The sequence below is a fragment of the Drosophila eugracilis genome, unplaced genomic scaffold, assembly GCF_018153835.1.
Source record: "Drosophila eugracilis isolate 14026-0451.02 unplaced genomic scaffold, ASM1815383v1 contig_408, whole genome shotgun sequence".
NCBI classification, from domain to species: Eukaryota; Metazoa; Arthropoda; class Insecta; order Diptera; family Drosophilidae; genus Drosophila; species Drosophila eugracilis.
In genome coordinates, this window is record NW_024573270.1 from 203959 (window position 1) to 310701 (window position 106743).

At 39.6% G+C, this 106743-nt stretch overlaps 13 protein-coding genes across 24 annotated transcripts; 7 read left to right on the forward strand and 6 right to left on the reverse strand.

The window, feature by feature from the left end:
- Positions 1 to 17839: 17839 nt before the first annotated feature.
- LOC108103905 (eukaryotic translation initiation factor 4H) lies at positions 17840 to 23871 on the reverse strand. Of its 2 annotated transcripts, none has more exons than XM_017209654.2 (5): positions 23760 to 23871; positions 22333 to 22638; positions 21880 to 22064; positions 20749 to 21030; positions 17840 to 20660 (listed from the first exon to the last, which is right to left on the reverse strand). In XM_017209654.2, the coding sequence occupies exons 1-5, from the start codon at positions 23789 to 23791 to the stop codon at positions 20494 to 20496; spliced, it is 972 nt and encodes a 323-aa protein (XP_017065143.1). In that variant the 5' UTR covers positions 23792 to 23871; the 3' UTR covers positions 17840 to 20493. The 2 variants fall into 2 exon arrangements, with proteins under 2 accessions (XP_017065143.1, XP_017065142.1); XM_017209653.2 differs by having other exon boundaries at positions 21781 to 22064.
- A 190-nt stretch (positions 23872 to 24061) lies between these two features.
- On the forward strand, positions 24062 to 24779 carry LOC108103906 (histidine triad nucleotide-binding protein 3). Its single transcript, XM_017209655.1, has 3 exons — positions 24062 to 24355; positions 24420 to 24610; positions 24680 to 24779. Exons 1-3 carry the CDS (start codon positions 24166 to 24168, stop codon positions 24725 to 24727), a joined length of 429 nt encoding a protein of 142 aa, XP_017065144.1. The 5' UTR covers positions 24062 to 24165; the 3' UTR covers positions 24728 to 24779.
- A 1277-nt stretch (positions 24780 to 26056) lies between these two features.
- On the forward strand, positions 26057 to 27972 carry LOC108103925 (eukaryotic translation initiation factor 2 subunit 1). Its single transcript, XM_017209677.2, has 2 exons — positions 26057 to 26873; positions 27405 to 27972. The coding sequence occupies exons 1-2, from the start codon at positions 26179 to 26181 to the stop codon at positions 27733 to 27735; spliced, it is 1026 nt and encodes a 341-aa protein (XP_017065166.1). The 5' UTR covers positions 26057 to 26178; the 3' UTR covers positions 27736 to 27972.
- A 24-nt stretch (positions 27973 to 27996) lies between these two features.
- On the reverse strand, positions 27997 to 31537 carry LOC108103924 (protein DDI1 homolog 2). The gene is made up of 4 exons (XM_017209676.1): positions 31095 to 31537; positions 29459 to 29942; positions 29058 to 29343; positions 27997 to 28990 (listed from the first exon to the last, which is right to left on the reverse strand). Exons 1-4 carry the CDS (start codon positions 31330 to 31332, stop codon positions 28610 to 28612), a joined length of 1389 nt encoding a protein of 462 aa, XP_017065165.1. The 5' UTR covers positions 31333 to 31537; the 3' UTR covers positions 27997 to 28609.
- A 783-nt stretch (positions 31538 to 32320) lies between these two features.
- Positions 32321 to 34781, forward strand: LOC108103865 (cell cycle control protein 50A). 4 transcript variants are annotated; one of them, XR_001772262.2, is made up of 7 exons: positions 32321 to 32495; positions 32707 to 32975; positions 33198 to 33393; positions 33452 to 33787; positions 33850 to 34015; positions 34101 to 34189; positions 34323 to 34781. XR_001772262.2 is itself a non-coding variant. In XM_017209578.2 (6 exons), the coding sequence occupies exons 1-6, from the start codon at positions 32435 to 32437 to the stop codon at positions 34369 to 34371; spliced, it is 1074 nt and encodes a 357-aa protein (XP_017065067.1). In that variant the 5' UTR covers positions 32321 to 32434; the 3' UTR covers positions 34372 to 34781. The 4 variants fall into 4 exon arrangements, 2 of the variants coding, with proteins under 2 accessions (XP_017065067.1, XP_017065066.1); XR_001772263.2 differs by having other exon boundaries at positions 34326 to 34781; XM_017209578.2 differs by lacking the exon at positions 34101 to 34189 and having other exon boundaries at positions 34326 to 34781.
- Positions 34782 to 35076: 295 nt separating this feature from the next.
- Positions 35077 to 51030, reverse strand: LOC108103863 (zinc finger protein hangover). 5 transcript variants are annotated; one of them, XM_017209574.2, is made up of 8 exons: positions 50341 to 51029; positions 44772 to 45098; positions 43476 to 43619; positions 41621 to 43385; positions 39946 to 40946; positions 39254 to 39859; positions 37637 to 38996; positions 35077 to 37553 (listed from the first exon to the last, which is right to left on the reverse strand). In XM_017209574.2, the coding sequence occupies exons 1-8, from the start codon at positions 50659 to 50661 to the stop codon at positions 37414 to 37416; spliced, it is 5664 nt and encodes a 1887-aa protein (XP_017065063.1). In that variant the 5' UTR covers positions 50662 to 51029; the 3' UTR covers positions 35077 to 37413. The 5 variants fall into 5 exon arrangements, with proteins under 5 accessions (XP_017065063.1, XP_017065062.1, XP_017065064.1 ...); XM_017209573.2 differs by having other exon boundaries at positions 41609 to 43385; XM_017209575.2 differs by having other exon boundaries at positions 35077 to 38996; positions 41609 to 43385; positions 44028 to 45098; positions 50341 to 51030.
- Positions 51031 to 51513: 483 nt separating this feature from the next.
- LOC108103867 (regucalcin) lies at positions 51514 to 56087 on the forward strand. Of its 3 annotated transcripts, none has more exons than XM_017209582.2 (3): positions 51514 to 51630; positions 55019 to 55737; positions 55807 to 56087. In XM_017209582.2, the coding sequence occupies exons 2-3, from the start codon at positions 55019 to 55021 to the stop codon at positions 55997 to 55999; spliced, it is 912 nt and encodes a 303-aa protein (XP_017065071.1). In that variant the 5' UTR covers positions 51514 to 51630; the 3' UTR covers positions 56000 to 56087. The 3 variants fall into 3 exon arrangements, with proteins under 3 accessions (XP_017065071.1, XP_017065070.1, XP_017065069.1); XM_017209581.1 differs by lacking the exon at positions 51514 to 51630 and adding an exon at positions 53418 to 53522; XM_017209580.1 differs by lacking the exon at positions 51514 to 51630 and adding an exon at positions 54502 to 54580.
- A 207-nt stretch (positions 56088 to 56294) lies between these two features.
- Positions 56295 to 56923, reverse strand: LOC108103869 (chromatin accessibility complex 16kD protein). Its single transcript, XM_017209585.1, has one exon. The coding sequence runs from the start codon at positions 56829 to 56831 to the stop codon at positions 56439 to 56441; it is 393 nt and encodes a 130-aa protein (XP_017065074.1). The 5' UTR covers positions 56832 to 56923; the 3' UTR covers positions 56295 to 56438.
- Positions 56924 to 57372: 449 nt separating this feature from the next.
- On the forward strand, positions 57373 to 59678 carry LOC108103868 (LSM12 homolog A). Its single transcript, XM_017209583.2, has 5 exons — positions 57373 to 58052; positions 58403 to 58533; positions 58604 to 58720; positions 58784 to 58915; positions 59461 to 59678. Exons 1-5 carry the CDS (start codon positions 57908 to 57910, stop codon positions 59587 to 59589), a joined length of 654 nt encoding a protein of 217 aa, XP_017065072.1. The 5' UTR covers positions 57373 to 57907; the 3' UTR covers positions 59590 to 59678.
- Positions 59679 to 59963: 285 nt separating this feature from the next.
- On the forward strand, positions 59964 to 61637 carry LOC108103864 (pleiotropic regulator 1). Its single transcript, XM_017209576.2, has 2 exons — positions 59964 to 60184; positions 60245 to 61637. Exons 1-2 carry the CDS (start codon positions 60072 to 60074, stop codon positions 61560 to 61562), a joined length of 1431 nt encoding a protein of 476 aa, XP_017065065.1. The 5' UTR covers positions 59964 to 60071; the 3' UTR covers positions 61563 to 61637.
- A 461-nt stretch (positions 61638 to 62098) lies between these two features.
- Positions 62099 to 68304, reverse strand: LOC108103909 (ubiquitin carboxyl-terminal hydrolase 7). 2 transcript variants are annotated; one of them, XR_001772271.2, is made up of 5 exons: positions 67731 to 68304; positions 65911 to 67422; positions 64437 to 65834; positions 63381 to 64202; positions 62099 to 62791 (listed from the first exon to the last, which is right to left on the reverse strand). XR_001772271.2 is itself a non-coding variant. In XM_017209657.2 (4 exons), exons 2-4 carry the CDS (start codon positions 67165 to 67167, stop codon positions 63453 to 63455), a joined length of 3405 nt encoding a protein of 1134 aa, XP_017065146.1. In that variant the 5' UTR covers positions 67168 to 67422; positions 67731 to 68304; the 3' UTR covers positions 62854 to 63452. The 2 variants fall into 2 exon arrangements, 1 of the variants encoding a protein (XP_017065146.1); XM_017209657.2 differs by lacking the exon at positions 62099 to 62791 and having other exon boundaries at positions 62854 to 64202.
- A 272-nt stretch (positions 68305 to 68576) lies between these two features.
- LOC108103801 (probable cytochrome P450 311a1) lies at positions 68577 to 70383 on the reverse strand. Its single transcript, XM_017209482.1, has 4 exons — positions 70108 to 70383; positions 69679 to 70056; positions 69263 to 69612; positions 68577 to 69200 (listed from the first exon to the last, which is right to left on the reverse strand). Exons 1-4 carry the CDS (start codon positions 70256 to 70258, stop codon positions 68631 to 68633), a joined length of 1449 nt encoding a protein of 482 aa, XP_017064971.1. The 5' UTR covers positions 70259 to 70383; the 3' UTR covers positions 68577 to 68630.
- A 541-nt stretch (positions 70384 to 70924) lies between these two features.
- LOC108103802 (probable cytochrome P450 318a1) lies at positions 70925 to 75109 on the forward strand. The gene is made up of 7 exons (XM_017209483.2): positions 70925 to 71764; positions 71830 to 72021; positions 72078 to 72278; positions 72816 to 72885; positions 72957 to 73272; positions 74230 to 74713; positions 74774 to 75109. Exons 1-7 carry the CDS (start codon positions 71599 to 71601, stop codon positions 74950 to 74952), a joined length of 1608 nt encoding a protein of 535 aa, XP_017064972.1. The 5' UTR covers positions 70925 to 71598; the 3' UTR covers positions 74953 to 75109.
- The last annotated feature ends 31634 nt before the right edge of the window (positions 75110 to 106743 follow it).

A 106743-nucleotide genomic window follows, 5' to 3' on the forward strand; every position in this document is an offset into this window, starting at 1 on the left:
GAAAAAAGAAAATAAGAAACAAAAACAAAAGCAAGAAGGAATGTGGCGCAGGAGCAGTTACAAAAAAAAACGATAAGAACATTTTTTTTAGATACACTTCAAAAATCAAAGCGTGGAAATTTCTATATTAGTTAATAATAAAATCCTTTTTTGTTAACTCACTATATAAAAGAAGAAGAAAAAAAAAACAAAAAACAAAAAATGAAAACAAAGATGGACAAAAACTTTAGCTTTATACTCGTACATTTGTAATATATTACATAAGTCTAGATAATTACATAAAAGGAAAACAAAAGGCAAAAATAGAAAATATATTATAAATTATAATTATACAAAAGTAAAACCAAAAAATTTTACAAATAAAAAAAAAACGCAAAACCAAAAAAAAACAAACAAACAAACAAAACCAAATCAAACGAAGCATAGCAAATGAAATTCAAAGTAAATTCATAAATAGCGTACAAAAATCTAAAAACAAACCAAAAAAAAAAAAACAAACAAAGAAAACCAAAAACGAACTGTAAAAAAAAGAAGAAAGAAAACCAAACATTTAAATGTAAAACAGCCAGTTATTATGCATAGCTAATAAAAACCAGAAAAATTCAAATACAGAGCAGGAGCCAGAGCCGGTGGAGACGAAACCAAGAAGAAATAAGAACAATTATTGCAATTAGATATTCTACATAAAAAATTCGAAATCCTTAGTAAAAAACAAAAAACATAGGTTGCCTACAACAACAACCATACAAACATGAACACACACACACACACTCATTACATGTACACATACACACCCATACATACGCATTCCCGTATGACTAATATTTTGATTAACATTAAACCTTGTTCCTTAGTTCGATTGCTATCAGTTGCCAATCCATTCACAATCAGCCACACAGACAGACGCCAGCCAGTAAGGAGCCACGCGCAGACACAGTGACAGAATCCGCGAAAGGAATCACCAACCAACCAAGCCAAGCAGCAGAGATTTAGATACAAAACCTATAAGATACAGATACTCGAATCAAATCCAATCCAAATCCAAATCCCAATACCAAATCCAATGCAGACCGAACACGAGAACAAAACAACACACAATTACGAAAGTTGCCATCCAGCGAAGTATTTGCAATTTATATTGAGAGCAAGAGTTAATAGCCGTTTATATATATATGAAAGCCCGTTGAACACGAAAAGAATTATAAACGATAAATGATAAATGAAAAAAAAATGGAAAAAAACCAAAAACAGACTGAAGAAAATGAGAATTATTTAACAAGAAAATTTATATATATAATGATAGCCAATAGAGACAAGTGCATCTAAGCTATATGAACAGAGTCACAAATCGCCAAGCTGCTTTTACATGCATCCAGAGCTGAGCCCCATCCACTCACTCACACACATACAGACACAGGAAAACAAACACCCACCCACCCTCACACACACGCACACACACACAAACACACTGGAGATGGATTAGCTCATGAAAAGATTGAGATATGAGGTAAATATGTATTTATATTTATACACCAGCAAGCTAGCAAACAAAAAAAATGGATACATGATACTAAAGAAGCATTATTTAAATATACATATTAAAGGAAGTCTTAAACTAAAGCAACAGCAAAAACTGACAAAAGAACAAAAATGAAATAAATTAAATATAAAAACAAATTAGCGAGAGATTACAGAAAACAAAAAAGACGTTTGCGATGAGACACAGGCACCGTTAGCATATTTTTTTTATACAAATACAATTTTAAGCAAACGAATACGAAAATCAACAAATTGAAGTAATTTATTAGTGAGAAACCGAAGCAACTGATGATGTCTTTGTAAAGACTTTATATATGCCTGCCATATGCCTACATCTGCCTAGCTGTCTGACTCTAACACAAAGAAATGGAAACACTAACACCAAACACCAAACACTTTCTCCCTCCACCAACTCCTACGCTCTCTCTCTCTCTCTCTCTCTCTCGCTTGTGCAGACACGACACAGACTGACAGACCTCTTGAGTAAATTCATTCATCAAACACGAACTAGGGCTGAGCTGCCTTCAATGAGAATCGCGGAGAGAGGCGCACTTGACCGAAGACTGGATGCAGCGGTTCAGCGGTTCCAGCAGCCTACAAAATGGTTCAGGCTTCTTCTTGTCTTTGTAAGCATTTTTTCTTATTTTTAACTCATCTTTGATTTCTTAGCTAGTTTAGCCCCTAAATACCCCCGTTCCCAGAGCCGTTGTCGAGCAACTCTATTTGATAGCAACTTCCCCGGCTACAAATTCTTAGTGGTTCAGATGGCTGTAGGACAACCAGACACAGACATCCATACATACATACATACAAACACGACCACACAGACACAGAGATTCTCCCCTTAAAAAGATGATAAAGATATATATACATATGAATATATGTATGTATAAATTATATATGTGCGATCAAGTAAAAGCAGCTAAAAAAAAAACAAAAAAAAACGAATTAAGAAATGCTAAAAAATTATGACACCCGCCACTTTTCTACTAAAAAGAAATCGACTGTATATATATATACAAAAATATATATATGTATATGAGCATATAATATGAGTATATTTATGTAGCAGTATAACAGTATGTGTAGAGTATAACACTTTGTCCATTTGCTTGACAAACTGACACATACAGTCACAGGATCAACACTCACATCACATACCCAGACAGGCACACGATCTGCATTTTGTTTTCTAGTTTTCTTTTTTTTTTTTTAAAGAACATAAACACGTATTAGCGATACTCTTGATAAATAAATCTTGCAAAATAATATATAATAGGGCCATCGCTGTCATATGCATTGTGTAATGTTTTCGCCGGCACAACCGAAGCCAGCCTCTTGTTATCAACTTTTTTTCTATAGAATACGTGTATTTACCAACCACAGATAATCCATTAAGTTTTGCCCAAAAACAAAAACAAAAAACACACACACACACATATTAATATAAATATACCTGCATATATATTTTTTTTATAACAAAGTATGGGAAATCTATATGGGACAAATGAAACACAACAACAATTTTTGTATGTATTCATTTTTATTAAAAACAAAAAACGGGAAAAACAAAGGGAAAATACAAAACCGAAAACCGAAAACCGAAAACCAAGACAAAGACACACTCGTAAAACACACTGACAGACAAAAATTGTTTTTATAAAGATATATTCGATTAATATATTTAAATAAACTAAAGACAAACAACAACAAAAAACGAAAAGAAACAAACGCCTGAATTAGTTTATTACGCAAAAGAAAAGAATTATAATATTAGTTAATTCAAAATAAAATAAAAAAAAAAAAAAAAAAAACAAACCATACCCAAGAAAAAAAAAGGAAAACCAAAACTGCACAATAACATCTAAATGTAAAAAATATGAACTAAAAAAAACATAAACAAAGCAAATGCTAAGGAAAAAGCCCAAAGAAACAGAGATGAAAAGTAAATAATTTTTATTTTCATTATATATAAATAATTAATGCTTTTTTAGTTCTCAAACAAGTTGCATATTTTATGTATAATTTATAATGAAAGGACAAAACAATTTATAATAAAGCAAACCAGAAAATAAATCAAATTAATAAATGGGCAACCTAAAAACATTGTAATGTAATAAAAGAAAACAAAAACAATACAGAAAAAAAGGATATATATATATATATAAATTAAAAGCGAAATTTTTTCACACTTTAGCTTAATAAATTGTAAAAAAAAATACAAAAAAAAACAAACAAACAAAACTGAAATAAAATGAGATTTAATTGAATTTGTTATGCAAATGAAAATCGATTTGTGTCTTCTTGGTATTTGGAAATATCGGGCTAACAACATCTCCTACATCCATTTTGGGAGTTCAGTTACCAGGCGAACAGAAACCGCAAGCCATCTTTAAGCATACATCAAACAACCTAATCAGCTGGTCAGTTTACACTTGCTGAATGCTTCTCTTCGCCTGGTAAAATCGGGAAATCTGTGCATTCAGCTGAACGTATTTTTTCGTTTTTTTTTTTAAGTTTTTTAGCTCTAGCTCGGTCAAAACAAGACGCACAGCCAAAAGAATGACTGTTTCGTGATGTTAACGACCAACACTAACCACCCCTATCACCCGTTTTTCGATTTTGGGAAAGTCAATTTTGGCCCAAATTTCGCATTTTTGATAAGGGGTACCATCATCAAAATTTTCAAAAATGGGCCAAAAATGAAGTTTCCCAGATTTGAATGCAAACCAATTGGGAATCTTGGCAATCAAGTTAGGAGGCCTACGAGGTATTACATTTACCATTTGGACCATTTTTGGCTGTGCTATAGCAACAAAACTAATTTTTTTCCGCCCAAAATCAAGTATACGTCTTTTAGCAGCAGAAATTCCGGTTTTGTTGCAGTCTCTTAGCTCTAACTTTGTTAATGCAAGACGCACGGCTAAGCCAATGACTGTTTTATGCAGCTAACAACCGAAACTTAACACCCCTTCACTTGCTTTTATCATAATTGTTCTGATATTTGGGTGCGAGCTCTGTTTTAAGGGCTAAAAAATCAGGAAACCGATTTCTAACAGAAATTTGCAATACTATGCTCGGTTTTTTAGCTCTAGCTCGGCTCAAACGAGACGCACAGCCGAAAGAACGACTGTTTTATGCTGCTAACGACCAACACTAACAACCCCTATCACTCGTTTTTCGATATACCTAAATAAAAGTTGAAAACTTTTTACATGCGCATTGTTTTAAAACTAACAAATCTTTATGTTGTTTTGTTTATTTGCAGGCGAATAGGTCGATGCGGGTGATGATAACTAATTAGTATTCCAAGGTGGAGGACTTCTATGAATCGAATTAAGAATGGAGCAATGAATGGCATTTGACGACCGACACCGGAATACGCTCTCGTCGTGAAAATGTATTTTATGTTTGATAACATGAATAGAAATAAACGTATATGGAAAGCTTTATTGAAGAAGTTGGGGGATTGTGACATACTTGTAGGCATATACGACTGGCGCAAAATGTCAGCAAACTTTTAGGCATTACATTAATGCAAACGAACAAGTGTAGCATACTCTTAGGCATTGCGTTAATGTTAACTTTAGCCTGACTTTAGGCATTCCTATGTTATAAAGGTTAGCCTACTTTTAGGCATTCCACGAATATTAACTAAAAGCAGCCAACTTTTAGGCATTCTATCAGTGTTAGCCCAAAATTGTTAGCATACTTTTAGGCGCGCAACAAAGATGTCACAAAACGCACGCACGGAGTGCCTAAACAACTCGTCAAAACTTTTGGCCAGTTTGACGAGTTTGCCAAAACTGGTCAAAATTTTTTATTACTAATTTGGTCAAAACATTTGTCCAATTTTCGTCAAAAATTTCTAATCATATTTTTGTCAAAAGTTTTCGCCAGTTCCCACATGCCAAAATTCCGACTTATACCCATTACTATGAAATTAATAATTTTATTTTATTGAAACGTTTTTACATTTTAGGACATATTATTTTACAAACATAAATCTATCGATCTGCGTGACAAAGGTCCTTCTCCGATCAGAAAGCGGAGTCCTTTTAAATATTTTATAGCTGATTCCATTTGTTATAAAGGTCCGCATTAGAGCTCCGCCATCGCCTAAAAAACATTTTAAATTGGATTAGTCAAGTTTTGCCAATTATTCGTAAAAATGCTAATCTAATATTAAGTCTTATTCAAAAGCTGCACAAAACAGTCGTATTTTCGAATGTTCGTCTTGATTTCATAAAGTTATAGCTAGAAAACCGCAATTAATATTGCAAATTTCTGTCAAAAATTGATTTTTTAGCTATTAAAATCGCCGCAAAAAACCAGAACAAAAAAAAGAGTATAGGGATTTTAAGTTTCGTTAGTTAGTTGCATAAAACAGTCATTGTTTTAGCCATGCGGCTTGTTTTGAGAAAGTTAGAGCTAAAAAACTGTAACAAACCCGGGCTCTATGTTGTCAAAAGACGTATACTTGATTTTAGGCTAATAAAATCAGTTTTTTAGCCATAGCACAGCCAAAAATGGTTCAAATGAGGAATGTAATACCTCGTAGGGCTCGTTATTCGATTGCTATGATTCCCAATTGATTTGCATTCAAATCTGGGAAACTTCATTTTTGGCCCATTTTTGAAAATTTTGATGATGGTACCCCTTATCAAAAATGCGAAATTTGGGCCAAAAATGACTTTCCCAAAATCGAAAAACGGGTGATAGGGGTGGTTAGTATTGGTCGTTAGCAGCACGAAACAGTCGTTCTTTTGGCTGTGCGTCTTGTTTTGACCGAGCTAGAGCTAAAAACCGAGCATAGCATTGCAAATTTCTGTTAAAAATCGGTTTCCCGAGCTCGCAACGAAAAATTCGAGCAATAATGATAAAAGCAAGTATAGGGGTGTTAAGTTTCGGTTGTTAGCTGCATAAAACAGTCATTGGCTTAGCAGTGCGTCTTGTATTAACAAAGTTAGAGCTAAGAGACTGCAACAAAACCGGAATTTCTGCTGCTATAAGACGTATACTTGATTTTGGGCGGAAAAAAATTAGTTTTGTTGCTATAGCACAGCCAAAAATGGTCCAAATGAGGAATGTAATACCTCGTAGGGCTCCTAACTTGATTACCATGATACCCAATTGATTTGCATTCAAATCTGGGAAACTTCATTTTTGGCCCATTTTTGAAAATTTTGATGATGGTACCCCTTATCAAAAATGCGAAATTTGGGCCAAAATTGACTTTCCCAAAATCGAAAAACGGGTGATAGGAGTGGTTAGTATTGGTCATTAGCAGCACGAAACAACCATTATTTTGGCTGTGCGTCTTGTTTTGACCGAGCTAGAGCTAAAAAACCGAGCATAGCATTGCAAATTTCTGTTAAAAATCGGTTTCCAGAGCTCGCACCGAAAAATCAGAGCAATAATGCTAAAAGCAAGTATAGGGGTGTTAAGTTTCGGTTGTTAACTGCATAAAACAGTCATTGGCTTATCCGTACGTCTTGTATTAACAAAGTTAGAGCTAAGAGACTGCAACAAAACCGGAATTTCTGCTGCTAAAAGACGTATACTTGATTTTGGGCGGAAAAAAATTAGTTTTGTTGCTATAGCACAGCCAAAAATGGTCCAAATGGTAAATGTAATACCTCGTAGGCCTCCTAACTTGATTGCCAAGATTCCCAATTGGTTTGCATTCAAATCTGGGAAACTTCATTTTTGGCCCATTTTTGAAAATTTTGATGATGGTACCCCTTATCAAAAATGCGAAATTTGGGCCAAAATTGACTTTCCCAAAATCGAAAAACGGGTGATAGGAGTGGTTAGTATTGGTCGTTAGCAGCACGAAACAACCATTATTTTGGCTGTGCGTCTTGTTTTGACCGAGCTAGAGCTAAAAAACCGAGCATAGCATTGCAAATTTCTGTTAAAAATCGGTTTCCAGAGCTCGCACCGAAAAATCAGAACAATAATGATAAAAGCAAGTATAGGGGTGTTAAGTTTCGGTTGTTAGCTGCATAAAACAGTCATTGGCTTAGCCGTGCGTCTTGTATTAACAAAGTTAGAGCTAAGAGACTGCAACAAAACCGGAATTTCTGCTGCTAAAAGACGTATACTTGATTTTGGGCGGAAAAAAATTAGTTTTGTTGCTATAGCACAGCCAAAAATGGTCCAAATGGTAAATGTAATACCTCGTAGGCCTCCTAACTTGATTGCCAAGATTCCCAATTGGTTTGCATTCAAATCTGGGAAACTTCATTTTTGGCCCATTTTTGAAAATTTTGATTATCAAAAATGCGAAATTTGGGCCAAAATTGACTTTCCCAAAATCGAAAAACGGGTGATAGGGGTGGTTAGTATTGGTCGTTAGCAGCACGAAACAACCATTATTTTGGCTGTGCGTCTTGTTTTGACCGAGCTAGAGCTAAAAAACCCAACAGAGTATTGCAAATTTCTGTTAAAAATCGGTTTCCAGAGCTCGCACCGAAAAATCAGAACAATAATGATAAAAGCAAGTATAGGGGTGTTAAGTTTCGGTTGTTAACTGCATAAAACAGTCATTGGCTTATCCGTACGTCTTGTATTAACAAAGTTAGAGCTAAGACTCTGCAACAAAATCGGAATTTCTGCTGCTAAAAGACGTATACTTGATTTTGGGCGGAAAAAAATCAGTTTTGTTGCTATAGCACAGCCAAAAATGGTCCAAATGAGGAATGTAATACCTCGTAGGGCTCCTAACTTGATTACCATGATTCCCAATTGGTTTGCATTCAAATCTGGGAAACTTCATTTTTGGCCCATTTTTGAAAATTTTGATGATGGTACCCCTTATCAAAAATGCGAAATTTGGGCCAAAATTGACTTTCCCAAAATCGAAAAACGGGTGATAGGGGTGGTTAGTATTGGTCGTTAGCAGCACGAAACAACCATCATTTTGGCTGTGCGTCTTGTTTCGGCCGAGCTAGAGCTAAAAACCGAGCATAGCATTGCAAATTTCTGTTAAAAATCGGTTTCCCGAGCTCGCACCGAAAAATCAGAACAATAATGATAAAAGCAAGTATAGGGGTGTTAAGTTTCGGTTGTTAACTGCATAAAACAGTCATTGGCTTAGCCGTGCGTCTTGTATTAACAAAGTTAGAGCTAAGAGACTGCAACAAAACCGGAATTTCTGCTGCTAAATGACGTATACCTGATTTTGGGCGGAAAAAAATCAGTTTTGTTGCTATAGCACAGCCAAAAATGGTCCAAATGAGGAATGTAATACCTCGTAGGGCTCCTAACTTGATTACCATGATTCCCAATTGGTTTGCATTCAAATCTGGGAAACTTCATTTTTGGCCCATTTTTGAAAATTTTGATGATGGTACCCCTTATCAAAAATGCGAAATTTGGGCCAAAATTGACTTTCTTAAAATCGAAAAACGGGTGATAGGGGTGGTTAGTATTGGTCGTTAGCAGCACGAAACAACCATTATTTTGGCTGTGCGTCTTGTTTTGACCGAGCTAGAGCTAAAAAACCGAACAGAGTATTGCAAATTTCTGTTAAAAATCGGTTTCCAGAGCTCCCACCGAAAAATCAGAGCAATAGTGATAAAAGCAAGTATAGGGGTGTTAAGTTTCGGTTGTTAGCTGCATAAAACAGTCATTGGCTTAGCCGTGCGTCTTGTATTAACAAAGTTAGAGCTAAGAGACTGCAACAAAACCGGAATTTCTGCTGCTAAAAGACGTATACTTGATTTTGGGCGGAAAAAAATCAGTTTTGTTGCTATAGCACAGCCAAAAATGGTCCAAATGAGGAATGTAATACCTCGTAGGGCTCCTAACTTGATTACCATGATTCCCAATTGGTTTGCATTCAAATCTGGGAAACTTCATTTTTGGCCCATTTTTGAAAATTTTGATGATGGTACCCCTTATCAAAAATGCGAAATTTGGGCCAAAATTGACTTTCCCAAAATCGAAAAACGGGTGATAGGGGTGGTTAGTATTGGTCGTTAGCAGTACGAAACAACCATTATTTTGGCTGTGCGTCTTGTTTTGACCGAGCTAGAGCTAAAAAACCGAGCATAGTATTGCAAATTTCTGTTAAAATTCGGTTTCCATGGCTCGCACCGAAAAATCAGAGCAATAATGATAAAAGCAAGTATAGGGGTGTTAAGTTTCGGTTGTTAGCTGCATAAAACAGTCATTGGCTTAGCCGTGCGTCTTGCATTAACAAAGTTAGAGCTAAGAGACTGCAACAAAACAGGAATTTCTGCTGCTAAATGACGTATACCTGATTTTGGGCGGAAAAAAATCAGTTTTGTTGCTATAGCACAGCCAAAAATGGTCCAAATGAGGAATGTAATACCTCGTAGGGCTCCTAACTTGATTACCATGATTCCCAATTGGTTTGCATTCAAATCTGGGAAACTTCATTTTTGGCCCATTTTTGAAAATTTTGATGATGGTACCCCTTATCAAAAATGCGAAATTTGGGCCAAAATTGACTTTCCCAAAATCGAAAAACGGGTGATAGGGGTGGTTAGTATTGGTCGTTAGCAGCACGAAACAACCATCATTTTGGCTGTGCGTCTTGTTTCGGCCGAGCTAGAGCTAAAAAACCGAGCATAGCATTGCAAATTTCTGTTAAAAATCGGTTTCCCGAGCTCGCACCGAAAAATCAGAACAATAATGATAAAAGCAAGTATAGGGGTGTTAAGTTTCGGTTGTTAACTGCATAAAACAGTCATTGGCTTAGCCGTGCGTCTTGTATTAACAAAGTTAGAGCTAAGAGACTGCAACAAAACCGGAATTTCTGCTGCTAAATGACGTATACCTGATTTTGGGCGGAAAAAAATCAGTTTTGTTGCTATAGCACAGCCAAAAATGGTCCAAATGAGGAATGTAATACCTCGTAGGGCTCCTAACTTGATTACCATGATTCCCAATTGGTTTGCATTCAAATCTGGGAAACTTCATTTTTGGCCCATTTTTGAAAATTTTGATGATGGTACCCCTTATCAAAAATGCGAAATTTGGGCCAAAATTGACTTTTCCAAAATCGAAAAACGGGTGATAGGGGTGGTTAGTATTGGTCGTTAGCAGCACGAAACAGTCGTTCTTTTGGCTGTGCGTCTTGTTTTGACCGAGCTAGAGCTAAAAACCGAGCATAGTATTGCAAATTTCTGTTAAAAATCGGTTTCCCGAGCTCGCACCGAAAAATTCGAGCAATAATGATAAAAGCAAGTATAGGGGTGTTAAGTTTCGGTTGTTAGCTGCATAAAACAGTCATTGGCTTAGCAGTGCGTCTTGTATTAACAAAGTTAGAGCTAAGAGACTGCAACAAAACCGGAATTTCTGCTGCTAAAAGACGTATACTTGATTTTGGGCGGAAAAAAATTAGTTTTGTTGCTATAGCACAGCCAAAAATGGTCCAAATGGTAAATGTAATACCTCGTAGGCCTCCTAACTTGATTGCCAAGATTCCCAATTGGTTTGCATTCAAATCTGGGAAACTTCATTTTTTGGCCCATTTTTTGAAAATTTTGATGATGGTACCCCCTTATCAAAAATGCGAAATTTGGGCCAAAATTGACTTTCCCAAAATCGAAAAACGGGTGATAGGGGTGGTTAGTATTGGTCGTTAGCAGCACGAAACAACCATTATTTTGGCTGTGCGTCTTGTTTTGACCGAGCTAGAGCTAAAAAACCGAACAGAGTATTGCAAATTTCTGTTAAAAATCGGTTTCCAGAGCTCGCACCGAAAAATCAGAACAATAATGATAAAAGCAAGTATAGGGGTGTTAAGTTTCGGTTGTTAACTGCATAAAACAGTCATTGGCTTATCCGTACGTCTTGTATTAACAAAGTTAGAGCTAAGAGACTGCAACAAAATCGGAATTTCTGCTGCTAAAAGACGTATACTTGATTTTGGGCGGAAAAAAATCAGTTTTGTTGCTATAGCACAGCCAAAAATGGTCCAAATGAGGAATGTAATACCTTGTAGGGCTCCTAACTTGATTACCATGATTCCCAATTGGTTTGCATTCAAATCTGGGAAACTTCATTTTTGGCCCATTTTTGAAAATTTTGATGATGGTACCCCTTATCAAAAATGCGAAATTTGGGCCAAAATTGACTTTCCCAAAATCGAAAAACGGGTGATAGGGGTGGTTAGTATTGGTCGTTAGCAGCACGAAACAACCATTATTTTGGCTGTGCGTCTTGTTTTGACCGAGCTAGAGCTCAAAAACCGAACAGAGTATTGCAAATTTCTGTTAAAAATCGGTTTCCAGAGCTCGCACCGAAAAATCAGAGCAATAATGATAAAAGCAAGTATAGGGGTGTTAAGTTTCGGTTGTTAGCTGCATAAAACAGTCATTGGCTTAGCCGTGCGTCTTGTATTAACAAAGTTAGAGCTAAGAGACTGCAACAAAACCGGAATTTCTGCTGCTAAAAGACGTATACTTGATTTTGGGCGGAAAAAAATCAGTTTTGTTGCTATAGCACAGCCAAAAATGGTCCAAATGAGGAATGTAATACCTCGTAGGGCTCCTAACTTGATTACCATGATTCCCAATTGGTTTGCATTCAAATCTGGGAAACTTCATTTTTGGCCCATTTTTGAAAATTTTGATGATGGTACCCCTTATCAAAAATGCGAAATTTGGGCCAAAATTGACTTTCCCAAAATCGAAAAACGGGTGATTGGGGTGGTTAGTATTGGTCGTTAGCAGTACGAAACAACCATTATTTTGGCTGTGCGTCTTGTTTTGACCGAGCTAGAGCTAAAAAACCGAGCATAGTATTGCAAATTTCTGTTAAAATTCGGTTTCCATGGCTCGCACCGAAAAATCAGAGCAATAATGATAAAAGCAAGTATAGGGGTGTTAAGTTTCGGTTGTTAGCTGCATAAAACAGTCATTGGCTTAGCCGTGCGTCTTGCATTAACAAAGTTAGAGCTAAGAGACTGCAACAAAACCGGAATTTCTGCTGCTAAAAGACGTATACTTGATTTTGGGCGGAAAAAAATTAGTTTTGTTGCTATAGCACAGCCAAAAATGGTCCAAATGGTAAATGTAATACCTCGTAGGCCTCCTAACTTGATTGCCAAGATTCCCAATTGGTTTGCATTCAAATCTGGGAAACTTCATTTTTGGCCCATTTTTGAAAATTTTGATGATGGTACCCCTTATCAAAAATGCGAAATTTGGGCCAAAATTGACTTTCCCAAAATCGAAAAACGGGTGATAGGGGTGGTTAGTATTGGTCGTTAGCAGCACGAAACAACCATTATTTTGGCTGTGCGTCTTGTTTTGACCGAGCTAGAGCTAAAAAACCGAACAGAGTATTGCAAATTTCTGTTAAAAATCGGTTTCCAGAGCTCCCACCGAAAAATCAGAGCAATAGTGATAAAAGCAAGTATAGGGGTGTTAAGTTTCGGTTGTTAGCTGCATAAAACAGTCATTGGCTTAGCCGTGCGTCTTGTATTAACAAAGTTAGAGCTAAGAGACTGCAACAAAACCGGAATTTCTGCTGCTAAAAGACGTATACTTGATTTTGGGCGGAAAAAAATCAGTTTTGTTGCTATAGCACAGCCAAAAATGGTCCAAATGAGGAATGTAATACCTTGTAGGGCTCCTAACTTGATTACCATGATTCCCAATTGGTTTGCATTCAAATCTGGGAAACTTCATTTTTGGCCCATTTTTGAAAATTTTGATGATGGTACCCCTTATCAAAAATGCGAAATTTGGGCCAAAATTGACTTTCCCAAAATCGAAAAACGGGTGATTGGGGTGGTTAGTATTGGTCGTTAGCAGTACGAAACAACCATTATTTTGGCTGTGCGTCTTGTTTTGACCGAGCTAGAGCTAAAAAACCGAGCATAGTATTGCAAATTTCTGTTAAAATTCGGTTTCCATGGCTCGCACCGAAAAATCAGAGCAATAATGATAAAAGCAAGTATAGGGGTGTTAAGTTTCGGTTGTTAGCTGCATAAAACAGTCATTGGCTTAGCCGTGCGTCTTGCATTAACAAAGTTAGAGCTAAGAGACTGCAACAAAACCGGAATTTCTGCTGCTAAAAGACGTATACTTGATTTTGGGCGGAAAAAAATTAGTTTTGTTGCTATAGCACAGCCAAAAATGGTCCAAATGGTAAATGTAATACCTCGTAGGCCTCCTAACTTGATTGCCAAGATTCCCAATTGGTTTGCATTCAAATCTGGGAAACTTCATTTTTGGCCCATTTTTGAAAATTTTGATGATGGTACCCTTATCAAAAATGCGAAATTTGGGCCAAAATTGACTTTCCCAAAATCGAAAAACGGGTGATAGGGGTGGTTAGTATTGGTCGTTAGCAGCACGAAACAACCATTATTTTGGCTGTGCGTCTTGTTTTGACCGAGCTAGAGCTAAAAAACCGAACAGAGTATTGCAAATTTCTGTTAAAAATCGGTTTCCAGAGCTCGCACCGAAAAATCAGAACAATAATGATAAAAGCAAGTATAGGGGTGTTAAGTTTCGGTTGTTAACTGCATAAAACAGTCATTGGCTTATCCGTACGTCTTGTATTAACAAAGTTAGAGCTAAGAGACTGCAACAAAATCGGAATTTCTGCTGCTAAAAGACGTATACTTGATTTTGGGCGGAAAAAAATCAGTTTTGTTGCTATAGCACAGCCAAAAATGGTCCAAATGAGGAATGTAATACCTCGTAGGGCTCGTTACTTGATTGCCATGATTCCCAATTGATTTGCATTCAAATCTGGGAAACTTCATTTTTGGCCCATTTTTGAAAATTTTGATGATGGTACCCCTTATCAAAAATGCGAAATTTGGGCCAAAATTGACTTTCCCAAAATCGAAAAACGGGTGATAGGGGTGGTTAGTATTGGTCGTTAGCAGCACGAAACAGTCGTTCTTTTGGCTGTGCGTCTTGTTTTGGCCGAGCTAGAGCTAAAAACCGAGCATAGTATTGCAAATTTCTGTTAAAATTCGGTTTCCATGGCTCGCACCGAAAAATCAGAGCAATAATGATAAAAGCAAGTATAGGGGTGTTAAGTTTCGGTTGTTAGCTGCATAAAACAGTCATTGGCTTAGCCGTGCGTCTTGCATTAACAAAGTTAGAGCTAAGAGACTGCAACAAAACCGGAATTTCTGCTGCTAAAAGACGTATACTTGATTTTGGGCGGAAAAAAATTAGTTTTGTTGCTATAGCACAGCCAAAAATGGTCCAAATGGTAAATGTAATACCTCGTAGGCCTCCTAACTTGATTGCCAAGATTCCCAATTGGTTTGCATTCAAATCTGGGAAACTTCATTTTTGGCCCATTTTTGAAAATTTTGATGATGGTACCCCTTATCAAAAATGCGAAATTTGGGCCAAAATTGACTTTCCCAAAATCGAAAAACGGGTGATAGGGGTGGTTAGTATTGGTCGTTAGCAGCACGAAACAACCATTATTTTGGCTGTGCGTCTTGTTTTGACCGAGCTAGAGCTAAAAAACCGAACAGAGTATTGCAAATTTCTGTTAAAAATCGGTTTCCAGAGCTCGCACCGAAAAATCAGAACAATAATGATAAAAGCAAGTATAGGGGTGTTAAGTTTCGGTTGTTAACTGCATAAAACAGTCATTGGCTTATCCGTACGTCTTGTATTAACAAAGTTAGAGCTAAGAGACTGCAACAAAATCGGAATTTCTGCTGCTAAAAGACGTATACTTGAGTTTGGGCGGAAAAAAAATCAGTTTTGTTGCTATAGCACAGACAAAAATGGTACAAATGAGGAATGTAATACCTCGTAGGACTCGTTACTTGATTGCCATGATTCCCAATTGATTTGCATTCAAATCTGGGAAACTTCATTTTTGGCCCATTTTTTGAAAATTTTGATGATGGTACCCCCTTATCAAAAATGCGAAATTTGGGCCAAAATTGACTTTCCCAAAATCGAAAAACGGGTGATAGGGGTGGTTAGTATTGGTCGTTAGCAGCACGAAACAGTCGTTCTTTTGGCTGTGCGTCTTGTTTTGGCCGAGCTAGAGCTAAAAACCGAGCATAGTATTGCAAATTTCTGTTAAAAATCGGTTTCCAGAGCTCGCACCGAAAAATCAGAGCAATAATGATAAAAGCAAGTATAGGGGTGTTAAGTTTCGGTTGTTAGCTGCATAAAACAGTCATTGGCTTAGCCGTGCGTCTTGTATTAACAAAGTTAGAGCTAAGAGACTGCAACAAAACCGGACTCTCTGCTGCTATAAGACGTATACCTGGAAAAAAATCAGTTTTTTGGTCATAGCACAGCCATAAATGGTCCAAATGAGGAATGTAATACCTCGTAGGGCTCGTTACTTGATTGCCATGATTCCCAATTGATTTGCATTCAAATCTGGGAATCTTCATTTTTGGCCCATTTTTGAAAATTTTGATGATGGTACCCCTTATCAAAAATGCGAAATTTGGGCCAAAATTGACTTTCCCAAAATCGAAAAACGGGTGATAGGGGTGGTTAGTATTGGTCGTTAGCAGCACGAAACAGTCGTTATTTTGGCTGTGCGTCTTGTTTTGGCCGAGCTAGAGCTAAAAACCGAGCATAGTATTGCAAATTTCTGTTAAAAATCGGTATCCAGAGCTCCCACCGAAAAATCAGAGCAATAATGATAAAAGCAAGTATAGGGGTGTTAAGTTTCGGTTGTTAGCTGCATAAAACAGTCATTGGCTTAGCCGTGCGTCTTGTATTAACAAAGTTAGAGCTAAGAGACTGCAACAAAACCGGACTCTCTGCTGCTATAAGACGTATACCTGATTTTGGGCGGAAAAAAATCAGTTTTTTGGTCATAGCACAGCCATAAATGGTCCAAATGAGGAATGTAATACCTCGTAGGGCTCGTTACTTGATTGCCATGATTCCCAATTGATTTGCATTCAAATCTGGGAAACTTCATTTTTGGCCCATTTTTGAAAATTTTGATGATGGTACCCCTTATCAAAAATGCGAAATTTGGGCCAAAATTGACTTTCCCAAAATCGAAAAACGGGTGATAGGGGTGGTTAGTATTGGTCGTTAGCAGCACGAAACAGTCGTTCTTTTGGCTGTGCGTCTTGTTTTGGCCGAGCTAGAGCTAAAAACCGAGCATAGTATTGCAAATTTCTGTTAAAAATCGGTTTCCAGAGCTCCCACCGAAAAATCAGAGCAATAATGATAAAAGCAAGTATAGGGGTGTTAAGTTTCGGTTGTTAGCTGCATAAAACAGTCATTGGCTTAGCCGTGCGTCTTGTATTAACAAAGTTAGAGCTAAGAGACTGCAACAAAACCGGAATTTCTGCTGCTAAAAGACGTATACTTGATTTGGGCGAAAAAAAATTAGTTTTGTTGCTATAGCACAGCCAAAAATGGTCCAAATGGTAAATGTAATACCTCGTAGGCCTCCTAACTTGATTGCCAAGATTCCCAATTGGTTTGCATTCAAATCTGGGAAACTTCATTTTTGGCCCATTTTTGAAAATTTTGATGATGGTACCCCTTATCAAAAATGCGAAATTTGGGCCAAAATTGACTTTCCCAAAATCGAAAAACGGGTGATAGGGGTGGTTAGTATTGGTCGTTAGCAGCACGAAACAACCATTATTTTGGCTGTGCGTCTTGTTTTGGCCGAGCTAGAGCTAAAAACCGAACAGAGTATTGCAAATTTCTGTTAAAAATCGGTTTCCAGAGCTCGCACCGAAAAATCAGAGCAATAATGATAAAAGCAAGTATAGGGGTGTTAAGTTTCGGTTGTTAGCTGCATAAAACAGTCATTGGCTTAGCCGTGCGTCTTGTATTAACAAAGTTAGAGCTAAGAGACTGCAACAAAACCGGACTCTCTGCTGCTATAAGACGTATACCTGATTTTGGGCGGAAAAAAATCAGTTTTTTGGTCATAGCACAGCCATAAATGGTCCAAATGAGGAATGTAATACCTCGTAGGGCTCGTAACTTGATTGCCATGATTCCCAATTGACTTGCATTAAAATCTGGGAAACTTCATTTCACTTCACATTTTTCATAATGGGTAACAAAACATCATTTTTTTCAGCGAAAAATTCTTTTTTTGGGGTTTGAAGTTCAGAACCCAGTTTTCGTAAAAACAAAATGAGATGAGTTTTATTATAATTTCTTTTATTTATTTATTTAGTTATATGTATATATGTGTATATATACGTATCGTACAAAATGTTCAAACAACAAAAAATATATATATATTTATATATTTCGTTATAATGTTGTGTATGAATTTTGTTTAGCGTTCGTTCCTCAATTACTTAATTAAACGTCTTTCTGTCTGTTGATTTGACTTTGTTGATTTGTTACTTTATTAATTTCTTGTTATGTAAGTTACATGAAGTTAGCATTTTGCGATGTTTTCTGGTGTGGTAATTGGTAAAAATTGATTTCTCGTTCACGCGCTACGAAATTTGTTTCTTTAACTGCTTGCTAATTTCGGTTAGTTTTTGTTTTTATTTATTGCGGTTGCTAAGAGTAGAATTGCTATATAATCTTGGCTTAACTCGATCAGTTTCGTCATTAATCATAGCGTATATTTATTTATTTATTTGTGTGTGTGTTTATGTATAGATGTTTTATGATGTAAGTTAATGTCTAACTCTTGCTTTGTATAAATTCTCGTTTTAGTTTTGCTTTTGGTTTAATCGTAATTTAAACAATTCTTTGTCTTTATGGGCGTTTTAAAATGCATATCAAAGTTCTTAATTAGGTTTTTGAGAGCAGCAATTAATTAAGTTGTCAACTCGATCATGTTTTCTTCTCATTCATTTCATTCATATTTTTGAGGAGTTACAAATATTGTTTGTCCGTTTTCTTTTTTTTCGTTTTCTCACTTTATCATTTTAGTGTAAATCTTTGACTGCTTACGGTATTGTATTAGTGCTAAAAATTAAATGTTAAGTTTATCTTTAGCTTTAAAGGTATATTAAACGTAATCTTTACTTTAACTGTTACACATTATACTCTCATTTGTATTTGTATTTCTATTTACTTCATTTACTTGCTGCGCCAGCTGGACGCGGTTAACTCTGGGTGAGCTTTGTCGGTCGGTCAAGTCGGTTTCGTATGGTTTCTTTTCTTTTTTTTTTTTTTTTTTCATGATTTGGGATATCGCAATCAAAATGAGTGGGTTTCGCGGTGCCGGAATCCAGAATCCGAAGCAGGACAGGACTGAGTCGATTCGGGCAGGACAACACAATTATTGTACTCCCGAGGACTGGGAGTGAGGGAGGAAAAAGTGGGAAAGTGTAATTATTTTCTTGTTTTTGATTGTATGTATGTACAAAGTGCATTGAGCAGCACTCCGAAAAGAAAAAGAAACAATTCCGAATAAGTCCGAAGGAAAACACCAAACCGAAACGGTAAATTCTTATGTAAATTTTTTTTGCTTTATTTTCAAATTAATTTACAACTTTCGCGAATTTTTCCAGCTCTTGCAAGGTACAAAAAAAATTAATTAAAAAAAAAATTTGAAACTCGTGAGGAAACAAACAGAAGGTCATTCAAGAAGGGAAAAACACTATTCGCATCTACGTACATTGTGATTGCAAAGAAAAATGGAAACACACAAACAAAAAATTAAATTTATACATTGTTTTTCATACTTTTCTCGTCTTATACAAAGGTTATCTACAAAGAAATCTAGAATATTAGAAAGAATAATAGTACACTGATTGGCGGGTTAAAGATTAAATATAGGAGCAGCTACTTATGAATGAAACAGATAAAAAGGTTCAAGTTCAAATATGTGAATATCAAAATTATAATTGTATAATTTGGTCTGCGACTTTGACTTTTTCGATCAGCTACATAAGAACTATGTAGTCGATTGTAATTCTGTAAGGTATATATAAAGTTTCTTGTTGCTGTTATTGTTATTACTTCTGCGTATTTCTTCTAGTTAATCTTCAACGATTACATCTCCATTTCATTGTTTGTTTGTTTTCTTCTTTTTTCGTTTTGTTTTGTTTGTTTGTTACGTACGTAGTTGGTGTTCTGCTTATCTGCGATTTGTTTTGTTAGATCTGTTGTTGTTGGTGTTTTTCTCATAAGGTATATATGTTCAGTAATTGGTTTCGTTATTTGTTTTTGTTTTTGTTTTTTTTTTTGGTTTTTTTCTCTTTTTTTTTTGCTATATAAACTGTATAAATTGCCTGCCTGCTACGCTGAACGTTTTGTCAAAAAAGTTTTTGTTTTCGATTTTTGCTTTGTTTTTCGAGTTTTTCTTTTTTTATATATGGTTTTCACTTTTTTGTTTTGCTTGTTTTTTGTTTACTATTTATACCTTAATGGTAGAACTTTTGTTTTGTTTTTTTTTTTTTGAACTTAACTAACAAATAGCAGCGTGCATACAGCTGCTGTACATGAATCGTACATAAACGTATATATATATATATACTATATATTTATATATATAGGCCATATGCACGAGACTAAAGTTTATCGCTGCTTAAGGACTAACATTTATAGACTTTTCCATTGTTGTTGCGGATGTTCTTGTTTTGCAAAGAGTAAGAAAGGTTGCTTGGTTGCTGCTTGGCTTGATGTTGCTGTGCTGATGTTGCTGCTGCTGTTGCTAATGCTGCTGCTGCTGCTACTGCTGTTGCTGTTGCTACCGTTAAGTTGCTTGCTTGCTGACTGACACTGGACACTGACACAGAGACACAGAGGCCAGCCTGTTGTTTCATCTTCGTTCTCATAATGTAGTACATATCTTTCGTATATAATAGGTATGTAGCGTAGTGTTATTAATTAATGTATGTGTTTATATATGCATGCTGCTGATGCTCCTTCTGCTCCTCCTCATTCTCATCTTCGTACTCCTTATCCTCCTCCTCATCCATATCTGCTTCGCGCTTATCGCTCGTTCCCTCTCTTTCTATTTCGCACACCAAAATATCATATCAGGCATATTATATTGCGGACCGAATCCTGCCCTCTAGTTATCGCCGTTGTGATTGACATTCTGCTGCAGCTCCTTCAGCTTCTCCTCGCGCGGCTTGGCATTGCCAAAGATCGAGGCCGATTGCTTGGTCTCGGCCACCGCGTTTATGGGCGCGGCAATTGTCCGTGGTTTCAGCTGCAGGCGTGGCCGCTCATTATCGTCTATTCATACGATATGGATATATAAATTAGATTAGTTTATGAATAATTGAGTTATTTTATATATTAGGAAATTTGTATTCAAACTCACCAATGGCACCCATCGAGGAACCACCACCGACGCCCAGACCACCTGATCCGCCGGATCCACCGCCTAGGCCGCCCATTCCGCCGCTGGGACGTTCGCTCTGCTGGTTGGGATTGTAGTGGGTACGCTCGCGGTCACGGTGCCGGCTGAAGTTGTTGTAACGATCGCCGTCGCGCGACTGATTGCCATAGCTTCCTTCCCGCTGTCCACGGTCACGATCCTGGTTACGATCAAATCGATCGTCATTGTTGAAATTGCCGTACCGACCCCGATTTGCCGGCCGATCTGCAACGGAAGCAACTGGATTAGCATCTACTGGACAGTGGTTATCCTGCTTAGACTAAGGCTCAGCATGCTGACTAAATGCAGTTCAAAGTAAAAAGCGTGCGGGTGGAAAGTCGTTTCAAAACTATTAAAGTGTGTGCTTAGGATACTGATTCACGGGATCTATATGGGATGGTAGGGTGGGTCGATTTCAATGGACAAACAAATCCCAATAGTAGAGGGTGGGAGGAGTTAAATGAAGTACATCCGCTTAGATAATGTGGAGCATCTTTACAGTAAATCAACTTATATTCTACTTACTATTGTTGTAACTAATGCGTATTGATTCCTATCGACCAAAGACTCTAATATGTTTATAAATTTATACAAAATATCTTCTTCCTATGGGGATTGTTACAGTTCTAGGAAAAATCTATATCGACCCACCCCATATACAAACTTCCAAAGAAGAGTAAAGCCAAAACAACTCAAGATCAGCATGAAGAACCGCAGGAGGATAACAAATAAGAAACAGAAACGAAAACGGAAACAGAAACAGAATGGGAAGATTCTAGGATCACTTTCGAGGACTGCAGCATGGATTTTTTCCGGCCATGCGACTGAATCGAATTAGTATTTTGAATCAGGATCGGAGTCGGAATCGTTCTAAGTAATCAGAATCAACTACTTTTTTTTGGCGGCACTACGAGGGATGCAGCTACGTGTTGGTTGATTGGTTGGTTGGTTGGACGGCAGATAAAAATGCTTTACCATTGTATCCTCTATTCATGCCACCGCCAGTGCCCGCGCCGCTGCCGCCGCCGCCACGACTTCTATCATTGTGACCACCATAACTATCATTGTACGAACCTCTACTATCGCCGCGATTACCCGATCCGCCGCCGCCTTCGCGACCGCCGCCAGTGCCAGGACCTCCCCGGCTGTATGACTGACTGCTGCCGCCTTGTCGTGGTGGGCCACGTTTCTGGAAACCGTCTCTGCCGTCGCCGCGCGTCATTCCGCCGTTGCCACCGCCTCCAACACCGCCACCAGGGCTGTAAAAATAAAGTTCAAAATATAGTAATTCGTTATATAAATCCGTATGGTATAGGTAGGTAGATGTGTGAATGGATCGATATAGAAATTGTTAGGTGAACCTATACAATGGAAAACAGTCATCGTTGAAATACTGAACTCAAATATATACTTTGGTGTTTTAGGCCGAAATAGTGGCTAAAAGATAACATTTAATGAAAATTTACTTAGAAAAAGATATGGAAATCCCTTTCTAATGGCTTAAAGATTATGGCTTTGCTCACATACCGATCATTTTTCCGACGATCGGCAATATCGATGCGCAGTGGCGCCGACAGGTCGTCCAGTTTGATCCGACCATCGCATTCTAACGCCCGCTCCAGATTGTCCAGCGTTTCAAATTCAACGTAGCAGAAGCCTTTGAATTGATCCGTTTCCCGATCCTTCACCAGCCGAACGTACTTGACCTCAAAGTCCTGGAATATTTTGATCACATCGCCCTGCACAAGGCCTTGCGGCAGATTGCCGACGAATGCGATAAAAGGCGGTTCCGTGGGCAACTGCTTGGATGCCCGATCTCCACCGAATCCGCCTCTGAAATGGAGAAGGAATAAGATATTAGTAAAGTCTTAGGCATTAACTAGCTACAAATTTCTTATAAAAGATTATTATATTTGGAAGTTAAAATAAAAAAGGATATGACTAGATTTTTTGTTTTATGTTCACGTGGGGATATGTTTCAAGAAATAAAATATGAATGAACTCTAGTTTTCCCTAATCTTCGATTCCAAGAACCTTGATGATTGATGGCTAATAAAAATAATCAGAATGTGGTCAATTTCTGTCCTCCTGGTGCTGTGTCTCAGTACTCGGAGGAGCGTTGCCTTAGAACCTTGAAACCGAATCCAATTAATGGGGGTGTGTCTGCGTCTTCTTCTTGATTGTGGGCAGGGCGGGGGCGCCACCCCTTGAGGTAATGGCAAAACGCACATGGCTGGAAATATCTAGGTAATGCTGGCTCAGATTCCCGGCGAAAAGTCAACAAAGATGCAGGCACAAATAACAATAACAAAAACCACAACAAAGGCGTAGGACAGGTGTCAAATGGTCGGGAAAATCGCGCGCGCTTTTTGCCAAAAACTGCATTCTGCATGGATTTTGCATACTATTTTTGGATTCGTTTCCTTTTTTATTTAATGGGAGTGGGGGATTTTATTTAGAATCCGCTAGAGCTCTGCTACCGCTGCAGTCGACGTCGACGCCGGCAGCGACGGAGACGCCGGCTGCAGCAGAATTTTTCCGAAAAGAAAAACAACGCAGGCGGTGGAATCGAAAAAAAAAAAAAACGAAAATGAATGTTGGAAAAAAAACACGCACACTGTTCCGCACACACACACGGTCACTCACTCACACAAACACACACACACACAAAGGCGGCGGCGGCGGCGACCAACGACCGACACGTACACTATATGCATACACGTATTCGTGCGCGCGTGTGTGTGAGCGGCGAGGCGAGAGCGTGCGCGTGTGTTGGTGGGCTGGTGTTGCCTTTTTTTGCCCAAACCCCAAAAAACCGCGTGCATTATTACACATTTTAGCCAAATTGTCGGCACTCGCACAAATCGAACGCATCGCGGTCACTTTCACAAACACCGGCGTATCGCGGCCATTAAGGAACGTTTGCGATTGCAATAATAATTAATAATATTTACCTAGCGTGTTCATAACCACCTCTTCCAGCCATGTTTTATTTTTTTCAAATGAGCGAATTCGCTGCAATCCGCAGTGTGAACACACGGGCGAAAAATACTATCGATGCGAATTCGCCGCGCAAGTGTCACCACACCATTTTTCTTGCCGACTACGTGGTATTTTTTATGGCCGTTTAGCGAGTACAACTACTACGCATATTAAGTACATCGATGGACTTACCCAATGCATTAACCACGACGACCAATAAAATACTTGATTTTCGGAACACTACCGATATCTAAGACCGCTATTGATATACCGGCCACATACTATTATCGATATTTAGATTAAGACCCTTTAGTGCACCTAATCAGCTGTCCAAGTACAAATTCCTATTTTTTACATATATTAATCTAAATTATAGTTATGGCGGATGACAATTGCATTTTCTGTAAAATAGCTAGCGGAAATGATCCTACAAGTGTTTTGGAAGTGGAAACCGATGAATTTGTAATTTTTAAGGACATCAAACCCGCTTCCCAGCACCATTTTTTGGCTGTAACCAAGGAACATTACAACAGCCTCAAGGAGCTGGACAAGTCTCACGACCCATTGGGTAAAATTGGAGTATTATGCTAATAGCTCATTTTTATATCTCTCATGATTTCATTTTATTTTAGTTGCACGGATGGAGAGCAGCTTGAAGGAGTTCCTAGCGGCCAAAGGAATATCCGCTGAGGATGCTTTATTTGGGTTTCACCTTCCACCGTTCATTACGGTAAAACACCTTCATATGCATGCCATTGCTCCAAGATCAGAAATGGGATTCCTTTCCAGACTAATCTTCAGGCCTTCCGTTTGGTTTAAAACCGTACGTAATCCGCAGCAATTTTATTTAGTTATATCTTTAATTTAATCTTATCTATGTATTTAATTATAGGCAGCCGACGCCCATTTGTACCTTTCTCAAAAAGAAGGCTTACAGTGAATCGAGATTACAACAGATAATTTGTCAAAAATAATAAATGAAGCCAAAATTAGTTGTACCACAGTTTATTCTTTAAAGAAATTTTTATGTGTATGAGATATGTACATAAATTAGCTTATAATTTCTTAATTTTAATAAACAATGAACAACTGAATTCTTCTGCATTTCACCTTATTTTTGTTCTGAATCATTGAACAATTTTCCCCAAAAATGAAATAAAAATTATTTAACTTTTAATATGTATTATCTCTTTTGTGGGAAACAACCAATATTAACTATCGTTAAAATATGCTAATCTAGGAGGTCACACTGCTAATGTCAAGTTGACAGTGTGTAGATGCCATAACTTTTGCTTTGACTGGCTATAGCAAATCAAAAGAAATATCAAAACGATATCAGATTGAGATTATTTTTAATTATTCTTACTATTTACCGCACTTCTTGTTACCTAATAAGAGGACAATGGAGACAGTTAAGTAGGAATATCTGGACGAAAAACTGCTCGTGGAAGTAGACAGCGAGTTGACTGGTTCTAACAATATCCAAGACTCACATTTAGATACCACTACCATGGATCCATCAAAAATCCTGGTGAAAAATAAATCAAGTAAAGAGTTTGATGAGAAAATGAATCAGTTACCAGGACCCTACAATTGCGATCGGCACATTCAGAAGCACGACAACCAAAGTGTTTGCTCAAGACACAAGTGCAAGCTATGCTCGGTAGATTTTGGAAAGCAAGCAGAACTCAAACAGCACTTGGAATCTCACAAGGTTGAAAAACCATTCAGTTGTTTCGTTTGCCCGATGGCTTTTACCCAGAAGTCACGCCTGAAAATGCACCAACAAATACCTTTTAAGTGTTCCTACTGCTCGAAGACATTTGCTCAGAAGGGAGTCCTTACCCAACACCTGCGTATCCACACAAACGAACGGCCCCATCAGTGTTCCTTTTACGAAAAAACATTTCGACAGCATGCACATCTAAAGGCGCACATTATGACGCACACGGGAGAACGACGATTCGAAAGTACCTACTGTTCTAAAGCTTTTATAGATCATTTATCTCTGAAGCGACACTCGTTAACGGATACCGGGGAAAAACCGTTTCAGTGTACGGCAGTGTCAGAAATAAAAATATCTTCTGTGATATGATGATTTGCTTTCAAGTTTAATATTTTAAATTTTAAATATTTGAACGGTTTGTAGGCAGTGTTACCAGATTCGACGTGACTGTCTAAGGAAATCGATATGCTCGCTGTAACCGCACCTCTATTGTGTGACCAATTACGGGCCAACTATCGGTGCCTTACCGGCTGAAGCAATCGATATCGTCACTGTCATACTAAACGCTGCTTCTTCTTGCGCCCGCTCGGCAAAAATTGTACACGTTTTTCTTTTCGAAAAGTGCATTTACCCTTTTTTTTTTGCTAAAGGCTACGGATTAAAAGATGGCCCTCACGTCGCGCTTCTATAACGAGCGGTACCCAGAAATCGAGGATGTCGTCATGGTGAACGTGCTTTCCATCGCCGAGATGGGCGCCTACGTCCATCTGCTGGAGTACAACAACATCGAGGGCATGATTCTGCTTTCGGAGTTGTCCCGTCGTCGTATCCGCTCTATCAACAAGCTAATCCGCGTGGGCAAGACCGAGCCAGTGGTGGTCATCCGTGTGGACAAGGAGAAGGGCTACATTGATCTGTCCAAGCGTCGTGTTTCGCCCGAGGATGTGGAAAAGTGTACCGAGCGTTTCGCAAAGGCCAAGGCAATCAATTCGCTGCTCCGCCATGTCGCCGACATTCTCGGCTACGAGGGCAACGAAAAACTGGAGGAGCTCTACCAGAAGACCGCCTGGTACTTCGAGAAGAAATACAACAGCAAAACGGTCGCCTACGACATCTTCAAGCAATCGGTAACCGATCCATCTGTGTTTGACGAGTGTAATCTGGATACGGAGACCAAGGAGGTGTTACTGAGCAACATTAAGCGCAAGTTAGTCTCGCCCACGGTCAAGATCCGGGCAGACATCGAATGCTCCTGTTACGGCTATGAGGGCATTGACGCCGTCAAGGCATCGCTCACCAAGGGCCTGGAGCTCAGCACCGAGGAGCTGCCTATCCGCATTAACCTGATAGCACCGCCACTGTAAGTAAGATGTGATACAAATTTTAAAAGTTGTAGGTATTCCCATGTAGTTAAGAACGTTTTTAAAATGGGTGGCGATCAATTAAAACAAATATGCCAACATTTTATCGAAGTGGTTAATAATAAGGATATCAGAAAGGTCAAATAAAGCGATATTAGCATTAGGTATGTCTAGGCACTAAATCATTTGGGCTGAATCGGATTTGAGTTAAGAGTGATGAAATAATATTATGTAGCATAGGTGAAATTAAATATATTTATTCGTTTCTCCAATTAAGACATTTTGTTGTATTAATATGATGTAATGATTAAAATAAGCATTAAAAAAGCAGTAGTGGGCTAATGCTTGTATAATTGATATTGATCTGTTTTGTGTGTGTAAACATAATTATTTATATTCAATTTACAATGATATCTTTTATTTTTGAGTAAATTGCTTTTTTAATAACGACGATAATCGAAACCGTTTAACCACAATTAAAATAAGGTTATATCCAGAAAAATAATCACTCTCCTTCTTAATATTTTCAGCTATGTTATGACCACTTCCACCACAAAGAAAACAGACGGTCTGAAGGCCCTGGAGGTGGCCATTGAGAACATACGCGCCAAGATCATCGAGTATGAAGGCGAGTTCAAGGTGATAATGGCGCCCAAACTGGTCACCGCCATCGACGAGGCAGATCTGGCCCGACGACTGGAACGCGCTGAGGCCGAGAACGCCCAGGTGGCTGGCGATGATGACGAGGAGGATGGCGCCGACCAGGAGGGCATGCAGTTTGATCCGGAGAAGGAATTCAATCACAAGGGCTCGGCGGCGGGTCGTGCAAACGAAGAGGACGAGGACGAGGAAGAGGATTAGCATAGCCACAGAATCAGACACAACTATAGCAACTGTAACAAACGATTAATTGAGTTTTGCAAAAATAAAACCAGACATATGCGCATGGTGTATGCTTGTGAACGGTAGAACCGTGTGTGGAACCTTTGGAGCCTTCAGCAGACCAGAAGTTGTAATTTTATAATTTATATACATACTATAACGAAATGCTATTAAAGATTTACAAAGAGAAAACAGCGATATGCCCGAGAAGACAAATTACAAAGTGCGCTTGTTCTTTTCTTTTCTTTTCAAATCCAAAACAATACTCTCGACCTTTTATTGAACCCATTTCAGTTTTTCTTGACAGAGCCTTAATACTAGTTCAAATTGTGTATAATTGTAATATATTTAAATAGTCAGGCGTACTTATTTCCGTTTATATTTTCGTTGATGCGGCTTGCTTCCGTCACCATCCATTTTTTTTATCCATTACTTCTGTCTTAAGTTTTTAGACTAAATCGCCTATTTTAATTCTCTCAATATTCTCTAGAAAAAACCAACCCTTGTTCTGCTTTAAAAATGATCCGGTGCTGGAAAAACACCATAATTAGATATTGTACATCGTAACAAACGATTCGTATAAAAAAGTGGCTTCAGTTTATAAAAATTTTACTAAATTAGAAAGATTTTCGTTTCTGATTTCATTGCTTGTTAGTTGTTGTTGTGTGTATTACCGTCTTACTGTTTCTTACTTGACATTTCTTGTGGCGTGGATTATTTTTGGTATTGCTCGGAGTATTTCGTTGGAACGGCATCCATTTAGTGGGGTTCTACATGTTCATCGTATAGCAATATGGTTTTTGTCTGTGGGGATTTCGGTATGCGGTGTTGTGTACTGTGGATCTAGCCGTGTTCAGCTGAGTTCGGCTCCCGAGGCGGCAGCGTTGCGGTTCAGCAGCACGGAGCTAGCCGCCTGTTTGTTGCCGCCGCACATCCGCAGCACGGTGAGCACATCGCTGCGTGGATATCCTAGGGCCATGAGATCGGTGACGTCCTGTTCGGTGAAACGGTCTAGTGGCTGAATTGTATTGGGTCCACCCCCAGCGCCACTTCCGCCGCCGCCACCCTCTCGCTTGCTCTGCTCAATGGCATTGGCAATGGCCTCCTGCTCCATCGATTCCTCAGAGTTTCCTGTGAGCCGGGCGCTGACCGGCAGCTCGCTCTCCGGCAAAAATGGAGTCGTTGTACCCGTGGTACCGATAATCAAAAGATTCCGCTGCAAGTCAATTAGGCACTGCAATAAAGAATTCGTTAGCACTCCTCCATTGTAACAAAATTGGGAAGTAAAAATATTGTTCTACCTGATGTCTCTTCAGCATATCCAAACCCAGCAACATGTCCATGGGCTGCTGGCCCAGCACTGTGAAGCTAGACGTTAGATGATCATTCTCAATCTGTAGCTGCACCATGTGAATCCTGCCAAGAATGGGCTGTGTGCCAACACCCTTGGCCACACCGTTCCAACGCGTGTCAATCAGCCGGTTGACGTGGCATCGTTCGGCACAATCCTTGCTCATGATCGTGGTCTGGGCGCCAGAGTCCACAAAGGCTTTAACCGGAAATCCATTCACTTTACAATTGATATAACTAGAAAATGTAAAATATATAATAACATTTAATAATGCTACGACTGTGTTTTTTAAATAATAAATAAATAAATAAATACAAGGAGTTTGACTTATGTAGATCTTCTAATACTTACAGCATAGTGACGGTGCCGAAGATCTCCGGATTGTATTCAATGGCTGCCGCCATGTTATCCTGGATATTCTTCTGTTTGATCTCCTCTGCAATTAGGCGTTGTGTCGCCTCATCGAAGGGATCGGCGTTCAGCATACGCATACGCTGCTCATTTCGCCGCTTTCGCTCCGTAATATGCTCGCGGAGCAGACGAGCAAAGGTTTCCTGATCGCCGGAATCGATTGCCTCTGCTAAACGTGGATTGTATTGCCGGAGTAGCGACAGTGTCTCGGGACTAGACAGAAACATCTGGCGTACTGTCGCTGGGTCGTCATCGAAGTTCACATTAAACTCATCGGTCATGGGAATATCTGTGAGATTGTTGAATTGTGTCTGTTGCAATCCCTGCGACTGGGCACTCCGTGAAGGTGGACTGCCGCCAGAACTCGTGCCCGGCACTGCGATGCTGCTGAAGTCCAGCGTGCTGATCGCTGGATTCCCGCCACCTGAAATTATTTCGACTTAATAATGATTGCGAGGGTTTGCTTTTGAGCAAGATTAATATTAAGGTTAAACACCTTTAAATGGGGTGCGTCTCCCACGATTCGTTTTAGACATTACCTTAAGACCTAAATAGGAATATTATATACATATATCTAAGTTATTTAGTTTATCAGAAAACTAATCGTAAGGGAAAAGACAAAGTTTTAGAAGATTCCCTTTTTTTCTCGCATGCAAAAAAATGTTTTTAATTAAATTAAAATATTTATATTTAAATGTGGGTCTTACGCCATGGAGTCCAATGTGATGTATCATTCGTGCTGTGCACGGCAATGGTAAAATAAAATCGAAAATTGTTAACCGCCCACACCTGTCTGCAGTCGCAAAAATGTATGCACACATATACATTTAGAAGCATTTTTTATATCACGATCCCATTCCAATGAACATACTGACAAGACCAAATGCGCATGCAGGGGTCAACAAAACAGTAGGCTAAAGTAAGCGGGGTGGATGGGAGGAGATGAGGTGGATGGATCTGCGAGGCACCTGCTGCTGCTCCTCCAATTCCATTGTCATTCCCTCGCACTCTCTTTCTCATTTTCTCGCTTTCTCTATCTTCCACTGGTGGTGCAGTGGAAACAGATAAGCAACTTCCACTTCCAGTGTTCCCGTGTTTGTGTGTCGGTTATTTTGGAATTTTGCAAAAAGAAAGGCATGCGAAACAAGGCGTTTATTTTTAACACCAACTGCGCCGCAAAAAGATTGGATGTGATGTGCGTTTTTCCAAAAAACTAAAAAACGCAAGCATTTAAAAAAAAAAACAAAAATAGGTCGTATAATAATACAGTTCAAATTTCACCACGCCGCTTTTAGCTTTGTATGAATGTTTATATGTCCATTAAATCGAATCCTTAAAGTCGAATAAGACCATAGTCATTCAGTTAATTTCATCATCTGTTGTATTTTCTCTATTTTAAAAAGTAATATCTATGTATATTGAAGTGATTATGGGTTGGCGGAGCTCCTTGCCACCTACCCTAAAACTTTACTCAAGATCCGCCCCTGTCCCTGCCAGACGTGACCCACTTAAGGGTTAATAGCTCTCCTCTCTCCATCAACATATCCCCTCCCACTTTCATTTCCAATTCTCTCACCTGAGCGATTGGCGCTCCTGCGTCGTTCCAGCATAATGAAGTCGCCATCACCGACGCCGCACTGTTGGAGCGTCTGTTTGTCAATGGAAAGCTCGCGCCCATTAAATATTACGACTATTTGGGTCACATCTGCACCGATCTCCATCGCACAGAGAGCCTTGAGATTCTCCAGCTCCAGATCCTGGGCCACGTCCAAACAGAAGACCTTGTCATCGCTGGTGGTCACTGTGATTTTCATTGCCGCTGTGTGCTTGGGGTGATCTCTGGTTGGGATCAGATCTGGTTTGTGGGTCGCGGTGGGCAAAATAAATCCTAATCTTTGCTAGCTTGTGCCTTTATCTACGCTGGCCGATGGGTGTGCTGATATTCTGCTGGTCTCGTATTGTTTTGACACAACAACGAAAACGCCGCCTCCATATAACACGGTTGCATACGGTGGTCTATCGATATTTTTTAGACGTCTGCCTGCGATGACGAGGTAATGGTCAATTCATATTTTATTTGGACCGGTCCAAAACGGAATTTTAAAGGGAATTTTGAAAGGTTCTTCGAATATTGTATTATTAATTTGACATGTTTCCCAATAATAACGTAATTTTTATAATGTTATATATATGTAATTTTTTATATGCTTATATTATTTAAAACATGGCCATCACAGAACTATGGCTCTAAAGTGTAGGTATTATGAATTAACTATATAATATAAAATGAATTTAATTAATGTTACCATTCATGTTCCCATGAAACTGTTTTCACCTAGAAACGCTGGGGTAAGTTCAGAAAGCACTGAACAGATTACCGCGAAATAAATGAAAAAACAAATTAAATTTATTTATATATGTAACTAGGATCTATTTCGCAACAATATGATTTTTAATATGGAAAAACTTCTTACAATTAATAAAATCCGGTACAATATTGTACATATATAAGTTAGTTAAGTTAAGTTAGAAATACATTTTAAAATGTGAAATTAATATACAATATAATACATTTTAAATGGGAAATTAATATTTATAATTCTGGAACACAATGCTTTTAAAAATTAAAGACTAGAAACAAGTAACTAAATCATACGTAATTTTGTAAATAATGCTTACATATTTCGGCAAATACGTATGCATATCTAAGAACCATTTTGAAGAATTTCCCCAGTATTGGATTGTTAGTAGCGAAAGATGATATCGATGTATATCGATGACTCATTGGCTGCCATCGCTATCTCGAAAATTTATTGTATTTACTTTATTCAACTGGGCAAACTTGCAGCGTGTGGACGAGTTAAGAAGCTTTTTGGGGAGCCAGACGATTTTATAGCGAAAACCAGATAAGCCGCCATGTCCACGCAGCCAGCTGAGAGTGAGGAGAATGCAGCGGCGAAGTCTAAGCGACCTTCAGGTGAAAACCCAGTTTGATTCCCACTCCATCACCCATTCCCTCAATCATACGCTCAAGCACGCACACACTTACGCGCGTAACAAGTGATAAGGGGAATGACTAATGTCAAATAGCAAATCGATTTTTGGGGCCAATCCTGGTACCCTGCATAAACCATGAGGTCACGATTGGTCCCTAACATTTTCCTCGTTCTCCTACCGTCTATTCACAGATTCGGCCTTCAAACAGCAGCGCCTGCCCGCCTGGCAGCCTGTCCTAACTGCCCGCACGGTCCTGCCTACTTTCTTTGTGATCGGGGTGTTATTTATACCCATTGGCGTAGTTCTCCTGCATCTAAGCAACACCGCCAACGAGCTCATCATCGATTACACCAAGTGCAAGCCAACGGGAGGAAATGTTACTTGCGCGGAATACCTGGAGGCCAACGCTGGCGGCCAGTGCACCTGTCAAGTGCCTTTCGTTCTGCCCACGGACTTTAATGTGAGTTTAAAGGATCTTTCATATACAGCTTCAGCATAGCATTGTTTCCGTCATAAAAGAAGTAATGCAAAATAAGTAATAATCTCAAGATGAATGGTTTCCCAAAAATACTATATAACTAGATAGTAGATAATTATATTAGGATTTTTGCTTTAAAAATAATGTTCTGTGTTGTGGTGATTTCTGATTGTTTCTGTGTATTCGTATTACTTTATTTTAAAGGGAGTGGTGTATATGTACTACGGACTGACTAACTACTACCAAAACCATCGGCGCTATGTGAAGTCTCGAGATGACGAGCAGCTGTTGGGTCACCTGTCGCAAACGCCTAGTTCGGATTGCGCGCCCTACGCCTATGATCCCGAGTCCGGGAAGCCTATTGCTCCTTGCGGAGCCATAGCTAACTCGCTGTTCAATGGTGCGAACTCTCATAGGGGTATTTTTATTGTACCAAATCTAACCTTGATACCTTCTAGACACACTGACCCTGATGCAGGCTGGCTCCGAGATTACGCTGCTAAAGACGGGCATTGCCTGGCCATCGGATAAGCGCGTCAAATTCCGCAACCCAGAGGGCAATCTTAACGTTTCCCTTGAGGGCTTCTCAAAGCCAATGTTCTGGCAGAAGGGCTTGGCCGATCTCGACCCAGAAAATCCAGAGAACAATGGCTTCCAGAACGAGGATTTAATCGTATGGATGCGCACCGCTGCTCTGCCCAGTTTCCGGAAGTTATATCGCCGGCTGAACCAAACGGACACCAAATATGCGAACGGCCTCAAAGCCGGCAATTATACGCTAGACATTAAGTATCGTTAGTACCAATGTCGAAAGTGTATCCAGGCATCGTCTATAAATTTTTGTTTTGCTTTTTAGAATATCCGGTGGTCTCGTTTGACGGCACCAAGCGCATGATCCTGTCGACCACATCCGTGCTCGGTGGCAAGAATCCCTTCTTGGGCATTGCGTACATTGTGGTCGGTGCCATTTGCATCACCCTGGGTTTGGCCCTGCTGTTTATCCATATGCGATGCAGTCGTAGGTAAGTTACTCTAGCATTTAATAATGTCATCCTCATTTTACCATCATGATCATCAACCTTCCCATCCGTATTCCTACTCCCACAGCATTATAGTGCATTAGGTCCGCTAAAAGTCGAGTATTTCATATCCCATTGATGGCGCATCATTTCCCATGGTCAAATTAGCTTTGCTCGGTGTGCGATAAGTATTTGACATTTAAGTAGCGATTGATAGTAGCTTTACTCCTTATCGGGCACTGGCCAAAATGATTGACAACTTTACCAAAGGGCTCTTGAACTAATCAATGTTTTATTTCTGTTTCCCCAGCAGCAACATGGAGATGATCAACGTGAACCCGCACACGCAGTACTCCTAGACCGAGCACCGACAGCATTCCGGGCTGCTTCACTTAGCTTTAGTAGATCCATCTGTTTAAGCCTTATCAGCATAAAGTAGTTTCTATTGACCAACTGGCACCATGTTTTTTGGACTACTCTTTTCTTCATGTTTTTTGACTGTGTGCACTTGGCCATCCGATGAGCCGATGGCCGGGCCTCTTGTTGTTGATTCTATTTTATTTTTCCTCCATATGTGTGTAACCAAACTACTTGTGATTTTTTTATATAACTTATTCCGCACATCACACACACCAAGTGTCGCCCCTTCAAGAATCCACACGAATTTCCACCATTGCTTTACAAAACCACAAAGTAATACTTTGTGTCTGACCTAATATGTATTGCCTTTCACTACGTTTGTATTCGCAAATAAACATTGTTAATGGCAGATTTCTATTATTTTATTGACAATTAAATGGATCGGTAAGGATTTTTTCTTCTCAAATACCATCTTATAAATGTACTTAATGGTCAACGATTAAAAAACATATGGTTATCAGTGCTATTTCAACATTTCCGGCTAAATTTTAGATAAGGTCTCTATAATTATGCTATCGGCAAATTGGACAACCCGCCAAAGTAAACTATTTTGTTTTTTATATATATATTTTTAGGTTTATATTTCTTTTATTACTTTCTTTTCGATTCTTCAACTCGTGAGGGACAAAAGTTTGCTTATATGATTCTGCATTTGTTTTAATTTATTTTGTACGTTTTAGACTACATTTCCAGTTACATTTTAGAAGTTGCTTAAGATAGTTTTACATATAATGCCGCCGTTATCAGTTGTATCTATATACGTCGAAGTTGTGTGCGCATGCGTGTGGTTGTAAGATTGTGAAATATAAGTAATGTACAGATTATGGTTAAATCGTTATATAAGCTATATGAATGAATTTCAATCTTTATAAATACAATCACTTGCATATCTATACGCGTACACCCACAAAAAACATTTCAGTTTTTAGACGTAAATATCATTTATGGTTTTCAATCGCGTATTTTGTCTGGTGTCGTAAAAATATTCAATGGTCTTACATTTTATTTCCAATTTTTAACATTGCCCTACGATCTTGAGTGCTTACGGTCATTTCTTTTCAAAAGACCCCACAAATAGTCAATAGGTTTCTTGAGCATTCTTCTGGAGGGGTCCTTGCAGCAAATATTTAACATTATCTGGTAGCCAGGGCCTTGTACGCTGTGTCGCGAGCAATGGCTCATAATCCTGCTCGAAACAATATTCATTTCCTAGCAATTTGCACCAAAGTGCTTGTTGAGATAAATATTATATCTAGCAGGAATGGAAAGCTATGCTCACCATTCAGAATATAAGGCTTTGGCTACTTGATAGAACGTTAAACTTTTGCTGTAAACACATCACCAGACATTTGATATTAAACCTATTTTGCACTTGTGGGAGCTTTTGGAAAAAAAAGACCATAAGGAATCAAAATCGTAGCGTAAGGTTTAAAATTAAAATAAAATACAAAACCAAATCTTAAGAAAGAATTACGTAGTTACGTAGTTGACAACCATTTTGGATGATTATATTTAAAAAAATGTTTGTGTTTAAAGATTTTCGGATGTACGCAAGTATATGCTAGTGAGCGTACGTTTCTAAGAAAGGATCCACTATTGGCCTTGGTCTTGCCCAGCAAGTTGTTCTCAAATGGAAAGAAAGTTTTAGTATGCATTAAAAAAAAAATAAAAAAATAACCATGAACTTTTCGTCTGTTCAAATAAGCGTTGTAAAATAAAACTTGCTCAATGATTAAGTTGAAAACAAATTTAAGTTATTCAAAAGTGAGTATTCGTGGGCATTGATTTTTAAATTTGCCGTTTTGGTAAGAAATTGGGCTATGAATCTCTTAATCTCAAGCTTTAAAGGTGGTGTGTGATTACCTACTATTAAGAATAACCACATATCAAAACTAGCAAAAAGCTACTCAAGAAAAAAAACTATAGCCGACCTTTTAAAGTACTGCCAAAAATGAAATCTAATATAATGTTCATTGTTATGGGTAAAATGTAAGAATAGTAATATTTCAAAAGATAAGGACTCTATAAGATACGTATGCTTAAAATATGATTCATAAATTTTTAGTCACAAAAAAAATAAAATGGTTGTGTTCTAGTTTTCCTAACTTTTCTGCTTAGGAAATAAGAAAGTCTTAAACTGATTCTCGAATTTTGGGTAGACCAAGGTTTAAATACGAAAAAAAAAAGAAATAGAAAGTCTAAACAACTATCGCTTTGTGTGTTGTGTATTTGAGAGTGTCATGGTGGTGTTGTGTGAAATACTTAGAAAATCCTGATGTTTTACTAACTCTAACTGAGCGGTTTCCTTTGCGTTTTCTGTCGCTTGCTTTGGTGCGTCGTAAACTTTTGCTTGATAATTGATGTGTAACATATTAAGACGTACTTCACTATATGCTTATGCCTACCATATCAATATATATATATATATATATGTATATATATAGTTTTTATAGCGAAACTTAGCCATAAAAGGATGCCTATAAATCCTCTATTTTTGCTTTGTGTGTGAGTGTGTGCGCGGTACAAACTAGGTTAACATTTAAAAAAAAATCTTAGATATATATATATGTATACATATATAGATATATAGATATATATATATATATATGATGTACATATATGTTAGATAAGTTCTTAAGACTAGAAGCAAGAAAAAATGGTTTATACTATAAACACACACGCACACACACGCATCTCGTGCTATACATTAACTTGGCTGATTTGTAGATGGAATGCGTTGCTGATGTTCATGTGGTGGTTTGCTGATGTTTTAACGTTTTTTCATTGTTTAAATGATTATAATGAGATGATGGCGGTGTTTGAGTGGATTGGCTTTGTACATTTCAAGTGAGTTTGAATTAAGATGATGAGTTGTTGATAGTTTGATTACTCAATTTGTCGCAGCTGTTGCAGCTGTCGCCGTGGCGGCAACAGTCTTACTCTTATTGTTGTTATTGTTGGCCAGCACCGCTGACTTGGAGTCAGGTTTCATCTTTGCTGCCGTTGCTAATGTTGCTGTCGTGCCGCTTGCTGCTGCTGCTGCTGGGTGTGTTACGGCTGCCGCTGTTGAGAGCTTTGGCCCATTGAGAATATGGCTTTTGATGTGGCTCTGGAGAAGCTCCTGAGAATCGAAACAAAGTTGACATAGATCACAGGTAAAGCCGGGATCATTCAACTGATCATCGGCTTTCTTACGCCGCTCACCCGTGGAATGCGAATGTGAATTGGACGTGGTCGTTGTGGTGGACTCGCTCTCCGAAGAGGAGGCCGTCGACACCATATTCGCCTCGTCTTCCGCATCCCCCTCATCTAAATCATCGTCATCAACCTCCTCGATAACATCCTCTGGATCAGGATCTGGATCGGCATCCTCATCGAACTCCTCTTCGATAATGTCCTCTATGGGCATTACACCATCGTCTTCATCATCGGAGCTGGCCACTATCAGTGGTGGCATCTTGGATTTGCCATTCATTAGCGGTCGCACCGGCAATTGTACTGGCTCCGGGTCCTCTACATCATCCTCATCATCGTCATCTTCATCATCATCGTCATCGTCACTTTCCACCTCGCCATCATCTTCTTCGTCGTCATCTGAACTAATGACTTCCTCGACAAGATCATCGTCGTCCTGGGTAAGATCCGCTTTGTGTTGTTTCTGTGGCAAAAGTTGAGCCGGGGGCTGCACGCCTTCTTCGTCTTCGCCTTCACCACCATCTCCCTCCTCATCTTCATCTTCACCTTCGCCATCCTCATCGTCGCTGTCGTCATCATCATCATCTCCCGTGCCTGAACTTTCCTCATCTTCGCCCGAGCTATCATCCTCGTCCAGATCATCGCTATCTTCTTCCTCGGGGCTCGCCAACTTGTCTGATGTTGTTGCTGCTGCTGATCCCTCACCTTTGGACAGAGTTTGCTCTTCCTTTTTCACTGCATCACCCAATGTTGATGTTGGAGCCGATGTAGTTGCATCTGCTGTCGCTGTTTCCATTGCTGCTGTTCTCTCTATAGCCGCCTTAGTAGCCACGGGCACAATAACCTCCTCCTTGAGATGGTTGTTGATGTGATTCATCAGCTTCTCCTTGCGCGACAGGTACTCGCCGCACAGATCACAGCCCCATTGGAATGGGCAAAAGGGTCGTACTACCTTTGCATCGGCTAGCTTGTGCTCGATCCACAGCTCCTTGGTCTCGAAATTCAACTGACAGCGACGGCAGGTGAGGTGATCGTCCACCACAATCACCGGTGGCTCGGGTAGATTGCTTACCTCGTGTTTATGCAACTCGTACATGTGGCGACGCAGATTGTTATTACTGATGAAGGTGGAGGCGCAGTATTCGCATTTCAGCTCACGTTTCCGCTTCATTGATTTGCTGCGGTTGCTGCTGCTGCTGTTGTTGTGGTTCATGCTGCTGTTGCACGAATTGTTGAGGCTCTGCTGCTGCTGATTGGGCATCAGGCCCACCGCATGCAGCTCGCGGAGGTGCAACATCGAGTTGTTGTTGTTGTTGTTGGTTGTGTGATTGTTGTTGGTCAACTGTGTCGCTTCGCCGTCGATGGGGTTCTGTAAGGATTAAGTATGCCGGGGGGTAGCAGGATACAGCGGGAAATTTTGGGGAGTTGGTGGGAGAAAAGAGAAAACAAAGATTAGTACAAATTCAATTGGCAATGACGAGATGTTGATATCTGTTTTTTGCGACTGGTGCGGAGGCATCATCATCATCATCAGCACATCAAAAGTTGTTGGTGGCGCGACAGACGACGATCCTCGCCATCGTCCGTCGCTTGTCCTCCTCGCTGCACAAGCCCAAAAACGCTCACCTGCTTGCTATCACCTCTGAAATGCCACTTGCGATGCACCTTGAGTGCGATCACCTGGGGGAACGTCTTGGCGCACAAATCGCACGCGTACTCCCCGTTTTCGTTCTGCCGCTCTACTTGAAACTGACCGGCATCCGCTGGCCCATCGTCAAACATCGCCGCCAGCGGATTGTCCACGTACAGCTCCTGTTCGTGCTTCTGGATGTGCTTGCTAAAGTGCTCCTGATCGGTGAAGCGAGCTCCACAAATGGTGCAGGCCACCTCTGGAATGCGGATCTTCATCGACGGAACAGTAGTAGCTACAGTACTCCCCGAAGCCACACCGGCTGTCGTCCCATTGCCATCGGTATTGGCCCTCTCCTCCAGTTGCTGTTGCTCATCCTCCTCCTCTTCATCATCGTCATCGCCGGTCTTGTGCCGGAAAACTGTCCGTCTGATCAGGGACGCTTGTGTATCCTGCTGCTGGTGGGCGCCTGTCGAGGTTATTGGTTTGCGGTTGCAGGTGGGCGTATGGTTGTCATGCATTTGGCGGTCAAAGAAGACCTTCCTGCACAGCGAGCACTCGACTGGGTCGGGTACTTGCGGATGCTTTTTGTAGCGATGTACCTGTGGGCAGAAAATAAACATATTTGTTATCAAAAGAACCACGCCTAATGTTCCCCTATAAAACAAAGTAATACAATAACACTTACCCATAGACTTTTACGGCCGCTGTAGACGTTACCGCAATCTTTGCAGGAATAATCATTTGAGTCAAACTCGTCATGCGAGTTGATGTGAATGGCTAGCTTCTTGTTGGTGTTGAAATTAGAGGGACAGTACTTGCACTGGTACCAGTACAGCGGAGTACCCAGTCCCTGGTTGGAAGCAGATGTAGCGGATGCACTAGCCGCAAGGGTTGAAAGGTCAGACAGATCAGCTCCTGCAGACTTAACCTCATCCATCAGCGTTTCATCATCAATTTTGGAGGAAGTGGATGCCGAAGCAGATGCTGATGCAGAGGCAGAAGTCAGCTTGTGGACAGTGCGTTTGTGCTGTTGCAGTTCCATCTCCGAGCTGTAGACAATTGAGCAGACCTCGCACTCAAATTGCTTGATAATCATCTCGTCCTTAATTGCCCTTCCATGCACCTTGAACAGATGTACCTTCAAACCCTTCTCGTAAGCAAACTCTGCGTTGCACAGTTTGCACTTAATGAACTGGACATTCTGCACTTGATGATCGGTGAGCATGTGGTAGCGATAAGATTTCTTCGAACTAAAACGGCGCTGGCAGATGCGGCAGCGCATTCGCCGGAAGCGACGATCGGCCGCCTGGTCAAGACTTCGCCGAAAAACGGCCTGCTCCTGGGGCGTTTGATTTGCCATTGCTGGTGGCACATTGGCAGGCGTTGATGGGGCAGAAACCGATGATGTTGCCCCGAGCCCAACCTCTGAATCCACAGCTGGTGTTGCGGTTATCGTCAGTGATTTGGGCGTCATCCGATTGGCAGCCGCCAGAGCTGCATTCACTGAATTCGAGGCCGTGTAGTGGGAGCGCATATGATTGGACAGGCCGATGTTGTTACTGAATACCGCATTGCAGATTGGGCACTCCTTTTGCTGGCTGGCTACGCCCACCAGACTGCTGTTGTTACTGCTGTCATCCAGCCGAATTTTCTTGGCCACGCTGCCCGGCTCTTCATCTTCGTCATCTGGAATCATTGAGAGGAAAACGGGTTAGTTTGTCACTTGAAGGGGTCGCAGAAAAGAACAAAAATTAAGCTAAACACAACAAGAGACATACCAGCAAATGGCCTTTGATTTAAATGAATTTATAATATTTCTTTACACATAACAACATGTCATCTGTCATTTATATTTAAAAGGAGTCAAGTTCTAGCAGGTTACTGCGATATTAATGCTTTCAAAGTAACAAAAAAAACTTAGATGAGTACCCATGTGGTACATATAAAGTCGTCTTAAGTTATTCAAAATAATAAGACAAAAGTTAATGACTATCAAATTTTTTAGTACTAGTTAAGCGGGAAATATTTAACTTTAAAGATCAATTATGAGTTTTTTTTTTAAGCAAAAAAAACATTTTTGTTTAAATAATTAAAAGAATGAACGCTAAACGCCTCCTAGTAGAACTCAGAAACGTTTAGACCAGTTCTTTAAATGGATATTCAAATATGACTAGATGCACTTTAAAAATCTATACACATGGTTGAGTATAAAATGATTATAGTTCTGCAAAATATCGTTTAGAAATAAAAGCAATCTTAAAGAAAAAAAAACTATGGAGATGAAACGGTGACATAGTCAATGAGAAACAGGCAGAGCGGGGGGACGTCTACAATCTAAGCCTAATTACCGAGTGTCCCACCATTTGTTATCGACATCAGGTCCTTCATCACGTAGTCGTAGCGACCCGTATATACGTTCGGCGTGCTACCGTCCGCCAACTTCACGGCATCTGCATTCACGATGTACTCGAAACCACCAGAGTGTCTGTTCTTATCCACGCCATGCACATTGATCATATGCTCCCGTAGGTAGGAAATCCGGGGATAGCCCAGTCCGCATCGCACGCACTTGTATGTCTCTGGTAATTTATTGGGATGCTTCGATTCCATGTGGCGCAGAACATTGTTGTAGTTGTTGTATTGCTGACCACAAATGGGGCATACCTGCGGCATCCGGGAGAAGTACTGGGACTTGGGTGCAGCCGCATCTCTATTTGCTGAGCTCTGAGCTGAAGCGCTTGTAGAGCCACCACCCACCTGACTTCCTCCAGCCAGCTTTGGTGTGGAGGTCATTGGTGGAGCCACACTGCTGCTTCGTGACTCTTCTGCTGAGGAACCAACACCAATGCCCAAGGCACCAAGCAGACTTCTCTTGCCCGGTGAATGTTCCATGCTATTGCTCCTTGCCATGCCGCTGCCCGTGGTAGAGGCATTATCGCTACTTGCCCCGCCACCCACACCGCCCAAGTGATCCTGGTAGACGTGTTCAAGGAAACGCTGGTGTGTCTCCAGCTTAGCATCGCACGTCATGCAGCGTAGTCGGACAATGCAGTCCATGTTGTTGTAGTGCCGGCGCCTATCTACCGGATCAGCAAAGTCCAGTCCACAGAAGCTGCACTGTATTGAGTTGTTGTCTTTCCGTTGGACATCTGCGTGCTTGTCGTACACATGCGTTCGGAATTCGTGTTTGGTGCGGAATCCTTTGGGACAGAGCTTGCATTCGTATAGCTTGTTAACCAGCAGTTCCTTGGCGCGCAGTTTCTCTGGTCTTTCGGAGCCACTGCCGGTTGTGACGACTTCTCCACTGGCAGTCACTGTGGGACTGGTCATGGCAACCACTCCTGCTCCGGCATCGGCCACGGAAACGACTCCTGTTGCTCCATCGTCAGCAACGTCCTCTGAACTGGATACAACCACTGTCGTTGTCTTGCCACGCAGCGCATTCAAAACCCTAAAGAGATTTATGCAATTCCGCTTTTTCAGATGCGAGATGAACAGCGCCTTGGAGTCGTTCATCTTGAGGCAATTGAAGCATAGATTGCGCGGCAGCAGCGGATACTTCTTGCGCACGTGCGCCATGAAGTTTTTGTACGTGCTAAAGTACTTGCTGCAGCAGCGGCAGGTCATCGTCTGGTATTGCTCCAGGAACTCGTCGTTCTGCTCAATGAACTCCACCTTGTCGCGAGTGAGCAGTGGTCGGTACTGTTCGGGATTATCATAGTCATAGCCACCGCCCTCGCACTTAATGAACGCGTTCATCACCACCTGACGATACTTTTGCGTGGAGATATTCCCGCCAGCAGCACCAGCCGCTCGATTTGCCTCCGCGGTTGCCGCTGCTGCCGCTGCCCGTTGAATTTCCAAGGCAGCAGCCAGGGCGGGCGTTGGCTTCGTAATGGGGGTATTATGGGGCGAGTCTGTGGACAGCTGGAAAAGATTCGGGTGTAGATTCCGCTCGTGACGACGGGCGTTTGCCCGGGTAGAGAACTGCAGACTGCAGGCCCGGCAGCTTGCCACCTTCGAGTCCCCGGCGGCAGCCACGTTGGCCACCGCATTTGCCGGCAGCGAGGCAGCCGCAGACGAGGCATTCACGCCATGCTGCGCAGTGTAGTCATAGTCCGAAGCCTGCAGGGGGTACATAAATATGAAATATGAATTAATGTTAGGTTCACAGAAAAAACTCCTAATAATTATTTAAATTCTATAATGACTCACCGTCAGCGGCACATCGCCCTCGTGCTCGGAGCGCTCTAGGAACATTGTGGGATCAACCATGTCATCGGACTCGTCTATTGACTTCATCTGGTAGTCGTCATCCGTGTCAATGGGCTCATCTTTGATGGGTATAGCAGGCAGTGGCTGCAGTGGATCCAAGCATTCAACCAATAATGAAAGAACAAACAATGCCAGACGAAACGGAAATTAGTTACAATCGAATATAGCACAATATTCTTATATGACACAATAGTAAATCTATAACATCAATCATGGACGCTTCAGTACGTCCTTTTATACCCGTTAGCCAGATAGCTATGATCGAGTTGGTATTATAAGTATATATTATTTCCAAAGTTGGCAAGAGGAGGACTAAATCCAGACAGACGGATTGATGATTTCGCATAATTTCGTATTCGGGATAACAGGTAGAAAAGCGCTGTACGAGATTAGGAGAAGGGATTGGTTCACGCTTCGAATGCACGATACAATTACATTATAGGAGTAGCGTCTGAAAAAGCGCAGCTGCTGGGCGGCGCTCTGTAGCGTCACCGGCATAAGCAGCGGAGCCGTGGACACGGATGCGGAAGCAGTTGCTGATGCAGATGCTGAGACAGAGGCCGTGGCGGAAACGACGTTTCCCGGCGGATTAGACGTGGACGTTGTCGTGGCCAAACCACTAGCCTGCTGTTGTTGGACGTGACCGCTGCTGCTGCAGCTTTGGCTGAAATCAAGCGGCAGCGACAGCGACAAGCTCTCCATTCCACCCACACCAGACATCCCCGGCAACAGTTCAGGAGCAGCAGCAGCAGCAGGCGGAGCAATGGATCCTGGGGCCACTGTTGGTAAAGGTGGCAGCGGTGGCAGTGGTGGAACTGCTATATCCAATGGCAAATACAGCTTCGGTTTGAATTTTCGCAGCGATGGAGCTGGATTGGCCACCGGAGCTGGACGCTGTGGACGGAATTGCCGCTGGCGTCTATGCTGTTGCTGCTGCTGTTGATGATGTGGCAGCGTTTGCTTGCCTCGCTGCTGATGTTGTTGGTGATGATGGTATCTGCGATATTGGTGAGATTGCTGGCGATGCTGATGCTGCTGTTCCCGCTGCAGGGATACCGATGTGGTGGATGTAGATGTGGAGGAGCAGCTGGCCGCCGCCACCGATGGTGGCACCTGTAAAAGAAGGGTCTGCAGCGATTGCTGCGCGTTGCTGGTCGTCGCCGTCATTCTGGCCGGTGGTTGCAGCTGCAGCTGCTGCAATTGATGCTGTGGCAGCTGTTGCGGTTTAGGACTCACATAGACTGTTAGAGATTTGCGCTTCTTCAGCGAGTGTATGCCATCCAATATGTTAGCGGCCGTCGATGCGGCCGTTGGCGTCGCCTTCTCCGCTTCGAGCTCATTCTCCAATTGATGATGGTGTTGTTGCTGATCGAAGGAGCCTCCTCCTCCATTCTCCGCAGTGTTCAGGTCCAGGTAGTTCAGGAGCTTGCTCTTGTTGACGTCCAGCCACTGACGTTGCTTTGCTTGCGAACTGAAACAGCGGTTCTTAAAGCTCTGCCATGAGTTCAGGTAACTGATGCAGGCATGGCAAATTTGCAGTGACAGCCGATCCTGCGGTGTAATCTAAAAGTAAAAATAAAATCGATTATTAAAATTAATATATATTTGACATATTTTAAATATAATAATATGAATATTAATATTAATGCTAATGGTTAATGGAGCTATGGCAATATCTAAAAAACTATTTAAATAAGAAATAATCCTAAAAGATAAAGGTTCAATAACATTTAAACTGTAAATATCCCGGGGTATTTGCCCACTCTTTCGGTTTTTGGCCATTTCATTAGAGTTTTGGGGGAACAACAGTTTGGCGTTTATGTGTCCAGCGATGCAGAGAATGCAGGTATCAGTCCCCAGCTCCCAACTATTCTATTAATGTCAATGACCTGCTTATAATTATATGCAATACTGCCGCAGCATCCCACACCACCCACTACTGGCCACCTCATCACCTTAAAACGCACCCCACTACCCGACCGGTAACCACCACAAACACAGAACACTGCGCAAATCATATGAAATGTCCTGCTGGCTGATAACAGTGTGTGCGCATGTTTGTTTGTGTCGTCCATACGACTGTGTGTATCGTTTGAATTGCCAGCCTATGTATGTAAAAGCCCGCCCTTATATACTTATGCCCGTCCTGCCACAAAACACACGGGTCGATTTCGCCGGGAGCTCGGGCTCAAAATGTCTTGGCCGCCACAAAATCTATTAAATCTCAATTATCAAAGTCCGCGGTTAAGCATATTTCATCGTAATCGCTTATCGAAGCAGTGGCAGTTTCTCAGTGATGCTAAAAGACGGTCGAAATAAGCTACACGTACTAAAGAATCAAAATTGATCCATTTATAATCTACGAAATGATTATTTAATTTAAGAATATTATTCTATTGTAATAAATAATTTTATAATATTTCTCCCAACCTAATTCTTAATAAGAAAATATATTTCAAAATAATAATATAAAAAGTATATGAAGAAAGATATTTTTCATATTTTAGTTAAAATGTAAAATATACATCATAACATATTATCCTACGTAATGAACTAATATTATTAGTATGCTTTATTAAGTCCCCACTGTATATTCATATGATCACCGGCTATAATTCACTATAAACCCGCTAAATTGTCACCTCTGCTCCCCTTTTCACTACTTTGGTTGAATATCGATAGCAACAAACCGCGAGAATTAGCAATCGAAGAGGCGAATGAAAATGATCAAAACAAACGATGGAAATGTTTTGTTTTGCATGTCTTTTCGACTTAAACTATGTATGCATGTATGAATGTATGTGTGTATGAAAGGCATACGCGTTTGTTTTTGTTGGTGTATTTAATTTAACAATCGAAATGCTTGTTGTTGTTAATGGCTGTATTGTTGTGCTATTGTAATTGAAACCCCGGGATATTAAAGCCCGGCGGGTCCTTTAAGCACACTCACACACGCATGGCCAAACAACAAGCACATACACCCGACTCCAATTTTGGGCCGACATACATATTATATACCACTACTGTATCCTTATGTACAAAATCCCACACTCCCAGTGGAGGATTCCGAGGGCTCCGCTCCAACTCCATCTCCATTCCGTTTCGATAATGTGTTGTTCATTCACCTCACCCAAACCAGCGTTTCCTTTATGGCCGCCATGTTTCGCTGTGCAATTGGTTACAGGATACAAAGATTTCCAGCTTCCGCGAACTGCACTTTAACTATGACATGCCAACATTGGACCTCATTTGGGTTTTGGGTTTGGGTTTATCCATATACATTTATATTATAGATATGCTACGCAATAAGGTGAGATTTTAGAAAGTCGCCAAAGGGCAGGAGGTAATTTATATACATAAGCACTATATATATGGTATATAATGCAGAAAGACTTGTAGCAGCTGCAGATTCCACCAGCTGCCGCCTTCGTTTTCTGCTGGCCAGGCCACCAGGTGCAATAATCACCAGCCATGGACCATTCCCATTCCCGTCTCCCCGTTACCTCTGTTCCTTCGTGGAACAAGTTCTTCTCCTTTTTGTGTCCTTATTCGTTCCAAACCCATGCTGTTTGTATATATACATATATATTGTGTATGTGTGTGTGCCTTTGGGCAAGAGAGAGAGCATCCTGTCCTGTCCGTTCCAGGCACAATGTGAAGACGTAGAAGTAACCAAAAAGTAACCCTCATATTTTGCAGACCGGAGATCTTGAGAGCAGCAACAACGACAAGAGCAGGAGCAGGACGAAGAGGAGTCGGAATCGGGGTTCATTTTGAAATATTGAATTTCATTTCAGGCAAAACGACGCAAAACAAAATAAAAACGCAAGTGCAACAGGGTTCACCCTAAGGCTTCCAAACAGCTGTTATCGTTCTGACAGAGATCAATGTTATCGATAAAACAAATAGCCAATCTTAAACAGTGGATGGTAGTTCTTCGGGAGCCGAAGCTTATCTGAATAATAACATTTAATCATTTAGTTTAAAGGGCTCGTAAAATATCAATGTAAGTTTAAAGATACTTTTATGTTTAGGATATATGTTGAAAATCCAAACAAACCAAATCAAAATTAAGAACCTTTGCTATCAATTGTATTTAAGACTTATCCTTTATATATTATCTAAAATCATTATATTCCATATAATAGTTTGCTCTATTTATAATTGATAAGCAAAGGTTCCATTTTAGTTAGTTTATAAAAACTATTCTTAAAGTATCTTCTACAAAATCCCTTCGTCCTTTAGTCCAAGAATTGTCCTAAACTTGAACATATGCCATTTTTATGAATATATATATATATATATATATATAATCTTAGATCATCTTATTGCCAAATCTATTCCCTTTTGGATAAACAGAGTCACATCCTTGGAAATTTATGTATCCCTCAAGTGTGTATCCTTGAGTTTATACAAAATCCTGGCTACCTATTCCATCCAGCCCTCATCCGCCATCTTGGATGAGCCAGAGTGGAAATGTGGATGCTTCGGCTGCTTCTCTCTGTTCCGTTGTTGGTTTCCTCCTCGCTTTGCCTCGCAACGCCCCGGCCCTCTTCCCTTGGAAATCCCTCTTTTATCGGCTTGTCATCTCGTCACGTCGCTTCATCGTCGTCGTAGTACTTTTTGGCCAAGGGGAGAAAGTTAGTCCACCTGGGGACCCACAGAGCCACAAAATGGAGACGATGACGACGCCGCTGCTATTTCTGCCTGCTGCTACTGCTGCCTGGTGTTGTTGGAAATTCGATGCGGGCCGCAGGAGGAGCCAGCCAGCCAGGCAAAGAAGAAGCAGCAGAAAGGCAAAAGCAGAAATATATCGACAACCCACCAGGTAATCTGGTGTGCCCAAGGTGAAACCACTCGAATTTTGTGCCCGGTTTTGGGTCTCCGCCGCTGTCCGTCTTTCAAAGCCCGCTGCCTGCTGCTTCCCGCTGTCCGATTCCCGCTAGCCCCTACTCATTCCATAACCGTGCCCATGCCCATAGCCATAGCCATGTCCATTCCTATACCCATTCCCATTCCCGTTTCCCGGTCTCTTTTGCCTGTGTCTTTGTCTTGTGCCTGTGTGTGCGTGTGTATGCGAGCATGTGGTCCGCCTCCAGATAACGAGAACGGAGCAAGAGGAAGAGCAAGAGCAAGAGAAGCAGTCGAGCTAGCGATGACGCCAACCAGTATGTTCTTGTTGTTGCTGGTGTATAAGTATATATATATATATATATACCACTGTCGGAGGCAACTGGCGCGCCTGTATGTGTGCGTGTGTCCACGTCGGTGTGAAGAGCAATTGCCATGAAATCGAATCGAAGCCCAGGGAAAGAACAGAGAACCGAGAATCGAGGAGAACCGAGAACCGAGCACCATTAGACCCAGACGACCATTGGGGGCACAAAAGCGTCAAGCAGCACCAGTGCCAGCACCAAGCGCACGCAGCGTCAGCGTGGCGGATATGGGATATTGGGATATACATAGATGCCGGGGGAACTTGTCAGAAGAACAACAACAAAATAGAACCCAGAAAGAATCAATAAACGAAGCTAGTGAAGCCACATGAGGAAGCAGTCCAAGTCCTCCTCCTTCTCCTCCGCCTCTTCCTATTCCATGTCGGCGTCGTCATCGTCATCGTCATTGTCGTCCTCTTCCTCGAGAGGATGCGCGCGCGCAAAGAGAGCGGAGCATAGAGAGCAACTGCTGCCCTCCAAGCGAAATTCCTTGAAAAAGGTACAAACTACGCAAAATTATATGTAATTGGCCTGGGTTTTTGGGTTTTCGGTTTTCCGTTTTCGGTTTTCTGGCCTGGAATCTCTGAATCTCTGTTGCCCGCCGTCGTCGTCGTTGTCGTCGCCGCAGCCACACACAAACACACACTCATATACAGGGCACACACACACATACACATGCAAAATGACGACGGCGCGCTCATCGGACTTTATGCTTTGCGCTGGCCATCCGCAGCTACTCTCGCCCGCTGGGAAGAGGCAAATGTGAAGAGGATGAGGTGGAACAGTAGAATCAGCAGCAGTAGCAGCGGCAGGAAGAACAAGAGGAGCAAGCGGAGCATGCAATCTGTTATTTGGAAAGGAAGCAGGATCAGTTCTAACCTCAAAGAAGGAAGGAAGGAAGGAATGGAATGAAACGAGTAGGAAAAGGCGGAGTAGCAAAAGTGAAGAGTTCAAGTTTGATTATGAGCAAAAGATTGTGGTCGTGATTGGATTACAGCCAGGCGCTCCGCTTCTACTACTCCTTCTCCTCCGCCGTCCTCTTCTTACTCTCTTCCATTCCCACTGCATCGTGACTTGGCAGTGGAAACATTGGAAACCCAAAAAGCGGACCATGCGGCTAGCCACACACCCAATACTCGCTCACATCGAAGAGCCAGAAGTAGAGGAGGCGGGGTTTGGCTGGTTTTTCGTTCGGTTTTTGTTTTTTTTTCTTCTTTAGCTTTTTTTTTTTGTGATTTTGGTGGCCATCATCTTTGGTGCTTGCACAATCCAACGTCACAGCCTGCGGCCCCTGGGGCCAATAGCTACTCTTCATCATCCGTAACCTCACTTTTTGGATGTCCAACACAAAGCTAACGGGTGTGGCCACCACCTCATCCTTCCAACTGGGCATGGGATCTGTGTGTATAACTGTTAATGGTGTCCAACCACCAGAACACCAGAGTTCCAGAGCACCCAAGAGAGCATTCGAAGAGAGCGCCGGACTCGGAATCGGAATAGGAATCGGACACGGGATGACGACAGCGACAGCCGGATTATGTACAACAAACTATATATGTATGTGTATGTGGCTTTAAAGACTCACTCACCTTGATGCTGACGCAGTTGTGGATCTTGGTGGACAGCGGCTCCTTGTCCGCCGCATAGCTATTGATGATCGAGATGCATTCGGTTTGTGGGGCAATGCATAAGCGACAGCAGTTTTGTCGCGCCGACCGTTCACTTTTTGTTGTTGGTGTAGCGCCGCCCCCAGCCGCTTCAGGGGATGTGGTTCCTGTCCCCGTTCCTGCGGTAGTCGCTCCCGCTGGCGTTCCCATGACCATTCCCGTTCCAGGCGTCACTGTTGCCTCCACAATCGTTGTTGTAGTTGTTGCTGCTGCTACTGCTGTTGCCGCCGCAGCGTCGCACATTTTGTAGCTTTGTATTCGCTATTCGCTTTTTTTTTTTTAATATTTTGTTGTTTTTTTGCACGTTTTCACTTTTGTTTCGGTCTGCGTCCGTTCGCAATCGTTCCACACCATCCACACTATCCGCTCTCCGTCACCATCGAGCACGCCGCTCGCGTTACCCACTTTCTGCACATTGTTCGCACTGGTTTCGCCCGATCCTGGGCTGATTTGATTTTTAAGTTTCGCTTTCAGTTGCTTTTTCGCTTCGTTTTATTTGGAACGAGTAGTCGCACAGAAAAAAAAATTAACGCTTCACTGCGAACCTGCGACGTGCTCCGCCGGGCTGCAAAACGGTAAAACGGTTTTTCTCTGACAAATGTCGCTTTAGTCTAGAGCTGGTAGGAATGGCGATACTTCGCAATACTATTGGTGGTATTTATTTTCAACGCTAGCGCGGTCACACTTTGTAATGTGGTGATTTTTGCTTGCGTGCGCAGTCGCAGATCTTTGGTTTATTAATCGACTAACTTCGATGATTATTTTTTTTTTATTTCGTTATCAATTTCCTTTTGCTATCGTGCATTTATTTTTGAGGTTTTGACTTTAACAATTAATAATTAAGAATCAATTACTTGTTTCTAAGCCATCATATGAAGTTGAAATATCCGATTACTTTATTAATCGATTAGATTGTTAAATATGATATATTTGAAAAACAACAACGGAAATTGTATTTCTGTTTGTTCAGATTTGGGACAATTAAAATTAAATGTTTTAATATTGTTGTTGTCAATAGTTATAAAAATTTGTGTACCGACAGTTAACGTAGTCAACTGCACTTATAAAAAAAAAGGTGGCATCCCCTATAGGCGCCAGCTGACCCCACAGTGCGTTTTTGTTTTTGTAGTTGTATCTTTTTTCGCGTTTTGTTTATTAATTACTTTTTTTTTTAATTTAAGTGCAGTTAATTGCCTCCGCTAATCGCTAATTGTAAGTAAATAACCGCAAATTGCGAGCTAAAGCAAAGATGCTGCAACTCTGGCCAATTTGTACAATTATAATAACCTTGACATAGAACAGTAGCAAACCCATTATTGAAGAATGCAGCATGAAAAGAAAACACAAAAACCGGTCCAACAATAACAAGCCGATTTTAATTATAATTAATTAAATTTTAAATATAACGGTATTTTGGGTCTACTTGATTTTTGATATATGTATGTATAGATTTTAAAAGGAAATATACTTATTTATATTTTAAAATAACAATTTAATAATTTGTTTAAAAATTAAATATAAAAAGTTTTTTTTAAGCAGATAGACAAACAGCCCTACTACTTATGTTAATAATAGAAAAATAAACCACTTTAAACGGTTAAATTTCTTGATCTTTTTTTTTTTAATGGTAGTATTCCACAATTTTGATTTTGTTTTTCGGTAACCGTTTTTTTTTTTAAATACTCTTATAATCCTTTTATTATATTTCTTTGGTAAATGAAGTTCTTATTTCAAAGATACTTTTTATCTTAAAATTTAAAGACAATTTCCGTTTTTAAATAAATAAATCAGAAAGTCATGGACTTCGCTCAGTTTTCTCTAGATACCAATTTATGAAATGGTAAAAATATACTCAAAATTTTATTAAATTTAAATTTAAAGAGTTAGGCTTATAAATATTTTTGAGAGGAGTCGATATTAGCGAATTTGGATTGTGAAAGGTTGTATTTGCCTTATCAATTGACAGACTAACAAATATGCCTATAAATCTTGAAGCAATTAATTAAAAAACAATTTAAATTTAAAGTTGCGATGGAAATAGAAAAGCCCAGTCACAGGGGCCAACTGAGGTGACAAACGTCTGCCGATAAGGCATCCAAACTTGGGCCACGAGATTCATATTCGGATTCGGACCAAGTCATGGTCCGATTCCCCCGCCCCTTTCGATTCTTAATCCCGGGGTGCAAAGAGCAGTCAAAGATGCGCCATAAATAGCCATTGGAGGTTATATGGCTAGCTGATACTATACCATATCTGTATATATATATACTTTTAGATCCATCCTTTGGGATCCCAGGCATAGTGGCTCGGATGCGATTTATCGCATATTCGTTGCAACTTATCACTGGTCCAGCGGAAGCATAGAAATGCGCTAAAAACGAAATAAGAGAAAATTATTTTCTTAAAAACAATTTAAATAAAATGTTTTAAAGTATTTTTTATCGTCATTCGCCCACATAACACTTGACCACGCCCACTCCTATGCAATTTGCACTGCCATCGAATATATTGCAAAATATACTTAACTTAACTTAACTTAACCCCATACCGAGATCTGTGTTTTTTTAAATCCATATATATTCATGTTGAAAAAGAAACCTTTTTTTGATTTACTATTAATCTATATATTCTAATAAATGTAATTAACTTTAAATACTATTTATCATTTGTATTGTTTGTCATATTATTCATATTTATGAAATAGCCTTTTCTTCTGTGACTAAAAATTGTGGGATTTTGAACATGACTGATCATAATTCAAGAAATCTGACCTTTAGCTTTTGTTGACTGCTTTGGATTAAATGAATTTTGTCAGCGGGTTAATTCGCCTGTTGCCGGCTTGTATTATTGTGTTATCAGGCCGGGCTATCCAGCCCTCCAATTGCCCAGCTTATCAGTAGAAAAAGAGGCGGTCGAACGGTGCGGGGCGTGGCGGGGTATATAAGGTTTTGGCGAGATTGTCTGTCACGCCCGCACCGGCTGGGGTATATAAGATTTCGGGCAGATCGGTTGGAATTCAGTTTGAACGCGTTACTCGACGGAGCCGTGTCCAAGGATTCTTATTCCATTTTGCCATCTTAAGCAAAAAATAAACTTTCTCAAAGGTAGGTCCTGTCTGGAATCCTGTTATTGTATTTTTTTCTGTGCTAAAGTGATTTGAAAAGAAAGATCTAAGTGCTTTTAGACCCTAACTTGAAGTAATACCATTGGTCTATTGGTCTATTCAGAAAAAATCATTCAGAATAATAAAAATCCTTTCAATATATAAACAAATTTACCTTTTTAAAGGTAGAAATGGGAAAACGTTTCTTAGAAGAACTTCTTAGAATGTCCTTCACATAATAAATGATTCCTAAAAAAACTGCTCTATTAAGGAGAGCTAAATATTAAAATTTATTTTCTTTTAAGAATTCTGAACTGTAGGACTTTAAAATATGTTTCTTTAAAACATTTTTGAGTTAACTACAACCCAGTGTGTCATTTCAAAGTGTCCGATAACAGAAGTCCCTGCCACTGAACATCTCTTTAAGGTTTCAACTTGACCAATTCAATAACACCAGCAATAACAACAAAAGTCAATTAACAGCCCCACAACAAACAATGCTAAATGGCAGGCGTAATCAAAGTTAAAAGTTAATCGCAAAGTTGTTGCTTCTTTTGAGTAAGTGAAGGGCATGACGTCACAAGAGCGCAGCTGCATTGCACAGTGAAACAAAAACAAATAACTCAAATAATGAAGAAAATACAAGTAAATTAAGGAAAACAGGTTAATACTAGTCAATAGAACTAGAGCTTGTGAAATATGAAGCTGAAGCTAAACATTGTAAGCTTTTGTATAAAAAGTTACAGTTTATGAAACCTTCAAAGCAATACAAAATTAACAAATTTGTCATGCATACCACTGTGGCATCGTCGGCCTGTGGAAAAAATTGAACTTAAAACATGGAAATGAAAAAATAAATAAATAATCTCTCGTTTTGTGTTCCGCTTGCGATGATGCTGATGATGCCGGTTCTCAGCTAATGTCAGGCCCCTGGTTTCGAGGTAATAAAAGCCTCTCCCGTCGACGGCTTTAGCTTCAGTTTTGATTCGGTACCCCAGAAAGCCAGTTCGCAAGATGTTACTGATCCCAGTGTTTATAGCGTGCCTATTTGGACTAACGGTAGTGGTTCTATAAGTAGGACAAGTGACTCTCAAATCCAATTCAAATCCTTTTGGTCCTTTAAAAAAATAACTCAACTATTTTTAGAATTATAAAAGATATAGTGTTTCACTTATGATCCAAACTGAATCTTAATTCAAAAAAAAAAAATCATCAAAAATCGATATTATCATGGTGTAAACGTATTTCAACGGTGATTTGTTCTGCCATATAATTAATAATATAGTAATTATATCAACCAGTCGAAAATTAAATGCCAAATTTAAGCAATTTTCTGCAATTTTAATTACGAATAATTTTGTAGAATTATAATTCTTAATCTCTATAATCGCTTTGGTTATTTCCATTTTGTTAGCACTTACCATTATTTTTGGGATAGTGTTATGTAAATATAAATTTGTTCCACTAAATTCCATAAAATCGTTTAATCTCTTTTAGATGTCGTACAAGGTTGAGCCACTGCCCGATTCCTACGCCGGCTTGGGAGAGGGTCCTCATTGGGATGTGGCTAGGCAGAGCCTTTACTACGTAGACTTGGAGGCTGGCAGCCTGCTGCGCTACGATTATGCCCAAAACAAGGTCTACAAGACCAAGATCGAGGGCGAGACCCTAGCTGGATTTGTGCTTCCGGTGGAGGGACGTCCTCAAGAGTTCGCCGTCGGCTGTGGACGCCGAGTCGTGATCGTCAACTGGGATGGTGTCTCACCAACCGCCAAGGTGGTTAGAACTCTGTTCGAGGTTCAACCCTTGATGGACAAGAACAGGCTGAACGATGCCAAGGCTGATCCTCGTGGTCGTTTCTTTGGTGGCACCATGCGTTACATTGGCGATGAGTTTGAATTCCGTCACGGCGAGCTGTACCGCTGGGAGGCCGGTGGCCAACCTTCGGTGATCAAGGGCGATGTGGGCATCTCCAATGGACTGGCCTGGGACGAGAAGGCCAAGAAGTTCTACTACATCGATACCACCGACTACGAGGTGAAGTCCTACGACTATAATTTCGACACCGGTGTGGCCACCAATCCTAAGGTGATCTTCAACCTCCGCAAGAACAGTCCCAAGGATCATCTCCTGCCCGATGGTCTGACCATCGATACTGAGGGTAACCTGTACGTGGCCACCTTCAATGGAGCCACCATCTTTAAGGTTAATCCCAAGTAAGTGTGATTATTATAGGCAATCTTTCCGATTTATCTCTAACTTCTATCAAAATTGATCGATTTCAGCACTGGCAAGATCCTCCTGGAGATCAAGTTCCCCACCAAACAAATCACCTCAGCCGCCTTTGGTGGTCCCAACTTGGACATCTTGTACGTGACCACTGCCGCCAAGTTCGATCAGCCCACTCCAGCTGGCACCACTTACAAGGTGACTGGCCTGAATGCCACTGGTTTCCCTGGCGTCAACTTGAAGGTCTAGGATCTGCAATCTCTAAGCTTAGTAGACAGTATAATGTACCAATCGAATCCAAGTGCAATTATATGTTATACTATTTACATTTTTTAAATATTGTCTTTTTCTATCTAAAATCTTTTGGGATTTTTTTTTGCCAGCTAAGTGAACTTTTTCTCTAGGCTAACCTCTATCTAGCAATTTGTCAGCAATTTATGGACAATGCCTGGTCTTATCAGACGCAGACACTGTGTAATCATTCGACCATCTGGTGGTTATTTAGAGGACACAAGGGTCTTATGCTTCTTGATAAATCGGAATGTTCTTATGCTGTTTTTTTATTAATCAGGGTAAAATACACAATCGTTTACTTATCGTCTAGTTTAAAATAAAATGATAGCGGGGGAGTTAAAATCAGTCGGGGGGGCGTTTAGTTCCATGTGGAGATGTAGAAGCGCTTGTGCAATCACTCATCCGACTCGGATCCGGATTCGGAATCGTCATCGTCACTGCCGGCGGATCGATTTAATCGCAACATCTCCTGGAACTCGTGAACACGAATCTTCTCCGGCACAATCTGAAGCAGAAACTCGAGATTCTTGCTCTTGTTAACTAACTGCGAAAGATGCTCGTATTTCAGAGTTTCACCGGTTTGTTGGCGAAATGAGTCCGCATACGCTGAGCCCGCCAAATGCCGGACGAACAGTTCTGTACACTTGGTCATAAGGAAAAGCACCTCGTTGGTAATCAGACCCGTGTCCATAGAACTCTTCATGATAGTGCGCACACGGCTGAGGGGCAGGAAGGTCTCGGCATTGGGCACACGTACGCCCGGTGGCTGCATCTTGGGTTCACCCATTTAGTTTGTTTCCTTTAGGTTTGCTTGGGTTTTAACTGATAAGTAAGTGCTATCGATAATATCAAAGCTTATCGAAAACAAGCCGGTACTAAGGTGCCCGCCCAATACTGAACAAGAAACCTCAGTGCTTGCAGTTGGTCACACAAAACCTTTTTTAATGCGAAACTTTAAAACTTTGTTATCGAATATTTAAAAAATCGCTTTTAGAAATAAATTCTTGTTCTGTAAAACTGAACTATATATAAAAATAAATTGTTATGAAATTTTCTTAACTTAACTACTAAATCTTTTCACGATAAAACTTAGAACAGCTTAGAATAACATTATTATATCATTTTTATACCAAATAATTATTAACACAATGTAAACATATATTTCTTTACTGTTTACCATTGAAAAATTATTCAATTAGAAAGTTACTATTTACCATTGAAATATTATTCAAATTAAAAGTAGATACGTTCTAGCTGTGGTGAATATTTAATCAACGGGTTGCCAGACGCCGTAAATCGATTAAAAACAAATCTATCGCTGCGCGGCATGTGCAACACTGCGTTTCTGCTGCCCCCTTTTGGCTGTTGTTTCGTGTGTTGACCAATAAATTTTTCGCATATTTTTCCAACTCTTCAATAACCGAACCGCAAAAAGCGCCAACACAAACCGTCGTCGGCCATTTAAACGAATATTGATTGAGTTTTTGGCCAAGTTAAGTGCATAAGTCGCAGGAGCAGAAGCAGGATCTCGACCAGATCGCCAGGAAGCGACATTTGCATTGGAGCGGTTCAAGTGAAAGCGAGAGAGCGACAGAGATAGACAGACAAGGACAAGGAAAGCGAGAGAGTGATATAGCAAGAGAAATCCTTTCCAGAAATCGAAAATCCCTGGAAAAGCAGCTACTTCTTAATTTGCTTCGTCTTTGTTTTGTGCAACGTTGTGTAAACAAGCGGTAAAACCTACAGCATCCAAATCCAAGTCAGCATACAGGTCCAAAAGACACATCCACATCAAGAACACTTATATCCACATAGCTTGTGGGTGCACTTTTCCAGTTGGCCAATCTTAACCAGCAATTAAAAATGGCCGCTGCCGCTGCGAGCGCAGTGAATGCAGTGAACGACTGCTTCAGCATTGGATCCACAGTCGTCTGCACGACCTGTTTCAACGACGATGTAGAGGGAGAAGTACTTGCCTTCGATCACAACACAAAGATGCTTATCCTGAGTATCCTTTTGCAAAGAAAGAAAATTACACAAAAACATTAACACCACAAACCTGCCAACCGGGTGAAAGTGGACACTTTCCCTGAGTTTATATAACGTATATAGATCAATTTCACCAATTCATAGTATTTCGACTAATTACTCTTTTATCTTCCTAATTGTTAAATTTGTTATCAATTATCCTTATAACTATCCAAAATTCGATCACCGCCAACTCATATTCATACCAAAACATGATAAAGTTATCTTTTATCCATAGTATTTGTACTTACTCTTATCAATCTCAAGTGCCTCCTTGGTTCTCCGTACATCGAGTATCTCTGCCTTCCCCCTTTTTTTTCTGCCATATAGAATGCCGATCCAAGACCTCAGAGGAGCTAAGTGATATATATGCTTTGAACCTCTCGCTGTGCAGCAACGTTCAGGTGGTCAAGGAGTGCAATGGAAACTTTGACGATCCGCAAAAGCTTAACCTAGAACAGGTAAGATTTAGCCTTCTTGCTCATGAATACTACATTTTCGCACACAACTAACTCTTCTTACACGACACAGGTGAAAATGCGACTGCGGAAAACAGTAGAGCGAAGGCAGGACTACTTGAAGTCCAAGAACGCGGATGTCAGTCCAGAGGCACAGGAGCTTTATAGAGCGATAGCCAAACAATACGGAGTAATACGCTTCTAAATATTACCACTTATACATCCCTTTAACTCGATTTTCTTTGTTTGATAGTACAATGAAGTCTCCTGGCAAGGACTCAACATACAAATACTAAATGAAGTCACCATCTCGCCGCCGTACCAAGTGGACAACGTGGTATCCAGCTCGAACAACGAAACTTCATGCAACTACATTAAGCGCATCGTAAGTTAATGTTACTATCAAAAACTACTCAACCACATAACCAAATGGGTTAAATAATAGTTGAAATTACAAATCCGTTTATCAAGTATCTATAAAGATAAGCAGTGGACAAGAAAACCATGTATAGGTGAAGATTTAGTTAATTTTGAAGCATGTTTCTATAGTATATCTTTAAAACTTAATATATTAGTCATTTTGGGAATTAGATATTGAAGATTTACAGAATATTTTAAACCCTAAATGTAAAAATAGACAACCATTTCTAATTAGACTTTTCTTGAGAACTTTCTAGATTTTTAATGTTTAAAAATTATTCATATAAAAGCTATTTTCAAAAAGCTTTATCGATGACTTTGGACATTTAAAAAAAGCAATAAATATTGCGGTTTAGGTTAAAATAACAAAATAATATTAGGAAACTAATTGTTCCTTTCATGCTGATAAGGACGTGTAGTTGTGGTTAAAATAGTTAGCATCCGTAATATGATCATTTATGACAGTTCTTAAGAGATAATAGCTAATTTCCTACATTTTTATATCTTTAGATCAAACAGTTCTTCAACACACGGCCATCACCGGTTCCAGAAAGCGGAGCTGCGGCTAGCACCTCGTCACCCTCGGTGTCTCCCACGTCCTCATCTCTAGCATCTGGATCGCCGGTTCCCGCAAACTAATAATAAAGAGATAAACAAAACAAAAAAAAAAACACAAACAAAACAACACAAAAACAATAACAAAAAACACAAATGTGCTTCAAAAAGGACATTCCATATGTTTTTATCCTTCAGTGGGTTAAGGGCGAATATTTATAGATAAATTTCTTTGGGGGCTCCAACTCATCAATGTCAGTGGTTCATTTAGATTATATACACATTTAGAAAGAATTTAAATGTGTTTTTGGGTATATAATAGATTGAAAATCAAGTAAATCCTTTAAAAACAATTTAAAAAAGCTGGCTGGCTATAAAGGAGCTAGATTTTTACGTTAACGTTTGGCTTATGAAAGACTAGATGACAGCACTGTTCGCATATAGCGAATTTCGATAACCGATAGTCCGGCCATTGTGAATGGCTGTTTTTGTGGCCAGCTGAAAAAGCCGCATTTTTTAATCTCTTTTTAGTAAGTAAAATAAATAATAAATAACATTCAATTGCTATGGAAGATGTGCAGAAGCACAGCGTGCATACGCTGATATTCCGTTCCCTGAAGCGCACCCACGATTTGTTCGTATCGAACCAGGGAAATTTGCCGGAAATCGACGACGGCCTGTGAGTATTTAGGATTGTGAGCCAAATTCTGGTAACTTATTCCTGCATTTCTCGAGACAGGGAAAAGCTGCGCCGGTCCATCAAGGCTAAGGATAGTTATGGCCTGGTTCTGGATAAGGCAATCAAGATCGGCGAGGCTAGGAAGGCATCTGGTGCCCAGACGCCGGGCGACAAACCACTGGCAATCACAGATGGCACTGCGGACTCCGCTAGTGCAGGAAGCGTTGTTAAGTACAATCCCGGAGGCAGGGCGACAGAGAAGACAGCGCCTCTAGTCACTGGCAATCAAACATCTTTGGTTCGCGCTTCCTTAGCCAATAATGGCGACAACGCCGCCAATGGCACCGCCAGCAATCTACAATTGATACCCAAGAAGGCACCTACCATACCAAAACCCAAGTGGCATGCACCCTGGAAGCTATCTCGCGTCATCTCTGGCCATTTAGGTTGGGTGCGCTGTATCGCAGTGGAGCCGGGCAATGAGTGGTTCGCCACTGGTGCCGGAGATCGGGTGATCAAGATCTGGGACTTGGCCAGCGGTAAACTGAAGCTATCGCTTACCGGCCACGTGAGCACAGTACGCGGGGTGGCCGTTAGTTCAAAACATCCATATCTATTCAGCTGCGGTGAAGATCGGCAAGTCAAGTGCTGGGATCTGGAATACAATAAGGTCATTCGACACTATCACGGTCATTTATCTGCTGTTTACTCCCTGGCTCTGCATCCCACCATAGATGTGCTAGCCACCTCGGGTCGTGACTCGACTGCTCGCATCTGGGACATGAGGACCAAGGCGAATGTGCACACATTGACGGGCCACACGAATACGGTGGCCAGTGTAGTGGCCCAGGCAACGAATCCGCAGATCATTACCGGCTCCCATGATTCGACAGTGCGTCTGTGGGATCTCGCTGCCGGCAAAAGCGTCTGTACGTTGACCAACCATAAGAAGTCTGTACGCAGTATTGTCTTGCATCCGTCGTTGTACATGTTCGCTTCCGCCTCGCCGGACAATATCAAGCAGTGGCGTTGTCCGGAGGGTAACTTTGTACAAAACATCTCCGGTCACACGGCCATTGTCAATTGCATGGCGGCCAACAATGATGGCGTGCTCGTTTCTGGTGGCGACAATGGTACCATGTTCTTCTGGGACTGGCGTACCGGCTATAATTTCCAACGCTTTCAAGCACCAGTCCAACCAGGCTCCATGGACAGCGAAGCGGGTATATTCGCCATGTGCTTCGACCAGTCGGGTACGAGGCTAATCACTGCCGAGGCTGACAAGACTATCAAGGTGTATAAGGAGGACGACGAGGCCAGCGAAGAGTCACATCCGGTTAACTGGCGGCCCGAGCTACTTAAGCGTCGCAAGTTCTAAGAGTCCTAATTAAGTAAGCTAAGTAAGACAAGATTTTTCCAAATGATTTCAGTAAAAGAAACTTTTTTAAACACACTAAAATTGATGGATGATACTTTTATTTGAATCATTAAGAAGAAGATTGCCCCGCTGATTAAAATACATTCATCATAGAGGGGTTAAATACTTTTCAAGGTTCATTAAGAACTGGAACTTCATATCTTTACAAGAAAGATCAAAGCCCACCATTGGCAACACCCAAAAATATTCTGAAAATTATCAATAATGATGCATGAATGGATATTTAATGACACTTTAAAGACAAAGAAATATAAAAACAGCTTCTAAATCAATACAACTAACATAAAGATTCTTTCCATTTTAAAATAATTTCAATTTAAAACAAAACTTTAACGTTCTGCGCCCAAAAAAAAAAAAAAAAAAAAAAGGAAACGAAATTTCATTTAAATTCTTGGTATTTTATTCGTTTTTTGTTTGTTTCTTTTTTGTTGTTTTTGTTTTGTACACATAAATAATTTGAATTATTTGCTGCATAAATAATAATAGCATAGTAATATATTATTAAAATATTTTTTTGTTGTGGGCTCTTCTCATTTGATTGGTTTGTTTTTCGTTTTTTGTTTTTTTTTTTTCAATCGAAACTTGGATCCTTCGCTTTAATTAACAAAAGAAAAAGCACTAAACTGTGTATTATAGTAATTTATTAATTAATATTATGTTGTCTAGTCATTTGCATACATTTTTTATCATTTCATGCTTAAAAATCACAAATAATTGTTTGAAACAAATCTTATATTTTCCATCTTCTTAGCTCTCTGTCTCGTTCTCTTTCGATCTGCTGCTCGATTATATCAACTATATCTCTTTCTTTGTCTCATTTAGCGCAACTTCATGACTCTTTTGTTAATTGTTTTTTGTTTTGTTTAAAGTTATACTTGTTACATAGTTGCATTTTCTTTTGTTGTTTACAGCTCTCGCTCTCTCTCTCTCTCTTTTCGTATATTTATTTATATATATTATGTATCTTTTGTTTGTTTGTTTTATATTTTAGTTTCGGTTCTTCCTTTGCTTTCCTTTAGTTTCGCTTCCTCTTTGTTACATATATGTTTTGTTTTTTGTTTGTTTGTTTTTTTTTTTTTTTTTTTAATGGGCAACTTGCAACGAACGCTTATTTACATTAAGACAAAAAAGTAACTGATTCGCTTCGCTTCGAATTCACTTCTTTCTGCCTGCGATTAAACAATTATCGATTAAGAATATATATATATATTATATCATAGAAAATACACACACACGTAAAAGCCTAAGCCTAAATTGAAGTCACTTGACTTTTGCTTTCAAGCAACAAGTCAGTAGAATTATGGGAGGCGGACTGGACGACGACTCTGGCCAGGATTGTAATCATCAAGCGGAAACGGAAATGTCATCAAGTTAAAAGTTATCAGGAAGATGGCAATGGTGGTGTGCTTTTGGCCAAACATTGCAACGATGCCATCATCGCCGGCGCGTAGAGGGGGTTAATAAATAAGTATAGTTGACTTACAAAAAATAAAGTTTTTATATTTAAAGCAAAAGGGGTAAGTTTTGAGTGCGAGTGTGTGTGTGTGTGTGTGTGTATATATGTGTGTGTTTTAAGGAAGAAGCCTTCAAAATGCGACATCGAGCTGCTTCACTAGTTGCAATTTTGGAGGACTTAGGACGCCAGCCAGCCATTACATTCCATTCCTTGCCATCGTTCCATTTGACAATACTTAATTCATTAACCCCCCCTCCCCAAAAACAAAAAAAAAAAAAACCGACTTGCTCCTTTGCTTTTACCCTGGCTTCTGCTCCTACTGCTGCTCCAGCTCCAGCTCCTTTATCCAGTTTATAGACTGCTCCAAAAACCCTTTAGTTGTATATCTTGATGGCCTTCTCGGAAAAGTTAAGAGAGCTGCGCTTGCGGGATTTGTTGATGTGATCCAAACCAAAGAAGGGTAACTGGCCGGAAGTCCACGAACGATACACCTCCAGGTCAACGGGCGTATTGTCGTTGACATCCGTATTGGGGCCCATGGTGACTACAGCGAATTTGTAATTCTCCCACTCCTTGTCCGTCACATTGAGACGCCGTTGGATGCGTTGCTTTAGGGCACCATACGGTTCGCCGTGGCGCGCTTTGGTTAGGAAGGGTACGCCAAACGAATTGTACAGCTCCTTGCTATAATGGGCCACTGGGATGAGGAACTCGTTCTCTGCCAGCTGCATCTCCTCCGCCGGCACCTCCTCGATGCGATAAGTCTTTTGAGCGCTCTGTGTGGTCGTGAGCGATTCGTTGCTCTTCATAAGCGTATCCAGCGGTATATCATCCTTGCAGATTGCCACGATTTTATGGTTGCTCACCTTCATTAGACGCAGCTTGCGGCGGCTATTTTCCGCAAACGTGATCTTCTTCGCGGCCTCCTCCAGCAGACCTTTCACAGTATCGTTCTTGTTCGGGTACAGGACCAGCTCCTTTTCATCCTTGAGATCGCTGCTCACCCAGACGCATTTGAATTGCTTCTTGTTATCCAGCTCATGGATGCTAAGGGATAGGCGCTGGTAGAAAATTCGCTTCGGTGTACTTTTATTGGTGTAGGATACCAGGTCCTTGATGGTGCCCTGCAAAATAAGGAATGGTATGTTGTAGTCAAAAATTGAAACTAAAATTCTACCTCTTTTTTTAAATTTTGCAAAACCGGTTTAAATTTTGGTTAAGTTTTTGTTATGGACTCAAACTGGTTTAGAATGGAAAGTAACCAAGTGAATTTATTAATTAAATGGCAAATTTTAACTTAAAATCTTTTTGGACTCCTGCTCTAGTCTTGTATAGTCGTAGATTTCCCCTCGACTCACCTTAAATGTGTAGGGCACAGCATTGCCCGCCGTCTCCTTGTAGTTGTTAATACACATAAAGAACTGCAGCTTCTGGGGATCGGTGTTCAAGCGTTCGGCCACCGCATTGGTAAGCTGCTCGTAGTTGTAGCGATTGGACAGCTCCAGCGTAAAGTCCGGCTCATTAGGGTTGCATTTGTCGCTGAATATGATCTCGATGCGGTAGACCAGATCAAGGAAGTAATCCTCTACCGTAGCCAGGTCCAGCTTGGCGTCCACGCACTCGCGCTCGAAAATAAGTATGTGTCCCTGCAGATTGTCCTGTGGTATGAATAGCACGCTCTCAATGGGCTCGTTTAGATTGGCCAGCTTTTTATCAGCGTACTCGTCATAAATAGTCAGCTCAGTGTCCGGTTCAAAGCCCAGTTTCTGATTGACCTCCGGTACCAGTTCAATTAACCGGCGGCTATGTGGCTGCTGAGTGCAACCAATGTAGTTCAGCCGCTTGTTTCGCGGATCATAGTACTTAAGGAACAGTAGGACTTCCGTTTTTGGATTAAAGGACGGCAGGGGACCAAGATTGTGGGGACAGGCCAGTTCCAGCCAAATAACCCAAGGTTTCTGTGACGTCGGGATCTGTTCGATAGTGCGTGACGCCTCCGCTTCGAAGTCAAAGTGTAAGAACTTCTGCGTCTGAGCGGTGCACATGTTCCAGATCCGCATGCGTTCGCGCGACACGCCGAAACCCTTGACAAACATATCAACCAGCTCGTCGACTGTCTGATTCTGCTTGATCCTAAAGATCCGCGGATGGGCCTTTTCCAGATCAAAGAGACGACGCTTATGCTGATCCTCGAAAGACTCCTCAAGGATCACGTGCACCGACACATAGAGATTGGCCTCGCTGCGCTCCTTACGGCGCGCCATCTCGATACGTTTCTCTAAATCGAGTCGTTCCACCAGATCACTGGAGATCTCGCTCTCTGGTATATCGCTGAGGACACGTTCCAGCTCCGATTCGCGGATGTACACCAACATATAGGCGTTGCTGCATTTGGCATGGAATGAGATCTCGTCATCCATGCCGCCATAGTTCTGTTCGATTGCCTCCTGCTTGCGGCAACTGGAGACCACATCATCATCGAACTTAAACCAGCGTCCATCAGCCTTTGGATTGATGAAGACCACATAGTGACCACCGTGATTATCGCCAGAGTGAACCAGCACTGCGTGCAGGACGTAGTCCGCTGGGGTCTTCTCGCTTTCGGCCAGATAGTTATCCAGGTTAATCTTCTCATAGAACTCGAAGCGATCGTTGTACTTAATCGAGCTATCTGTGATTGGATCATACTGGAAGCGCATCAAGTGCAGATGCAAAACGGGCGGGAATGAAGTGAAAATAACACCCTTACTGGCCTCCTAATAAAGCGGAATTTATATTTTTGTAAGAATTAATTGATTTCACAAAGATATAATTCAAATAAAAGTTAATTACCTGTAGACCGTGTACACCAGCATCGTATTTGTTGTCGCCCTCAAGTGTCTCGGAGGCAACGTAATCTTGGAAGGACTCGTAGATGTTCTTCTTGTCCTTGATATTCAGCTGAATGTCGTAGAATGTTTCGTAGCGTGTGCTGTTGTAGTCGACGTTCTTGCATTTGATGTATGATGACATTTTGCCCTCAAAAAGACCCGGTATGGTACCCTCCAGGGTGGTGCCCTTCATCTTTGATTCCAGCTTATCAAGCAGAACGCGAAGGAATTCCTGAACATCGTGTTGCATGAACGAATCAAGTGTCTCCCAGCCAAAGGATTTGGTAAGCTTCTTGGTACCCACGGGACGGTCACCAAATTGCAGTTCGTGGAACACCCGCTGCAGAGATAATCCCACCGATTTGGTACTATCATCAGCCTCTGTGGGTATGCGGTAAACAGACAATCTCAATGAGTTGGTAAAATACAATGTCTGCAGCAGAGAGTTCATATAGCAGGTTGCTCCCTGATTCTTAAGACCAACATAGCCGGTGTGCTTCTTGGAGTCCCACAAAACACCATGTGGTGCATCCGCTATAACGTGAACCTCCAGAGTTATGCTATTGTTGTGGACATAGCTCTTCTCGGCATCCTGCAGCTCTAGCCAGGTGATAAAGTTCGAGTACCCATAGTCGTTCTCTTTCGAGTAGAACAAATGCTTAATGCGGGCTCTGGTGAAGGGCGGTGCATCCGGCTTGTGGCATTTTAAACGCAGTTCAGCAATGGCGTTGCACGACCAATTGGGTGAATCATTTTCACCGTTGCACTGAAGGAAGAAGCCCAGCGCTCGATCATTGGGTATGACCATGATCTTCCATGGTAACATGCGTACATAAACTGGAGGCGATAGTCTCTGCGATTTAAGTTGACCCACATTCTCGACGGTATAGGAAAATGTGGTCTCCGAACGGAATTGATCCTCCTTAGAATCATCGTCTATGCCCATGGCCTCGGCGTCGGGGGCAAATGATGTGGAGCTACTGTCTGCCAAAAGCTGTTGTGGAGGCACATTGCCATTCTCGCTGGGCAATTGGGTAACTGCACCCACGGCGTGCAATTGTGGCTGGATAAGATTCTTGAATTTGGGCAATTGAGGTGGCGAATTCTGTTGTGTCTGTTGTTGTTGTTGCTGCTGCTGGAGGTCGCTGGTGAGGATCTCGACCTCTTGAGTGTCCTGGGTGTCCATTGCTTCAATAGACTGGTCTGTTTCTATTTCCATTTTAGTCGGCACTTGAATGGTGCTGAATTCGGCAGCTCCTCCGTGGAGGATCGGTATAGGATCGGATCGGTGGTGGTGGTTGGTGGTGATGTCGGTTATTGGGTATCGTTTGGAGGATGAGGACTCACTGGATTTTGTTAACTGGATCACTGGATTGCTCGGTCACCCTTCCAGCCGCTATGCGGCGTTTCCTCTCTATCTCTCTCTCTCTCTCTTTCTTTCGATCAATTTCGTATAGCTGTGTAGAAAACAAATCTGTAAAAAAAAAAAAAGAATAATAAAATTAACAAATCTAAACAGCAAACTCATACGCATGTGATAAACATACATACACACATGCATAAATAATGTGCAGGCATTTTCTTGCACAATGACTGGATGAAAAGTTTTTTTTTTTTATTTGTTGTTGTTTTATGCAATTTGTTGCGGCCAGCGGCAGAAGAAGCAGCAGTAGCAGCTTTAAATGCGTCGCCGCTTCTTCCCACACGCACAAGCACATGCACTTTTTTTTTTTCGTCCATACATACATGTATACATTTTTTTTTTTTTTGGATAAAGCTTACCTTACTTATCCGTGTGCTTGCTGTCATCAGTAAATAAAAATAAATGTATTTTTCGGACCGCTCGCTCTCCGAAAACTCCCGATTTACAAAAAACAAATGAGGGTGGTGCTGGGTGGAGGATATTGTGGGCGATGGGCGGCAAGGTTGGATCACACGGAGTATATGTAACAAACCGAAAATCGAACACCGTACCGAAACCGAAACTCTTTTGCGAAAAAATTGTGTTCTTTTCGTATTTTTTTCGCCGTATGCGTGTGTTCGCTTGCTTTCTTTCCGTTTCTTAAGTGTACGAAATTACAAATACACTTGCATAGGTGTGTGTGCGTTTTTTCTATGGCTGTGTGTGTGTTTTGTGGTGTGCGTTGCACGTCGCTTTTTTTTGGGTAGCCTAGCAAATCAAGTAACGCCGAAACACAAATTTTGTCTCAAGTGTTAAATAGTTTGAATTTTAAAAACAAACAGCTCCGATGTATTTCACACGGCACTGCATCGCATCGACAAGGTATCAATTAATATTTTCGCACACACACATACACATGCAGCGCGCAGCTCGTGCAGCTGTCAAAAACGAAACGATAGCGGCAGCACATGTTATCGGCGCCAGCAACGCTGCGTCACGTTATCGATAGTATATGCGGGCGTCGGTAATAAGCTAAATATAGCTAGATTTTGGCTAGGTTAGCCATTTTTCCAGTAAGCGCGCCTCTTTCAAACATTTTGGCTATGGTCACACTATCTTCTTAACTGTTTTGGATCAAAAGTTGTATTTTTTTTAAATGTATTTAACGGGAAAAGTTGATAAATTTTCGTCGTGTTATTTAAAGTCAGAATAAAATAAGAAATATGTAAAGGGACGATCTCGTTCAACGATCTCGGCAACGTTTTATTTAAAAGTGTTTTTTATCTTTTAAGAAATGATACATGTATGCCCTGTTGGGCTTTTAACACCATTTGGGCCTGCAGCTTGAGAGGAGCTTGATCTGGACTCAGTTTTAAATCGAATTCCATAACAAGACGAGCGGTCAACAGCTTCATTAGGAGCAGGGAGTACCGTCTTCCTATGCAGACATGTGGCCCACCGGAAAATGGAATATAGCTAAAGGTAGGTGGGGCAGTGTCTTCACCCTCCAACCAGCGTTCCGGCTTGAAGGTATAAGGATCTGGATAGTATAGCTTATCGTGCGCCAGACCGTACATATTGATCCACAATGTAACGCCGGCACAATAGGTACGTCCACCAATCTCCGTTGAACGCGTTGTCTGTCGTCCAGTGGTTGGCACAATGGTATACAGCCGCAGTACCTCCTTGACCAGAGCTTCCAGATAGGGCAGTTCATTAAGGGCATCCAAGTCAGAGAATCTATCCACCGTTAGCTCCTGCAGCTCCTTCCGAAGGCGGGTTTGTGCTTCTGGATATTTGGCCAATGCATAAATTACAAACGACATGGATGCCGTCGTGGTATCCACTCCCTGAAATTAACTAATTCTATTTATATTCAAAAAAAAATGTAATTCACAATCCACCGACGCACCGCAAAGACAAACGTATTGACTTCGTCACGAATTTCCTTCCTACTCAGTGGTTGACCCTCAAACCTGGCCAATAGGAGTGTATCCAGAAGATTGTTGGCTTTTCCTGGAGTCTCCGCCTTCTTCTCCAGCTCATTGGCGCGCTGCTCGATCACCGACTCCATAAGGGTGTGAATCACCTGGAGTTGCTCGTTAAGATCTTGCCAAAGTTGAGTGCGTTGAAAGATCCAATCAGATGCCAGAAGCGGATTAATCATGCGTTTAAATAGGAATTTACTGCTGAGATGGAATGCATTGATGATGGGTGAGTGATCCTCAAGCTGTGTGTCCAATTGGGCACCCATTGAGGTGTCTGCAATAAGAAAGGCAATGCCAATTGAAACTTTTCTCAAATTGTGATTACAGTTTTCGAACTCACCCACAATGGCATCTAGCAGGCAGGCAAATAGTGGATCGGTGACCTCCAGAAAGTCTCCTTTTGTGGCTGCAAGACGGTTAACCAAGCGATCCACATGTCCAGCTATATTGGGAGCAAAACTGCGCAACAATTGCGGCTGAAAGGCGGGAGTTAACAGTCGACGCTGCCTGGTCCAATGAGCCCCATGACTGATGAGCAGTCCGTTTCCTATTAGCGGTTCCAACTGAAGAAAGGTCTCCGCCTTCCGGAGCGTTGGATCATGAAGAGCCTGTCGCGTCTCCTCCGCCGTATGAAGAAATACCCAAAGCTGAGGACCCAACCAGAGGCGATAAGTGCTACCAAAACGATCTCGCAGCTCTGTGAAAACGAGAAAGATAACTAAAGACAGGTGGGTGATAAATGATTTGATCTACTGCTTAAACTACTCACATTCTGGTTTTAGTTTACCCACCATTTGGGCGTTGCCCAGTAGTGGAAATGCCCAAGGACCAGGCAGACTAGTTCCCAAACGCAGGAGTGACCATTTGCGGATCAGAATCCATATGGCAAAAGTGATCAAAAGCAGCGGCCAGAGCGCCATATCGCTTAGAAAATTGAATAGAAGTGTTCTTCTTCAGCGCTTCGATCGGACTGAATCGTTAGCTAAATTAAACCTGATTGGCAGCTAATCTGTAGAGGGTTTGTATATCGTTAACCCTCTAAAAAGTACAATATAATATAAGGTTTTAGATGTAGCTGTTATTATATTATTATAAATATTACCATGGAAATTTGGGTAATGAAATTGATACTTAAATGTTTTCAGTACTTCAAATGGTATTTGCCTAATAATTAGAAAGCCTTCTTTGCTATAAATTTTTGTAATAATCAAATTAGTTGGTAAAAGTATAAAAATTCAAGTGAATATAACTTAAAATTAAAAAAGAACTCAATTAAATTTATAGAACCCTAATTATTATAGTTTATAGCAGTATTTCTATGATAGATATATATTCATATATCAATATATCTCATACCTAATCAAATAATACATATTAGTTTTAGTACCTAACAACCCATTTTGCCTTATAAGGGTTACAATTACTTGTTCCACTAACAGATCAACGAACTGTTAACGCTAACAGAGGCCTGGTTAGATAAGATTATCGGATTTCATTCAGACATACTACAGTATATTATATATATATATGCACTTGCTTTATTGTGCCGCTGGTTTATGCGGATTATTGAACGCTAACGATCAGACTTTTTTTCCACCGATCTACCAGCTATATCTAATCTGCAAACAAAATGCAGTCGTTTGAACTTTGATTTCGTCAATTAAGATGCAATATCGCCAAGTAGCAGAGGAATATTCCATTTCATTTGATCTTTTGTAGATAATTCAGAACCTTTCTTTATAACTTTTAAGTATTTAACAAGTTTTGAGGGGTTGCGCCTAAGATTATTAATTAGTTGATGTATTAATATTTACATTTTTTGTTTTATATTATATCTGAATTACTTTAAACAATGTTTAAAGCATAATTAGTTTAGAAAAATGTGAGAAAAGTCTTATAATCTTAACCTGCACTCATTTTTAGGGTCAAAACGAATCGCTGATGAAGAGGATTAACAGCACCTGACCTATTATGCTTCCCACTGTCCCCCACTGGGCAATTAATAATACCATTTTGTCATATAGAGACAGCGGTGTGTTGCCAATAATTGTGTGTCGTACATTTTGGCAGTTGTCAACCGTTGGCCCAACCGAGCGGTTCGTTTTAGCTGAGTTTAAGCCACCTTTATCAGAGACACTTAGCCACGTCCAAGGAGAAAATATCCAAAGCAGCGTTAGAAACAAAAACAAAAAAGACAAGCGAGCTGCCTACAAAGCACCACATTAGGCCATAAAAAGCGGAATCGATAGCGTTTGTGGTGATGCACCTCAGCGTGGCCCTTTGGGCATGTGGCGCCCTTCTCGCGGTGCTACTCACCTGGCAGCAGCGCAAATGCTGGCGGCTAATCTGGCAGTTGAACGGATGGCGTGGAGTTGTCCAGCAGCCAGTCTTATGGTTTCTACTTTGTATCAATCTGCATCCAAACAGTGAGAATCCTAAACAAAAAAAAAAAAAGGAAAAGAAAAATATTTAAAACTTTAACAATTTGCAGGCATTTTGGAGAAGGTTACCCAGTATCGAGTGTACTTTCAGCGTCCGATTGCCATAATTTTGGGTACCCGAGTACTTGTTTATATCGATGATCCTGCCGGCATGGAGTGTGTTCTTAATGCCCCTGAGTGTCTGGATAAGACCTTCCTGCAAAATGGCTTCTTTGCTCGTCGCGGATTGTTACATGCTAGAGGTAAGACCCAAAAAAAACAAAGAAACAAATTTTTAATTACGAAAATCTAATTAAAGGACAGCAATGGAAATTGCGTAGAAAACAACTTAACCCAGCTTTTAGTCATAATATTGTGGCCAGTTTCTTTGATGTCTTCAACTCGGTGGGCAACCAAATCATCGAACAGTTTCTATCGCAGTCAAATCTTCATGGAAAGAACGTCAAGTTTACGGATGCTGAGGACTTGTTGAGTAGAGCTGTCTTGGAGGTTTCCTGTTGTAAGTATTATAAAGGGTTTTATAGAGAATACTTTTTATTTTGAACAGTTTTTAAGAATAAAATCTATACTTATAGATATAACAACTATAAAACTGCTTAAAAATTATGATCAGAAAGTAATTAAATTACTAAATATGTTGTAAAATGATCGAAATGCCAGCCATGGACATACAAACGATCATCAACGATTGCAGTTGACCGCCATCTGTAGTTTCCGTTGCGAAATAAATAATAATAATAATAGATAATTGCATTCACTTCCCTTCGAGGGGCGACACGTTCCCTCCGTTTCCATGCGCCTCACGTATGCGGAACCCCGCCAACCATCCTCAAATATATCCAAACCCGATCCCCGTTGAATTCCATCCACAAATAGAAATCAAAATATTGACATTAAATTATGAGAGTTTGATCGGAAAGGTAGTTTGTTGATCAGATGGAGAGTGATATATATAGAAAAGGAATGTTTGTATTTAAAGATTAACTTAACATTTATATTATTTAAACGATTTATGCTTAACTTTTTTTACTTACAGTAACCATTATGGGCACTCCAACCAATTTCACCCAAATCGATGATGCGCACATTGCCCACAGTTACAAGCGGTGAGTGGAGATACCTGTTTCCTCCTTCTTAATGATCCACAACTCAATCCCCTTATCCAATTCCAAAACAGACTTCTGGAAATCTCAGCCATTCGTGTGGTAAAACCATGGCTACAGATTCGTCTCTTGCATCGTTTTTTGGCCCCGGAACTTTACGAGGAGTCCAGAAAATGTACAAAGTTGTTGGCGGATTTTGTAGGCGAAATTGTAAGAACAAAGCATCGCAACTGGAGGCTAAGAGACGCAGTTAGTGGTGAAAAGAATGGCGAGGAGTCCTCATCCGGCTGGCAGAGACGCATCTTCATTGAACAGATCTTCCAGCTGGCCGCCAACGGGGAGATGACCCTCGAGGAGATCATGCACGAGGCACAGTCCATGGTTCTGGTGGTAAGTTTGTAGGAAATGTAAAACGATTTTCAAATAAGCATTTAAATTTATTTATTACATATAAATATCGATATTTATGATATTATTAATAGATTAAGCGGTTATATAGTCAAAAAAAAAAGAAGCGTATTCAGATCGGTTGGTCGGTTTCAAGTTGAAAGGGTTTGTCCTATTTAGCCCCTGCGACGGGAACGCTTTTCACTCTTGTCGTCATTGTCCCTGTGCCTCTTGGTTATCGTTTTCCTGTTGGGCCTGTTGACAACATGTTTCCAATGGGTAATGTGTTCCACTTTCTTGGTGGCCTCCGTGGTTGTAGAGGTCGTGGAAGCCTCAGTGGTTGTTGTTGTGGTTGCTGTTGCATTCGTGCTGCTATAGGCCACAGCCAAAAGGCAGGAAAGGATCAACAAGCCAAAGAATCGCATCTTGTAGTGGTGGAATGGAATACTCAGATCGTAGAACTGTGCCTTTGACAAAGTTTCAATCGCGTTTATATAGGCCCAAAAAAAAGTGTCTAATCCAGGCAACAGCATCCATTATTGACGTTGTTTGCCAAAAGCAAATATCAATCCATAGAGACGCCTAACGCCATTGTTTATATTTAATTTCTCTGTTTAGATCGACTCACGGTTAGAATCTATGTTTGTTAGCAACCCGCGTACTATATAATTGGCACTATTTGCCAAAACCCCAATCGTCAAAAGTCTAAAGACAATAACACATATTGCAGTGCAGATGTTGTTTGTGTTTACTTTGTGATTGGTTAAAGGTACTCGTATTATGTAGAACAATGAACACGTGCAAAGACTTAAAGAAACTTTCCTAAGAACCCACTTAGAGATTTACAAAAACAGATCTAGAAACTTTTCTATAGAACAAAACTAGGTCAATAGAAAACTTTAAATCTAATTTTAGTTCCATAGAAAACTTATAACTTAATATTTTATTTAACCATTCTAGTCCTTCGAAACGGTGTCCAATAGCATTATGCTGGCTCTTCTCTGCCTGGCCACTAACAAGGGCGACTGCCAGCAGCGATTGCTGGCGGAGATCAGATCCTTAGTGCCTGACAGCGGTCATGTGGGATTGGAGCAGCTGCAGCAGTTGCGATATTTGGACGCCTTTGTTAGTGAATCATTGCGTCTTTTGGCCACCGTTCCAATGAATCTGCGTCATGTCAGTCGAGATTTTCAATTGTCAAGCAGGGAAAAGGAGACCATTGTGCCACAGAACAGCATCATAGTGCTGGACACTTTCAATATGCAACGCGACGAGCGTTGGTGGGGCGCCAATGCTAAAGAGTTTGAGCCACAAAGGTTCCTGGATCATGACCAGGAGCCGAAGGGTCAGTCTAATGCAGGAGCTGGTGAGCCAAGAAGGCAACGGGATCGTCGACACTCCTATAGCTTTCTGCCCTTTTCCAATGGACTGCGATCGTGTATTGGTAAAAGAACAGAATCTGATTATAATATTAATGTTAAATATTTTTTATTTATAAATATAGGTCGCCGCTATGGACTGTTTATTATGAAGGTGTTTCTGGTCAAGTTGATCTCGAACTTTAATTTCCAGAGCGACTTTGAGCTGGAGCAGCTGCAGTTCGTGGAGAACATATCGCTGAAGTTTAGAAACGCCGACGACATCTTCTTGACAGTTCAGCCACACAAACAGTCCAAGGAGTAGACTTAATAGATGTCCTTTAATCAAATACTTTTTTTATTACATGTTTTTTTTGTATATTTTATTTTAGATATCAGGTAATATTTAAATACTTGTTACTCGAGTCTTGTTTCCATGTACCTTAGCGGAGCATCAATAAAAAGATTTTTAATTTAATGTAAGTTACTCGAAGTTTTGGTAATCTTTTTGAGATATTTACAAAGATCTCTATAATGTTTAAAGAACTTTACTAGTAACTAAAAACTAATTCTGATATTTGCTCATAAATTTGATCACTTTAGTGTTTTATCTTTTAACTTTCTTATAAACAAATTTAAGCTGCTTATAAAATATTTCAACTAACTTAAGTTAACATTTTACAATGTAACTTAACATTTTACAATGTAACTTAAATTATTACATATATGTAAAAGAGTTAACCTAGGCAGTTTCTATATAATTTCCTTAAAATATCCTTTAAATATTTTCCCAACTATTTGAATTTTCCAAAAAGCTTTTAAAAGACAATTGAGCTGAAAGCTTATTCATATTTTCCAACCACAAATAAACGAGTAACAGATGGCGTATTTGACAGAGCTCAAAAGCAAAATTGAAAGCTAGGCTTTTATATTATATTTTAAATACTCCTACTTAGCACTTTTAATGTTAGATATATTATCTTAAAAATCTTAAAAGTAACAAATTTTAATACCCGTATTTGGTAAAATTTTTTCCAGATCAATAATATTTCTTTCAATCTCAAAAATCGCAACTACAACACAAAAGCCGACAAAGAGAGCAATCTTTTATCAAAACTAAACCAGGCATATTAAAAATCGTAATAAATAGCTTTGCGGTTCAATAAATTTGTTTCGGAAAAGATCAAAGGACCCGACCGACTTGGGTCTTGAAGTGGAAAATGGCAGTGAAACTGGAAACTGCATCTGTCATGGGATGCTCGACAAATGTCGAGCAATTGCTGAGCACGCGACGGCTAATGTGGCAGGACACGAAGACGGTGACTCAACTTGGGGGCAAGGAGGGACACAAACACCACTGCCGTATGATAATATGCCACAACTGTCAGCAATATTTCCGCTACACACTCCCAAACTCCCGAGATTTGTCCCACCATTTGCGTTACCATCCAGCAGCAGTCCCGGGTGCCAGGCACATATCATTGTCAGCTCGAGTCCTTTTGACTTGTCTGAAGAGTTGAGCGTCCAAAGAGCGTCCAAAATGTTGGCATCGCCTTACCAGCTAAACGACAACAACAGCAGTCGTAGTAGTAGTAGAAGTAGTAGTAGTAGTAGCAGTAGTAGCAGAGGCAGGGGGCAACATCAACGGCAGTCAGCCAAGTGGCATCATTATAACTTGGTCTACACAGCGCGAAATTGTTCTCTCCCCAGTGCAAGATCTGGTGAGGATGAGAAGCATCTTGTTATTTCCCAAATCATTCAGACAAGTGCCTCCATGATGTGTGGTGATGTGGTAATAAGGGTATATACGACTTGGTTAAAAAGAAAGTTATATAATCACTACCGTCTGGGGTATCTACCACATCTAAATCTAGTTAAAAATCCAAGAAAATATTTGAAAACCTTTCCCTTTTCCAAGAACTTTGTTATCCCAAAAGAAAACCTCTCAGTTAAAGGGTATTTCGTAGAAGTTTTTCTTTTTGGGGTTTTGCTGATTTTTGGCTTGTGATTCCTCTTACCTTTTCGCCAGGCAAATGACGCCGTCAACGCAGTCATTAGGTGAAGGGGGTTGTGGAAAATGGAAATGGGCTAGATGGGTTGGGCAATGTCCTTATAGCTGCTGCTGCTCCTGCTGTTGATGTTGTTGTTGTTGTTGATATCGCTGCTGGCATTAACTTGACACTTTCCCCATTGCCGTGAGTGGAATGCATTTCGGTGCCTCCGTGTCCGTGTCCGTGTCCGTGTCCTTCGTTGTACGTCCCAGTATGTCCTTGTGCCAGGATGTGTGTGTGTGTGTGTGTGTGGAAATTTATAACTGAGGGAAAGGCACTTGAAACACATTCGCATGGAAATTGCCGCCCCCGTACTCACATATTTACTTTGATTGATGTGCCGGCACGAAATCGCCACGGATAAAATATGGCTTGAGCTCCACTCTAAAACGGAGTCTTAATTATTTGCCGAAGCATCCGGAAATGCCCGTAATTCCAACTGTCTGAAGCGGTCAGGGGAGCGCCAAGAGTTATGTCCAAAGACCAATGGGGGTTTTCCTCGTATCTTTGGGTTTAAACCTAAAAGGAAAATCAATTGGGTAACTAAGAAAAGAACTTAAAAACAATTTTCCTTTTCAATTTAAAATAATTTTGTCAGTAATTAAAGTTACCCTTCAGAAAACTCTAATGTAGATAATAAAATCAGCTTTTTATGACCATAAAGTTGATCTATATTATTAAGATCAGATCTACCCCTGATAGATTTTTTAAGTTTTTCCAAAGATAATGGAAGGGCAACTCCCCTTGAATCCGTTTCCTAAAATGCAAATCGTGCTGAATTGCATTTTTTAGCAAAAATGCTTCCCGGGTAACCGGACTTTGCTGTGCGAGGCGTTGATAAATGTGTGGAAAGTCATTGGTAGGATGGTTAGGGTAGGGGTCAACTAAGGGAATGGGAATTGGTTCGGACGATGGCCAGTGTCACTGCCACTGATGCCGTTAAGTGCGACAGAAATCCACTGAGCCGCATAAAACGAAAGCGTGAAAATGCTAGCGGCCGCCTGCTAATAGAGGAGTCTCTCCTGTTCCATGTTCCATGTTGCACCATCATCAGAAACACCAGGACCCAAAACCAGTACCAAGCCAGGGATGCCGTCCTATCCATACATTCACATGCCAGTGAGCCACATCAGTGGAAGGCGGCATTCCAGTGTGGCCGGCATTTTTGGATCATTTTTCTTAGTTTTTGTTGGTCCTACGGTTTCTTCGGTGGCAACGTTGTTGACAATTTGTCGACGTGTCAAAAGAGTCAACGTGAATGTGACAAGTGACGCTGACGAGACAGGAGGAGGCGCCAGGCCATCTAGGTCCATTTTTCGTACCAACTTCAGGCTCCTGTTCCGGTTCCTCTTCCTTTTTTCGGTTCCTTTTATTTTCTTTTTGGTCATCCCATTTGCTGACCTACTCTATCGGAATGGTCTTTACCATCATTGGTGCTGGAAACTTCCTGGAAATGTTTATTATATTATTTAAATTTCATTATTATACAAAATCTAAAAAATAAAAGAATATATTTCACAGATAGATGGATAGACTTCTAGAATAGACTTGGAAAAATGCCCAGAAAAAGTAATCAAAACTTATTCGAATCTTTTTACAACAAAGGTTATTATAAAAAATATTTAAAAAAAATTATTTTTACTTTAATTTACTATTAGTTCTTCCAGAATTCGTTTCGATTTCATTCAAAGAGTGTCCAAAAATTAATTTCAACCAGATTCGAGGGCTAGGACAAGAGCGAGGCCGAACTCTCGACATTTGGACATAAACGGCATAATTGATATATATACATGGGCTGCATATGGAAAGCGTGTGCGGATGAAGCTCATCAAGTGCTAACAGATGCGGAGTAGGAAGAGGGTGCAGAATGACCGTATACCCCTCTTGTCACTAATTACATGCATGTCAATTTTTCGCTCATCATTGCATCGCCACATTTGCGATTGCTCAGGAGGGTGCGGTGGGTAGGAGGGGTGCGTTGGCAGTAGCTCTAGCAGCTGAAAAACCAAACATATTTGGACAGCTTGTGGGCGGATGTCGGCTGTGGTGTCACCCATTTTGGCATCCAAGCCATCTGACCGTTTGACCATTGAATCCACCGAACACCCTTAACGATGTGCAACGCGGCGTATGCGCAATATTTTATACAATATTTTCTACCCTTTTTTCTTTTAAGCTAACGAGAAAAATTCGTTATGCTGCAAGGTTTTATGCTTCTTTTGCTAAATTAATGAAAGCGTTCAACGTGTCGTATGAGCAATAATTAAAATTTATTTCTTAAAGTCCTTAGAAAAATTTGGTTATTCTTTAAGATTTTGAACAATTTCTATAAAAAATGTAAGAAATTATAAAATAAAACTCATTAAAATTAGAATAAAATATCAAAAAAAAGTGTAAAATCCTAGAACTTAGAGCATTCGATAGCTCATTTCCCTCAGTTTTTCTTGTTGTTATCAATTTTTCATTATTTGCTGACAGCTGTCGGTAAATGGAATTGTTTATTACCTGTCGTCTGCCCCTATTCATGCCCAAGTCCATGTCCTGCCATCGGCTTTTCCACCTGTTTCCATCCCGCTATCCATCCGGCAAGACCACGTGGGTGATTATCATAACGTTTGGACTAAACCGGCTGCTGTTCCTACTCCATCATCAACTACTACTGCCAGCTGAATGTTGACAGTTTTGGTTAGCACAACAAAACGCAATTGTGAACTAACAACGTCCTGTGTCCTGGATCCATGGGCCTGATGATAATGATAATGATGGATGTGTGGACAAATCAGGTGTTAAGGGAAAGCTCTCTACTGGCCCAACCAAAAAGGGTTAAAGTGCCAAAACTGGAATGTGTGCGTTGGATGGATTATGCGGCTTTAAATAAAACCCAATTTGTATAACATTAGCATAAAGTGTGTTAGAAATTGTTCAATAAGGCATTGGAAATTTTTTGATAAATAATTTTTTGGGCATATCTTACTTTAACGATCCTTCAAAAGATTCAATAAAAATAAATAAATTCTTTAAAATTTATGCATTTCCTTAACGAATCCAATCCCTTTTGCCCCCTAAAACCCCTACACGATTGTGCCCACCGTTTTGACACCCTTTTCCAATGCTCCAACTCCTACCAAAAAAAGGAGTCTAATTGCCAGTGCCAAAGTGCCAAAGAATGGAGAAAGCAAGGCAGCAGCTGCTGCTTGCAACTGCAACTGCAACGGCAACAAACATCTGCAACAGCAATAGCAATAGGAAAAGCAACAACAAAGCCGGCATCCAGAGCTTCGTGGACTGGCAACATGAGAACCAATTAAAGACATCGTTGGTGTCGGCGACGACGACGACGACGACGGCGGCGGCGGCTGTGTTGCTGGCAAACGTCAACGTCGAAAACTAATTAGCATAACAAGCGGCAGGCAAAGCGAACCGGGTCCCAAACTCCGGTCCAAAACCGAACCGGAGACTCGAACCGGAGACGGAAGCAGTGCTATAGCAGCGCCTGGTCACCAGGCGGATGATGACGACGAAGTAAAGAAGGCGAAGGATGCCGATGGTTGCTGGAACTAGTCTGTAGCCAGGGATAAAAAAAAAAAAATCTTTTTTATTATTAAAGAAAATGAAAATCAAAATATCGATAATCTTAATAATATATTAAAGAGATTTTTTAAAGGCTTTGTTACTTTTTTTTTTTATGTAATTACGAATTTCTACTACTACAAATATCAATAATTTAAGATATTATATGAAATCATAATTAACTATATTTTTTTTAACCATCCCTAGAGGGCAAAGGTCAACAATAAGAACCTCTCTTTGGGTTAGACCAAAATGTGTGGTGGAGTCCTCAAATCAAAAGTTCGCCCCTGTAGTCACCCACACGTAGTCACCCATACGAAGCAAATACAATTACAAGACGGTCCATCCTAACCCATTCCAGTGCCTATTGCAAAACCGCTGGCCACGCCCCCCTCCCCCTCCCATTGCCAACGCCTCCCACTGGCATTAATAAACTGTCGGCATAAATAAAATGCAACCAAAAAGGAGGACGAAAATCTTGGCAAATGAGAATGGCCATCCAGTTGGTGGGCAAATGGTTAGAGGGTTAGAAGGAGAAGGGTAGTGGAGAATAGGGGGCTGCTCTAAGCGTTATGATTTATTCGCTGCCAGCACTGGAAAAAAAAAAGTATTACTTTGATTAATACGATTTTTATAGGATTTTCAAATTTTTGAAAATATTTTGGCAAAAAATTTTAAAAATTAATAAATTAATACAAAATTTAATAGGAAATAATAATAAAAATAATATTTAAAAATCTAAAATATAGCTAAATGTAAAAATATATTTTTTTTAAAATAAAAAGCGTGACAAGCAAAAAATTCTATTGCCTACTTTTTAGGGAATCTAAAAAATAAAAGCTACCCAAAATTTCAGTAGAGTACTACCACTTGAGTACTACTTGATCGATTGATATGATATTTGGTATGTGGTTAGCTATTGAAAGAACAAAGATATTGTCCTTTGATCAAATACAAATCTGATTTGTATCAGAAAACAAGTTCAATGAGGTATTACATTCCATATTACGACCATTATTGGCCAAGTTATGAGCAAAATACTGTAGTGTTTGGAGTTTGTAGAGTTCTATCTTTATCAAAACATTTCTCTGTATGTAATTTAAAGAACTTTAAGCTAATAATAACAAATCAAGTTACTATTTTTCCTAGTGTAAACCGAGAACAAACCCGCCCGCAATGACATCGATGCTGCGATGGCTTCTTCTTCCGGACTTCAGAGCGCGCACAGCTAGCAGAGCGCGATTTTTTGGCTTGACTTGACTTGGCCGGGAATAAAAATGTGGCAAGGAATGATGGGTTCCTCTGTCTAGGATCTGGGTAGGTTCTGGCCGAGACTTGAGACTTGGCCACGGACTTGGCTGTAGTGGCGGCTGCTGCAGCATCAGCAAGGACGGCGGCGGTGGCGGTGGCGGTGGCGTCGCATGTTTGTGATGGCGACGAGACAGCCAGCGAGACAAGCTCAAAGGGATTAAATTAAAATGTCCTTTGAGTTGTGTTTTAATTACTTCCTCTCTGGCAATGAAAACTGTCTCAGACGGAGCTCGGGCTCGGGCTTGGTAGCCCACTCTTCTGGTCATGATTTTGAGTTTGCCAAAAGTTTACCCGTGGGCGGTATCAGACATCTGGCTATAGCAAATGGTTTTCGGGATCAGTGGAAATTAGGCAGAGATCAGCGGGGGATTTGCCAATTATTTAAAAGGCATTTAACTTAAATCGGTATTTAAGTATGCGGAAAATAGATTAATAGAAATTAATCTTAAAAGTAAGTTCATAAAATAAGAAACTCATTTTAAAGAGTAAATAAAATCCATGAAAGATCCCTCAAGACTCTTGCAACTTACGGATATCGCATAATGGCCGCTTTAATCTGGTCGGTACATTTACGGCTTAACGCTGGGCAGCTGATCAAGAAAGTTCCCTGCCTTAACCCGCACACACACACGCAGAGGCTTAACCCCACAAAGCTGGGCAAAGCTCAGTCCTTTAATGGCCCCAACATTCGCATACATTTACATCCATGCTGCATTTGCATCCATATCCGTATATATCCGTATATCTGGAGTAGCTGTGAATGTGTATCTGGGAGCTGTGGCTTTATCTCGCCAGCGATGGCTCATTCATTCTTATCAGCGTATGGGGGATTTGTCGCCTTTCAAGACAACCAAACAGACAAACAGACAGACAGAGAGACAAGCAGCCAAACAAATGGCAAATTAATTGCCCACCCGCCATCGAATGGACCATTCTTGGTAACCAAAAAGGCGGCCGAGTGCCATCGATTGTTTATTTATTTATTTATGCCGCCTTCGATTGGCTACAATTGCCGCTTATCACCATTGGCGGACAACAGACGATCTGGATCTGGATGCGGATGCGGATGGTGGAATCTGGATGCCATGCCTAGGTCCTATGAATTTCATGCCCTAGTCGCCTGGCGAATGTTTTGCATATCATTGGATTCGGATTCAGAATTGGTATCGCCATCGTCATCGGGTAGGTGGAATTCGTTCCAAGGGCTTTGCATACATTTTCCCTGACTCAGCCCGGACAACATATTTTAGGCTCTCCATTTCCATCTCCATCTCCATATCCAAAACCTCCATCACCATCTCCAACACCCACTGCCTCTGCCTCTGCCTCTGCCTCGACTCTGTCCCAATCGCTCTGGCTGTCCCGCTCAGCATGGAATTTATTTGAGCAAATTTACGAATTATTGCCAGAGTCCTTGTCGGAGACGAAGTCGGTATTGTACACAGAAAGAAAATACTATATTTTATCTTTAAACTATATATTATATTAGTTTGTTAAGGAAAAGTCTAGAAATATTAACGAATTTATAGATGCGAAAAGGCAACTTACTTTTCCACTTACATTTTTTTTCAGATTTAAATGTATATCCATTGGGGTCCATAATTCAGCTCAGTGTACATGGAGACGTTGGACATCTATTACGTTGGCCATTTACATTTCACAATTGCCTTGTTGGCATCTTTTGCCCCGTTTGTTATGGCACTGTTCTGCTGCTTTCTCCGTCGCCTTCGTCTTCTCACATATTTTTTCAGCTTTGTTCTTTTATTTTTTAATGGGCTTTTGAGTGGGCGTTGCTGAAGCCGATTTCGCACGCCTTTCATGCTGGTCACATATATAATATACATACATACATATATATATATGTACATATGTATATATATATCGGCTGCCTTTTGACTGCTGAGTGGATTTTGGGCCAAATTGACGACAGACATTACAAGGGATGCATGAATGGCGCCGCTTGAAGATTATTAACTTATGCCCATAATAAAGCATATTAATAGGTAATCTTGCATGAGAACATCAGACGATTTTCATCATTTACACCATAGCTCACTAAAAATGTTAATATTAAAGATTAGGGAAGGAATAAATTATTATGAAAATCTTCTACTTACCCCACTTCATTGTTATTTTCATTGATAATGATCATTTAATAAGTAATAATAACCTTAAGAGTAGCTGGAATATTACTTCTTTGACATTGTTTTCCTTTTTTAGCAATATTTTAAATTAATTAACACGTCAAACTATTTTAAATACCGATAAACCAGTCAAAATGTTATATTATTGCTATTTTTCTTGCATATTAATAACAATTATTCCCACAGTTTAACTTTACTATTCATTTTCACAAAGTCAATCAACTTTGCTTTCGATTTGGCTTGGATTTAAAACGCATTAAATGCTTTCATAAAGAGGAAGAACAGATCAAAACAAAAAATTTGAGAGAGCTAAGGCAGAGTGAGGTGAGGTAAGGCAAAGTGAGGTGAGGTAAGGCAAAGTAGGGGGAGGTAAGGCAAAGTGAGGTGAGGTAAGACAAAGTGAGGTGAGGTAAGGCAAAGTGAGGTGAGGTAAGGCAAAGTGAAGTGAGGTAAGGCAAAGTGAAGTGAGGTAAGGCAAAGTGAGGTGAGGTAAGGCAAAGTGAGGTGAGGTAAAGCAAGGAGAGGAGAGGTGAGGTGAGAGCCGAACATTGGAATACCCTAGCTCTCTCTCGATTTAAAGCTCTCCTTTCAACTTATCAGTTTTGAGTTTTGACAGTGTCTCCGTCGTCTTCATTCATAAAGAGTTACATTGTGGGCTCCAGGGGGCCCCGCGGGGTAAGAGGAAAGATGCGTCGTGTGAGCATCGCCATATCCAAATATGTAATTGTAAATTGATGTCGGCGCAGGCACATGCATACATAAATATGTGTGTGAAACTGTTTTTTTGATAGAGTGAGGAGGGAGACAAATTTGAGAGAGGTGAGGTGAGAGCGGTCAAGGGCAGATCTTTGAGAAAGCATAGTTCTCTTACCTGCAGTCGCGACGTCACGCTCTCTTTGTTTTAAATTTTGGCAGAGTTTTCGTCTTCATTCATAAAGCGTTACACGGTGGGTCCAGGGGGATCCGCGGGGTAAGAGAAGAGGTGCGTGTGAGCAGCGCCATATACAAACATAAATTTAACTGCAAATTAATATCGACGTAAGCAAATGCTTGATGGAGTGAGGAGATAGAGAATATTTTAGATTGATGAGGGAAGAGGCGTGCAGAGGGGGGAGGCGTGGTGAGCGGGGCTGGCGTGGAGAGCGGGGGAGGCGTGGAGAGCAGATCATTGGAATAGCCTAGTTCTCTCTCCTATAGTTGCGACCTATAGCTCTCCCTTCCAACTTCTAGAGATACCCTGGGGGCTAAGGGGGGCACTATTGGGCTCCGCGGGGAAAGAGGAAAGCTGCGAGTAAGCATCGCCAAATTGATGTCGACGCATTCACATGCATACATAAATATATGTGTGTATGTGGTCCGAAATTTGCGTTACATTGCTAGAGTTGGGAGCAAGACAAATTAGAGAGAGGCGAGGTGAGAGCGGTCAAGAGTAGATCAATGCAAATGCATAGTTCTCTCACTGAAGCTCTCCTTCCAACTTATGAGTTTTGCGTTTTGGCAGCGTCTTCGTCTTCATTCTAAAAGAGTTACTCGGTAGGCTCCAGGGGACTACGGGGGGCTAAGGGGGGCTACGGTGGCCAGCGAGCGGCTCCGGTGGGCTTCGGTGGGCTCCGGTGGGCTCAGGGTGACTTGGTGGGGCTCCTGGTAGCTCCGGGGGCCCTCCAGAGCCTTCGTAGGGCTCCGGATGGCTCCGCGGGGCCAGAGGAGAGATCGTTTGAGGGGGTGGCGTAAAGCGGGGGGAGCCGTGTAGAGCAGATCATTTGAATAGTCAAGTTCTTTTACCTGCAGTTGCGACGTAAAACGATTCTTCCTACTTATCAGTTTTACATTTTGCCAGAGTTTTCGTCTTCATTCACAAAGAGTTAAACGGTGGGCTCCGGGGGGCTCCGCGGGGTAAGAGCAGAGGTGCGTGTGAGCAGCGCCATATACAAATATGTAATTGTAAATTGATGTCGACGCAGGCACATGCATATATAAATGTATGTGTGTATGTGGCCCGAAATTTGCGTAAGTCGTGAGAAAGACATATTAGAGAGAGGTGAGGTGAGAGCAGTCAAGGGCAGATCATTGGAATTGCATAGTTCTCTCACCTGCAGTCGCGACGTCACGCTCTGCTTCCAACTTATCAGTTCTACTTTTCGGCAGAGTTTTCGACTTCATTCTTAAAGAGACCCACCTTCAACTTAGACGCATTTTGTCTTTGCTGCTTAAAAGTGTTAAATGAAGTAATTAATTTAAAGTGATATCGGTAGTAATGTTGTGTGTTTCGTATAGTGTTGTGTTTTAATAGTGAAATTAGCGGCATTTAATGCCAAGAAGCCAATAGAACTCCACGTGAAAAGTGGGTAAGTCTGAGCGTCCCCATATTACGACATATGCACATGCATACACCAATACATATACATATCCTAAAGCTAGTTTTGTGAATGAGTCCAGATTAAATCGCCCAATAATTACGTGTACTTAAAATTCTTTGTTGGCTGCAAAGCAAAACCAAACGGTATTTTCTTTACTTTTTTTGATTTTGCTTTTGCGTTTACGACTTAAATATCTCCTTCTAGCTTTTTAGTTTTCCGTTTGTTCTGCGTTTCCGTCTTAAGCCTTAAAAAGGCCCACCCTCAACTTAGACGCATTTTGTTTTAGCTGCTAAAAGTGTTAACAATCAGAAAGTTATACCTAACAAATGAGGTTGTCCGAAATTTGCGTATTCGTAATATAAAGTTTTTTAATAGTGAAGTTAGCTTTTTTATGCTAAAAACTAGCGGGGCTTAGCGGGGCAAAAGTACTTGTGAGCATCTCCATATACAAGTAGTTAATTGTTAATTAATATCGACTTAAGCAAGTGCATAAACTAACATATTTACATACATATATAAATCATCGCCCAATAATTACGTATATTCAAAAGTCTTGGTTGACTGCAAAGCGAAACTAAACGGTATTTCGTTTTACTTTTATTTGATTTTGCTTTTGTTTAACTTCGAAAGAATGGTTGAACGGGGGAGGTGAGGTAATAGGCGTCAAAAGCAGATCATGGGAATAGCATGCCTGTACGACTTAAAGATCTCCTTCTGGCTTATTAGTTTTCCGTTTGTTCTGTTTTAAGAAACAAAATAATTTAAAAGTTATCTCGGCATTAATTGGGTTCCATCAATATAAAGTGTTTTAATAGTAAAGTTAGGTATTTTGTGGGAAAATAACAAAGCGTGGGTTTCGTATGGTTTCGCTGGACTCTGGTGGGTTCTGGTGGAGGCGTGGAGAGCAGATCATTGGATTAGCAAAGTTCTCTCACTTAAAACTTCTCAGTTCTAGTTTTTGGCAGAGTTTACGTCTTCATTCATAAAGAGTTAAACGGTGGGCTCCGCGGGGTAAGAGAAAAGGTGCGAGTGAGCATCGCCATATACAAATATGTAATTGTAAATTGATGTCGGCGCAGGCACATGCATACATAAATATATGTGTGTATGTGGACCGAAACTGTTTTTTTGATAGAGTGAGGAGGGAGACAAATTTGAGAGAGGTGAGGTGAGAACGGTCAAGGGCAGATCATTGGAATTGCATAGTTCTCTCACCTGCAGTCGCGACGTCACGCTCTGCTTCCAACTTATCAGTTCTACTTTTTGGCAGAGTTTTCGACTTCATTCTTAAAGAGACCCACCTTCAACTTAGACGCACTTTGTCTTTGCTGCTTAAAAGTGTTAAATGAGATGAAGTAATTAATTTAAAGTGATTTCTGTAGTAATGTTGTTTGTTTCGTTTAATATATAGTGTAGTGTTTTAATAGTGAAATCTGAGCTTTTTTATGCAAGTGGGAAAGTGGGTAAGTGTGAGCGTCCCCATAATTACGACTTATGCACATGCATACACTAATACATACACATATGTGATCGCCAAATACGTATACCCAGAATTCTTGAATGAATGCAAAGCAAATCCAAACGGTATTTCATTTGACTTTGCTTTTGTTTTACTTTGTTAGAGTGATGAAAAAAAAACAACTTAAAGGGAGGTGAGGTAATAGGCGTCACTTACTTATAAAATTTAAACATCTCTTTTTAGCCTAATAGTTTTCCGCTTGATCTGCTTTACTGTCTTTGGCCTTAAAAAGATCCACTACCAACTTAAACGCATTTTGTTTTAGCTGATCAAAAGAGTTGACAATCAGAAAGTAATACCGAAAAATGATATTGGCAGTACAATTTTGCGTATTCGTAATATAAAGTTTTTTAATAGTGAAATTTTAGTCTTTTTTGTGCTAATAACCAAGCGGTGGGTTTAGCGTGGCTCAGCTTGGCTCGATGGGGCCAGTGGAAAAGTACGTGCGAGCGTCTCATGATACGTACATATATTTAACCGTAATTAATATCGATGTATGCACATATATTGATAAATCTACATAAATGTGCACATGCAAGTCTATGTGAAAGAGTCAAGGTGAAGGAACCAAAAAGGGAAAAGAAGTAGAGAGAGGTAAAGTCCAGAGCAGATTTTTGGACAGCCTAGTCCTCTCATTTGTCATTTGTCTCCGTCGTTATTCTTAAACAGTTATACGGTTGGTTTCGTGGGGCTCTGCAGGGCGAAGTGGTGAGAAAGACATATTAGAGAGAGGTGAGATGAGAACGGTCAAGGGCAGATCATTGGAATTGCATAGTTCTCTCACCTGCAGTCGCGACGCCACGCTCTGCTTCCAACTTATCAGTTCTACTTTTTGGCAGAGTTTTCAACTTCATTCTTAAAGAGACCCACCTTCAACTTAGACGCATTTTGTCTTTGCTGCTTAAAAGTGTTAAATGAGAAGAAGTAATTAATTTAAAGTGATATCGGTAGTAATGTTGTGTGTTTCGTTTAATATATAGTGTAGTGTTTAAATAGTAAAATCGGAGGTTTTTTATGCCAATTGGGAAAGTGGGTAAGTGTGAGCGTCCCCATAATTACGACTTATGCAAATGCATACACTAACACATACACATATCTAATCGCCAAATACGTATACCCAGAATTCTTGAATGAATGCAAAGCAAATCCAAACGGTATTTCATCTGACTTTGCTTTTGATTTACTTTGTTAGAGTGATGGAAAAAAACAAATTAAAGGGGGGTGAGGTAATAGGCGTCACTTGCGTGTACGATTTAAACATCTCAATTTAGCTTAATAGTTTTTCGTTGGTTGTGCTTTTTCGTTTTTAGCCTTAAAGAGATCCACCCCCAACTTAAAAGTAATTTTTTTTTAGCTGATCAAGGGAGTTAAAAATTGGAAAGTTATACATAAAAAGTAATATTTTCAGAATTATGTTGCTTATTCGTAATATAAAGTTTTTTAATAGTGAAGTTAGGAATTTTTGGTGCCAATAACCAAGCTTCGTGGGGCTCCGCGGGGCCAGCGGAAAAGTACGAGCATCGTCTCAGTATACATACATATTATTAACCGTAATTAATATCGATGTATGCACATACATTGATAGATCTTTTTGTGGACATGCAAAGTTTTGTGAATGAGTCAAGGTGAAGGAACCCAAAAGGGAAAAGAGAGAGAAGTGAAAACGAGAGCAAATTTTTGGACAGTCTAGTCCTCTCATTTGCGTATGCGTCTTACACGCATTTTGTTTGCACTTTTACGTTGGTACAGTGGTGGAAAAGAACAAATTAGAGAGAGGTGAGGTAATAGGCGCGGAGAGCAGATCATTGGAATAGTATATTCCTCTCACCTGCAGTCGCGACGAAAAGCTCTGCTTCCAGCTTATCAGATTTGCCAGTGTGTCGGTCTTCATTCTTAAAGAGTTACACCTCCAACTTAGACTCATTTTGTTTTAGCTTCTCAAAAGTGTTAGGAAATCGAAAGTACATAATACTTAAAAAGTGATATCGGCAGTAATGGTTTGTGTTTTCGTGAGTATAAAGTGTTTTAAAAATGAAGTTAGGTATTTTTTGTGACAATAACCCAGCTACAAGCTCCGTGGGGCTCCGCGGGGCCAGCGGAAAAGTACGAGCTAGCGTCTCAGTATACATACATATAATTAACCGTAATTAATATCGATGTATGCACATACATTGATAGATCTTTTTGTGGACATGCAAAGTTTTGTGAATGAGTCAAGGTGAAGGAACCCAAAAGGGAAAAGAGAGAGAAGTGAAAACGAGAGCAAATTTTTGGACAGTCTAGTCCTCTCATTTGCGTATGCGTCTTACACGCATTTTGTTTGCACTTTTACGTTGGTACAGTGGTGGAAAAGAACAAATTAGAGAGAGGTGAGGTAATAGGCGCGGAGAGCAGATCATTTGAATAGTATAGTCCTCTCACCTGCAGTCGCGCCGAAAAGCTCTGCTTCCAGCTTATCAGATTTGCCAGTGTTTCGGTCTTCATTCTTAAAGAGTTACACCTCCAACTTAGACGCATTTTGTTTTAGCTTCTCAAAAGTGTTAGGAAATCGAAAGTAATACTTAAAAAGTGATATCGGCAGTAATGTTTTGTGTTTTCGTGAGTATAAAGTGTTTTAAAAATGAAGTTAGGTATTTTGTGTGACAATAACCAAGCTAGGAGCTCCGTGGGGCTCCGCGGGGCCAGCGGAAAAGTACGAGATAGCGTCTCAGTATACATACATATAATTAACCGTAATTAATATCGATGTATGTACATACATTGATAGATCTTTTTGTGGACATGCAAAGTTTTGTGAATGAGTCAAGGTGAAGGAACCCAAAAGGGAAAGGGGAAAAGAAGTGAAGAGAGGTAAAGTCGAGAGCAGATTTTTGGACTAGATTAGTTCTCACTTTTGCGTATGCGTCTTACACGCTATTTGTTTTTGGCGTTCCAAAAGTGTTACAAACACATGAAAAGTTTTGCTCAATATGTGTGAAGTGTTCTGATGATACAGTTATGCATGCCGATTGCAGGTAGAACAGGTCAAGGTCCAATGCTGAAATTTTAAGCAATCCCAAACGGAACTTTGATTAATAAGGAAACTTATGATAGGTGGCAATGAAGTATTGGTTTGCATATAATTTCTACTAATAATAAATATTTATATTTCTTTTTTTTTAACAGATTTAAATTATACATATCTGCACATGGAAAATCTACACAACGACAATGTCAACTGCGATGCTGAATAATCTTCAAATCCAACAAAAGTAAGGTCAGTGCCCTTTTATACTTTTTTTTTATTAATATTGAAATGCGAATATTTTGGTCAATAATTGAATACTCAGCTGATAGGTAGCTTAGGTAGTTTAGCTTTAGCCTTTATTTGTCTTGAAAAATGCCAACCTGCCAAAATGTCAAACTGCCAAAATGCCAAACTGCCAAAATGCCAACCTGCCAAACTGCCAACCTGCCAAACTGCCAAACTGCCAACCTGCCAAAAGCAATTCAAGCTAAATAGAGTAGAAACTTTTTTGAATTTAAAACCGATCGTATATATGTACATATCATGTGGTCAGATAAATTATTATATATTATATTGAAATGCGAAACACAACCATCATTTCGCAAAACAAGAACTTTGAAATCTTTTTCCCCAAACTGAAATAGCAATCTAGCAATCTGTATCCGTCAGAAGAAGGATCTTTCATCCGAAAGAGAGTAATTCACGTATTTAAACAGTATCGAACTTCCAGGTAAGTGGCAATGAAATATCTGTTTCTAAACAAATTCTAATAATGATAAATTGGCTGAGCTATTTGCCGAGCTATGTATCGGTGCCCCGTGGGACGAATTAACATGCCGAGCTATGTTATCGGTGCCCCGTGGGACCATGTCAACTTTAGGCTCATATTGTATAAATATATGAGTTACATTCAACAAGCTAAATTCAATTTTAAATTTTAAATTTTCAAATTTTTAAATCTTAAATTTTAAATCTTAACTTTTTGCATTTGCTATACGAAATTGATCTATAAATAATTGCATATAATCAAATAAGTTATATTGCAATGACCATCATAAAGGCAACTCGAAGTTTTGTAACTTCAACCGAGGTAAACTATACCTATAATTAAGGAACTTTAATAGTATCGAACACCGAGGTATGTGGAAATGAATTGATAAACCTTTTTCAAAAATATAAATTCTAATAACGATAAATTTCTTTTTGCCGAGCTATGAATCGGTGCCCCGTGGGACAAGTCAACTTTACATTCTACATACATCTATACATCTATCTACTACATCTATATACATCATCAAGTCATCAATTCATCAATTCATCAATTCATCAATTTATTAATTCATCAATTCATCAATTCATCAATTCATCAATTCATCAATTCATCAATTCATCAATTCATCAATTCATCAATTCATCAATTCATCAATTCATCAATTCATCAATTCATCAAATCATCAAGTCATCAAGTCATCAAGTCATCAAATCATCAAGTCATCAAATAAGGTCAGTGCCCTTTTATACTTTTTTTTATTTTTTTATGATTATTTTGGCCATAATATGAATAGTCAGCTGTTAGTTTAGGGCGTAGGTAATCGCACTAAAAGTACTGCAAGCTAAATAAGAGGAAAATTGGCAAATAGGCAAATTGGCAAATTTGAAAGCAACTCGACCATATATGATATGTACATACGATCAGAAAAGTAAAGATTAGTTTTGAAAAGCACAACCAAGTGACCAAAATTCGCAGGGCTAGAACTTTTAAATCTTTTTTCCCCAAACTAAAGCACTAGTCTAGGATCATGTTGATCCTACACCAACTTAACTTCGAAGGAAGTTCCATAACCAGCGCTGAATCAAATTGAAAATTAAGGTGAGCGATCGTATAGTATGTGATTCTTTATACATTCTAATAATGTTAATTTTGTTTCTTTTCAGTGAAGAGTAAAATGATTCTATGATATCTGCATACGAAAAATTAATGTGCGTGGTACCATGTTGCCCTAAGGTGAGTGACCGTAAACTATTTCCTTCTTAATAAATTCTAATAATATTTAATTTTTTTCTGCAGTGATAAGTGAAAGTGAAAAAGTGATATGAATGTAAGATATCTGCATGTGAGCGTGGTACCATGTTGCCATAAGGTGAGTTACAATAAAGTATTTCATTCTTAATATATTCTAATAATGTTATTTTATTTTCATTTCAGTGAAAAATGGAAGGGGAAAAATGAAATGAATGTAAGATATCTGCATTTCTGAGTGGTACCATGTTGCCTTAAGGTAAGTCACCCCAAACTATGTGATTTTTTGCAAATTCGAATAATGTTAATTTTGTTTCTTTTCAGTGAAAAAGTGAAAAAGTGAAAATTTGAAATATAATCTGTATATATTTATCATAGCAAAAATGGATGTAAACCAATCAAATAGTAATCAGCAATCATCAAGAATTATCTCATCAAAGTAAGAACCTTGAATAATATGGAGAACTAAGGTCAGTGATCCTTTTATATTTCTTTCATTGCTATATATTTGTCAAAGACATCCAAACAGTACGTAAATCTTTCTTAATTATGTGCCAAAAACTAGGAAACTCTATATTGAAATGATATTATTCCCTATATCCCCATGAGACACTAGTTCTAAGAAAAGTTTCCAAAATTACCTTTTACTTTAACCTCTTTCGTGCTTGGCTTGCAAACGGCAAGAGTAGCACCAACCTTAGGCATGAAAGCGATCGTATGATTAATATAAATATGAGCAGATTATTACGCATACGCACTGTGTTCGCATGGGTTAAATGGAACACAAGTCACTAAGTTGTTTGAGATAATCAAAATACGAGGTGTGTTCAAAAAGTAAGGTGACTCTTCAAATTTCGCGAATTTCAAATTTTTCGATTATCGATTTTTTTGTTTTGTTATATTGGTACACTCTTCCCTAACATCTGTACCAAGTTTCAATGGAACATCCTCTTTTGTTTGGTTGTGAGAGGCGTAAAGTTACAAGTTGTTTTGCGAGCTCGGCGATTTTTTGCTATCGAAAAATATGGATCAAAGGATTTGGATTTTTTGGCCAAAAACAACACCACAATAATGCCTCAGCCACCATATTCACCGGATTTGGCCCCATGTGACTTTTTCTTGTTCCCAAAACTGAAGATAATCGAAAAATTTGAAAAATTTGAAATTTGAAAAGTCACCTTACTTTTTGAACACACCTCGTATAACTTCTAAAAGGTTTCGATAATCGAAAAATTTGAAATTCGCGAAATTTGAAGAGTCACCTTACTTTTTGAACACACCTCGTATATACAATAATAGTTTTAAGTTTGATAGCCAAATTAAGGGTCTATTAAAATGAAGGCAAATAAGCATTTGATTTCCTCATAATGAAGGAATTCTTAAGAAATGTTTGAGTTTGTGAGTCAGTGAAAAACGTGAAATGCATATCTGCAAACGAATAATTGATGTGCGTGGTACCATGTTGCCATAAGGTAAGTCACCCCAAACTATGTGATTACTTGCAAGTTCTAAGTTAATTCTTTTCTTTTCAGTGATAAGTTAAAGTGAAAAAGTGAAATGAATGTTGATATCTGCATGTGAGCGTGGTACCATGTTGCCTTAAGGTAAGTGACCCCAAAGTATGTGATTTTTTGCAAATTCTAATGTTTAATTTCTTTCTTTACAGTGAAAAGTGTAATGAATATCTGATATCTGCATAAGAAAAATGCATGTAAACCAATCGTACGGAAAATCTATTATCTCATCCAAGTAAGAACCTTGAATAATATGGAGAACTAAGGTCAGTGATCCTTTTATATTTTTTTCATTGCTATATATTTGTTAAAGACAACGAAACAGTACTTAAATCTTTCTCAATTATGTGCAAAAAACTAGGAAACTCTATATTGAAATGATGTTATTCCCTATATCCCCATGAAAGACTAGTTTTAAGATCATTTTCCTTCATTTATGCCAAAAATACCATTCACTTTAACCTCTGTCGTGGTTAGGTTTCAATTATGAAAGCGATCGTATGATTAATATATAGATATAAGCTGATTATTACGCATACGCACTGTGTTCGTACTGCGTATACTTATTTACTCGTAAACGAAATCTTTGCTGGGGAACATCGATTTTAGCCGATTATCGAACTCAGTTCTCGATTGTAAGCCGCTGATAAACTGGTTGTCCATTTTTCACTGAAGAAGCCGCTGAATAGGATCAGCTGGCGTGGCTTAGTTCAGTTTGTCATGGAAAATAGGTTAGAATCCCGAACAGAGCTATGGGTTTATTCAAATTAAGCAAAATTAGTATTTGATTTCCTCAGAATGTTGATTATTTTAGGAAATTTTTGAGTAATGAAAGCGAAAGAATGTATGTAAATATCAGAATATTACGCATACGTATTATGTTAGGAAGCTAGGGCTTAGAAAGCGTTTTCTCAAACACGAAGGCTGGTATAGGGTTAGAAAAACCATCATCAGCCGAGCCATGAATCGGTGCCCCGTGGGACAAGTCAACTTCTCAACTCTACCAAAGGTAGAAAACCATCATCAGCGTTTAATCACATGGAAAAGGTGAGTTTTCATAATGCATTTGTTTCATTATGAATTCTAATAAAGTTAAATGTTTTATTTTCAGTTGAAAAGCGTGAAATGCGTATCAACGTATCTGCATACGAAAAACATATGTGCGTGGTACCATGTTGCCTTAAGGTGAGTTACCATAAAGTATTTGATTCTTAATATATTCTAATAATGTTAATTTTGTTCTTTTTCAGTGAAAAGTGAAAGTAAAAAAGTGATATGAATGTAAGATATCTGCATTTCTGAGTGGTACCATGTTGCCATAAGGTAAGTAACCCCAGAGTATGTGATTCTTTTGCAAATTCTAATGTTATTTTTGTTTCTTTTCAGTGAAAAGTGAAAAAGTGAAATTAATATCTGTATATATATATCATAACAAAAATGGATGTAAACCAATCAAATAATAATCAGAAATCATCAAGAATTATCTCATCAAAGTAAGAACCTTGACTTATATGGACAACTAAGGTCAGTGATCCTTTTATATTTCTTTCATTGCTATATATTTGTCAAAGACATCCAAACAGTACGTAAATCTTTCTCAATTACGTGCCAAAAACTAGGAAACTCTATATTGAAATGATATTATTCCCTATATCCCCATGAAACACTAGTTCTAAGAAAATTTTCCAAAATTACCGTTTACTTTTACCTCTTTCGTGCTTGTCTTGCAAACGGCAAGATTAGCACCAACCTTGGGTATGAAAGCGATCGTATGATTAATATGTAGATATAAGCTGATTATTACGCATCCGCACTGTGTTCGCATGGGTTAAATGGAACACAAGCAACTAAGTTGTTTGAGATAATCAAAAAATTTACAATAATAGTTTTAAGTTTAATAGTAAAAGTAAGGGTTTATTAAAATGAAGGCAAATTAGCATTTGATTTCCTCACAATGAAGGAATTTTTATGAAATGTTTGAGTTTGTGAGTCAGTGAAAAACGTGAAATGCATATCTGCAAACGAATAATTGATGTGCGTGGTACCATGTTGCCTTAAGGTGAGTGACCCTAAAGTATGTGATTCTTTGCAAATTTTAATGTTAATTTTCTTCTTTTCAGTGAAAAGTGAAAGTGAGAAATGAATGTATGATATCTGCATGTGAGCGTGGTACCCTGTTGCCATAAGGTAAGTGACCCCAAAGTATGTCATTCTTTATAAATTCTGATAATTATTCATGTTTTTTTCAGTGAAAAGTGAAAGTGAAAAAGTGAAATGAATGTAAGATATCTGCATTTCTGAGTGGTACCATGTTGCCTTAAGGTGGGTGACCTTAAAGGATGCGATTCTTTGCAAATTCTAATGTTTAATTTCTTTCTTTTCAGTGAAAAAGTGAAATGAATATCTGTATATATATATCATAACAAAAATGCATGTAAACCAATCAAATGTAATCAGCAATCATCAAGAATTATCTCATCAAAGTAAGAACCTTGACTAATATGGAGAACTAAGGTCAGTGATCCTTTTATATTTCTTTCATTGCTATATATTTGTCAAAGACATCCAAACAGTACGTAAATCTTTCTCAATTATGTGCCAAAAACTAGGAAACTCTATATTGAAATGATATTATTCCCTATATCCCCATGAAAGGCTAGTTCTAAGAAAAGTTTCCAAAATTACCTTTTACTTTAACCTCTTTCGTGCTTGGCTTGCAAACGGCAAGAGTAGCACCAACCTTAGGCATGAAAGCGATCGTATGATTAATATAAATATGAGCAGATTATTACGCATCCGCACTGTGTTCGCATGGCTAAAATGAATCACATGCCACTAAGTTGTTTGAGATAATCAAAAAAATGTACAATAATAGTTTTAAGTTTAATAGTATAAGTAAGGGTCTGTTAAAATGAAGGCAAATAAGCATTTGATTTCCTCATAATGAAGGAATTTTTAAGAAATGTTTGAGTTAGTGAATCAGTGAAAAACGTGAAATGCATATCTACAAACGAATAATTGATGTGCGTGGTACCCTGTTGCCATAAGGTAAGTCACCCTAAAATATGTTTTTCCTTGTAAATTCTAATAATGTTAATTTTTGTTTCAGTGAAAAGTGAAAGTGAAAAAGTGATTTGAATGTAAGATATCTGCATTCTTGAGTGGTACCATGTTGCCATAAGGTGAGTCACCCCAGAGTATGAGATTCTTTGCAAATTCTAATAACTATTAATGTTTTTTTAGTGAAAATTGAAAGTGAAAAAGTAAAATGAATGTATGATATCTGCATGTGAGCGTGGTACCATGTTGCCTTAAGGTGAGTTACCATAAAGTATTTCATTCTTTCAAATTCTAATGTTAATTCTCTTCTTTTCAGTGAAAAGTGAAAGTGAAAAAGTGAAATGAATGTTGATATCTGCATTTCTGAGTGGTACCATGTTGCCATAAGGTAAGTCACTCCAAACTATGTGATTCCTTGCAAGTTCTAAAGTTAATTCTTTTCTTTTCAGTGATAAGTTAAAGTGAAAAAGTGAAATGAATGTTGATATCTGCATGTGAGCGTGGTACCATGGTGCCTTAAGGTAAGTGACCCCAAAGTATGTGATTCTTTACAAATTCTAATGTTAACTTTCTTTCTTTTCAGTGAAAAGTGAAAGTGAAATGAATATCTGTATATATATATCATAACAAAAATGGATGTAAACCAATCAAATAATAATCAGCAATCATCAAGAATTATCTCATCAAAGTAAGACCCTTGAATAATGTGGAGAACTAAGGTCAGTGATCCTTTTATATTTCTTTCATTGCTATATATTTGTCAAAGACAACCAAACAGTACGTAAATCTTTCTCAATTACGTGCCAAGAACTAGGAAACTCTATATTGAAATGATATTATTCCCTATATCCCTATGAAAGACTAGTTTTAAGATCATTTTCCTACATCTAAGCCAAAAATGCCCTTCACTTTAATCTCTTTCGTGCTTGGCTTGCAATGCGGCTTAAAGAAGCACCAACCTTAGTTATGAAAGCGATCGTATGATTAATATAAATATGAGCAGATTATTACGCATACGCACTGTGTGCAGTGCGTATACATACTTTCTCTTAAGCAAAATCTTTGCTTGCGTAACAACGACTTTAGCCGATTGTCGAGCTCAGTTCTCGATTCTAAGCCGATGATAAGCTGCTTGCCCATTTTTCACGGTACAGTGGCTCTCATGTTTGTCCTGATATCGAAGGAAGCCGAGGATAGGCAGGGAATATCTTGCACAACAAGAACCGATTGTCCCCCACCCTAGTGGGTGTGCGGACATGAAAGATGTAAATCAAATCCAGGAAAAATTGGAACAACAAAAGAGTTTGGAGGGCAGGAGTAGTAGCAGAAGCAGCAGCCAGGACAATTCAATCGGAAGGGCATGGCATATGACAGGACGAGAGTCCTATAGCGGATTGTGAAGGCCAGCATCCTGCGGGGCTTGCCCATGGCAATGCCAAAGTCGAGGACACGTCAACCAGTCATCTCACTCGATTGAGTTTCCCACTACCAGGTGGCAATGGGCAATGTGAGCTAGGATTGGCATTGGGTATTGGGAATGGGATAGGCAGGCAGGTGGTTAAAGATAAGTAAGGGTAAGAAGATCCTGCCAGAGACTTTTGCGCTTCCAATGGGTCAGAACTCAGGCCGAAGCACAAACTGCCAATTAACCAAACAAAGAAAACAACAAACAAGTTTGACAGTTTCCTATGAACGCGGAAATGCTCTTTCTTTTGTGAAAATATTGAAACTTAACTAGTTAAAGTTTAGTTTAGGAAGTTAGTTACTAGAACAACTTGTCTTTACACTAATCCCTTAACAAGTTTAAGAGTCAGTCGCCATGCTTCTTTAGCAGCAATACCATAGGAATATAATATAACTTTCCTATGATCAGGAACATTAAGCCCAAGTGGCTATACCCCACCCTCTGTTAGGGCATGAGAAAACAAAGCACCCGCAGTTCCGACAGCGAACCATTAGAATAGTCCGTTCGCCGGACCAAGTGAACAGACTTGAAAAAACAAAAACTAGTAGACAACAACAAAAAAAATGGATACGAGATGGAAGGAAGGACTGGATCCTGAATTTGTCCTGACGAGGATTCGTACTGCGTAGCGTAGCGTTGCGTTGCGTTGCGTTGCGTTGGGTCGGTGGAATCAATTAAAAATTCTATGATTTTACACTTGATTGCATGCGTTTTGGGTCGTCCAGGCAACAGCCATCTGGCCAAGAGTGTACTCCACTCTAAAGTGTGTGGGAGTGAGTGGGTTTCGGTGGATAGAGCATACAGTATCCCGGATTCAGGGTACTGAATAGAAGGGTAGGGAAGAAGGGTAGGGAAGGTTGGCTTACAAACGTGGATACACGGCTTCACGAGAATGTGAATGCGGCATGAACCTGAACTTGCTGCTGCTGCTCGGCTCGGCTTGGCTCTCTGGGAGCTCATACTCCTCATCATCGACAAACATGCCAAGCGCTCAATGACTCCTGCCCTCCATCTCCTTCAAGCAACCAGGCAACCAGGTCTAAACTGACCTCTAGTCCCTCCCGGCCAGAGGAGCTGCCGTCAAGTGGGCAATTAGACAAAGAGGTAGACTTAAAAATCGTACAGATACGTCGAGTCCTGCGAAGAAGCCTCTTAATAAGATCAACTGGCAGCTGGCTTAGTTTAGTTTATTTTTTTTAATTATTAATTAATCATGGAAAGAGTCCTTAACAGATCTAGGTGTGTTTTACCCTTCCAAAGAAATCACTAATTTAGTTGCATTAAATTTAATATGTTCGTAATTTTTCCTTTAATACAGTTCTTAATATGCATTTGTCAGTGATTTTTGTAACGAATTGGTAAAATGAAACTCAAGCCACTCAGTTTTCCGAGATAATCAAAGAATGTACAATAATAGTTTTAGGTTTATTAGCAAAATTTAAAAGTTTTTTTAAATGGTCCTCAGAATGTTAAGAATTTTAAAGAAATGTTTGAGTTATGAAAGCGAAAGAATGTATGTAAATATCAGAATATTACGCATACGTATTATGTTATGCACTGAAATGTAGGACTTAGAAAGCTAGTATAGGGTCCGTTTGGCTATGTTACCAGCCGATCTATGAATCGGTGCCCCGTGGGAAAAGTCAACTTCTCAACTCTACCAAAGGTAGAAAACCACCATCAGCGTTTAATAACATGGAAAAGGTGAGTTACCATAAAGTATTTGCTTCTTTATAAATTCTAATAATGTTAAATGTTTTATTTTCAGTTGAAAAACGTGAAATGCGTATCAACGTATCTGCATACGAAAAACATATGTGCGTGGTACCATGTTGCCTTAAGGTGAGTGACTCTAAAGTATGTGATTCTTTGCAAGTTCTAAAGTTAATTCTTTTCTTTTCAGTGAAAAGTGAAAGTGAAAAAGTGAAATGAATGTATGATATCTGCATGTGAGCGTGGTACCCTGTTGCCATAAGGTTAGTTACCATAAAGTATTTGATTCTTAATATATTCTAATAATGTTAATTTTGTTCCTTTTCAGTGAAAAGTGAAAGTGAAATTAATGTATGATATCTGCATTTCTGAGTGGTACCATGTTGCCTTAAGGTGAGTGACCCCAAACTCCCCCCAAATTCTTTGCAAATTCTAATATTAATTTTGTTTCTTTTCAGTGAAAAGTGAAAAAGTGAAATGAATATCTGTATATATATATCATAACAAAAATGGATGTAAACCAATGAAATAATAATCAGCAATCATCAAGAATTATCTCATCAAAGTAAGAACCTTTACTAATATGGAGAACTAAGGTCAGTGATCTTTTTTTATTTCTTTCATTGCTATATATTTGTTAAAGACAACCAAACAGTACGTAAATCTTTCTCAATTACGTGCCAAAAACTAGGAAACTCCATATTGAAATAATATTATTCCCTATATCCCCATGAAACACTAGTTCTAAGAAAATTTTCAAAAAATACCTTTTACCTTAACCTTTTTCGTGCTTGGCTTGCAAACGGCAAGATTAGCACCAACCTTGGGTATGAAAGCGATCGTATGATTAATATAAATATGAGCAGATTATTACGCATCCGCACTGTGTTCGCATGGGTTAAATGGAACACAAGCAACTAAGTTGTTTGAGATAATCAAAAAAATGTACAATAATAGTTTTAAGTTTAATAGCCAAATTAAGGGTTTATTAAAATTAAGGCAAATTAGCATTTGATTTCCTCACAATGAAGGAATTCTTAAGAAATGTTTGAGTTAGTGAGTCAGTGAAAAACGTGAAGTGTATATCTGCATACGAATAATTGATGTGCGTGGTACCATGTTGCCCTAAGGTGAGTGACCGTAAAGTATTTCCTTCTTAATAAATTCTAATAATATTTAATATTTTTTTCCAGTGAAAAGTGAAAGTGATAAAGTGAAATGAATGTATGATATCTGCATGTGAGCGTGGTACCATGTTGCCATAAGGTGAGTTACGATAAAGTATTTGATTCTTAATATATTCTAATAATGTTATTTTTGTTTCATTTCAGTGAAAAGTGAAAGTGAAAAAGTGAAATGAATGTATGATATCTGCATTTTTGAGTGGTACCATGTTGCCTTAAGGTAAGTCACCCCAGAGTATGAGATTCTTTGCAAATTCTAATAACTATTAATGCTTTTTTTAGTGAAAATTGAAAGTGAAAAAGTGAAATTAATGTATGATATCTGCATGTGAGCGTGGTACGATGTTGCCTTAAGGTGAGAAACCCCAAAGTATGGGATTCTTTACAAATTCTAATGTTAGTTTTCTTTCTTTTCAGTGAAAAAGTGAAAGTGAAATGAATATCTGTATATATATATCATAACAAAAATGGATGTCAACCCATCAAATAATAATCAGCAATCATCAAGAATTATCTCATCAAAGTAAGAACCTTGAATAATATGGAGAACTAAGGTCAGTGATCCTTTTATATTTCTTTCATTGCTATATATTTGTCAAAGACATCCAAACAGTACGTAAATTTTTCTCAATTACGTGCCAAAAACTAGGAAACCTATATCCCCATGAAAGACTAGTTTTAAGATCATTTTCCTTCATTTATGCAAAAAATACCCTTCACTTTAACCTCTGTCGTGGTTAGGTTTCAATTATGAAAGCAGATTATTACGCATACGCACTGTGTTCGTACTGCGTATACTGATTTACTCGTAAAGGAAATCTTTGCTTCGGTAACATCGACTTTAGCCGATTATCGAACTCAGTTCTCGATTGTAAGACGCTGATAAACTGGTTGCCCATTTTTCACTGAATAGTATCAGCTGGCGTGGCTTAGTTCAGTTTGAAAATAGGTTAGAATCCCGAACAGAGCTATGGGTTTATTCAAATTAAGCAAAATTAGTATTTGATTTCCTCAGAATGTTAGGATATTTTAGGAAACGTTTGAGTTATGAAAGCAAAGCGAAAGAATGTATGTAAATATCAGAATATTACGCATACGTATTATGTTAGGAAGCTAGGGCTTAGAAAGCGTCTTCTTAAACTCGAAGGCTGGTATAGGGTTAGAAAAACCATCATCAGCCGAACCATGAATCGGTGCCCCGTGGGACAAGTCAACTTCTCAACTCTACCAAAGGTAGAAAACCACCATCAGCGTTTAATCACATGGAAAAGGTGAGTTACCATTAAGTATTTTCTTCTTTATAAATTCTAATAATGTTAAATGTTTAATTTTAGTGAAAAACCGTGAAATGCATATCTGAATATATGCATAAGAAAAATTGATGTGCGTGGTACCTTGTTGCCTTAAGGTGAGTGACCCTAAAGTATGTTTTCCCTTGTAACTTCTAATAATGTTAATTTTGTTTCTTTCCAGTGAAAAGTGAAAGTGAAAAAGTGAAATGAATATATGATATCTGTAGAAGGAAATTGGATGTTAAAGATACAATATTTGATATTTAAACAATCGTAATAATCAACGTAAATTATATGGGAAGTTGGGGTAAGTGACAACATTCATTCTGGTTTTTCATGCGTACGAAATGTAAATCTTTCTATTAGTTTAATATTACTTTAATGATTACGATTAGGAAAACTGTTTAATTACAAATTGCAAAATCTATTGGGAAAACTGTTGAGATATAAATAATTTCCTTTATTGCCTTTGAAGGCTTTCCTCCCTGCTAAGCAAAGTTACAAGAAAAAGCGAAGCCCACTTAAAAATATTCTCTGCTTGCCAGTTAGTGGTTTCCCCTTTGGAAAAGTACTTCTCTCCTTTGATTGGTAAGCAGCCATCCCATATCTCAGATAATCTTTCGACACCGGCTTTTCAGTGGAAAATTCCAAAGATTTTCCAGCATTTTAGATGCAAAGGATGGCAATTAGCATTTTGGTTTTGGTTTCAGTATTTATTTCAGCTCTGCTGTGTTGTCGTCCATTTGTTGTTTGGCTGGTTTTTTAATCAAAGATTTTAAGCTGTAATTAAGCAGACCAAAAATTGTCTGACATATGTGTGTGTGTGTGTGTGTGTGTCTCTTTCCTCTATGCTAGCCTTCTCTCTTGCATTCACCCACACAAACACAAACACACACTCACATATAGATATATATACAATGGACTTGTTCAGCTCGTAATACCCCAAAGAATTTAACACATTTTAGTTCAAATTAAATATTTAATGTAACAACAAATTGATATTTGAATTATTAAAATACAAAATAATGCGATGCCATAAGCACACACACACACACACATACACACACACAAATGCACACTGATCCGCATACATATGGCAAGTGCATAAATATTTTTATCCAACCAAATACAGTGCGTATCTTGAGTGTTATGACGTGGTTTTATTTTTAAGTAATTTATTGGAAAATTCGTTCATTTTTTCTTGTTGAAAAATCTCAAATTTTGAAGGGAAATTTATGTTTTTTTAAATCACTTTTTTAATATTTTTTAGGGAGATAGATTATTAATATATTTTTTAGTAAGTTTATCTGTTTTATTTTTTAAAGTCTTAAGTTTTTTAAACCATATTTAAGCTGCCTTAAGGTGCTAGAAGTTTTTGGACTTTTGCCTGATTTTGAGATTGTAAAAAATACAATTTTTTGGTCTTAAAAAATAACTAAAATTTAATCAAAAATCTTGATTTTTAAAACATTTATTTTGTTACATTTAATAAGTCAGCTTAAACTGGCCATTTAAATAGCTCAAAAAGTTGAATTAAAATCATTTTAAAGTTGAAAAAAATTGTAAAATTTCAATAAAATCAAATATGAATTTACACTCCCGTCACGCACTGTATCCCATATATGATTCAACGAAACGCATTTGCACATGGCCAGGTGGGTTGGTTCGGCGGCTGCTGCTGCTGCTGCCTGACAGTTTGGGCACTTGGCTGGATTTGTTGGATTTGTTGTCGGCTGTTGTTGATTTTGCATGGCGGAAATATCAGCGACAAAGTTACCAAAATATTGAAAACAAATAAAATAAAATTTGCATAAATAAATGCTTTTTATGTGGATGTATGCCTGTGTGTGTGTGTTGTGGGTATTTGTGTATTTTAAATCCCTAAAGCACTGGATTCAAATAATAATAATAATAATAATAAAAACAGAGCCGACAGCCCGGGCAATAGCAACAAATTAACAACAAACATGTCGCCCGAGCAGCAGCAGCAGCAAAAAGCCAAAAACATGCCAATTGTTTGTAAAATTCAACAGAGCGAAGTTCTAGGGGGGGAGGAGGAAGAGTGGGTGGGTGGGGTTAGGTAGGTAGGTGATGGAAAATGCATCCTCTGATGCGATTAAAAACAAATCTTTTCTACATTTTCTTTTGTTTTGGGTCTGTCGTTCTCTGTCTATGCCGAAATTTTTCAATAAGTGTCATATATGGTTAAATTCGTAGATCAATTTTTCGAGTTTTTTTCAAAGAGTTTAAAAAAAACGTCAATTGAATGATTTATGGCTGATCATTACTTTGGGTAATATACGAATATAGCTTAAGGGCTTGTCCTTCTTTATTATTATTAATTACTTTTTCCCTTTTTAATCTATGTTGGCTTAGTTTATGTAATATTATGGGTTAACCCTAAACCTAAACTATGCTTAAAATTCTACATAACATTGATGGAGATACTACAGGGTGGGCCATTTAAAGTTGACCCACTTAATTCTTAAAACAAAAACAAAAAAAAGTGGAAAAAAATCATTTATTTTGGTCCAAGGAGATTTTTTACAAATTATTATTAAATGGGCATCTTTAGCTCTGACAGCCGAATGCATTCTTTTTTCAGCATTTTCCATGACTTTGGTCAATGTTTCAGACGATATGGCGGCTATTTCACGTCTAATGTTGTCTTTTAGTTGACTTAAGGTTTTTGGTTTATTAGCGTATACCTTGGATTTCAAACAACCCCACAAATAAAAGTCTGGTGCCGTCAAATCTGGTGATGTTTTGGGGGCCAGTCAAAATCACCACTTTTCGATATCAACCGCCCAGGGAACAATGTTCGCAATAAATCGATTGTTGCTCTAGCTGTATGGCAAGTTGCCCCGTCCTGTTGAAACCAGAAGTTATCCATGACATTTTCACGAATAATAGTCATCAGAAATTCGGTTATCATTGCTCGATAACGCTCACCATTGACGGTTATCGAGGCTCCATCATTGTCTTCGAAAAAATACGGTCCGATGATCATATTCGCGCAAACACCGCACCAAACTGTAACTTTTTGGTCGTAAAGTGGCTGTTCTTCGATTAATTGAGGATTTTCGGTGGCATAAAATCGACAATTTTGCTTATTTACGCCTCCATTCAGCAAGAAATGTTGCACGTTTGGTTAACACAATTGAGAATTTATTTTCAATGTAGAGCTGAACGTTCCTTTGGAGTATATTATTCCATGGTATCAATTGTCTTCGACTGATGCTTACAACGTGGTATGACATTTGACGATCTGTCGACGCTGTCAAAAGTTACAGGGTTGCCAAATGGGTTAAATTTAAATGGCCCACCCTGTACTACTGTTTGTCTGTTTCGAATTTATTGTATTTTATTGTTTTGCCCTGGCAAAATGCTAACACATTAAACCTGCAGCGTATTTGATTTAAATATGTGTATGCATTTGATTAAAGTTTGTTGGTTTATTTTTTAATTATTTTCCATGCAAATTAAGAATACCTTAACCGAAGTTGGTTTGATTTTTATAGAAGGCAGTTAGTTAGTTTTTGTTTATTTAAAAATATTATTTTAAGCCCTGAATTAGTTGCTGTTAAAGTTTAGTTTTTAAAGGCTTTTAAAAACTAACAAAGAAATTTTATTAGAAAATAACTTTCTAATCTTAAATACAGAAAAAAAAGAGTATTCTACGATTTCCTCCATGCCATCAAATTTTCCCACTGAGTTAGTTGCATTTTTTGTTTTATCGTGTTTGTTGGAAATTTTGATTTAAACGAAAATGAAAATTCGAAATAATAAAAATGTACAGCGATAAGGTTTATCTATCTATTCCACTTTTCTCTCTGTTTACTTTTTTTCCATTGCGTTTGGAAAATGCATTTCCACCAACACGCCCAAGGCTAATAATTCTTGACCATT

Coding starts and splice junctions, on each gene's coding strand:
- LOC108103802 (XM_017209483.2), top strand. CDS start 71,599: ATGCACCTCAGCGTGGCCCTTTGGGCATGTGGCGCCCTTCTCGCGGTG. Junction 71,765..71,829: donor TATCAATCTGCATCCAAACA/GTGAGAATCCTA, acceptor AACAATTTGCAG/GCATTTTGGAGAAGGTTACC. Junction 72,279..72,815: donor TGTCTTGGAGGTTTCCTGTT/GTAAGTATTATA, acceptor TTTTACTTACAG/TAACCATTATGGGCACTCCA.
- LOC108103864 (XM_017209576.2), top strand. CDS start 60,072: ATGGAAGATGTGCAGAAGCACAGCGTGCATACGCTGATATTCCGTTCC. Junction 60,185..60,244: donor CCGGAAATCGACGACGGCCT/GTGAGTATTTAG, acceptor TTCTCGAGACAG/GGAAAAGCTGCGCCGGTCCA.
- LOC108103869 (XM_017209585.1), bottom strand. CDS start 56,831: ATGGGTGAACCCAAGATGCAGCCACCGGGCGTACGTGTGCCCAATGCC.
- LOC108103865 (XM_017209577.2), top strand. CDS start 32,435: ATGTCCACGCAGCCAGCTGAGAGTGAGGAGAATGCAGCGGCGAAGTCT. Junction 33,394..33,451: donor AGCTAACTCGCTGTTCAATG/GTGCGAACTCTC, acceptor GATACCTTCTAG/ACACACTGACCCTGATGCAG. Junction 34,016..34,322: donor CATATGCGATGCAGTCGTAG/GTAAGTTACTCT, acceptor CTGTTTCCCCAG/CAGCAACATGGAGATGATCA.
- LOC108103925 (XM_017209677.2), top strand. CDS start 26,179: ATGGCCCTCACGTCGCGCTTCTATAACGAGCGGTACCCAGAAATCGAG. Junction 26,874..27,404: donor AACCTGATAGCACCGCCACT/GTAAGTAAGATG, acceptor TAATATTTTCAG/CTATGTTATGACCACTTCCA.
- LOC108103924 (XM_017209676.1), bottom strand. CDS start 31,332: ATGAAAATCACAGTGACCACCAGCGATGACAAGGTCTTCTGTTTGGAC. Junction 29,344..29,458: donor TTCGGCACCGTCACTATGCT/GTAAGTATTAGA, acceptor TACATTTTCTAG/TTATATCAATTGTAAAGTGA. Junction 28,991..29,057: donor ATATGCTGAAGAGACATCAG/GTAGAACAATAT, acceptor TCTTTATTGCAG/TGCCTAATTGACTTGCAGCG.
- LOC108103868 (XM_017209583.2), top strand. CDS start 57,908: ATGGCCGCTGCCGCTGCGAGCGCAGTGAATGCAGTGAACGACTGCTTC. Junction 58,534..58,603: donor AAAAGCTTAACCTAGAACAG/GTAAGATTTAGC, acceptor TACACGACACAG/GTGAAAATGCGACTGCGGAA. Junction 58,721..58,783: donor CGATAGCCAAACAATACGGA/GTAATACGCTTC, acceptor TTTGTTTGATAG/TACAATGAAGTCTCCTGGCA.
- LOC108103906 (XM_017209655.1), top strand. CDS start 24,166: ATGGCGGATGACAATTGCATTTTCTGTAAAATAGCTAGCGGAAATGAT. Junction 24,356..24,419: donor CAAGTCTCACGACCCATTGG/GTAAAATTGGAG, acceptor ATTTTATTTTAG/TTGCACGGATGGAGAGCAGC. Junction 24,611..24,679: donor CTTCCGTTTGGTTTAAAACC/GTACGTAATCCG, acceptor ATTTAATTATAG/GCAGCCGACGCCCATTTGTA.
- LOC108103905 (XM_017209653.2), bottom strand. CDS start 23,791: ATGGCTGGAAGAGGTGGTTATGAACACGCTAG. Junction 22,639..23,759: donor GGTGGTTATGAACACGCTAG/GTAAATATTATT, acceptor TCTCCATTTCAG/AGGCGGATTCGGTGGAGATC. Junction 21,031..21,780: donor CATGAATAGAGGATACAATG/GTAAAGCATTTT, acceptor CTTCCGTTGCAG/ATCGGCCGGCAAATCGGGGT.
- LOC108103801 (XM_017209482.1), bottom strand. CDS start 70,258: ATGGCGCTCTGGCCGCTGCTTTTGATCACTTTTGCCATATGGATTCTG. Junction 69,613..69,678: donor CCTGCTAGATGCCATTGTGG/GTGAGTTCGAAA, acceptor TTCTTATTGCAG/ACACCTCAATGGGTGCCCAA. Junction 69,201..69,262: donor TCAATACGTTTGTCTTTGCG/GTGCGTCGGTGG, acceptor AGTTAATTTCAG/GGAGTGGATACCACGACGGC.
- LOC108103867 (XM_017209580.1), top strand. CDS start 54,536: ATGTTACTGATCCCAGTGTTTATAGCGTGCCTATTTGGACTAACG. Junction 54,581..55,018: donor CGTGCCTATTTGGACTAACG/GTAGTGGTTCTA, acceptor AATCTCTTTTAG/ATGTCGTACAAGGTTGAGCC. Junction 55,738..55,806: donor ATCTTTAAGGTTAATCCCAA/GTAAGTGTGATT, acceptor GATCGATTTCAG/CACTGGCAAGATCCTCCTGG.
- LOC108103909 (XM_017209657.2), bottom strand. CDS start 67,167: ATGGAAATAGAAACAGACCAGTCTATTGAAGCAATGGACACCCAGGAC. Junction 65,835..65,910: donor CTGGTGTACACGGTCTACAG/GTAATTAACTTT, acceptor CCGCTTTATTAG/GAGGCCAGTAAGGGTGTTAT. Junction 64,203..64,436: donor CTGTGCCCTACACATTTAAG/GTGAGTCGAGGG, acceptor CTTATTTTGCAG/GGCACCATCAAGGACCTGGT.
- LOC108103863 (XM_017209575.2), bottom strand. CDS start 50,661: ATGTGCGACGCTGCGGCGGCAACAGCAGTAGCAGCAGCAACAACTACA. Junction 43,620..44,027: donor CGGCTCCGCTGCTTATGCCG/GTGACGCTACAG, acceptor GATCCACTGCAG/CCACTGCCTGCTATACCCAT. Junction 38,997..39,253: donor TCAGAGGTGATAGCAAGCAG/GTGAGCGTTTTT, acceptor TAATCCTTACAG/AACCCCATCGACGGCGAAGC.